The sequence below is a fragment of the Mirounga angustirostris genome, unplaced genomic scaffold (assembly GCF_029215605.1).
Source record: "Mirounga angustirostris isolate CCGP_5_RB_7025 unplaced genomic scaffold, mMirAng1.0.hap1 SCAF_9, whole genome shotgun sequence".
NCBI lineage: Eukaryota > Metazoa > Chordata > Mammalia > Carnivora > Phocidae > Mirounga > Mirounga angustirostris.
The window spans coordinates 128,916,869-129,061,047 of NW_026991717.1; the positions used below are offsets into that span (position 1 = coordinate 128,916,869).

General features: G+C 41.0%; 2 protein-coding genes across 14 annotated transcripts; one reads left to right on the top strand and one right to left on the bottom strand.

The window, feature by feature from the left end:
* Positions 1–53,319: 53,319 nt before the first annotated feature.
* GALC (galactosylceramidase) lies at positions 53,320–115,013 on the bottom strand. 11 transcript variants are annotated; one of them, XM_064571452.1, is made up of 19 exons: positions 114,786–115,012; positions 106,615–106,683; positions 106,320–106,383; positions 104,424–104,537; positions 102,375–102,514; positions 100,240–100,278; positions 98,280–98,462; positions 97,098–97,228; positions 85,653–85,808; positions 82,787–82,911; positions 80,737–80,864; positions 71,201–71,290; positions 70,304–70,390; positions 67,834–67,984; positions 65,674–65,854; positions 61,543–61,706; positions 60,050–60,126; positions 55,184–55,215; positions 53,320–54,353 (listed from the first exon to the last, which is right to left on the bottom strand). In XM_064571452.1, the coding sequence occupies exons 1-19, from the start codon at positions 114,978–114,980 to the stop codon at positions 54,218–54,220; spliced, it is 2,262 nt and encodes a 753-aa protein (XP_064427522.1). In that variant the 5' UTR covers positions 114,981–115,012; the 3' UTR covers positions 53,320–54,217. The 11 variants fall into 11 exon arrangements, 10 of the variants coding, with proteins under 10 accessions (XP_064427522.1, XP_064427521.1, XP_064427520.1 ...); XM_064571451.1 differs by having other exon boundaries at positions 55,184–55,366; XM_064571450.1 differs by having other exon boundaries at positions 53,320–55,366.
* A 16,038-nt stretch (positions 115,014–131,051) lies between these two features.
* On the top strand, positions 131,052–141,292 carry GPR65 (G protein-coupled receptor 65). Of its 3 annotated transcripts, XM_045901365.3 has the most exons (3): positions 131,058–131,133; positions 131,425–131,510; positions 139,159–141,292. In XM_045901365.3, the coding sequence occupies exon 3, from the start codon at positions 139,609–139,611 to the stop codon at positions 140,632–140,634; it is 1,026 nt and encodes a 341-aa protein (XP_045757321.1). In that variant the 5' UTR covers positions 131,058–131,133; positions 131,425–131,510; positions 139,159–139,608; the 3' UTR covers positions 140,635–141,292. The 3 variants fall into 3 exon arrangements, with proteins under 3 accessions (XP_045757320.1, XP_045757321.1, XP_045757322.1); XM_045901364.2 differs by lacking the exon at positions 131,425–131,510 and having other exon boundaries at positions 131,052–131,133; XM_045901366.3 differs by lacking the exons at positions 131,058–131,133; positions 131,425–131,510 and adding an exon at positions 136,699–137,441.
* Positions 141,293–144,179: the final 2,887 nt, after the last annotated feature.

The window sequence follows — 144,179 nt, forward strand, 5'->3', positions numbered from 1 at the left end:
TGTTTAAACTGCCTGTTTTCACCTTGCTAACTCGCAGACCAGACTCCAGTGGCACCCCCTCTCGGGAGGCTTCTGCACCCGCCCTTCCTTACTTCCGGTCGGTCCCCATGGCGATCTGCCATAGCGTCCTTCCATGACTGGACTGATAGCTCTCTGAAGACATGGCCAGAGTCTTTTTCCATTTTCACTTCTGGTCACCAAGCCCAGAGGCTGGCACTTTGATGAGGCTCAAAAATGCTTGCTAAGTGAGTGAGAAAGTGAGCATGCAAATGGCTTCCTCTCAAAGCCATCCCTCCCTCCTTTCGTTCATGTTTTGGGAAGAAGAACACAGATTCAGGGAGAGAATGGCTAAGATAGATTCTTGCACTTCTACCCTTCCCGAGTTGCCAGGTAGATTTCATCTCAACATCTTTGCTATCTATTCATCCATTCAGTATATGGATGAAGTGCTTATCAGGGACAAGGCCTATCCTTGGCAATGTGGACCCCAGTTGCCTTGCCCTTTAGAAGTCTATACTTCTAAATTTGTGGCTCATAGTACTCATGCAAGTTTAAATATTAGCTCCCATTTATTTAACACCTGCTACTAACTCCTTGCAAGTCAAGCCCCCTTGGCTGCCCCTGGGACCTTGCCAGCCATCATGATTTTTGCCTCCTGGTTTCCAGTGGTTAAGCCCTGCTCCCTCACCTTTATTATGCTGGGGTTCCTTCATAAATGGAGCTTCTACATAAATTATTTCCCCCAACTCTTGTGGCATTATCATTCCCTTTTCCAGATGAGAATATGAAGGTACGTAGGCATTACAAAACTCACCACAGGGCACATGGTCAGTGGCCATCTGAGCTGGTATCAGAACCTGTGTCTTCCCAAAATACCAGAATGCCACTCCAACTCTATAGACCCTCCCTCTCTTAACCTTTGCTCTCTTAACTCTTTTTTTTATATGCATGTGTGGTTCCTTTTAAAAAAATTTTTAGAAGCTAGAATAACAATACAATAGCTCTCACAAAACACAACAGTTGGTAAAAGTCAAGCTCATAGCCTAGGTAATAACAGCTCTGTATCTTGAAGTTGGAGAAATCACTTTGAGTAAGGGACGGAGCCAGTCTCTTTATAAACTAGTTTATGAACTCAGCACTTGGAGCTACGTTGTCAGGAGGAGAGAGAAGGATTACAAATTGCTTCAGAAGGAAAGCGATCAATGCTGAGTCCCTGGGAAAGGTGTTTGATTTGTTGCATCTTGACAAAAAGAAATGTCCCATAAGGAGTTGTTCCCAGATATTGAGAGACCTTCTGTGGCAAAACCCACATAAGTAAAGAGCAGGCATAACCCCTTTAAGTAAGCTGCTGACACACAAATATGTCAGAGGACAATGTGGCATTTTATCACCTCCCGGGGCGACCACAGCCCTGCCAGCTTATGAACACATTTCACTCTGCTGCTTTATATTAATTAAAGGAGCAAGTGATGTGACCTACCTGTTCACTAAAACAAGACTCCAACTGAACGGCATGTTCAGCCACATGCATAAACAAGGCCCTGCCCACAAATCCTATTGTGTTCGGCTTCTCCCAGAAGCAGATGCTAAAATGAGATTAGATGTGCAAGATATTTATTGGGGAAAGGGCCAGTGAGGGAAAACGGAGAGGGAGCAAGTAGAACTGGAAAAGCCATCAGACCACAGTGCAGGTCTGACCTGTCTGAAAGAGACAGGGAAGAAGGTAGTGTGAGTGAGCTGTCCTCATCTGTCATGCGGTCTGACCAAAGTTCCAACAGGCTGTCCGGGAATCCTGAAGCCATGGTTGCCCATCAGAGGAGTCTTACATCTTGCAAAAATGGGACTGCATCCGTGTGGGCGCTGTGCTTAGCCGTTGGCTGGAACGGCCCAGGGAAAGCCTATGGACATGACCACTGAGGGAGCCCATGGAGCCTGCGGGCCACTGTGAGCCAGACTTTATCCAGGATATTATTCAGTACCTGCCCCCTTAGGCCTTCACTGTAACAGAGGGTCACGATGATGCTTTTGGTCTCTCAGTAGCAGTGTCGACTCAGACCCTGTATCTAAATGTCTTCAAAATATCCCCTTTCCCCAGTGTACAGTCTGTTCTCAGTGAAGAAAGCTCTTTTCACAGGAAATACTGAAGAGCCTCAGGCTGAATGTCAGTCAGTTACTGGGGAAAAAAAAAAAAGACTCTGTCTCTCATTTTCTTTTTATAAGGCCACCAATCCTTTCTGATTAGGATTCCACCCTTTTCCTCATTTAACTATGATTACCTCCTAAGAGCCCTGTCTTCAAATACAGTCACATTGGGCTTCAACAGATGAGTTTAGAGGGAACACAATGGCAGTCCACCTTGTGCCAGGGACTATCTGTGCCCCACGACCCAGTCAGAAGGAGATCCTCTTTGCTACCAGGTCGTAAGTGAGCCAGTCCCAGAACCCCATCTTACTACCTGCTTCCTGGAACATCTCTGACATCACCTGCATTGATTTGGGTTTTCCAACAAGTGGATGCCAAGGCAGGATTAGATATGCAAGAGATTTAGTGTAGGAAATTCCTGTGAGGAAAACGAGGTGGCCCGGAGGAGGTGGGGAAAGCCATCAGACCGTAGTGTGGGTCTGGGCCCTGTGAGGGAGAGAGGGAAGAAGGGAGTTTCAAATGAAAATCTCAGAATGCAATGCAGTTCTAGAAAGTTTCCACCAGGCTGAAGGGGGGTCCTCAAATGATGAGCCAAAATAGCTTTATGCGGAGCAGTCATTGGCTGGAGTAGCCCGTGGAAAACAAAGCTTTGTATGAGGCCGGGGAAGGAGTCAGAGCTAAAGCCATCAGTCAGTGACCTTCTCTGCAGCAGGGACTCTGAGTAGAATATGGGCATGGTCACTGAACCTATCTACTCCAGAGATTTATTAGAAAACATACAAAGTATTCAGGGTCGACCAGGAAGCCAGGAGACAATCAGAGCTGAAAACCAAGCAAAAATGTATTTGCCATTGTTAGAGGAACGCTGAAAATATCTATCCCCTCGTGGCAGACAGAATTCTATGACCCCCGTGGTCCTTGTCCTATGGATATGGTGAGATCCTTCCTGTGACTCTGTGACATTAAATGGCAAAAAGAATTCTTGCAGATGTAATTAAGATTACCAACCAGTTGCCTTTGGTTAATCAAAAAGTTGATTATCTGAGCAGGCCTAACCTAAGCATTAACTGGTGGGCCAGAGAGTTTTCTCCAGCTGGTAGCAGAGGGAGTCATTCACAGAGTGAAGGGGATTCAACTGGAGGTGTCTCGCTGCCAGCTGAGATGAGGTGGGAGGGTATGTGAGAAGGTGCCCAACAAGGAACGATAAGTGGCCCTCATGACAGAACAACCCCACGGACAGCCAGGTAAAGGGCTTCACTGTATCTTGACAAAAAGAAATGTCCCATAAGGAGTTGTTCCCTGTCTCTTCGGTGCTGCATCTCAAGGAACAGAATTCTACCAGTGACCTCAATGTGCTTGGAGGCCTATTCTTCCTCAGAGCCTCAGATGAGATTGCAGCCACCTGAGACACCTTGAGAATGGGACCCCAAGCTGAGAACCAATGGGGCAAGCTGGGCTCCTGACCTAAGAAACTATGGGATAATAAATGGTTATTGCTTTAAGACACTATGCATTTGGTGAATTGTTACATAGTGAAAGAAAATGAATATGCCCCTCCCCAAAACATACAAATTAATTATGTATGTATGATGGATGGATGGATGGATGGATGGATGGATGGATGGATGGTGCGATGGTTGGTTGGTTGGATGTATAGATAGATATTACTCATCACATGCTCCCAAAAGCTTGTGTGCATTAAACAAGTTGCTTAAGTTCTCCCATAACCCAGTTTCTTTATGTGCAAAAAGTAAGGATGAACAAAAACAAAAGGTGGTTCATCTTGCTAACTAATCTCTATGCTCCTTTCTGACTCTATTACTAAAATTCTACTGTTATAATAACTTGCATAACTTGGCAGATCTCATTTTATTATTTTATTATTTACTAATCTCTCTTTACTAATGTTTCTTCATAACAATCTTAATAAAAAAGGCTAGCCTTTCTTAAGCCTTTACTTTGTAGCAAGTGGATGTCATTTCATTTACTGCTCACCAAAATCCTATAAAGTAGAAATCCTATGATGTAGAATGAAGAAATCATCTTACAGATTTGTTTGTTAACAGTATTTACTGAGCATCTACTAGATGTTGAACACCAATCTAGGCCCTCAGGATACAGGGGCAAATAAAGTTTTAAAAAAAATCTTGCTGCATTCATAAAGCCTCTTCTAGGAGGGAGCTAGACCATAAATGAGTAAGCAAGTAAATGTATACGAAAGTTTTAGATTTGATAAATGCTATGAGGGAAATAAAGCAAGGTAACAGGATAGGGGGGTGACTGAGGTAGAAGGCAGACACTTCAGGCTAAGGTCTGATTAATGAAAGGAGGTCCCATAACCCAAAGTCCTGAAGGAAGAGCAGAAGATGCCACAAGGGCAAAGCACAGAGGCCTGAAGTAGGAAAGAGCTTGGCATAGTCACAAAAATAAAGACCAATATAGAAACTGAGAGTCAAAGGAGCTGAGTTAAGGGGCCAGCTAGAAACTTATAGGAGTGAGATTTGAGGTCTAGCTTCTGAGGTCTGGGATATTATTCACAATGCTTTCCAGCAGGTATTGGCAAACTGCAGCCCAGGACAGAGACAGTAAGGTCCACAAAGCCTAAGATACTAACTCCCTGGCCCTTTACAAAAATGTTTGCAGAGCCTTTCTCTATGGCCTGTTATTGTGTGCATGCGCCACTTAATTGAACAGGAAAGTGCCACAGAGAAGCACTATGGCTGCCACCATAAAGCCTGAGAAAGGAGACCCAGGAACCATGCTTTCCCACTGAGAGAGCTTCCTGGAAGGCAAGAGTAGCTGAAAACCTGTGAACAGTGGTCACATGCTCTTTCTTTTATTGTTAGGGTTATTTATGCTACTTCACTTGTTATTACCATGTCTCCAGCCCTCAAGAGGAGGTTAGAAGGGAGGGAAGGAGGAGCAGAGAGCTACCCAGGAAAACACACAGGACAACAGACATGGTCACCCTTCAGCAATGGGGGCTGTCGAGGCAAACTACTTACAAGCTTGAGGAAGAGAGTTAGGAAACACAGCATTTTAAATGGATTCCTTAGAGACCCCCTGAGAGATGATATACAAGAGAGGCCTTGAAGGGGTCACACAGGCATAAGGAACCCGGCCTCATTACTCACTTGCACAGCTATTCTAAAAACCCTCAGCTCCAGTGTCCTCAGTTGCAAACCCCACCAGGAGAGGGACACCTGCGATTCCTTCTCACACCACCCTCTAGCTCAGCAGCACGGCAGAGACCCACGTGGCTATCCTGCTCACTAGTTCTACCTGCTCACCTAGTAAACCCAGCCCCTTACCTAGGATCTGCTCGTTGGTAGGCACTCAATAAATATTAGCTGAATTAATAAATGAACGCTGTGACAATTAAATTGGATGTGTGAAAGTCGATGTAAATTTAGATGTATGTGAAAGCCCCTAGCCCCGGACCCAGTGCATTCAAAAGGCTCAAAACATGTTAGTTTCGTTTTGCCTTTCTCTTTCATCTAGGAAAGCCAGATCAAATTGCCCCCCTCCTTGCTAGCTGTTGCAATTTCACAAGCTTGTCATGCTAACCACCAAAATGCCACCTGCTGAAGTTTCATAAACCCCAAGGAAAAGAACAGAGTCAAAAGCAGTTTCCTTGATAAATTACCCTGGCTGTTCCTTTCGCAAGCTGTTTGCACATGACATAATCATGCATAGGAACAGACTTGAATTCTCTGCTACCATTCTCAGATACAATGACTTATTTTCTAGAGAAAATTGAAGGAGGGAAATGTGTCTTCCTTTTTTGCAATTCCTCCTGGAAAACAGACATTCTCCTTTTTGGTTGTTGTTTCATATTTTTAATGAAAAGATCTTGAACACAATGACCATAAATCTGTAACTCACATGGTCTAGTCTGAGCAGTGGGGCTGAAAGAATGAGTGTAGCCCCTGAAAGAAATTCCAGAGTCACTCCCATTCTTTATGGTAATTCTCAGGACTTGTAGGTCATGACAAACTTCCTTGAAATCCCCTCTTTCCTTTCCCCTCCGCTTCTTTCTCCAATTATAGCTGCTCCCACACCTGCACAGGGGAGACTGGGGTTACCTGGGCTTTCCTTGTTTTAAAGACCACAAGGAGGTCGAAATAATTAGTGGCCTGTCTTCCCACTGACCAACTGTTAGATTTGGGCAAAGCTAAGTAACTTCCCCAAGCCTCAGATGCCTCATCTGCAAAATGGGCATGGCCATGCCTATCTCATGAACCGTTGTAATGAATGGTTGAATTAATGAGATATGTATGTAACGCACATGTTACCTTGCACTCGCTAACTAGGGGCTTATGTCTTTGCAAATTATATTAATGGTGTAATTAGAAGCAGTCTCCTGTCATCTAATAACAAGCGATCATCGATTGAGAGCTTAGTATGTTCTAAGCACTGTTCGAAGTGTTTTCCCCATGTTTTCAGGTTATCCTTGAAAATGTTATGAGAGAATAAGTTTTCCTTTTTTTTTTTTTGTAAGATTTCAATTATTTATTTGTCAGAGAGAGCGCACGCACATACAAGCAGGGGGAGCGGCAGGCAGAAGGAGAAGCAGGCTCCCCCACCCACCTCGAGCAGGGAGCCCGATGCGGAACTCAGTCCCAGGACTCCAGGATCACGACCCAGGCCAAAGGCAGTCGCCCAACCTACTGAGCCACCCAGGCATCCCAAGAAGAAGTTTTCTAATCTCCACTTTACCCATGAGGAAACTTGCCCAACTTTACTCCACAGGTGTGTGCATAGTTGGGATTGTGAACCCAGCTGTCTGGTTCTAGAACTGGGACACTTGACACTAGCCTGGACTGCTCCCCTTTGAAATACCACTGTGGTTTTATAGTCCTGAGAAATGAGCAGAGATGCTACCAACCAACGGGGAAAGAATGTTCTAACAATAATAACAGATTCTCTCTTTAAATTTTTACAGTTTTTTGCTCTGATTTCCAGGGAGGTTAACTCTTCTCCTTGGATAATGTAGCCACCGTTCCATGAATTTTCAATAAATATTTATTTTACATAAACAGAAAAAAGAATACAAATCTTTTTATATATTATAACATAACACAACTATGTAAAATCCAAACACTAAGAAAAGGCCTAGAAAAAAAAAGAAAATACCCCAAAATATTGGTAATAATCATCTTTTAAAAGTGATTCCTGCCCTACTTTCTATCTTTCCGTATTTGCCAAATTGTCTATACTTTCTGATGCATCACCTTTATGAAGGAAAAAATACCATTTCATGAAATGAACATTACACATTCCATCAGTTGATTGCACAGAAACCAGCATTCCTCTAATTATCTGAACTATCCATTGGAGGCAAATTGTGCTTGTATAAATACTCCAAAGTCCCCTTAAACACGCAAAAAATTAACATCTTCTATTTAAATTCAACAGCCTCTACTCTTCCACTTCCCACATGTGCTAGTTTAAGCCTGACATTTAGAAACTGCCTAAAACCATTTCTGTGAGTGGAAACCTGCCACAAAATAAAAGTTTATTTTCTCTCTGGTTTTGTGCCATTGGATGGCTTTGCCCTCTCTCATTCAGGTGTTCTCCAAAATTCTTGCATATGTTTACTAACCATGACTATTGTGCTGAATACTATACAAGCATCAAACAGAAAATAGAGACAAATAAACTTCATTAAATGTCATTATTCATCGCACTAAAATGGGCCAAGCATGGTGCTAGGTACTTTCTCAGACAGTTAGTATTCTGAGAAGCCTCTTGTATTAGTCATGGTTCTCCAGAGAACAAACAAGATCTATATCTAAATCTATAGACATATGTATATGGGGGGGGGGGTTGAAATCTATGTTAAAGAATTAGCCCATATAATTGTGGAGGTGCATGTCTGAAATCTACAGGGTAGACCAGCAAGCTAGAAACCCAGGGAAGAGTTGCAGCTCAGTTCAAAAGCCAATTGCTGGCAGAATTCTTTCTTATTCAGGGGAGATCTGAGATCTCCTAAGGTCTGCAACTGATTGGTCAAGACCCACTACGTCATGAAGGATAATCTGCGTTACTCAAAGTTTACCAGTTTAAATGTTAATCTCATCCAAAAAATACCTTCATAAAAGCATCTAGAATAATGTTTGACCAGCTATCTAGGCACCATGGCCCAGCCAAGTTGACTCATAAAATCAACCATCATGAACCTGTGATACCAACCAAGATTAAGAAACGAGCTTCAAAGCATCTACAACTTTCCTTACTAAACACTATATAGTTGGCATTTGTTAATATTTTCAAAACCCCTGTGTAATCTGTTTTTATGTCTAGGAATAAAAATTCTTGAATATAATTTAAATATATGAAAAGAAAGCTGTCAACACTGAAATACAGAAGAATCTCATTAATTAGATTGACTCTGTCCAAGAAAAAGTCATGAATTACTGGATATTCAAAGAAGTGCAAGCGTATTAAGTACAACTATATATTTTAGCCAAAAATGGTATCACTATAGAGACACCTAGGTGGCTCAGTGGGTTAAGCGTCTGCCTTTGGCCCAAGTCATCATCTCAGGTCCGGGGATCAAGGCCCGCATCAAGCTCCCTGCTCAGCGGGGAGTCTGCTTCTCCCTCTTCCTCTGCTCCTCCCCCTGCTTGTGCTCTCTCTCTCTCTCTCTCAAATAAATAAATAAAATCTTTTAAAAAAATGAGATCACTACAAATTAGCAAGTCAATTTCCTTCTGGATTTGTTTTAATAATCAGATTTAAATGATGAGTAAACAGCACATCAATATTTGATATGGAAATAGGTGTCAAATGGACTTTCAAAATTGTGTTCTCAGGGGAGGTCAAGCACCTGCCATGTAGCCTGGTTTTCAATATTGATGAATATAACCTTTCAAACATATGTCTGACTTGGAAAACACCCTACATCGGTGAGGCCCAAATTATTAAAATTCTTCTATGTCTAACAATTTCACCGGGCATCTGGACTTTCTATTTAAGACACAAAACTTTCCATTAGTGCAATGCCAGAGAAAAAGCCAGAAAATGTCCCTTGTCTTCCACAGTGAGGGATGCCCCTTTTAGTGTGGTCAACAGAATTCTTGAGGGGAGGAATATTTCAGAAGGACATATAAGCAAATGTCTGGCGCAGGAATAAACACTTGCTGGGTAAGAGACCGAGTCCTCTTCAAGGAGGCCACACTGAGGCACAATGTGTAGGTTGATTCAAGTGCAGAACTGCTTCATGAGAGACAAAAAAGAGACAAAACAAATGAGGCAGTTTACCACAGGGGAAGGGAAGGGTGATTCTAACAATAAAACTAGATTGATGGAGTCTCCTTTCAAAAGTTTTCTCTCCAAAATTCCAAAGTTCTCCTAGAAACATGACTTTGTCCATATGTAGTTTCAGGTCCCCCCCCCCTTTTTATTATCAGAATGACAGTCAAAAAAAAAAAAAATTATTTGAAATCTTTTAGTGCGTTTTACACGCAGGACATGCCCAGCCTTAACTTCTCGGCAACACCATGCTTAATGCTTTTCCTGGATAACCAATCATCGTTCTGTTCAAGACTCTGTTTTTTTAAAAAGGTTCAAATAGGTAACATATAACAGAATTACTACAGTTGGCGACACTCTTCTCAATTTCAGTTTATCCCATTCTTCATCCTTTTTGCCTTCAACTGCACTGATTGATGATTGACCTTGCATCTTCTCCATAACATGTTGGCAAGGAGACTGGGATTCCATTTCCTACTTTAAAAAAACCTGCTGGGCAAGCAGGGGGTGTGGATTGAAGCCCTCTGCAAAGATTCTGCATCTGGACGGACCTCAGAACGGAACAGCTTTAAATATATTGCCCAGATGTTTATTTTTGTTCAGAAAGCCCCCCAAAATTCAGGAGCAGGCATTTTCTGGGCATTTCCCTGAGGTGATGGGCCCAAAATGGAGCAGGGGAGTTGGGGTAGGCAGGAAAACCTGGGTTCAAACTCTTGCTTTGGCACTGAGCAGGTTAGGTTACGTAGTCTCATCACTAGTCAAGGCTTTGCAGGCCTTGCTAGAGACCACGTAAGCGTGAATGGCTGAACGTGGTGCCAGTCACATGGTAGGTACATCAGAAATGTTGGCTTCTCAATATCAGAAAAGGAAAAATTGGGGCAGTAGAATTCAGGTAGTTTGAGAGAATGGCTGCAGGAAGAGACAGCAAAAAGAAAATAAATAATTTATTTCTCATATCGATGCACCTTTTTTATAAGAAGTTTGTCACATTCGTTTCCAGTTTCAATAAAGAGGAGAACGACAGATATCCAAACTGGCTGCCTCTGAGTTCTGCTCAGTCCTTGTAGGCCATGCTGCCTCAGAAAGGCCGGGCCCCTCAGGGTCTTTCTGCACAAGTTGCAGAGACAAAGATGCACGTGTCCTTCTAGGTTGGGGCCAGAGGGGTCTTAGAAAGCCCTGCTGATACGGGCTGCTGACGCCAATGATCTTCCTACTTTTCTTCCATGGTGCCCACCTCCCTGCTCACCTTCCTTCACCCACCAGGCAGTTGCTAAAAATCCTGGCAGCTTGTTTCCATGCGACATTAAAAGGTTTCTACTAAAAGGGACAGGAACATCAAAGACACCCAAACTTGGGCCTTTACTGATTGTGGGGACATGATTGCCCACCTCCTTTTGATTTCAGAGCTAAAAGAATCATCTGGCTAAGCAAACCCCCAAGAGAGAAGTGCCTTGCACACTTCGATGCTGGGCCGTTGACCATGTAGGGGTGGATGCTGAAATCTGTCTGATGTATTTATGGCCCATACTCTGTGTGATACCTTCAAAGAATGTGATGACCAAATGCCACAAAGCTTCCTCAGAAATGCACTGTGGGTCCAATAAATACATACATAATTTGACATTTCTTTGACATTTATTGACTTCTCAGAGGCTCATGGTATATGGAAGACAGACCACTTGAATGTTAACCAGTATCCTACGGACATGGTTTGAGTTACTGTTTAAAACACTTTTATCGAGGCACTCCCTCTCCGATACAAGTGACATAAAAGAAATGGGGCTTGAAGAACTGCAAACGTGGATATTGGCAGCTGCTTGATGGTCGATGGAGACAGACACCCACCTCTTCCCCGAGAAGTGGAGAACAGTGCTGCAGAACGTGTGCCCTCCCCCAGGAGTCTGACCTCCCGTCTGGTAAGACAGACGCCATTACTCTAAAGGTTTAATGGCATCCAGTTCATTTGGGGTAAACTTCACAAACTGCATTAGCCAGTACATAAAGGCTCTCTTTGATATAGGTGACTATTGTGCTATGAATGACTAACATCACTTTGGGGCTCAGAATCAAGTCGAGGGTTCCCATTGGAACCACCTGCACCAAGAGTGAACATAAAAATCCCAAGGAGATGCACCAGGCGGAGGCACTGACATGCTCCCTTCTGACATCTTGCACCAATATGCTATGACCCATCGAGGAAGCCGTATCTCATCTTCAAATGGCTGAGCTTTCTACTGCAGCTCTTAAAAAAATCCTATTTGTAATTGTAACCAGATTGTCCCCCCCAACACACCATAGAATTTGGTAATAAAGGTAATGTTCTTCTATAAAACAACGGTTTCATGAAATGATCAGAGCCTGGCCCAGTGTCCTAAACACTTACTACCCCCTTCAGGTTGGGATTAGATAAAAGTGCCATGGGGACATGACTGATGTAATGTTTCAAAAATCATAAATGCAGGGGGAGGGATTTTAAAGCTGGATAATAGAGAGAATGGAATAATGCAATAAAAGCTGGCTCAAATGCTGAGTCTGTGATACTTGATTTATTGTTTTAATATAATGCCATAGAGCCATGCTTGAATATACAGCAGTATTTTATTTACCTGATAGTCGTGATCCTAACAGTGGGTGTTCAACAAGTTGGAGTTGGTGACACACACAGATGAGGCTGGTTTGGGGACACTCCCCGAGAAAGGTAACAGAACAGCAAGGACAGGTTGACAGGCTGTTTCAGGGGTACCTGAGAGCCCTGCTGAAAAACAATTCCTCACCTCTCCCGCATGGCTCTGCAGTTTTAAAAACTGCCACCAGCCCTGCAAAGCTCAGCAAACTGGGCACAAGATGAAGACCTTGGTGAAGATCACAGCCCACAGGACTGGCCCTGAACTGTCAGGTTCTGAAGCTGGCAGTGAGAAGCACGGGAAGAGGGTCGTGGGGAGGTGGGAAGAAAGCAGCACCCCCATGTTCCTCGTCTCCCTGAAGACCCAGCTCTGCCCTCTTCGAATGTGCCAGAGAAAATACCATGAGCCGTGGGGCCAAAGTCCTGCTTTATTCGGGGGGCTTTTCAAGGCCTCAACCGAGAGATGGAAAATTCAGCTTGATGTATTGGGCAACATCCTTCTTTCTTTAAAAAAAAAAAAATCAAACCCCACCACCTGCAGGCTATTTCCAACAGTTCATTGTCGGACTGCCCATGGCAGGGCCCTTTACTGCTCTCCAAGCAGCATGGCACAGTGGCTAAGAGAAGCGCTGGGTTCAAACCCTGTTTGTCTCCCGACTAGTTTTGTGGCCTCGTGCTGACCAGTGGAAACTCTCCAAGCCTTAACTTCTTTACCTTTTCAATGGGGATAAAAAGATTACCACCTCAGAGAAGGTTCAGTAAAATATCATCTATAACCAGTAATGATGGAAAGAGAGTGGTTCAGAGGTTAGAATCAAAACTCAACACTTCCCTTTATGATGTCTTCAGTCGGGGACGTTGTTTCTCTGCACTTGGTGGAAGACTGTCTGAAGTTCGGCCCACAACACATGCACCTGAGATCATAAAATGTCCTCAAATCACGGTTCAAATATGGTCTCATTTCAGAAATTGGAAGGTCCAGTTCTAGACAATAATCACATTTGACTTGTCTTCGAAACTTCTGCTCTCCCTAAGCCAGTGTCCTCCACAGGAAGAACTCAGCCCCTCCACATTGTTCTCTTGAGCAGTCTCCTTTTAAATGATCTTAGACCCAACATTACAAATGACCTAGACCCTGACCAGTCTGCACCTCTGGCCCACCCATTCATATACCTTTGACCTATTTCCCTACTTCCTTCTCCCTCATCTCTCCTCTCCTCCATCCTGCCCACTCTCTCATATCAGACCCAGACTCAACGTGCCCCCCAAATTCCAACCAGACAACCCCCTCTCCGAATAGCCTCACTGAAAGCCCTCATGGGGGGAGGGTGGGGGAGGGAGGGATCTGGCACCAGCTTCCTTCAAAGAAATCCTCCTCCTGGGGGTGCCTGGGTGGCTCAGTCAGTTAAGCAACCAACTCCTGATTTCGGCTCAGGTCAGGGTCCTGGGATCAAGCCCTGTGTCGGGCTCCGCTCTCAGCAGGGAGTCGGCTGGAGGATTCTCTCTCCCTCTCTCTCCACCCCTCCCACCACTCTCGCTCTCAAACAAATAAATAAATAATTCTTAAATTAAAAAAAAAAAAGGAAAGAAATCCTCCTCACAAGCCCACTCTCCCTACCCTTTTATGCCCTACAGGGGGATTTTTCACACCATCTAATGCCTGCACCCTTGAACGTCTGCATGCGGTCTGGCATCTCACCTTGGAATTGCTTATCTACATTGTGCTGGTGCTTCTGTTGACGTTTCCAGCTCCCCTCCTATCACACGCGTGCAGAGCAGTCAGCACGTGCCTGGCATACAGTAAGCACTTAATAAATGTGTCTATCCAAAGTAATAATGTGAGTCATAAACAACGGCACTTAGCATAAACCCCCCTCCCCGCATTCACCCGCCAGGCCCTGCCCATCGCCCCAGACATCACCTCCAACCCTGTGCTTCTCCATGCATTTCCTCCAGCCACCCTGGATATCTGCTCTTTCCTGTCTCAGGGCCTTTGCCCTCCTGCTGCCATGGCCTGAATTCTCCTGTCAGATCTCTGCCCTCAGATCCCAGCCAAAGAAGCCCACCTGACCACCTGGAGTAGGTTTCTCCATCCCACCCCAGTCCCAGGCACAAATGAGCCCCTTCCTAGGAAACCCTTTCTTCAAGGCAATTTCCACAATCTGAATCCATCTTCTTAACTTTTCCATGCACTAATATTATGGACTGAATGTTAGTGTGGTCCTAAAATGTGTAAAGCCCTAACCCCCAGTGGGATGGTATTTAGAGGTGAGACCTTCGGGAGGGAATCAGGTTTAGATGAGGTCATGAGGGTGGGGCCTTATGACGGGATCACTGCCCTTATCAGAAGAGGAAGAGAGACCAGAGTCCTCGCTCTCCACATGTGAGGACACAGTGAGATGATTATCTGCAGGCCAGGAGGAAGGCTCTCACCAGGAACCAGCCACGCTCGCCCCCTGCTCTCAGACCTCCAGCCTCCAGACTATGGGAAATAAATGTCGGTTGGTTAAGCCACCTCTTACGGTGTTTCGTTACAGCGGCCCAAGCTAAGACAGTTTATTATTCTTCTCTCCCTCAGACAATGAGTGACTCCCTTATGATTTCCATCTAAAGAAAAACATCTCCCTCTTCCCAAATGCATGACATTCTCACAAGACTACTACCTGTGGTAAGGGGACAATAATAACTATCAACAGGTATAAAGGATTTACATGGGAGGCAAAAGGTCTTACGGATATTAGTGCACTTAACAAACGCTATAAGGTAGGTACTTATTATGCTCATTTTCTACTGAGGAAAGGAAGGCACAGAAAAGTTCAATAACCACTGTCAGGGTTACACAGCTAATAAGGGGTGGGGTCAGAATTTGAACACGGACTGTCTGGCTCAGAACCTGGATTGTCACCCATCATGCGGTCTGCCATCTTGGTCTTCCATCACCTCTGTGCGCGGAGTGGAGGCCTGCCAAAGCGGAGATGGGCACCCTCTCCCCTCCCCGCTCTACCCACTCTCTGTCTTTCCAAATCCTCAGCACGCCTACAGATTTAAGACTGAATTTTTACACTAATGCAGAGTAGTCATAAATTTATAGATTTAAGACTCTAAGTTTTTACCATTCAAATTCTTTTTAGCTTAATCATCATTTTATGACGTTTCTCTGAAATCTTTCTATCAATATCTGCTTGGCACTAGCTTAACTGCTAGATGACGAAACATGTTAACTGCTTACGTATGGTGTCACCCACATGTCTGTTGCTCACCCATGGGATGGGGTGACTTCGAGATCAAGTCAGTGGGAACTTCTCTCACTCTCTCTGTCTCTGTGTTTTTGTTTTGGTTTGGTTTGGTTTGGTTTGTTTCTGAGACGAAGCAGAGCAGAACTACACGAGCAGGCTCCAAAACATTTTTTTTCTGGGATCGATGAAAACAGTAATAGTGACTATTTGGTGAGGACTTCTTGCAGAGAGGCAGCGGAATCTAGTGGTTTGAAGTGTGGGCTCTGTAGCCACACATGCTCTGAACACTCACTTGAGATTCTGAGCAAGTTACATCTCTTGGTGCCTCAGTTCCCTAATCTGAAAAATGAGAATATATTTATCATAGAATATTCTATTAAATGAGTTAATATATATAAAAGTGTTTAGAACAGTGCTGATATAAAAATGCCACATAAATATCAGTTTGGGGCAAGCAAGTGCAAAAAAGGGATGTGCAGGAAGAGGGGGGATCCCAAAAACAAAGTAGGAAAGGAGCCCAACCAGCCGGCAGATTAGTACAAATTCAATGAAACATAACCCCAAGACAATGTATTTACAGATAAAAGGTTTGCTGGGGTGAGATGAAACATTATAGCACAGGGCAGAGAGGAAAAGAGAAATGCTTTCATTTTAGCCTGGCACAGTCTTCCCCATTGTCTCCCATTTACAATCACAGATTCTAAGTCCCCACACATCCCTCCTAAAGAAGCTTCCAGCCAGCACAAGAATCACCCTCTGCCATGTCCCCCAAGGTATCCACATCCTAATCCTCAGAACCTATGAGCATTACTTCAAATGGCTAAAAGGACTTTGCAGGGGTGAATAAGTTAAGGATTTTGAGAAGGGGAGATTATCTTAGTTTATGCATAAATAATGAATAAATCCATCACAGGAAAAAATATTAATAATAGTTACCAGTGTTTGAAAACATAATACCGTTGTCTTAGTCCATTTGGGCAGCTATAACAAAATACCACAGACGGGGTCACTTAAAAATAAAAATAAAAAAAGCTTTATTTCTCATAGATCTGGAGGTATGAAGATCAAGGTGGCAGCCTGCTGCTGAGGCCCCCTTTCAGGTTCATAGCTGGCTCCTCACTGTGTCCCCACAGGATGGAAGGGGACAACATTCTCTCTGGAGCCTCATTTAGAAGGCACTAATCCCATTCATAAGGGCTCCCTCCTCACGATTTAAGCACCTCCCAAAAGCCTCACTGACTAACAACCATCACCTTTGGGGATAAGGATTTCAACATATGGATTTTGAGGAGACACATTCAGACCATAGCAATCATTAAGCTTTTCTCTGTATATTTTCATTATATTTAACCCTTACCATAATTCCCTTTCTACAGGTGAGCAAACAAGTTTAAAGTGGTTAAGTCATTTGTCCAAAGTCATAAAGCTAATGAAGTAGCCAAATGGGAGTTCAAACCCAGTTCGAGTCCCTAAATAATTACACTGAATTGAACAAATAAAAAAATATATAAAATTTATATAAAAATGTATATATATATAATTTATATAAAATTTAAGTTTTCTCTCACTTTCTTATACTTATGAGGTCTACTATCACTTATCTCTCGGCATGTGCTAGCAGAGGTCCACACAAAAGAACTAGAAAAAAATAATAATATTAACAGCAAAACTCAGAATCATCAATGCCTAAGATCAGTTCACCGCTTTAAAAACACTAGGTACTTGGACTTGTAATGTTACTTTGTTTAATAGAAGGTACCATTTAGTTATACTCAGTGTTTCTAAGCATTGTAAACTGGAAACAAATACAGAGCGCCCTCTAAGACCTGCCATTTGTCTATAAGTGCCTACTATTGTCAGGTGCCAGGCCATGACAAGCATTTAATGCTCATGACTACACTAGGATGCCAGTGATTTCTTATTCTTCCCATTTTACACATGGGGAAACTGAGGCAGGGGACGTTAAGTAACTGGCCTGAAGTCATCCATGTTATGAGCAGCAGAGCCACAGTTGAAACCAACAGCCATCTGATTCCAAATTCTGTAACCCCTCTGAGAGGGAAGAAAACTAGCAAACTCTATCCACTTGCCCCACCCCCCCACACACAAAAGATGTCATCTAGAAGGACATTCCCACCCTCAGTTCCTTAGAGGGACTGGCAGGTAGCAGATCAACTAGCTCTGAGGAGAGACGAGGAGAAGTAGCCAGAGGAGGCAAGACAGAACAGCTTAGTCTGTTGTCTTATGGGGTTCCACAAAGAACACAGTGACTTCTAGGTATGAGGCACCCTAAGCTAGCACATTATTCATTTTGTTGAGCCCAAGTCTGTTTGCCTGTGACCTCAACCCCCTTCCCTGGATCTTACCTCTGCAGTCACAGGCAACAAACCTACATCCTCTCCCACCAATGGACCTGATGTGCTTCCCTAAGATTTTTTTTCTGAGCTAACCATACTCCTCTTCCTCAGATGCCCTTGACAAAATTATAGAAGGTTGATAGTAGAAGGTTTCTGCATCAGAATCTGTCATTATCAGAGGTGACTCCCTACCTGGCTGTTTCCTAGACTTTAGTCATGTCAACTCATATCATCTCAGCAAGATGGATGCTGCAGGATGTGGAGGGAGAGGCCAGTCAGAGATTTTGTGTTTGTTTTGTTTTCCTTTAGTTACTATTCAAAAGAGTATGATATAATATTCAGTTCTTCCAGTTGCTGCTTCCAGCTCCTGGCCAAGGGAGTAGTGAGTTGAATGAAGGGCAACCGCCCCCCCCCCCAGGGGAGCTGGCACTGCTTATCTGCACACAGGGGGTGACCCATAGCATGGTCTGTACCTGACAGCCTACCCCATGGGCATGACCAGGAAACTGCCACACTGGAGTCGGGGAGGGTCCCTTGTATTTCCTCTCCTAGGCAGGAACGTTCCTATCTCCTCTAAAGCATTAAGGAGTGGTCCCTCTCCATCTCCAGAGACATGAGCAAGCATAATTTCTGGGCAAGGAGCTTCTTGTCACAACGCCATAATATCCCCTGGGAAAGGGTCCTGAGCACATGCAAAATGCCCACACTCAGTTAAGCCAATTTATTCTCACATAAAAAGGGAAAAGTTATCCCTTTCAGGGTCAGCTTCAGTGGGGTCTTTGGGTTCCTGAAAAGAATTTGACCCGTGATCTCCTATAGCAGTTTCCATTTGTAACTTTTTGGTTCTCCTCTAGATAATTCCATTTAAGATGGCCTCATTCACACAGTGGTAAAATAGACGTATTGCAGAAAATAAATGGCTTATGACATATTCTTCTCTAAGAAAGATGGCAAGGCATTAAGACCTTGCCACAAATGCCAACCAAAATACCCTAAAAGGTACCGTGCTAAAAGAAAAGAACATAAACTTGATCTGGATTTCATTTAAACATATATTGACGCAGGATGAAGGATGCCATGTTGTAAGCCAGATGCAAGGCTCCTGACAAGGAATCTCTGACTTTATGCCAGTATGCTTTGGGTTCCAGGGTCCCCATGGACTTTGGTTCTGCTGCCATTTCTGACCAGGATGGGACAAGTAGAATCAGGAATCCAGGGTTCAAGGCCTGCCTCCGTTTACTTTCCATCTGGGATTTGGCACCCACCCCTGACCCTTCTGAGCTTTGATCACTTCATCTGTGGAAACATTATCTCTTCTCACACTAAGACTTACCCCCTGGGGTTATTGTGAGAAATAATGACAGAATCACTCCATTGCACAAGTTTAACTGGTGGGACACAATCCAGGAACAGCTCCAGGTCTCTCCCTCACTGGCTTTTCTGGTTCATTCCATGGGACTGGCTTTTTCTGGCCCCTGTATCAGATTTAGGGGAAGTGTCAGGATCCCTCAGACACTTTAAAGTACTGTTGGCCCTTTAACAATGCAGGGGTTAGGGGCACTGACCCCCACCCAGTCAAAAAACCACATATAACTTTTGACCCCCCAAAACGTAACTACTAATAACCTACCGTCCGCTGGAAGCCTTACTGATAACATAAACACTCAATTAACAGATATTTTGTAGGTTATATATATTCCATATCCTGTATTTTTACAATAAAGTAAGCTAAAGAAAAGAAAATGTGATTAAGAAAATCATAAGGAAAATACACTTCCTATACTGTAAAAAATCGCTGTGTAAGTGGACTCACTCAGTTCAAACCCGTGTTGTTGAAGGGTCAACTGTAATCAAAGCAGTCTTGGTTGGGTAATTCATATCTTTGGGTCCCAAGGAATAAATAAAACTTTCCACTTTTATGTTCTCACTCACAACCTCTCTGTGTTCATGGCTGGCTGAGCCGGCTGGCTGCCTGCCTGGGAAAAGATAATGTTTGACTTCTCCTTCCTCACCTTGCTCATTCATGCCTTCTCCTCAAACGTGCTAATCATGGTTTCTGACCCTTTCTGGATCAGAATGTAAGGGAAGGAGAGAAGAAAAGGTGTCTCATCTTAGGATGACCTAGCTTGAGGCCCTCAGCTTCTCTCCAGGGGCTCTTTCCTGAGTCTCACCCCATAGGTGAGCATTTCTTTCCTGTAGCTCTATTGACTTGGGCAAATGTCTCCCTTCCAGCAACACTTGGAGATTCAGACCTCTGCTTCCTCTGGGGTAGTGGAGGGGAATGGACCTCACCCCTGCTGGCAGCCATCTTGGTCAGGATCTGAGGCGGCCCCACTGCTCACAGGCACAGCCCCCATCTGCTCCACAAGACACACTTCCTTTGCCTAGAGAAATGCAGGGAGTGCAACTGGCCCCAGGGCAGCTCAATTGCTCCTTCACTCCTTTCTGTCAGCAACCAGCCAGTCAGTCTCTCACGCTCTGAGTTCTAGAGATGAGTCATGCGCTAGTCCATCATGTCCACCAAACTGCCAGAGACACATATTACATTCTCTGGGTGAATTCCTTGCAGCCCCTCTCTCTGGACCTGAGAAGAATCACCCCACCCTTCTCCCTATGGAAGCAACTCACCCCACCAACGACTCTATGCACAATCCCCCTTCTCATGTCCCCACCCATACATCCATCTTTCCAGCTTCTTCCAAGCTGGTGGTCGGGAGCGAGTCAGAACCCATGTCTTGCTCACCTCCATTTGTAAGTCTTGCTTATGGTTTTGCATCTGACTTTGGACTGTAGCCTTAATTAACTTGAATGCGCAACTGCAATTGGAACTGGTAGAGCTTGGTGTTAATATCTTATTGCAGTGAGAGTTACAATGGCGGCCAATGCTGATCATCACTGAAATGCACTGAGCACTGTACCAAGCGCTTTATGGGTATTCTCTTGACTCTTCACTGTCCCCTAAGAGGGAACTTTGATATTTGTTCCACCAGACAGATCATGAAAGCTGAGGTCCAGAGAGGGTCTGTGACTTGGCCAGGATCACAGTTTGTAAGGGGTGATGGTGAGAATGAAAAGCGGGTCAGTCTGATTCTGAGGCCAGGGCTCCTCCAACCTCTGTTCTCACACTGGAATGCTGGTGGAGCCATCAAATCAGTCATTTATTTGATGGTCTATGAGAAAGCTTTTTGTAAAACCATAAAGTATTCCTCAATTATTTATATTGTTATTGTAGTTATAAAAAAACAATAATTTTTATTATTCCATTCTATCAGTATGGCTTTAGGCTGCTTATATAAGATACATTAAACACTCCAGAATGATTTAAATGGGGGCTGGGGACTGGGAGGTGATAGAGTAAGTGTTACGGTGGCCATTAAAATGTCTTAGACACTAAGGTGCCTAAAAATGGAATATTTAACTGTATTAAGATCACCAAATTAAATTGGCTGTCTTCCAAGCATGATCTGTAGCAATTGCCACTTGACTGAACCAACAGAATGAAATGTGGGCAACACAAACGAGGTTCAAGCCCCCCTCTGGACAGCACACATAGCTTTATTGATTACTCAGAACCCAGAACACTTATGCTTTGCTTTGCATTCACACAAACATCAGAAATATTTGCACAAGTTTCCCTAACCCCTCAGGAGGATTTAAAAAGATAGCTTTCCATTAAAACATGACATGCATAGCGTGTCTGCAGCCAACAGGTCATGAGTTGCCGCCGTGTGGGGGGCACTGGCCTGAGCTCTTCATGAGAATGACTTCTTCAACCTTCTCAACAACATATGTAAAACCATGAGGATTCCTGAGTTACAGAGGGAGCTTAGGATAAGCACTGTGGGAGGTGGAATAATTCCTTGAGAATGATTCTTGCCCTGAGAAGAGGATACTAGATTATCCAGGTGGTAATCACAAGGCTCCTTATAATCACAATGGGATCACAAGGATCCTTGAAAGATGGAAGAGAGAGGTAGAAGGTAAAGGTCAAATTCAAAGAGAGATTTGAAGATAGCACATTCTTGTCTTCAAAGGTGCAAGAAGGGGTCCTGAGCTAAGGAATACAGCAGCTCCTAGAGGCTGAAAAAGGCAGAAAACAGATTTTCCCCTGGAACGTCCACTAGGCACACAGGCCTCCTGACACCTCGATTTTAGCTCAGGACACCACTCATTTGGATGTCGGATCTCTAGAACTCAGAGATAGTAAATATGTATTGTTCTAAGCCATTAAATGTAATTTGTCACAGCCACAATAGAACACTAATACAGGGGCGCCTGGGTGGCTCAGTCGTTAAGCGTCTGCCTTCAGCTCAGGTCATGATCCCAGGGTCCTGGGATCGAGCCCCGCATCAGTCTCCCTGCTCGGCAAGAGGCCTGCTTCTCCCTCTCCCATTCCCCCTGTTGGTGTTTCCTCTCTCGCCGTGTCTCTCCCTGTCAAATAAATAAATAAAATCTTAAAAAAAAAAAAAAAAAAAGAACACTAATACAGTCACCTGCATTAATCAACCATGGAGGCTGGATTTGGACTCTGGTGTGCCTGACTCCAAATTCCATCCCTGGGCTTTCTCACTGTTACTGGTTAAAATGTGTCCCCACCACCACCCTCAGAAAAAAAAAATAATAATAATAATAAGTCCTAATCCCCAGTATCTGTAAATGTGATCTGAATTGGAAATAAGGTCTTTACCGATGATCAATTTAAGATGAGATCATTGGGGTGGGCCCTCATCCGGTATGACTGGGGTCCTTAGAAAGGGTGAAACTTGGACACAGATATGCACAGAGAGAGAAGACGGTGACGTGAAGACACGGGAAGAAGATGGTCACCTACAAGCCAAGGAATGTCTGAGGCTTCCAGAAGCTGGGGGAGACACCTGGAACATCCTCACGCCTTGAGAGGGAGCACGGCCCTGCCAAAACCTTGATTTTGAAACCCTTGGCCTCCAGAACTGTGGGACAATAAAAGTGGATTGCTCTAAGCCACCTAATCTCTGGTACTTTGTTCTGGAAGCCCTAGGAAATTAGTGCACCCACGATGCAAAGCAGCCTCATTGCACTTGAGTCTGGTCTTCCACACGTTCACCACATCTAACGCTAGGGAGCCTATGGGTAATAAATGGAAAACAATGCCACCTGACGCTGGCATGAGTTTTTATTTTATAGAACAGTTTGCCCCAGTATGAACTTAACTGGAACACACCACGATCATGTAAGTGTGGCCAGGATTTATCCGGGGGGGCTCTATGGGAGCAGAAAGTACCCAGTGCTTTCAGACATTGGCCTTCAGCAGTCTGTGTCCAAATCCTGCCCCTGTCGCAGACTCGGGAAATTTCCAACCATTGATGTGCCTCCACTTTCTTATCTGTGTATTAGAATAATAATCGTTCCTGGCTCATAAGGTTCTCGCGAGAGTTAAGTAACACACGTGATGTTCTTTGCCCACCCCATAATAAGCCCCCCAAAATCCCCACCTCACAGACAGGAAAACCGAAGCTCAGAGAATTTAAGTGATTTACTCAAGGACATATGGCTTCTAAGTCACAAAACCAGGGTGAAAATCTAAGTCTCCTAAACACTAGGGCAGAACTATTTGCACTTTAATATGCTGCCTTTTATTTTTCGTTTTCATTATTCTTTGGGTTTAAATCAATCTGAACCTTTTTGTCCTTTAAGCAATTCTAATTTTAATTCTGCTTTCCATGCCCACCCCAGTCAATAAAGATTATAGTTTCCACAAACCACTAATTACTAATTCTTCTTGTCCAAATTCTTTTATGAGACCCTTTATCCCTAGGAGTAAGTCACCTTATTGCCCAATAGCAAAGCTGTTTTCTCAAGATAATGCTTTCAGTAGATAAAACACCAAAGACATAAAAAGGTGGAAGTCACAGCAGCCCCCACCACCCGCCACCAAGGCACTCGACCCCCCTAAACCCACCATGTTCTCTTCCTGGGTCTGCTTTGCTGAGTGAGGTGGCCCCTGATTATTTACGAGTTCTTTCGGTGTCTGTAAATAAACTCAGTGTCCCACAGATTCAAAAACTGCTTTGGGACCTCCCTTCCACCTTATTATGTTTTCTGCATTTATCCAACCATTTCAGAAACTGGTTCTCCTTAAAATTATGGGATGCAGAATGAAAAACCCATCAGGATTTAATGACCATATTTCAGCATCTTACCGCTTAAAGGAACTTGGCTTTTTCAGCGCTTTGCAATCCCACAAACTGGAAGCAGATCAAAAAGGTAGAGTGAGAGTTTGATTTTTTTTTTTTTAACTGTCACAAATCATCCATCAAAGTGAAACTATTGATAGGGAGCAGGGAGAAGAGATGAAGAGTCATGAGTGAGGAGTATTGGACAATATTAAAAAAGACAATCTCTCAGTCTGATAAAATACAATTAACTGAATTTCATCAAGCCTTCTATAAAAAATACACAAAGAATCAATATTAGGCATAAAACCCAAAAGTGGGTTGTTATCTCTAAACCAGAGAAAACATTTCATTAGGCTGAAGGATTTTATACTCCCATTGGGAAAATTGCTTTTCCCTGGTACCCCTCCTTCGCTTACTTACAGAAACCCAACTGAAAAGTCAATCATCAAAATCACTTAGCAAATGTCAAAAGGTGCTGCCACTTTCTAAATATATTTGTTCCTTTATGGGAAATGCAGGCCCTAGAAACCCTGGCATCTTGCCCCATACTGACCGACGCTTTTCCAGCGTTTTGCTATTCTGACTTTTTCACAGTTTTCTTTTTCTGTTTGTCTGCTTGTTTTTGTTATTGTTGGAAACAGAAAGCCCGTTTTATAAGGTTATGGGCAACAGTTTTTCCTTTTAACATGTCAGCGTTCTTTAATGGCCATGCACCATGAGAACTCCTGTTGCCCAGGTTATAAATGAGCGTCACTTCCAGGCCCAGCTCACTGCAAGCCTTTTCCAGGCTAATCGGACGATGTACAGTCATTTCACATCTTGTCTTAGGAAGAACCTGTTGCTTAATTTACACCCTGCCCAGTAACAAAGCTGGTTGGGTGTATGGTCCTGTGACCACAGATCAACAAGGCATGCCCTCTTCTTCCACCATTTACTAAAACACAGGTTAAGCAGATGCACAAGGAATGCGGGAGCAGAATTTGAAGATCAGGTGCATGCACATACACACACACACAATCAAAGTTGGAACTTACAAAATCATCTGAAGATCTCAAGTCATAAATTACTGAACCAGAAACAGCATGATCTAAGACTGCCATGCCTGGGTACCAAGGGCCAGGCTTCTAGTAAATAGTAGCCATAGTATATTTGTAGCCTACTGGGTACCCCCGACATGCACCTGACACGTCTTACCATTCTGCTTCTGAATTCTCTCTTCACTGGCTCGTTACGGCAGCTGGGGCAGATGGCTGCATTTTCAGGGCCTAGGGTTGTTAAACTCACATGTGGTATATCTGAACACTCTTTGTCAACCTTCGAGTGCTTTAAATAGCCTCCCACAATGGCTTGTTCTATTTGTGGACCAGTCTGTGTGTGTACTCACTTATTTAGCTAACTAAATTAACCAGACTGTCTGCATATTTCCAACCTACTTTGTCTCGGCCGTGTGGATGTGTCCTAAAGATGACAGATGGTGACAATAGGGGACAGCTGCAGCCTGGCCCTGGTCCCCAGCGAACACGGCTGCCATCGATCTCCTAATAATCCTTAAATTTGTAAAGCCACCTCTGATATTCTCAGGTCCAAACCCTTTTCCTGGTCACCCAGCTATTTCCGAAAGAACTTTCCATGCTCCACAGGATAAGGGTCTAAATCTTAAGAGGACTTGTAAAAAAAAAAAAAAGAGTTTACTTTGTACTAACGTATGTACCTTACATACGTGTCCTGGTATCTTCTACCAGCGGGTAACCTCCATGAAAATCTCGTTCTACATCGCCAACAGCTCACACATGGCCTGGCGCTCAGTAAAAACATAATGCTTTAACATATTGCATCCATGAAATATCAAAAATCAAGTTCTAGTTGATACGAAATCACGGGAGAAAAAGAAGAAACGGACTATATCATACAACTGAGTGAAAGTCATGACAGAGCTGTAATGAGCAGGATCACAGCTGTGTGGCTAATGCTATAGACTAAAGCCATTTGATAAATAAACATACACTGCCCTTTGAAGAACGTAGTTTTCGCCAAGCAAAAGTTGGGATTAGCCAAGCAAAAGTTGGGATTAGCCAAGCAAAGGTGGTGGCAGCCAAAGGACGTTCAGCCATAACATTAAACCTGCTTAAATAACACATGATATAATTAATGATAGTAAGAATTATAGTGAGAACGCCGATATACTTTGCACAATAGTAAGAATTATATATTAGATATATATACTATAATTTAGAATATTTTAACAGCCTGTTCCTGTCCATAAAACCATCTGAGTTCCAACCTCCGTGCAGTATAAATCCCTTTTTTATGCCAAAGCAGGCCAGGAGGATACTTTACCATGGCCATGCTGCCATCTAGTGGACAGACCTTAGAACGGAGGTTCTTCTGTTACCTGGAAATGTCAAGAAAGGACCCTGAGGCCCTGAGGTTCATGTCAGACATGCATTTTTCTTTAGGGCACCAATTTTTGGAATAGATTTCCCTGTGTATTTGTCTGTGTATTCTTACATTATCCCCTTCCCCTGTCTTAGTAGAAAGATATTTTCAAATGTGTCAGTCACACTCAGCGGGCCGGAACAGAACTTTTTTATCTGCTTTGGTTTACGAGTGAGAAGCTTCCCACAAGAGGAAATGTGTCCCCCTGGAAAGAAGCACCGTGAGTCTGGCAACAGCCTCCCTTTAGTTCAGCTCCATGGTGTGTCCTTGAGAAACCAGATCTCACACTAGGGACAACTTCCCTGGGTTTTTTGTTGTTGTTGTTGTTTTTTTTCTTTTCTTTTTGTTACTGTCCCCAGACATTTACAAACACTGTTGTGTGACAGACATGCTACTATTTGGAAAGGGACATTTCCCTTTAGTCCCTTCCCATGCATCACAGCACTACTGAGGTCACACCAAGGACAGAGGAAGTAGAAGGGAAAGCAGAGGTTGGGCTCCTTTCTCAGCCTCGGGGCTTGCTCGGGGCTTGAAAGAGTCATTTCAAATCCCTGAGCCTCAGTTTCTCCCCCTGGCAAAAAGAGCAGTGGCATTAGAGGATGATTAAAGTACCTCCTCCCTCAGGGCACCTGGGTGGCTCATCCTCTTAGGCGTCTGCCTTCAGCTCCTGTCGTGGTCCCAGGGGTCCTAGGATGGAGCCCCACATCAGGCTCTCTGCTCAGCCGGAAGTCTGCTTCTCCTTCTCCCTCTGCCCCTCCACCCTCCTCGTGCTCTCTCTCTCACTCTGTCTCAAATAAATAAAATCTTTAAAAAAAATAAAGTACCTCTTGTCTCAAAAGCTCTTTCAGATCTATCTCCATATGTGATTTAACCACCCTGGGAGCAGGGCCAGGACTTTGTCTGGACTGCAAACATATAAGACAATGGCAGGAATTCTCCAGATTCACCCTCCTGAGTTGCTGTCAGGCCCTCGCCGTTATCTGGAAAGTCTTAGAGAAAAGCGTTGCTTCTATCCACTCAGTGGATAGAGTTGACATGTGGGATTCACACTTGTTTCTGGGCCCTGCATTCACTAGGCACATGGATCTTCACTTTGGGTGCACATTGGAACCATCTGGGGAGCTTTAACAATACTGACGCCTGGGTTCTACGCAGATTTAATTGGCGTGAGGGGCTTCTGGGGCCACGGGATGGCCTTAAAGCTCTCCAGGTGATTGTCATTTGCAATAAAGCTTGAGAACCTCTGCTCTAGAGAAAACAAAACACAGAGTCCTTGGATATGCCCTTGCGAGACAGGGCAGGAGATCAAGGCACATGTACCCAGCCGCCCCATTCCTCGTCATCCATCACCTTAAGAACCACAGCCCTCTGGCTTCCTTTAAACCCCTCTACTCGCACTGCTGAATTCCACGCCCTGCTAGCTGGCTCCTTGATGTATACGCATGCACTGCCATAACTCTCTCTTTGCCAAAGGAGGATGAACAAAAGTTAAGGGAATATTAAATTCTCCTTGCCTAAGGCTTATTTAAGCACCATAGATGTTTTAAAGAGAAAGGGTAATTTGGAGATGATCTATTCTAATTCCTTGATTTGGCAGCCGAACACGCAGACCAGGGGAGATCATGAGCTGGACGCTGGTTATACGCCCTTGGTACAGGCCAGACTCCTCACTCCTGCTTCTACGTACACTGTATCATGAACGCTTCGCTACAGACCGATAAGGTGGTCATTTTACAATTATGTTGAGATTTCATGAGATTAAGTCACATCGGTAACTCTGGACATGGACTTGCACCTAGACCCATCCAGCTCCTATACCAGGCAAAATCCTGCTCCCAGAACTCCGGGTAGCCAGGTCGGACCCGAAGCCTCAGGGCCGTCCCTCCACCACACCTCGACTGCCCTCCATTGTCCACTTGACTGACCTGAACTCTTAACTTTATACAGCAACTCACCCGCCTGCTCTCATTAGAAATCTACGTTAGAAAAACTTTGACTTTTCTCGTCCCCAAATCCCTACAGCATCTTATTTCCCAGCCAGAATGAAATGTCATAATCTGACAACAGGGCGCACCTCGGAAATTGGGATAAATAGGGAAAATCTACACGGTGTGGTTTTTCTCTAGTGGCTTCGTACGCACAAATGTTTTGTGTGCGTGTTTGTCACGTTCTTTGAAGAAACTGTGTAAACTTTACAGTAAAGTATAAAAAAGAAAACAAGGGCCCCCCTATTTTGACCTCTGAGAAATAATTACTATTTTCACTTTGATGTTTTTATGCATTTATTTCTAGTTGTTTTTTACGAATACTTTTTTATTGTCTTTGCAAAACTAGAAACATAGTGTGTAAATTCTATTTTATATACTGCCTCCAAAAACTTAATATTACATCATGAGCAGTGTCCCCTGTCATTAAACATTTTTTTGCAAGCGTGTTTTTTTTTAAGGCTTCAGTTCCATAGTATGGGTATGCATAACTTCTTTACCATGCTTCTATCACTGGACATTTAAGTAATTTCTCATTTTTCACTATTATAAAGAACCCTGTAACAAATACCCTTACAGGGCGCCTGGGTGGCTCAGTTGGTTAAGAGACTGCCTTCGGCTCAGGTCATGATCCTGGAGTCCCGGGATCGAGTCCCGCATCAGGCTCCCTGCTCGGCAGGGAGTCTGCTTCTCCCTCTGACCCTCCTCCCTCTCGTGCTCTCTGTATCTCATTCTCTCTGTCTCAAATAAATAAATAAAATCTTTAAAAAAAAATACCCTTACACACACATATTTGTACCTAAAACTATATTTTAAACATATATAAGCATACATAACATTTATAAATACATAAAATGCACCATATGTTGTTTTACACATTACCTATTATATGTAAAATAGCATTTATAATAAATATTTATATACGTATTTGCCAATGTAATAGGTGAAAAAAAAGGCTGTCTTTTTATTTGCTCAAGCTATCCATTTTCATAATATCTCGTATGAGCTACAACAATGCAAGTCCCACATGGGCATCATCAGCATAACTGACTCGGCCGGCTCAGAGGGGTTCCTTACCACAAACCGCCACGAAGTCCAGGGTCCAGAGCCTCCCAAGGTAGAACTGTTTTGCATGCACACACGCAGGGTTGCTATGTTCTCAGGGGCGCCACACTCGAGGGATACAATCAGCCCCCGCTGAGCCCCTGGTAGCCATTTTCTCTCCGTTTGCTTTGCAGTGCCCCAGTTTACCCAGCAGGAAAGGCAAGATTTTGGTTTTAACTGTAGGGCAGAACTGGCCCTTCACTGGTCTAAGGCTGTTAACATGACTCCCAGAGGGACACCCCCTAGGGTTCTGCTACTCTTAGCTCAGGGAAGTCCTGCTGAGCGGGGCATGCCAATGAGGTTCCAGCTGTTGACTTGGGCGACTTACACCCCCTCCCTAGGCCTCAGTTTCCCCATCTGTTTAACTGGGATATTAAGTGACTTTATAGGGTCCATAGTACTTTATAAGATTAAATGAGCTCACAGAAAGTAGCAGAAGCAAAGCACAATTCTGGTAGCAATTGCAATGTGTGTATGGTGGGGAGGGAGGTGTTCCCTCCACCCCCAAGCAATTCCCAGACGCCAGACGGGTGTCCTACAAATCAATTCTGACACTAGCTACCTGGAGATGACATCAGATCCCACAGGTTAAGGGCTAGTCCCACAAGACTGTTCTCCACTTCAGATGCCAATTGTAAGGTGGTCACCTGTACTGACCACCTGGCAGTAGATCAGCAAACCCACGACCCCTTCCTTGGGTTCCATTAACTTGCTAGAGCAGCTCACAGAACTCAGGAAACCAGTTCACTCACGAGATTATCCATTTATTGCAAAAGGTGTTACGGGATGTGAATCAGCAGCCAGATGTAAAGATGCATAGGGCACGGCGTGAAAGGACTCAGAGCTTCCATGCTCTCTCGGGGCACATCCTCCCCCTATTTCCATGTGTCCGCCAACCCAGAAGCTCTCCCAACCCTGTCCTTTTGGGATCTACGGAGGCTTTATTACATAGGCACGATTGATTAGATCGTTGGCCATTGGCAATCTATTCAACCTCCAGCCCCTCTCCTGTTCCTGGAGGCAGGGGTTGTGGGACTGAAAGTTCCAATCTTTGGTTCTTCTGGTAACCAGCCCCCTTCCTTAGGTGACCCAGGGGCTTTCCAAAAGTCACCATACAGACTGAGTAAGCCTGGCCTGCAGCCAGCTGGGCAGTGTTTTCTCCTGGGGACCCCGCCCACTTCACCCCCACTGCTGCTGGTTCTCCAGAAGCATGAGCACCAATCATCGGTCCCCACGCACCTCAGCTGTGAAGCCCCTCCCCAAACAAAAGGACTCACCTCCTCCAAGTCTCCACATCTAGAATCCTTGGGCTCCTTTTACAAAAGATACTTATCTATCAAAGTGACTAAAAAAGGGGACTGTGAAATTGGGGCCCACAAACTCAATTGAATGCTATCTGGCTACCAAAAATTACAATTATAGAGAACATACAAAAAATAGATACAGTACCTTTCATGAAAATGCAGACTGTGGAACAGGGCTATGAACACGGATTATAATAATGTCAAAATGTGCCTATACACGGGAAAAGGGACCCAAAAATAGGAAAAGCAATGTTTTGTTAGGATATGAGGACAATGAGTAAATTATTTTATTTTTTAAATTTCCATTGTTATTATGTATTCTTTTCCATTGTTATAGTGTGTTCTGACAACAATAAAATTGAGTCTCACAGGCAGGAAGCACAAAATTTATTTAAAATCTCTATCTTATGTGGTATATAAATACAATGGAATATTACGCAGCCATCAAAAGGAATGAGATCTTGCCATTTGCAACGACATGGATGGAACTGGAGGGTATTATGTTGAGTGAAATAAGTCAAAAAGAGAAAGACATGTATCATATGATCTCACTGATATGAGGAATTCTTAATCGCAGGAAACAAACTGAGGGTTGCTGGAGTGGGGGGTGGGGTGGGAGGGATGGGGTGACTGGGTGATAGACACTGGGGAGGGTATGTGCTCTGGTAAGCGCTGTGAATTGTGCAAGACTGTTGAATCTCAGATCTGTACCTCTGAAACAAATAATGCAATATATGTTAAGAAAAAAAAAAAGAAGAAGAAGAAGAAGGTAGCGGGAGGGGAAGAATGAAGCGGGGGAAATCAGAGGGGTAGACGAACCATGAGAGACGATGGACTCTGAAAAACAAACAGGGTTCTAGAGGGGAGGGGGGTGGGAGGATGGGTTGGCCTGGTGGTGGGTATTGAGGAGGGCACATTCTGCATGGAGCACTGGGTGTTATGCACAAACAATGAATCATGGAACACTTCATCTAAAACTAATGATGTAATGTATGGGGATTAACATAAGAATAAAAAAAAAATTTTTTTTTAAATCTCTATCTTAAATGGTTAAAATAAATAGAACTTTGGATGCTAAAAATAATAGCATTGAGTTAAATACTACAAGCTTCTAATAAAAATAGCGATCATTTATGGAGTGCTAAGTATATGCACTCTTGAGCTAAGTTCTTTTATGTGCTATCTCATTTAACCCAAATAACAATACTCAGAGGATTAATTAACCTAGTCTGTTTAAACCTAAGGAACCTGGAGCCCAGAGAAGGGAAGTGGTTGTCCAGGGACAGAGAACTAACAAGAGACAGGGGTGAGGAAGGTCTATTTGACCTCCAACCCTGTGGAAGGATTTTCACTTACGTTGCGTGATTCGTTCCTGACAGAGCCAATATTGTAAGAGGTCTTAGTAACATCAAGTTTGGTAAAGTCTTCTGTCTCGTGTAGCAGGCCAAGCATGCCCAAATACTTCATTTGGGTAATTTATATTAGTGGAAAATGCTAAAAAGCAGATTACACTTTTCACTTTGCCTATCTCTGAAACGCACTTAATAGGTAAACTGTAATACTTATTAAAATGGACTTTTACTGAATCCTAAACAGCTGTGACAGCCTCGCGGTGAATTTAAAATTTGCACTTTTTTTTTTCCACTCTGAAAATACAATTTCTATGATTCCTCACTAATACATTTCTTATCTGATGAGTGTCTGATGACTCAAACACAGTAGCTGACACATAGTAATGATGCCGTCCACTATGGAGGACCAGGGAAGGGCTTAGTGCCGACCCACGCCAAAGACAGTACTCTGTGATATTACAGATCAATTCACGTCTGCAAAGCCGTTTAAGGCTTCAGGAAAACGCTTGGCCATTCATAAACTTGCATGAAAATATCATTCGTCTTATGTGGCCAGTGTCCTAGAAATTCTATGCAAACCAAGAAGCCTTCACTGAATTATTCCTTTAAGGCCCTGAATAAAAATCCTATTGGAAAGGCCCTCTATCCCAAGCCACTGCAAGAAATTATACCCTCACCCTTGGCGATGTTGTCTGCTAAAATGCAACAGAAGTACCTTTGATAAAGGATATAGAAAGCTATCAATAGACTGTCACCAGCTAGACCTCAGGAACTGACTTTTACTGCCCACCTGCTTGTAACCCACTGATCTTTGTCCCACATTTTTCCTTAAGCTCGTCTTTTCTGATTATCTCTTAACTCAGGCAAAAGACCCATGGGGCATAGCATCCCATGCTGGAAACCCAAAATACCTTTCAAGCACCTTTACCCTGATAAAGAGCTCCAGCTAGCCCAGACCACCCAGCCCAGTCTGAACTTAACCCCCAACTCACACCTGCGCAGGTGGACCATAGATTGACCCACAGAGTGACGAACAGTGACCTTTACCTCATTATGATACCAAAATCTCTGCCCAAACAGGAACACAAGCCTCATTTACATAACATACAATGTATGTATAGGCATGTTTCCTTAAGGCACATGCGTGTCCTTATGCCTGCTTCTACGCACGATGACAAGGTTTCCCTATCTAAATATTCATCCTAATCCTGAACAAAAGGAACTCGCTCACAGAAGTTATTCCCCATAATCTCTTTTTTTGCTGCAAATAAAGTTTCTTTTGTGGGACAACTCACCTGGTGTGGTTTCTACCTGTGACTCACCAAGGAGCAAACTCACATTGATTCTGTTGCAGGATGACAAGTAGAGGGAAGAATAAAGTAGAGGCACAATCCAGATTTTTTGCTCTGTTGAGCGTAGAGAGCAGTGATGGTGAGAATTTAAATCTATTAGCCTTGGGCTTTGCTCTTTTAGCAAGAGTTCATCGAGCCTCCAGAACACATCCAGGGCATACCACCTGCATCACCGCACCCCCTATCATCTAGACTAGGGTGGCCCTGCTCCCATTTAATTTCAGTCATCCAAATGTTTCCTGGCTATTCATGCCTTTCTACCGCCTCTGACCTAGGGTCCTGCTTCTGCTAAATTCGCTAATATCTGGATTATCTCCTCATCCAACCCTGTTCTGCATGGCAGCAACCATCCCTAGAGCCTCAGGTCCTTCCACCTGCACAAATGTCTCTGTCTCTGTCTCTCTGTCTCACATAGGCACACACAAGCTTACATACATACTACACACACACGCACGCACGCACGCACAAGCACACCACTTAGGAAAGACATGCACTTGCGTGCACCACACACTTGACTAAGGATTTCAGCAAACTGGGACGTCCGCATTGCTAAAATGCAGCCCCTTCAAGGTGAGCGTTCATCATCTATGTGCAGAAAATTCCTAGAGCTCCTTACTAACAGGGGCACTGGGATGATTAATCTTGTCTGTCCACGTAATTGGGCCAGGAGATGTTCGGATTTCTAGTTACACATTACTCTTGGCTGTGTCTGGGTGGATGGGGGGCGGGGGGGTTGAATCAGTGTGGACTGAGTACAGAGATTGGCCTCCCCATTGGGAGGGCCTCACTACAACAAAGAGTGGAAGAAGGTTGAATAATTCAGCTTGACTGTTTGGGCTGAGACATTGGTCTTCCCCTGCATTTGGTGCTCCTAGTTTTTAACTCTCAGACTTGGAATCTATGCCATCAACTCTCTGGCTCTCAGGCCTTTGAACTATATCAATATCTGCTTTCCTGGGTCTCCAGCCTGCAGACAGCACATCACCACACCATGGGGCTGCTCAGCCTCCATAATTGCAGGAGTCAGTTCCTTATAATATATCTCTTCACAGATTAGGTAGGTGGGTAGGTAAGTCAGTAGACAGACAGATAGACAGACAGATATACGCATACACATACATTTATGTATATGTCCATATGCTCTTGGTTCTGCATCTCTGGAGAACCCTGACTGATAAAACAGAGGTACTGACATTCCACAGACCTCTTGTCCCCTCTCCCACTACTTCCTCTCTTGTCCTTCTCCCCACGTCTCAATATCATGTGCAAAGCACTTTCAAAATTCCTTTGGTTGTCTCGACTCCTCAAAGCCCTCAGGGCTCCCCTTCCATCCCCAAATGACTTGTCAAGATCCTTTCCTAAAATAACTCCCTTCCTGGGAGTATTTCTGGTAGCGGATGTTAAAATAATGCATTCTTCTACCATCTACATATGTACTTCTATCTCCTCTGCCTGCTTTTTTTTTTTATGACTTGCTACCTGGTAGCCAGGACAATACACAAAAGTTGTTTTGGATTTGATAAAGCCTGGTAACAAAAAGAAGCATTAAATAATTTAAAAATACCCCATTGCTATGGATGTCCCGCCAGTCGAAAGGACTTTCTTGGCCACAGGGCGGAACTGTGTATTTCTTGGCTTGGGATCCAAACCATGCAGAGGCCCCATCGGTTCCGTGGCTCTCAGCTCTATTCAGGGACAGCTGGTCATCCATCAACCACAAGAGTTGAAGCCTAGAAGACAGATGTTCAATAATCCAACAAGATGGTTGGGGGAGGTGCCAAGTGCATGATTCTGTGTCAAAACAGAGGCTTGCCCAAGACTCTGCTTAGCGGGGACTAAAGAAAGCCATGCCAAGCAGGAGGGATTTCAAGATAATTCAGTAGGAGTGGGCATGGAAGGGACTTTGTTGCTTTCAAACCTCCGACCGTCATGCCAAACACCCAAATTGAACAGAGTAAGAAAAAAATAGAACAAAGGCATGAGCAGATGCGAGCCCAGAGTGCCGGGTGTCATCTTTGCTGTGACAAAAAAAGGAGAGAAGAAGGAGGGGACCAATTTCCTGGATCCGTGACCTTACACGTGGGGCCAGTTCTAGGTCAAAGACAAGACAATGTGGCACAAAAGCCTGCCCCCTCTGTTCCCACTGGTTCTGCACTGGGCTTTCCTCCTCAGGCCCCCAGGACATTCTCTCACCTCTCTGCCCATCCTCTTTCTCCCCTGTATTTGCCCTGAAACCCACACCCTGGCCCACGCATGAAAGACCATTCCTGGGGCTTTTGCCTTCATGGGAAAAGCAGAACGCTGCCCACACCCCTTCTGGGCAGCTGCGTTTTCACCCAGTTGAGAGGATAACGCTCCCTTGGCACAGAGGCTCCATCCTGCCCTGGGGCACGAGGACAGGGGGCGGGGGCCCGTTATGATGTGCCTGTATTTTGGGTCAAAATTTATTTTCCTCTTCATTCCAGAAATCATTCTCTGCCTCTGCTGGCTTCTTTTTTCAGGTCAAAGAGAGCAGCTTAGCCGAGGATTATGGGCAATTTGGGAGGTGCAATTTGCCCGCCAAGTCGCCAAGTCACTAAGAAAATACAACTCTTCTGACAATAAGGGACCAGGAAAGAGCGATGGCCTGGGAGTTCTCCCCCAGCAGCAGGGATCCACCGAGGGAGAAGCAAGGCACGGTAGGGAAGAGCTCTCCTGCTGAGCCCCAGCATCTAATCAAGGGCAGCTCTCAGCCCACACCCCTGTCGCCCCACCAGTAGCATCTGGCTGGCCCATCACACTCTCCGCCTGAGCCCGCTCTCCCTGCCTCTCTCCAGCCATGCTGCCCACTCCCGCTGTCTCCCAGGCTGCTCTCTCCTCTCCCTGCCCTCCAAGCACCACAACATGCTAGGCTCAATCCGTGGACCTGTCTTCTACATCAATTCTCATTCCCTCACTGATCCTGCAAGGACCACCCACATGCTGGTGACTCTCAAACTTGTAACCCCATTTCCCTCCCCTCATCTCAGACGTGTATATCCAACCGCCCACCCAACAAGTTCACTTGGGTGTCAGACAGGTACCTCAAATATAACATGTCCCAAACAGGAGTCTCCATCTTCTACCCTAAACTTGTCCCTCCTTCTCTCTTATTCAGCTTAGTCGATAGAAAGGCCATTCTTCCAACTACTCAGACTCAAGTCTTAGCCTTGCCCCTTGACCTTCTTTCCTCTCAGACCTTCTAGGCTGGTCTGATGGTAGTGGGCTATCAGAACTTATTAACATTAGTGTCTCTCAGACCTTCTAAATCTATCTAGAATGCAACTACCTCTGACCCCCTCATCACTCCCGTCCCGGTACCAACTGCCATCCCTTTGCATCTGGACCATTGCAGTAACCTCCCAGCCAGTCCCCACGTGTCTCTCCTTTCTGCAAGGTGCTCTACAGGAGCTGGGAGTCAGATCAGACCATTTCTCTGCTCAAATCTTCCAAGGAGTTCCAATCTCACTCAACATAAATTCCTACATGATCTGTTCCCTGCTGTTCACCAAATGTCTTTTTATTTGTAGCACTTAGTCATACCTGCCATAGTAGATATCTATTTTATTGCTTAGAAAAGGAGTCAGCAAACGACAGCACCCAGACCAGCCACCTGTTTCGTAAAGAAAGTTCTATCGGAGAGATCCAGGTCTATTCACTTATTATCTTGTCTACACCTGTTTTGGTGCTAACATGGCTCAAAAAGCCCTAAAATATTTACTATCTGACCAGAAAAAATATGCCGATCCACGGAAGCAGGGACTTTGTAAATGTTCAATCAATACTTGTTAGATAAATCATAAACAAACAGAAGTGCAAAGTAGTGCTGGGGGTTCCCACAAAGGGTCAGAATGTGACCTCCAAATGAGTGTCGTCCTGCAAAAAAACGATAATTGTAATAATAAGGTAATGGGGGTAGACCTCACAGAAAACAGATCCAAAATTTTTGGATGCTGCAAAAGGTTTCTGCCTCCTAAGAGAGGAGTCTTGAATTTACTTTCAAGAAAGACTGTGTTTTGGTTTAGAAAAGTATGGGTTAGCGGGTTCTCCCCTGTTGCCCCTGAGAAAGTCCCGCGTACAGTGTGGTGAAGTAAACGATGTTCAAGGCCACTGCCCTTAATCATGCAAACAGGGTGTGTCTTTCAGCAGAGATATTAGATGAGGGGAAGGCAAACAACCATAGGGTTCCTTTTTCCCTTCGATGCCAAGGAAGCTTGTCCTGGACCCTGAGGAAGGGAGAGGCCTGGGGCCTTCCCAGTGCAGCCCGAGGAGCAGCCCCTGCTGCGTGGATGCTGGCCCGGAGGCAGGCAGGGAGGGCTCCCTGAGGGGAGCCATCTGAGGACAGGCCTGGGCCAGGCAGTGTTCCTGCCGACATCGGCGGTGGTTTTAAGTTATTCTCTGCGGTTGCTGGGTCTCTCGTGCACTCCTGGGAATCAGAGGAAGAGCTTGGCCCAGGCAAACATGGAACAGCAACAGGGAGAGGGCAGTGCATGCTCCCCTGAAGCCAGAATGGGGGTGCTAGAGAGGGACACCAACCCGGGGAGCCGTGCCCGCTGGGGCGAGTCACCAGGAGCTGCGGCAGGAGAATGAGCACATCCCGGGGGAGAATGCTGGGGCCAGCTGTCCTGAGCACCGGTGACAGACAGTCCCTCAGACAACTCCCAGAATTCCCCTGGGGCGGGGGCTCCCACGGTCAAGACAGCGCAGAACATGACAATGTGGATACTTCAAAAGGAACCGTGATCTCATGTTGGATCACAGCCTCGGAAGACCAGGACATTTGGCTTACAATAAAATCAGCAATTTAAAGAACATTATTTTAATGACCACCAATGAATGTTCATGTACTCATTCATTTAGTAGATATTGACTGAGTGCCTGCCGTGTGCCCATCATTGGGCTGGTAATGGAGACAGAATGCTGAGCAGAATTTTGCATTCTCAAAATCCCGGGAACTAGTGGAAGAGGCAGACAACAAACAGAAATTAAACAAACATTTATGCACTTGTTATCAATCCTACAAAGGAGGGAAATAGAGAGAGAGAGAGGAAGAGGGAAAGAAAGGAGGGAGGGAGGAAGGAAGAATGGGTCTTCCAACCTCCCATACTCCTAAATTCATCCAGTCCGTTATGATTTTCTGGTCTAAGAGACATGCCTCATTCACAGCTGGCTGCCTGGGTAACTCGATCTTACAATCCTAACAATATCCTTCCTTTGGTCAGGAAATGGGCCCCACTCGTTGCAAGCCCTCAGGCCTGTTCCACATAACCTCTGTGCCACGAACCTCCAGCATGGAGACCGCTGTCTCTTCACAACCTCGTGCACCAGACCAGGTGACTTCTTGGTGACTTTCTAAAAATGGGAAGGTGACCCAGCCCCCTGGCAGCCTCATGGGAGTACAGGAAACACCGGTTGTTTACAAGCATACCCTAAGAAGCCCAGTGATTCACTGGCGGTCTCACTCATTCACTGGTGATATAAACACGGAATATACTCCTTTTGGCCAGTATGCCCTGCCCCAGGGATCTGCTCTGCAGCCTCCTCCTGCTGGAGAGAAGAGGATTTGAGTAATAGCTCAGCCCAGTTCCCTCCCTTTTTGATCACTTGCAATTATTAGAACAACATAATTCCAGTTCTTGAAGACATGCTCTCCATTTTGACTCTTCAAACCCCGACCTGCGGCCTGCAGCCGACACAGCCTCCCTTAGCCTCTGGTTTGGCCTCCTTCTGCTGTGCGGTCAGGGCAGGAAGACCACGAGGAGGCCAGGTCCCCACTGGCCGCCACCTGTGACCAAGTGTCAGCTCCTTTCTCTTGGTAGCCTCTGCTCTTCCGTGTAACCTTGCTGGGCATCAGTCCCCTTCATGGCATAAGGCTTCAGAATGGGCTCTGAGGAGCGCATTCATGGAGTCTCGTGAGGGAGAGCGGTCCTCAGGGTCCCTTCCCATGGGAAGTCCTGCTGGGTGTATCCTGTACCCACCTCCCTCAGCAGCCCCAGAGGAGACCGCACAGGCCCCTCTCCCAGGAGGCAGCTCTTTTTTTTTTTTTTTAAGATTTTTATTTATTTGAGAGAGAGAGAGAGAGTATGAGATGGGGGAGGGTCAGAGGGAGAAGCAGACTCTCCGCCGAGCAGGGAGCCCAATATGGGACTCAATCCCAGGATTCCAGGATCATGACCTGAGCCGAAGGCAATCGCTTAACCAACTGAGCCACCCAGGTGCCCCAGGAGGCAGCTCTTTTGCAGGGAGACCCATAAGGCAGCCAGCCAGCCCTCCTGGGGCATGCTCTAGAACCACGGGATGCGTGTCTGTCCTTCGCATACCCACAGGGGACGTGCAGGTGGCTTCACTGGGCTACATCTGAGCCTTGTCTTCTCCCTCTGGGCCCTGTCTCCACACGCCAACAGCCCTAGAGCTTGGGCAGAGCAGACACAGTGACTGTCAGCTCCCACACTAGAGGCAAGAGGGATGGTTCAGGACTCTCCATGGCTCTGAGAGTCTCCCATCCCTTATGTTGAAAAGGAGAGGAAACAGTCTCTCTTCACATGCGCACACGCGCACACACACCCACACCCCCCAAGAGGCTTCCTCTATCCCGGGCCCCAGCCCTCCTCCAGCAGGATGGGGCCAGTTCTCTGGCTAGTGTCTCTCAGGAAGCCCAGCAGAGATGGTCTCAAGGGGCTGTCAGTCTAACGGAGGAGACAGATCTGAAAGCAAATCCTCTCCCCGTGGGGCAAGGAGCGGCGGCAGATGCAGGCAAATCCCCCAGAGAACCGGGAAACTTTCTCAAAGGTGTAACATCTGTCCTGAGTTTTGAAGCAAAGCTACATCAAAAGGAACATGTTAGGGGCGATGAGAAGAAACGACAGGAGCTTTTCAAACAAGACAGTAAAGAGATGAGTGGTTGCTTTATCATCACACCCCTAGAACCGACGAGTTTCTGAAATACCCTACCAGGGACAATAAATACCACTTCCCAGAGCAGTCCAGGACAGTGACCTCTATCTACTCGACGAGCTTTGAAGTGGGACAAGAATTAGACTTTCGGGGAGTTAATTCTGACCTAGAATTAGAACCAATTTGTGGAAGGTCAAAAAAGGCAGGCTTGGGGCTCAAAACAACTCATTTCTCGTGATTATAACTCTCCTACAATACAGACATCTCTCTAGACACGTAGGGACACCTGCCAGCAGAGGGGCCAGGCTGATGCTAAACCATCATGGGTCAGAGGTGCTGCAAAGCACCTTCCCAATAACTCAAAGATTGGCCAATTCTACCTTAAGGAGAGTACCATTCATTCAGATGCCTCATTTCCAACATGTTTATTAAACAATAATCTCCAGAGTCCACAGGTCATCAGAACAGGCAAAATCTGCCAAAGAGGACTGCTAGTGAGAAGAGCTCACATGCCAGATCATTCGCCAGTTGTCTGAGCCTATGTCAAAGGACGGGAATTCTTGCTTTGGGCCTTTGGTGATGGAGGAAAGAAGGTTGCTGTCAAAAATATAAAAATTATAAGCTTCTTATGTTTATGCCCCGAATGATAAAGAAAGGTGCTTTCTTCCCTCCAAAGTGCTATTTCAACTTCCCATTGTGGTTGTCATGGTGATGTGAGCTGGTGCCAGACTCCTGCGAGGAGACCCCAGCTCCCTCCAAGCATGGCTGACACTCCCTGCTTCTCTTTGGGGACATTGGCACTCTGTCTGCCAGGAGTGGGCTGTGTCTTATTTTAGGCAAAATAATAAAAGGAGGGAATTTAAACCCTGGCCCTCTGGGTTTTTTAAATAACTTTTTGAAAACTGCTATGTTGTGCATTATAAACACGAATACATATACACATAAATAAGACTGTGCACATAAAGTAAAATCACTGAAATCTCATTCAAAGAGGACTTCTGTTAATATCTTGAACACACTGGAAAATTCTGTGGTTGTTTCTATCCTTTATGTGTATGTGCTCACACGTAGGCTGATTTTTATATAAAATAGATCATAATGTACTTGATCTTTCCAAACCTTAATTTATCACTTAAAATGTCATGCCATGGTCTTTGATCTTGAGCAACAAACACAACATCGAATATTCACTGAGAGCTAAAAAGGAGGCATCGTATTAACTCATTTAATTCTCATAAAACCCCAGCCACAAAGGTTATTATGTGTTATGCCTGCTTGGCTGTTATTAGCTCTTTCACAAATGGCAAACTGACTACGCTCCAAGATCACACAGCTAGTTAATGCTAAGTGTCAGGGTTCGGACCCATGCACTCTAGCTTCAAAGCTCATGGACTTATTTAGCACATAATACTGTCCCTGAGCAAGGCCCTTCTTTCTCAAAGGAGGTACGGTATTTCATGGTGCAAATGTACCATCATTTATGTCCTTAGTCCCTGTCTGATGGGCATTTAGATTGTTTGCAATATTTTGCAATTAGGAGCCATACCTTGATAGCAATACTCTGATGCTTGGATACGCCTCTTGCTAACTTCATGAGATCATCTCCTTCCTTGGCTGATATTTCTTTTTTTTTTTTTTTTAAGATTTTATTTATTTATCTCTCTAGAGAGCACAAGCAGGGGGAGCGACAGGCAGAGGGAGAAGGAGAAGCAGGCTCCCCGCTGAGCAGGCACTCCATCCCAGGACGCTGAGATCGGGACCTGAGCCAAAGGCAGACGCTTAACCTACTGAGCCACCCAAGCACCCCTTGGCTGATACTTCTTGAAGTAAGATTGCTAAGTCGGGGGGCTGACTCTGCCCTTTATAAAGGTTGTCTGACTTTCTAGTGGCATGAGGGCGCCTCTTCCCACATCAAGAAAATAAAAACGATCTTTTCTTTCACTCAGTACAATTATTACTTACTATTTATAATTTGTATGTGGGGGGGCACAAGAAATAAGACAATGGCCATAATCAAATAGTCCCACTGATTTTTAAATGCTTTCCACAGACACTTGAATGTGGACTTTATTCCATGCCAAGGGGTGGTAAACTTTTTCTGGAAAGGAACAGACAGCAAACATTTTGGGATCTCTTGGCCTTAGGGTCTCTGTGGCAACTGGTCAGCTCTGCCACTGAACCATGAAAGCAACTGTAGATAAGATGTAAGTGGACAGGCATGGCTGTATTTGGCCTGCTAGCCTTAGTTTGCCAGCTTCCTGTTCCACGTCCTCCCTTCATCTGTTCCCGGGCCATTATCATGCTCATTGTCTTAGTACAACTGTAACTCCTTTCTCACTATACTTCTTCACAGATTGGCTTTTTTCTTGCTATCCTTGAGTACCTATTCCCCCAAAGGAACTTTAGAATTGTTTTCTCGAGTTAAGAAAAGCGCACTGGAATTATAATTGGAGTATAGCTTCATTTGCTAATAAACGTAAAGGGAATGCCATCTTTATAAAATTATCTTCCAATCTCCGTGTAGGCAAGTCTCCTGTTACCAGAAACTTCCTTCTTGGAAGGGCACAGATTTGAATCTCAGCTCTGTCACTTCCAGGCAGGGTGACTTTGGGCAAGTGACTTCTCTGTACTTCTATTTTCTCATCAGAAAAATGGGAAGAATAGTATCTTCCCTGCAGGGTTTTGGGAGGATGAGATGACTTGCCTGGAACATAGTAAACGCTGTTCACTTGGTGCTCTAAACTTCCTGTTATATCTGTTAAATCAGAGTGGTTGTTGCTGTGGGCGTCCCATGCATTGCTAACTTTAGAAACTGGTTCTGAACATATTTTACCACTAAGCATAATGAAAGTAACTCATGGAAATTTCCCTAATATGATCTACTACCATTTTACTGTTTTGTGTATCCGGAACATTATGAACTTACATCAAATGCTCTTGCCACTTATACTGAAATCAACATTCTTTTCCCTTCCTTTACCCATCGAAAGAGAGAGTTACATTAGCAGATTTCCACTACTGATCCATCTTTGATTTGTTAAAATGAACCTCACTTGGCTATAGTCCTATCTTTTTCTGCCTTGCTGGATTCTATGTGCTTAAACTTTAGTTGGAATTTTCTTATCAATGTTCTTCAGGAAGATTAGATTCTTAGCTGTTTTTAAGTACCATCCTGACCCATTACTTTATACCAATGTTGTGCTTGCTTCCTGAAGGTAATTCAGAAGCTTTACTTCTTTTTTCTCTGCTCTAGAACACTTTAAACAAGCCTAAGAACCATCAGATCCTCAATAATTTAAAATTATCAATGGGAAACTGTTTGCACCTAATGTTTCATGGCAAATGGCTCAATTTCCATCATGATAATTGGTCATTCTCTTGTTTTCAGTTCCTCTTGAGTCCATTTTATGAAAGTCTTCCTTAGAAAAGCATTCATTGGGTCTAATTTTTCCATTTGTTAGGAAATAACCTACACTCAGATTTACTGGTTACAGAAAAACTATAAAACTCTTCTAGTTCACACTTGTTTGGTTTTTTATTTTTTCCTCCCTGAGGTTCATTCATTAATTTCTAATTAAAAAGAAAAACAGTCCCTTGTTACATACACCTCACTCCAGGCTTTTTGTAGAAGGCATCCTCCCCTGCCTTCCCCCTACCCCAGTCAAACTCACTCTTCAACAGTCTTGGAAATGCCATCCAATATAATCAGCAGCCCTCATGCTAAATGAGTCAGAACACAGGAAGGGGGAAAGGGCAAAGAAGAAGAATGGTTGCCAGGGCAGGAGCCTTGGGAGGCCACAAGAATGACTCAGCCCCAAACACACCTTCAGAATCACCTGCACACTTCTAAAATAAGGACCAGTGTTGGACCCCTCCTCCAAACCAATTAAATCCGATCCTTTGGGGTAGAACCTGGGCATTGGTAGCTTCGGCCTCTTCAGATGATTCCACCGTGCACCCATGGATGAGAACAACTAGGCTCCAGAAATATGGAGGAAGAGAAAAACAAAACCTTTGAAGGCGTGCAGCCATGTGGCCTCTAACCCACATCGACCACTGGAAGACTTGACCCCTAGACCAATTCAGTGCCACGGGTCTGTTGAGGGATTCTGTTCCAAACACAACGGCTTAAGTCTCTCCAGATGGGTCTGAGAAACAGGATCATGTATTCACCACCTAACACAGGTTTCTGGCATTAGAAATGCCTCAAGCCAAACAAAAAGGAAAAACAATAAACCTCATACACGGAAATACAAAAATTCTCTCCCAATGAGGTGGAGAAGCAGTGCCTGAGACATAGATACCTCAGAGAGACGGTTCCTGTAGCTCATGGCTCTCCTCCCGCATAAATATCCCATTTCCTTTGAAAAAGAGCATCATGGAAATGAATCCTGGGAGTTAGATCTCAGTGCCTCTCATCTGTGTTCTAGATGTGATTACACCATAGGATGGCATTTTCAAATGGAATGTATGGCTCAGAAGAAAGTCTCTTGACATCTCCAACAAGATAGGGTAGAAGCTTACTGAATAACTACTCTCCACTCCACCTCACCACATCCCCAGAAATATGAGCAATTATCTTTGGCCGTTCCATAGGTCAGCCTTTTCCTGTCTTATTCTTTCACTTTTTATAAGGTTAAAATAATGTATCTTTAGTGCTGGATAACATGTCAGCTACACAGGATTTTAAAATTCCCCACATTTAGTCTAACAGTTTTATACATCTCTGTGATAATCAGTGGCAACCCCAAAATCTCCAGCTTCCCTAGTAATTCAGGATGGAGTCACACGGACCAGTGTGGGCCCTGACACTTACTGTGTTTGTATCCTTGGGCACATTTTCAAAAATTTTAGTTTCAAGTATTGCCTACCTCATGGGATTGTGACGAATGCAATGAGATACCCGGAGCAAAGCGCTTAATGCAGTGTCTGCCACCTCGTAAACACGACCTCCACCCACACAGCCGCTGTTGATTTGTGTTATATTCTGCACTACGCGAGGCACCGCGACCACAGTGGTGCATGAAACCAAACCTGATCCCTGCTTCCATGGAGCTCACAAACTAACTCTCAATAGATGCCAGCTGTTATTATTTCAAGATGCTGAGAATGGGAATGATCCTTGCACTGCTAAAAAATAAATAGTGTGAGTGGTACAGCACACGTCTGCAGCCTTTTACCCAGGCTTGCGATTCCCAAATGGCAGGTATTTGTAGTTGGGTTCCATGGAAAGAAACAGTGCAGCACCGAAGGGCCGGACAACTTTCTGACTTCGATTAAACTTGCAATGACAGGGATCAGGGGCGCGTGCGTAGACACGGCCTGAGATGGCCCACTGCCTGATCCAGGAAGCCTTCCCAGGACACCGTGGCTTCACGCAGGTCAAACTCACCTCGCTGGGTTCTACTGTTTTCCTCTGCAAAACGACGAAGCTGTGGCAGGTGATGTCTCGGGCCCCTGCCAGTGCTAAGATTTTCCAGTAAGAATGAGTGTGGGGGGGGACAGGGGTCTCCCCTAAAATGATGATTCTGTCCACTGGCTTTAAGATAATAGTACTGAGAATGATAGGCAAAATGTTCTTCCACAGATTGAACTTTTATTTTTTTTTTTAAGATTTTATTTATTTATTTGAGACAGAGAGAATGAGAGAGACAGAGAGCACATGAGAGGGGGGAGGGTCAGAGAGAGAAGCAGGCTCCCTGCCGAGCAGGGAGCCCGATGCGGGACTCGATCCCGGGACTCCAGGATCATGACCTGAGCCGAAGGCAGTCGCTTAACCAACTGAGCCACCCAGGCGCCCCAGATTGAGCTTTTAAAGATTTTATTTTTAATTTTTTAAGAGAGGGAGAGAGAGAGAGAGAGAATCCTAAGCAGACTCCCCGCTGAGTGCGAAGCCCAAAGCAGGGCTCGATCTCAAAACCCTGAGATCATGACCTGAGCAGAAAACAAGAGTCTGGAGCTTAACTGACTGAGCCACCCAGGAGCCCCTAGATTGAGCTTTTAAATAACATTAATAAAAATAGAGACCTGTGCCCTGACATTCACGTTTCCTTTTATTCTTAGTAACTGAACCCCAATTTCATTTGAGGTCTCAAGGTGCCCAATGAAAAGACCTGCTTCTTAGCCTCTCTTGTGACTCCAGGTAGAATTTTACTGAATTCTGGTCAATGGCATGTAAATTAGTCTTTCCAGCACATCTTCTGAAAAGGGAAGGGTCGGTTGCTTTTTTCCTCTCCTGAACAGCAATAAGCAAAAGGAATATGTGGGAGTAAAATGCTACTGAAACATGCAAAAGATAAATTTTCAAAAGTCAATTTTTTAACAAACTTTTTACTTAAATATCACCGTCACCCTGCAAGCATGCCATATGCATTCTTTTTAGAGAATTAAGTTAATGGCTCTTACATCCTTTACACCTGCCAGAGCGAAAAATGTCATCACAATTAGACTAATGGTAAGCTTTCAATTCAACATTCATTCACAAAGGTTTGTGATTATTGAAGGTTTCTCATGTTCTCCTCGATCCCCCTATGAAAAACAGACCCAAATCCTCACGTTCCAAGTGACATTTTTATTAGAAAATGTAATGCTGTACCCCAAATAGAAAATTTTATCTACTTTCATTTAAGAATTCCAAGATGCACTTCAAGGATAAGACCATCTGTATTAGGGCTCTTCAGAGATGTAGAACCAGTAGGATATATGCATATAGAAATATTTATTTTAGGGGATTGGCTCACACCATAATAGAGGCTTGACAAGTCCAAAATCTGCCAAGTAGGCTGGCAGGATAGAGACCCAGGAAAGCGTTGCAGTTTGAGTCCAAAGGCAGTCTGCTAGCAGAATTCCCTCTTCTTCCAGGGAGGTCAGTCTTTTTTTTTAAATTGAGGCCTTCAACTGACTGGCTGTGGTCCACCCACATTATGGAGGGTAATCCTCTTTACTCAGTTTACAGACTTAAATGTTAATCTCATCCACAAAAATACCTTCACAGAAACATCTAGAATAATGTTTGACCAGATATCTGAGTACATGGCCCATCCGAGTTGACACATAAAATTGATTTTCATAGCGTCTTGGGTAGTTTTATTTGCAAAAATAATAACAGTATATACAAATCCGTCACAGTGGGTGTGTGGAAAGAGAGGTCTGGAGGCTCTGTGACCCAGACAGACAGGAGGAGTCTATATCTGAGCAATTGACCTTCAACTCACCTAGTCCTGCACTGAATCCTCAAATTGTTCTGAAACTGTTATCAGTTACACCTAGGTAGTAGCTACGCGCACAACCAGCAGAGCAATTGGGAAGAGGCAGGTGGGTAGAAACATCCTGAATCCTCCCATTTGCAAACAACCTGACCAATTCCCATCCCCATCAGAAGCAGCTGAGGAATCTTGTGAACCTTCAGGGCCAGAAATTATACAACCCCGCCTGGCAGGATGCCCCTGTGTGTCCCACGCTGAGCCACCCATACACGGTTAAGATTTAGTGCCATTTGCCTACATTAAGGAACTTGTATCCTCTGCCTGTGCCTAGTGGGGTCTTCCAGTTGAGCGGCTGACAGCCTGTCTGTTATCAAACAGAGCAGTAAATCCACCGTAGCGACATCACAGCTCCCAAAGTCCATGCTGATTCCCAAAGCACATGGTACCACCTCGCACATAAAATCTTTAATGCGGGCTTAAAAACACTTGCCACATTGTGTTAAATACATACCACACAATTCAAAAACATTAATCAGTGCAATCTGTTAAACAGATACAGAGAGTAATAAACTGCCTTTTCAGTATAATCTCCAAATCGCTTACTTCTATAACGTTTTCCACCCCCAGGAATGTGCAAACTATAAATATCTTGTTGGAACAAAATCATTTCAAATTTCTTGTCCAACAATCCCTCAGAGTGTTTGCATTTTTTCCTAGTTCAGTAACAATTATCAGTTCTCTGGAGCATCCATTTCTATTTTATTGGTGAAGGAAGGGGCAGTGGAGAAAAGAAGGCGGTGGAGAAGGAGAGGGGGGAGGACGGAAGAAAGACAGGGAAAAGAATGAGGGAGAAGAGAAGAAGAACACATTTTAGAACTGTTTCAAATCAGCGATGGGCTTGAATTAAGCAAAAAAGGCTATTTTTAGAATAATATGATCAACTTCTAATACTTATGACAAACAAAGAAAAGCAAGCTTTCTTTCAAGTGAAAGTAAAATATTAACAAGACAAGAGAAAATCAAGTGTTAGGAAGAATCTACCCATGAGCAAAAACCAGAACACTGTGGTTTCTAAATCATGCCTCTTGATTACCTCTTGTTTGGACACCGTGATAGCTTAAGAATATTATGAATAGTTTTGCAAGAGTGATAAAGACAATCCTTTTTATGCAGATCACATACCTTTAAGAATGGAATCTGCAATATGGCTTATCCGTATTACTTTAAAATGAAGTAAAAGACCATTTGCACAATGATTTCAGTTGATGAAGTCATTTTGCCAGAATGAAAATATACAGGGCATTGTATGATCATCTTCGAGTCTGGGAAACAATGAGCAGCAAACATTAGTGATTTAGGGGGGGAAAAAAAGTTACCTCTTCGGGTAAGCCAGATTTGAATGAAATGAAGAAATGCAGCTTTACGAGTTACAGAATGAGAGAGTAAGGGCTGGAAGGTGTCTTAGTGACCAGCCTAGGATCTTTGCTTTACACACCGCAGCTTCCATCTAGAAGGCTTAAATGATTTAGCCCAAGTTAAATCAGTAGCAGAGCTGGCATTGAACTCAAACCTTAGGACTCAAATCCCATACTCTCACCATGGTGCTCCCCACACTTTGAGGTATGTGCTGTCCTCTGAATGTTTGTGTCCAAATTCTAGGTTGAAATCCTAATGCTTGTTGTGATGGAATGGGGATGTATGTGGGGCCTTTGGAGGTGCTTCGGTTATGAGGGTAGAGCCCACACGACTAGGATGAGTGCTCTTGGAGGATTCAGAGAGCACCCCAGCCCCTGCCACTGTGTGAGGACATAGTGAGAACTTTCTGGTGTTGATAAGCTATGCAGTCTGTGGTATTTTGTTACAACAGCCTGAAAGGACTAAGTGTGTGAAGTCAGTCTGGCAGTTTACAAAGCGCTTTCATCTAGAGGCTCTGCTGGATCTGCTTCAATAAATACAATTCATGGTTACCTGTCACCACATATAAATCCAGTGTTTCAAATCAACCTGATCAGAAGTCAGGTTCTTGCCGAGCCCCGAAACAGGGAATGTAGAAACATGAGATACATTCTTCATACCCCAAGATCTACAAGCTACTTGAGAAGAGCAAGATTCCACGTGAAACAGCATCAAAGTCATAATGGGATAGTGATCAAAGTATTCGTGTTAAAGGATTTTGGAAAAGGTCCATGAAGACTAAATATTAAATTGAATGGGTTGAGAGCTCCATCTCCAGCCATGAGAGAATAACAACTGGAACTGGATCAGCCCTTCCTCTCTAAGAAACTGTTCCAGGGAGTTAGACAATAGGCAGCCCAGGGCTGTGAGCCTTGCAAGAAGGGAAACAAAAGAGGTGAACCCCGTGACCCCCAATTTCTATCTGGAGGCATCTACTAGATTCCAGTACACAGGGGTAAATATGGAACGTGGGCTTGTGGAGCTGTGAAGATAAAATCCAAATCTGAGGAGGCTGAGACACACAATGCAGAGCACCAGAGAGAAGGAAGCTCTGCAGAAAAAGAGGTCCAGACATAGGCAGAGGGTTCCCTTGGTGTATTCATAGAGCAAAACTCTGTGAGCTAGACAAAGGATACATAAGGAAAGAACAGCTACCGGGGTCCCATTAGCTGTACAACTATCAGGATTCTCACAGAGCTGGGGGATGGTCAAGGTTGGAACAACTGTAGTGGAGAGTGTTCATTCCACCCCAAGAGAATTCTCTGCCTTGGGAATAGGGCCATACTACACCTGGAGGAGTGCCCTAGCACCCTAGTGCCCTAGCAAAGCTCTAAAGTATTTTTATTTATTTATTTTTGTGAGAGAGAGAGAAAGAACAAGCTGGGGGGGGGGGGCGGGGAGGAGGAGCAGAGGAAGAAGCAGACTCCCCAGTGAGCAGGGAGCCCGATGCGGCACTCGATCCCAGAACCCTGGGATCATGACCTGAGCTGAAGCCAGGCGCCCAACCGACTGAGCCACCCAGACGGCCCCTAGCAAAGCTCTAAAAGCCTCAGAAGAGTCCAGCTGTCAAAGCTGAAGGAGAAAGAGAAAACGCACAATTGTATCTGGAGACTTCAATGCTCCTCTCTCAGTAATTGACAGAACAAGTAGACAGAAAATCAGTAAACACATAGAATTCTTAAACAATACAATCAGCCAACATGACTTAATATTTGTAAAACATTACAGCCAATCACTGCAGAATGTGTACTCTTTTGAAGGGTACATTGACTAAGATAAATTGGGTCATAAAACAAGCCTAGATACATTTAAAATAATTGAAACCCAACAGAGCATATCCTTTGATCACAACAGAATTAAGTATCAATAATAACAACAAAATAAAATCTGGAAAATCCTCAAGTATTTGGAAATGGAACACTTCTAATTAGCATAAATGTCAAAAAATAAAAATAAAAAGGATATTAGGAAACATTTTCAACTGAATAAAAAAGAGACATCATGACATATCAAAATATGAGATGTTGCTCAGTATTTTACACAAAACTTTATAGTGTTGTATGTCTATATTTTTAAAAAAAAATCGCAACCCAAACATCTAAGCTTACATCTTAAGAAGCTAGAAAATGAGCAAATGAAACCCAAAGTAAATAGATGTACAAGCAGCAGTGAAACAAAAAACAAAGAAATAGGAAAAAAATATTTTAGAAACCAAAAGCTGGTTCTTTGAAAGATAAAATTGACAAAACTCTTACTAATAAAGATGAAAAGAGAGAAAGCACAAATTGTCCATATTAGAAACATAGACAATAAAATAAGGAAATATTACAAACAAGTTTATGCCAATAAATTAGGCAATTTATGTGAAATGGACAAATTCCTTGAAAGACACAAATGGCCCAAACTAACACAAGAAATGTAGAGATTGGACACTACATCAAAAACTAATGATGTAATGTATGGTGATTAACGTAACATAATAAAATAAAATTTAAAAAAAAAAAGAAATGTAGAAATTGGAACCGCGCTGCTTCTGTTACGGTTTTCCAGCCCCAATCCCTGTTTTGACCTGCTCTGTGATACTGTGATAACTTCTCTTTTGCCAGGTAGCATAGAGGTACTGAAGGGCCCTTGCAGCAGAGAGGAACTTGCCATCCTTGTCCCAGGGTGCTCTTCCTCCTTGCTCCAGTGGTGTGTGGCCACTAGAAGCATTTGGTACAGTCAGTGATGCACCCGTCCCAGGAAGGCTGGGACAAGCAGTGGTATTTACAGGTCAACAGAAGAAAGGCAACTATATTTCAATGTATGTGCAACAAATAATTGAAAATTTAAAAAAATATCATTTACAACAGCATTAAAAAACCATAAAATAGTTAATGATAAATTTAAAATACATGCAAAACCTGGTCTCTACAGAAAACTACAGAAATGGCTAAAAGTATGGAAAGCCTAAAAATGTGGAGGTGGAGCATGTCATGGATTGAAGGGTCGATACAAGTAAGAAAACCCTCCTCTCCAAATTGAACTGTAATTTTAATGTAATCCCAAATAAAAATTCTAGAAGCTCTTTGCAGAAATATATAAGGTGAGTCTAAAATTTATACGGAAACTTTATGTTTACCTATATTAGCCAAAACAATTTTGAAGAACAAGTTGAGAGGATTTAAACTGAGTTGAACATTGACTATAAAGCTACAGAAATAAAGACAGTGTGGTATTTGCCTAAGGATAGACATTAAGTCAATAGAATAGAATACAGTGTTTACTTCTGGATGTACACATAGATAGTCTAATTGATTTTTGACAAAGGATGGTGTTTTCAACAAGTGATACTCAAAAAAACCCTGAATATCCATATAGGAAAAAAAATGAACCTCAAACCTCACCTCTCAGCATATACAAAAAGAATGCAAAATGGTTCACAGACCTGAAATAAAAGCTAAAATATAACACTTCTAGAAGAAAACAATAAGATCCTTGTGAATTTGGGATAGACAAAGATTTCTTAGGACACCAAAAAAAAAAAAAAAAAAAAAAAACTTACTTTTTTATAAAAGGAAAAAAATATAAAATGTGCTCCCAAATTAAAATTTTGTATTCTTGTAGACTTGGAGAAAACTATTTATAAAACATCTATCTGATTTAAAAAATTTCATCCGGGGGCGCCCAGGTGGCTCAGTCGGTTAAGCCTCCGACTCTTGGTATCGGCTCAGGTCATGATTTCAGGGTCATGACATCGAGCCCCGCATCGGACTCCATACTCAGCACAGAGTATGCTTAGGATTCTTTACCTCTTCTTCTCCCCTCCCCCTTACTCATGTGTTCTCTTTCAAATTAATAAACAAAATCTCTTTAAAAAATGAATCTGAAATATATAAAAAAGCTCTTACAACTCAATAATAAGACAGAAAAGCCAATTTTTTAAATGAGCAAAAGATCTGAATAGACATTTCACAAAATATATGAGTAATGACTGAGCCCATGAAAAGATGCTCAACATCTCATGTGCCTACTACACATCCACACACCTAAAATTGGAAAGAATAACAATATGAAGCATTGAAAAGAATGTGGAGCAACTGGAACTCTCAACACTTCTGATCGGAGTGTAAAATCATACAATCATTTTGGATAACAGTTTGGCAGTTTCTTATAAAGTTATACACTTATACATACACTTCCCAAAAGAGCCAACAGTTTCACTCTTTGGTATTAAATGAAAACAGGGACACCTGGGTGATGCAGTTGGTTAAGTGTCCGACTCTTGATTTCAGCTCAGGTCATGACATTGGGCTCCTGAGATCGAGCCCTGAGTCAGGCTCCAGACTCAGCAGGGAGTCTGCTTGAGATTCTCTTTCACTCTCCCTCTGCTCCTTCCCCTGCTCTCTCTAAAATAAATAAATCTTTAAAAAAAAGAAATGATAACATATGTCCACACAAAGACTTGTACACAAATGTCCATAACAGATTTATTTGGAATTCCAAAAAGTGAGGGAAGAGAATGACAAATTGTGGTTTAATCATACAATGGAATATTCTTTGAAATAAGGAGCAAACCATTGATACACATAGCAACATAGACAAATCTCAAAAGCATTATGCTGAATGAAAGAAACCATTCACAGAAGAGTACATAGTGTATGACGCCACTTCTATAATGTTTTGGAACAATGAAAACTTATCAGTAGCAACAGAAATCTGAGATGGGGGCAGGTGAGAAGACATTATTGCTCAGGTGCAACACGAGAACTTTCTGGGGTAATGGAAATGTTCATAGCTTGGTTGGGGTGTTGGTTTTGTGCGTGTATCCATTTATCAAGACTCATTTAACTGTATACTTAAAATGGGAACATTTTATTGTATGTAAATTATACCACAATAAAGCTAACTTAAAAAATCTGTAGAGACCTGAAGTGGAAATCACTTAGACTTGGTTTTAATTAAAAAATTTTCTCTATAATCTGATATATTATAATATCGAGCTTGTTGTCTTTAATAGACATACAAAACTTCATTCAGTTTAGCCTATGTTAAACCATTACAAATACCAAAATTCTAATATTAGTCCAGTGAAGTTTTGAACTTTCATTTTAGAGAATTCCAGAATTTACGTTATCGACATGAACAATGGAGTTGTTTCTAGGAGGTCTACTAATGCTTAGATGTAAATTATACTGCATGAGAAATATGCTCCCACACTCAAATATAAACACATTGTACTTTCATGAAATAAATGCATCTAACCACACTGAATATTAAAGGATGATCCAATTCTATGAGCTAGCAGAAGCTTGGCGTGCCCCTTCTTCCCCACACAAAGGTAGGAGAATGCATTAGCTGTGTCAGTCCATGGCCAGCAGCACAGAAGAAGGCCGCGAGAGGCACCACGACACGAGACACAAGAAAACTGCTCCAGCTTCATCTGTAGACCCACGGAAAGCACTGGCTATGTGGGATTTTCTTCCTCCTTCCAGCCACCTGGGGAAATGTTCACAGAGAGTCTTAAGGGTTACAAGACTAAAGGCTGGATTTAAAAGAATTAATAACTGCAGATAACCCAATTAATCTGCTCATATCGATTACTGCAGGACTAGCTTTAGAGGTAGTTTATTAGTGAGGCATTTTTGCAATCACGACACATCCACTCATCATATCTATAATTCAAAAGCATCATCGTAAAAAGGAAAAGAAAAAATACTCTTTAGAGTGTTAAGACTAATGTGTTGAAGTGGTTTTCAAAAAGCAGCACTTCCAGTGTTCTTCAGCTCCCTACGGTGTGGTGTGACCTCCGGACAAGGCCATCCACTCACTCAGACACACAGTCGGTCTGTGATGATCGGGTTACTGCCGTCCACACGATCCCTTGCGCGTGCGATGGAGAAAGCCAGCTCAGCATCAGTGCCAAGCCTTCGAGGTGTGAACCACCCAAACCACGCCTCACAAGAGGACCGCTGCACAGCTTGAATTTTAGGGGACATATCAGGTCATGTTCAAGATTCATCGGTTTCCCTGGGCACTAGTTCTAAAAATATCTTCCAGAAGATCAAGCAAACATGTATTTCTCTCCCCATTTACTCTTCACTATTGTTGGCCTCCAAGAGGCTCATATATTGATCCATCAAAAGAACTGGCTCTCAACCAAAACCAGAAAGAAAGAAAACCCAGAGAGTGGTTCTATGGTGCTCCGTGAATATTAGCTTGTGGCTTCCACATGAAAGTTGTCAAACTGTGCAAATTCAAAGGAGTGCGTTCCAATGGCAGCCCAGCCATTCTTCGGGAAACTCACAGGGATGTTCGTCCAGACATACCTGCCGTTCAGCATGCCAGAGGAGAACCGGCCCTGGAGGAAAGACAAACGCACCCCTTGAAGACGTATAAAAGTGATTCTCTGAGGTCCATTTCTTAATATGTACGGCCAATCTAGTCAGTGGAGCAAACATCCTTCTCACTTCAGACCATGGCAAAACACAATTCCACAGTCTGAGCAAAAGCTGGAAACACAGGAAAAATTCTCTTAGAGGAAATTCTTATCTACATATGTAAAAAGTTTTCAAGGCACAAGGAAGACCTCAGGATTTCCTTGTACCCCACCGAGATGCTGTAAAACCAACAGAAATGTAAAACTTTCCATAGCATCATAAAGTTTTAGACAAAAGCCCACTAAAATAAACATTTGTAATTTACAAGTACTTGCATGCACACACGTTGTCTAACAGCCACCAGCTCTTTGGATGTGGCTCCTGGAGCCAGAGCATCCATTTATTGAAGTCCTTTTTGTCCCCATGTACAGAATATCACTTCAAAGTCACACGAAGAGCCCACCCTTAGGTTAGAAAAATAGTAACCATCAGTTAAACTGATGATTGGGGTGGGGGGAGATCAGGGGGTAAGAAGGGAAAATATCTATAGAAATGACTTATTGGTCACTGACAGAGAAAGATAAACATAACTTCCTCAGACAGCTGCCATTCCTGCAGAGCCAAGTGCCTGGCATACAGCAGATAATAAACACTAGCTCTTATTATCATTATTCTAGCACGTGTATGAGCATATATTCACAGCATATCAATTGCAGCTAAACATTTACAAGTAGCTAATTTCAAAGGGTAAAGAGCTAAAGATCCAAAGCACTAGGCTAAGGACCAAAATAAAATCTGTTTTTAAGTCACAGAATTACAATGCAATGGGCCTTAATTTCATTCTTTCATCTTATGGAGGGAGATACGGAGATGTGAGACTAAAAGTCAAAATCATAGATTCACCAGCAGAGCTAGAACCTGAATCTTAGTTCTCCAACTCCACGTTCAGGGAACTCACATTCCCACTGCCATATACATGCGCAGCTCTCTGCAGCCCTCAAAGGGGCCAATAGGGACTATTAACACTGAGCCAATACAAGGTCACACAGCCTAGCTGCACTTCATCCCCTCCCCACGGCCGCCTGCTGGGGGCGCCCTCCAGGCTGCTCCTCACACCAGGCCAGTCACTAGCAGCGTCCTCTGCCCAGTGCTCCTCCCACCAGGCACATCTCAGCTCAAAGAGCACCAACTTCAAGAGCCCTTCCCCTGGTCTCTCCACCTAGAGAATCCAGACAGGGGAGCTACTTTGTCTCATTGTCCCATTTTTTTCTTCACAATTTGATTGACTGATTTGTTTTTTTACTGTCTTAGAACAGGAGGCAGCCATCTATGGCCCACAGGCCAGCCACCTATTTTTACAAATAAAATGTTATTGGAATCACAGCCACACACATTCATTTATCTACTGTCTGTAGTTGCTTTCTCACGACACAAGCAGAGTTGAGCAAAGTTGCACAGACCAGATGGCTCACAAAGCCTAAAATAAAGACTTTGCCAACCTGTGTCCTAGAAGAATACAGGCTCTAGAAGAGCAGGAACCTTGTGTGTCTTGTTCACTGCTGCATCCCTAGCACCTAGTAAAGTATACATACAAGGTGCTTAATAGACATGTATTAAATGAAAGAATAAAAACATTAACCCTAAAACAACCTTACAGAAGTTATCCCCCTTTTACAGATAAGGAAACAGAAGCTCAAAGAGGTGACTAACTTGCAGGAAGTTAGCAGGTGTCAGCAAGGAAGTATGCACACAGGTCTGCCTGGTTCAAACATCCCTACTGCTGGGGCATCTGGGTGGCTCAGTCGTTAGGCGTCTGCCTTCGGCTCAGGTCGTGATCCCGGGGTCCTGGGATCCAGCCCCGCATCAGGCTCCGTGCTTGGCGGGAAGCCTGCTTCTCCCTCTCCCACTCCCCCTGCTTGTGTTCCCTCTCCCGCTGTGTCTCTGTCAAATAAATAAATAAAACCTTAAAAAAAAAAAATCCCTACTGCTAACAACACTCACTTCATTCCCTAAGGGAAGAGGGGCAGAAAGGAAGATGGGGGCTGTTTTATACAAGGTAGTCAGGAAAGAACCTGAAGGAAGTAAGGGAGTAAACTATGTAATCAAAGATTTTGGATAATAAAAGACAAAGCAATATAAAGAACAAAGTTCAGAAATAACCTATGCACATGTGATGATTTGTTACATCAAAAAGGTGGCCGTTAAATCATAGGCAAAAGGACAGTCTATGTAATAAATGATGATGGCTATCCATTTATTTAAAAAAAAAATTATACTGGGCTCTTCCCCCTTATGATTCACAAGTAAATTCCAGATATATTAAAGATTTCAACATGGGGGCACCCGGGTGGCTCAGTCGATTAGGCGTCTGACTCTTATTTCAGCTTAGGTCACGATTTCAGCTGGGATCTAGCCCCATGTGGGGGCTCCGTGCTCAGTGGGGAGTCTGCTTGGGATTCTCTCTCTTCCTCTGCCTCTGCCCCTCCCCCCCGAAATAAATAAAATCTTTTAAAAAAAAAAAAGACTTCAGGGGCGCTTGGGTGGCTCAGTCGATTAAGCATCTGCCTTCAGCTCAGGTCATGATCCCAGGGTCCTGGGATCGAGCCCCACATTGGGCTCCCTGCTCAGCAGAGAGCCTGCTTCTCCCTCTCCCTCTGCCTGCCGCTCTGCCTACTTGTGCTCTCTCTCGATCTCTCTGTCAAATAAATAAATAAAATCTTTTAAAAAAATAAAAATAAAAAGACTTTAACATAAAAAAATCCTAAACTTGGTTTAGTTTAGAGAACAAAAAATGTTCCTCACCTTGAGAAAGGTGAAGTTCTTCTTAAATAAAACACAAAAACAATAAAAAAAAAAAAAGTGAAATATTTGACAGAACCAAAATTTAAAACTTCTATTCATGAAACATACCATAAGCAAAATTAAAATACACATGACAGGACAGAAGAAAATATCTGTGACATACGTAACAGACAACGGGTCACTACTCAGAATATATAATAAATTCATATGAATCCATCAGAAAAAGAAAACAGTAAGAAATGAGGAAAGAATATGAATGGGTAACTTCAGAGAAGAGAGAAAAATACAAATAACCAATAAACATAAGGGGTGCAAGCTCCCTCATTATCAAGGAAATATAAATCATATCAATTAGTTTGAAAAACAATCCTTAAAAATAGGTAGTATCGGGGCGCCTGGGTGGCTCAGTTGGTTAAAGCGACTGCCTTCGGCTCAGGTCATGATCCTGGAGTCCCGGGATCGAGTCCCATATCGGGCTCCCTGCTTGGCGGGGAGCCTGCTTCTCCCTCTGACCCTCCCCCCTCTCATGCTCTCTCTCGCTCTCATTCTGTCTCAAATAAATAAATAAAATCTTTAAAAAAAAAAAAATAGGTAGTATCAAGGGGAGGCTGGGTGGCTCAGTCGTTAAGTGTCTGACTTGGGCTCAGGTCATGATCCCAGGGTCCTGGGATCGAGCCCCGCATCAGGCTCCCTGCTCGGCAAGGAAGCCTGCTTCTCCCTCTCCCACTCCCCCTGCTTGTGTTCCCTCTCTCGCTTTGTCTCTCTCTGTCAAATAAATAAATAAAATCTTTTTTTAAAAAATAGGTAGTATCAAATATTATTATAACTGCTATAAAATGGATACAGCTTGGCTAGCAATAGGGCAGGATCTGTCAAAATTCAAAATGCAATTCCATTTCTAATTATCTGCCTAATCAAATACCAGCACATGTGCGCCCCAAGAGGCACGTAAAAGACCCTCCCCTCCACCTGCAAGTAAAGCCAGCCCAGACCACCTCTGTTTGCCATGAAAGGGAAGAACTGGGCACAAAGCTGGGCCCATCGAGTGTGGCCGAGTTAAATACACAACGCCACACCCAAACCAGATGCTCAGAACATATTGTTACTGCCTGAAAAACGTGTATTGTCATTTTGGGTGGTTGGGTAAGAGATGAGAACAATTTGAAAAAGTTACCTGATTTCCATGTTTAACTGCTATTCTAACCTACACCAACTTTTTTTTTTTTTTTTTTAAGATTTTATTTACTTATTTGACAGAGAGAGAGACACAGCGAGAGAGGGAACACAAGCAGGGGGAGTGGGAGAGGGAGAAGCAGGCTTCCCGCCGAGCAGGGAGCCCGATGCGGGGCTCGATCCCAGGACCTGGAATCATGACCTGAGCCGAAGGCAGATGCTTAACGACTGAGCCACCCAGGTGCCCCCTAACCTACACCAACTTACAGAAGAACCATATTGCCAGACAGCAGCAGTGCATTACACAGAAGTTTCTACACAGTATCCCTTGGATGCATGTCCATCAATAACTCATGATCGCCCAGGGATTTTGACAAATATTTTTAGATGCCATGATCCTACAATTAATCTGGTATCTTCTTTGACAAAAGTATTCACGGAAACCAACTTCTAAAAAATTGTACTTATCGCCAACAGTTACTCTCAGCCACCAGAAATAAATTTATAGGCTCCAATTTATAATCTTGGTTCAGCCAACTTGGAAAAAAATAATTCAATTATTGGCTATCTACCAATTACCCCTGAGTTTAAAAAACAGAACCAAAATTTTAAAAAACTGCGGAGTGATAAAGTCAATAGCTGGTGGTTCTCATGCGGGTTTACCCTGACACACAGTATCACCCTGGGGTCTGCTGGTTTGCTGATATCCTGGCAGATTCTCTGCCTGTTTCCATTACTATATTCATCACACTTTTCCCCTCTCATCTGATAACAGAAAATGCCAGAAAGGCATAAGAAAAGAATATTTTACCTCCAGGCATTCCGATCAGCAATACTTACCTTAATAATTAATGTGAGTGTATACCAAGTTTTTGCTGTAACGTCAACATGTCCTAAAGCATATATGATCCATCCAGCTGCAACACAAAAAGATTATCCTAACATGATATATTTTTAAAATTGAAATTACAGAATTACATAGCTCAGTTGGGGTTCTCAGGCAGCATTTGTATGTAGTAAAGTAAGCCTTAATAAAGATCTGCATTTCCAGATCTACCACTGATTTAAAACAAAACATCCTTCATTCAGGCATGCATTCCACAAGCATGTATTGGGATTCTACTCTGAGTCATATATCATATGTGAGCTCACAGGAGAACCAGTGACATGAACTTACAAACCAACCACAGTATAATGTGTTAACTTCTACAGTTCAGGCGTAGATTTACGCTCGATCGGATTGGATATAAAGAATAAGGAGTAGTGGTCAAAGGTCACTATAAGATTTCTAGCTGGCGTAACTGGTTACATGGGAATAGCATGAACTGAGAATTAGAGAGAGAAAACAGTGAGTTAATTTGGGGATAGATTATATTTGAATGCCTGAAAGAAACCAGAATAAGATGTTGAGTGGGCAGTTTAAAACACAAGAACAGTGGGGACTAAAGACCTGGATGTAAATTGCTGGTTCCAGTTCTGCTACTAACTCATTTTGAGACTTTGGGCAAATCAATTAACCTCTCAATTAACCTCTCCTTTGGGAAAATCAATTGGACTGGGCAATTACTGAGGAACATTCTAGATGGGTCATGCTATGATTTTGCAATCTTACTCTAGTGTCCTTATAACCCACTCTTTATTACTTGTGGAGCCCTTTCCACCTTAGGAAGAGGCAAAGAGTAGCAAACTATAGGAGAGAAGATTTTTTACAAATGCAGGGGGAAGCCAAGAGACGAGGAATCAAGAAGACGCAGCCCCAATACGGTCTGTTTCAACAGAGCGGGGTGTACTAACACCAAAGTGAATTGGACAGAATTCTACACGGACACATTCTAAGCACCTATCCTGGATAAAACGCTATTCTACATAAGACAAGGGCTGTTTAAGATGAATGGAAAAAAGTCAAGCTGCTTTCAAGTTATTAACTAAGTTGGGAAACAGGATTTCTCCATTTAAAGCAGACCCATCCTTCTCCTTGTATTTCCATAAGCACACTAGCACACTCTTGCAGTCTTGCTTTTTATTAATGGGGTTTCCTGGCCATTCTGTCCCTATACATCCACCTCACCCCAATCTATGCAAATCCTACCCTGACAGCCTAGCTCGGCTCTACCTGAAAAAACTCTGCACCATTTCCTTTAACCAGCTGCCTCTCTAATTAACTCTCCAATTTTGAATCATTTACATGTGTTGCATGTGCTTACATGTGTTGCATCTCTTCGCAGTTAGACGTACAAGCCCCTTGAGGTAAAGCTCTCTCATTACACAGTAAGTGACAAGCTCACCGTGGCATATTTCATAGCGAGTCATGTGCTACAGAAGAAGTCACTTACCTAGATCACCCGTAACTCTGTAGGTTCCATTTGCAAAAATCCAGAAGAAAACTCCTCTGGCGCCTCTAATCAAGATACCACCTTTGTTTACTCTTCCGGCAATGAACACGCCTCCCTTCTCAGGAGTCTCTATGTAAACATCACACGTTACAGTCAGATTGGACCTGCAGAATGAAACTGTTCGTTAGCGCTCTTAATTGTACTGCTCCAGATGCCGCACAAACGTGTCCCTTCACAGCCACACGCTTCCAGACTTCTAACTGAGGTGAGTATGTGATTTGCTAAGTCTGTGCTTATAGCAGGGATGGGCTTCGAGAATCTTCAGTGATGAAAAAAAAATATCTTCATTGATGACAGTTTTAAGTTTTATGTGGCTGAAGTTAAGTCATTTCATTGCCTCTTTTAATGTTACTGGAAAATAATATTTATTGTTTTTAAGTCTCAACACATTTCTTGTCTCTCTACAATAAAACAACTTCTCATCCTAAGAATATAATGTTAAAAGAAGGCTTTTTTTTTTTTCCCTAGGAATACATAAAAGATCCATTCAATTCAGAACAAAGAAAGTTTATTAAATTTCCATCAGCTAAGAGAAGCAGTGTAGGCAAAGCTAGGGGCCCCTAGGAGAACATAAGCTACTTTGGGGCTAATTTTTATCTTTAACCCTACCAAGACTTAAAAACTCCAGAAGAAAGATCTCAAATTATTTCTCTGCAAACACAGAGATAACTCTATATTGACTCTACAGCAGGTTTTCAAATTTGAACAGCACTGACATCACCTGGAGGGCTTATTAAATTCAGTCTGTTCGCCCCACCCCACAGTGTCTGATTCAGTAGGTTTGGGATGGGGCTCTTGAATCTGCCTGTCTAACAAATTCCCGGGTGATGCTGGTGCCCCTGGTCCAGGAATCCTACTCTGAGAGCCATTTTCCCCTACGGAGCATCTCTGTCCATACAGGGACAGTAAAACCCTGCCTGCCATTACTGATTGACAGGGGTACATCAAAGGAGGGGGAAAATTCAGCCAACCAGAAACTACTAGAGCTTTAATAGTGAGCTCTGCTCCAGGCTTCTCTTATAAATGCTACTAGATGCCTTCTGCAATGATACAACCATCCCCAAACCTACATGATCTCTGAAAATAATATACCTCCTACTCAAACTCTAACTGCAAACAGGAAAGAAAGCCTGCACAAAGCCAAGTAATAAAGCGAGCAATTTACCTAAAATATAACTAAGAATGTCAAGAAATATATTTTGGAAATGGGGGGAAAAGAGACCTAGAATGATGTGGCTTTTATATTTCTCAGTTTCTTATCAGTGAATTTTGCACAATAAGATTTTACTTTGTAAAGAAAAATATAAAAAAAAGAAGTAGCTACAACAGACGTGCAACAATCCGGAAAATCCACAGTGAATCATCTAATCAAAGCTGGGCTACTTTACAGGAAAATCAGATGCAAAGTTAACTAAAGCCCAATCTGTCTTGTACCTCCTCCCAAGTAGAGGGAGCTTTTCTCTCTGTAGACTGTCCCCAGCAGGAAACCATGAGGGATCAACATTGCTCCATACATCCCCTCCCTCTGTTCTGGTTCATCGGAAGTGTAAGAACTGTCAGCACCAGAAACTTACTCTATTTAGAGTCAGAGTGGGAGAAGATCTAACCTCCTTTTTTTACATCCCTTTCCAGAATAAATATTCCCACATCAGAACTTGCAGACGATTTCGAAGACAATGAATGAAACAGAATAAAAGTGTGGTCTCGTCTTCCAGAGTCATAATCTCTTGGTAGTGCTGAGGACACAAAAACTGGCCAGTACATTAAGTAAATTTAACCAAAAGGATGCAGAGTTTGGATGTGTGCAGTGAAAGGTAATTCTGTGATTTTGTGATTGTCCTCAGGTCCCAACCAAAGCTTACTAACAAGATGGAAGTCTTGAGTACCTTTGGGAAAGTCTACCCTCTATAGTCCAATTACTGTGCTGGTACTTAACTAAATCTAAGGATGATCGAGGAAGTCCCCCTGCAAACACATCCTAAGAACTGATGACAGTATGTGCACACTGAGAGCCGACTTTAAAATAGCGCTACAGGTAAACCACCCTCATCCTCCCTCTCCTCCTCTTAGGAATGAGACAATGATTAAACTGTGAGGTGGTAGTCCCAAGGGTATGGGCTAAGCTAAGCACCAGACAGTCCTGGCCTCTCGCCCCAGTTCTAGAACTTACAAGTATGGGATCTTGGGTAAATCTTACCCTCAAGCCTTGGTTTCCCAATCCATAAGGTGGGGAGGATGATAACTCTGCCATCGGTAGTTATGGGAGGCTCATACCCGTAGGTAGTATGATCGAGTTTTCACTCCCTCCTTTCCCTACAGTAAGGGGGGATTGCAGCCAGAAAACAGAAATGAGCATGGCACATGTGGGGATCTCTGAACAGATCCCCAAATATTGGGAAATAGAACGTAATAAATAGGAAGAGCCCAAATGTGAAAGGGTCTTGGAAGTCAGGCATAGACGTGTAGATCTGACTGGGTTGCTGGAGACAGTCACTGCATATTCCCGAGCAGGCGGTTGCACAATGAAAGCAGGGCTAAGAAAGATGAAAATAGTCCCTTCTTGAAGGGTATCGCTGCTCTTTCCTCATTCTTTCTCATTCAAACCATGTCACTCTTTCCCTCTTTCCCCGCTTCCCCCTCCCACTCCCTTACCCACTGCAGCAGTAAAGATGATCATTACTACTTAAATAATGCAAAATCTTCAAAGTTATAAAGTTGTTTGGTTACTCTTTGAATAGTGCTCTATCCCCTCTCTACTACAATTAAAGAGTCTCTTGATTTTTCTAGAGTCCCAGCCAGAAATAAGAGTTTGTCAGGGAAAGCCACTCTTCTGTAGTATTCACAAGCAAGGAGGATAACAGTTGTTGCAGAAACTTAAAGGTTTTCTATGGTGGCTGGCTTCCAAACTGGTAACCAAAATAATGGGGCCCATCCCTTAGACCAGTAAACCCAGCCACCTGTCTCATAATAAGACCATAGGTAGCAAATGAAAAACCACACATCCCACTGGCACGATCAGAAAATCCAAGGTAAAGTGTCTACTACAGAGATGTGGGATAAATGGCATTTTTGCTGTATAAAAAGACAAGCCAGCAAAGTTATCCTAAATTAGGCAAGCATTCTTCATTGTACCCATAAATCTCCATGGTACTGTACAGGTTCCGGAAACCGGGTAACTGAAAATGTCTCAAGACTTACAGCAGAGCTTAGAACTAGAATTTGGGATTTCTAATAGGGAGAAAGGCAATAGAGAAGGGATAAAGACTTTGTGCAGCATTCCACAGATAAATAAGTCAAGACTCTTTTCAGATTTACCTTCCCTGCCCGGTCCAATTTCCAAGTAATAGATACGGCTGCCTGGTGACTTCGCGTTAACAGTTACTACCACTAAACCTGGAATGCTTGACTTCTGTGTTACAGAATTATACTAGTTAAGAGAAAAAATAAAAAAGAAACACCTGAAACAGGTATAATAAGTCAGTACATGAGAATCCCACAACTGACTTAATAGGGAAGGTGAAGTTTTGGTTTGTCATTATGTTTTAAGTGTAGAATAAATACGCATTGTCTCTTGAACAAATGCCTGAAGAAAAGAGCTGAATTCACTCACCAAGTAAAAGCTGATTTGCTTTTCACTATTGCCATCTACCGTCACCCGGCAAATAGATTTTCTACGAAGGCTGAAACGGTGTAAGTCTAGAATGGATCCAGCAGGTGGCAACACCAGATCAATAAATCAACTCTCCAGCAACACCAAAAACAACACAGAAATCACAAAGCCTGTTTATAAATAAGTATTAAATTATAACTGGATCCAAAAGTCCTCAATTTCTATATTAAAAGCAATCTGTTCCTGTAGCAATCACTATTAAACTGGGCAAATCTGAGGGAAGGACACTGAGGCAGCATAACCACGTGCTGGCTTGTGGCCATGACATTCAACAATTACCACACACCCATTTAGTTCTTGTACAAGGAAGACCATTGAAAAGTCTTCACTTCAGAATGTACCTGACAATATTACAAGGTTATTTCAGCTAGATCTACATTAAGGACACCAATTTTATATACCATTTGTAATCTCCTATAATACTGATGGTGTTGTATGCATCAGCAGCCCAAGTAATGGGCCGCTGATTGAGAACTTGGCGTAGCGTGAAGCGATGCTCTCCAGGGTCTTCAATGTTCGTAAAGTATTCAAAGACGCCAGTCTGATCAGCAAAATTCGGAGCTTCACTAAAAAATGGGTAATCTGTTCAGAACACAATTAAATTCTCTGGTTAGTATAAAATCCTCCTCTCTGATATTTTATGGCATATATTGAAACACTTTTGAAAAGTCCTAAATAAGTAAATGATACTTATAACAAGCAGAAGTTTAGGAGTTAGGTTAATAAAGAGATTGATTTTTGTATCATCATTATTACTCAATACCAACATGATCAGTTTGATAGACAGACTTTACATATTTAATCCTTGCAACTGCATAAGAGGAAAGATCATGAGTTTTAGAGAAAGGCAGACCCAAGGTTTAAATTCTAGTTCAGTCTGTCCTCCTGGCCAAGTTGTTTAACTACCCTGTGTCTCAAGTACCCTCCTTTCTAACTGGGCATGAGGACAAGAGAATTAAATAAAAGAACGCATGTAAAGTGTGTACATAAACCAGCACCTAGCCAGGGCTCAATAAGAGATAGTTTTGTTATTTCTAGTATCTGCCAAAAAAGGTTCTACATCCCTGGTCACAGTCATCAGCTGACAGAAGATTAGAAAAGCCTCACTATAACAACTATAGAATTTACAAATTACAAATTTTCTTCTATTTCTAAAATGAAGCAAAAGCAGTTGGGCCTAAGCTATCTATCAATCTTTTCTTTTAGTTTTATTAAATTAAATCAGTCTTAGAATGACAAAGGCTATAGAAGAGCAATTTTAGTCATAATCTTACACCTAATTTCACACTTCATGCTCTTCTAAGTGTTTTCATGTTCATCATTTGAGAAATTAAGAACCACGTAAAGGAGTGCTACGGCCTGACTTAGAGTTTTTAGTTTATTTTGTAGTCAATGAAGCATTATACTTTAGATTTGAAGGTTTAGAATTGCCTTTCAGTTTTCAGGTCATAGAATAAGTAATTCTGGTATTGGGGGAACTTCCCCCTTGTTAACTAGGCCATATCCCACACAGACTCCTTTACTGAAGACAAGAGGAATTACCTTGGCCAACACCGAAGTGAGCAACAGATTGCAAAGACATTCCTGGTGGCATAATTCATGGATTCATCTAAAAGGCCACTTTAGAGAATCGCAAGAAAACAAAGCACAGAGCCCCGAGGGTCCCTGTTGTCCGTGTTATGCAAATAACCGAGAGGACTCCAGTACACAGTCCAAAGGGCCTTATACTGCAATTAACCAAGATATCCCTTCTGGGGAAAGGGAGCGGAGACCCTGCAACTGTGAGGGTGACTGGGAGGGGGTAGCAGGAGTCTCCAACCAGCCATGCTGGAAAGAGCAGCCCTGCAGACAGGAGGTTCAAGAGTGCTCTCAATGGCAGTCCCCCTCCCTGCTTCTCTCCTACAGCTGCGGATTTGAGGAGCAAAGAAGAGGGCCATCTGACCCTGTCTGTGAGATCCAGAAGCTGTAAGTCTCCTGGTCAACAAGTTCTGGCACGTACTGAGTGATCTGGGGTTATACCCACAAGGACGGTGCGTCCCAACTTTTCAAGCAGTTTTCCTACATTACCTAAAATCAAAAGCTTTTCTGCAGCTTTAGGACAGATCTTCCTGGAAAACCAGGAGAGTGCAAGTATAAAATGCCCGGGTAGATAATGAGGTGAAGCACCCAAGGGGAGCATAACTGCCCTGAGCACGCAGTCCACTAGCCCTGCAGAAAGTGAAGGACCTTGACCTCCACACTCATGGAGGAAACCAGGAATGGCTTTCGTGAATGTGGGTAACAGGGCAGTGGCAGGGTCACAAACCTTAAGCTTCACCAAAACCAATAGCTTTCATTCTGACAATGACTTCTATGTTTTTTCTGGCGCTGAAAAATACAGGGCTCTCAAGCTGAGAGTCTCCTTGAGGAAATACCAAAATGAGGTCTCAGTTACCATTTGGACGTTCAGAGCTACACTTTACAGGTGTTCCATCACACACCCGTCTGACAGGTAGAAATCTACCCACTACTGCTGGAAATGGAAACCACACTAAGTTTTAGTAAAAACAAACAAAACTTACCAAAATCAAAATCATCTTTATAAATTCGTGGGAAGGGCTGGGACTTTGGAGGCAGCGGGTAGCTGCCCTTGCCCCCGGTTGTGAGAGTGGTGAGCGTGAAGAGCTCGTCCTCCTGCAGCTCCAGGGTGAAGGTGCCACTGCTGTCGAGAAGCTGGAAAACGAAAATGCGGAGGTCAAAGCCAGGTGCTTTGGCTCATGTCATCTGGGCAAAATCAACTTCTTGAAAAATCAACTTAAAGAAAAGCCAGACTCACTTCTGCTAAAACTTCATAACCACTCATGAAGGCCACACCCAAAATCAAGGCCTTGGGGGTCTTTTTCCTTATTTAGAAGACTTTATAAAATTATACTTTGTAGATAGGATTTTAAAAGAATTTCCCTCTGTGGAGGGAAGGAGGACTAGAGGACACCAAAATTTCTATTTGTCTATTCTTTGCCATTACACTGTAAGCTCCTCAGAGCCTCTTTATATTCAATACACATAAATAAGAGATCTGCTTATTTACTTTTTAGGACTTTACTAAGGGAGAAAAATCCATAAAATCTCACTGATGACTCAGCTGTTAATCACAGAAAACCTTTTACTATTAAGAAAAAAAAAGGTCCGGGCGCCTGGGTGGCTCAGTTGGTTAAGCGACTGCCTTCGGCTCAGGTCATGATCCTGGAGTCCCGGGATCGAGTCCCGCATCGGGCTCCCTGCTCAGCAGGGAGTCTGCTTCTCCCTCTGACCCTCCTCCCTCTCATGCTCTCTGTCTCTCATTCTCTCTCTCGCAAATAAATAAAATCTTAAAAAAAAAAAAAAAGAAAAGAAAAAAAAGGTCCTACTTCTGACATGTTCAATATATATTTCAATTAGCAGATTAGGTTTATGTCACATTTATGCTTTTGGCAGCTTCATCTTTTTAAGCCACTTCGCCACAAAATGAGGGGAAAAAATACATACCTCCTAGGGCTGTTGCAAGGATTAAACAACATACTGTGTATAAAGTGCTTTGCTCAGTGCATGACCTTCTCTATAGAAACACTCCCTATATCACAGCTGTTCTATGCTACATGTAGACCTCTGAAGACACTAGAATCCTCTGCATAATTAATGTAGGCATTAGATGTATGCCCATTTTAGGAAATTTGAGCAGTTTTTTTTCTACTTTGAATTCAAGGGGCTTATACCGTATCTTTGCTTTAATAATAAATTATTGGTCAGATCTATGAAATACGTAGCACCATATTCTGGCTCAGGTAATACCCCAAATGATATATTCCTTATGGGGAAAATTGATTTTAATGTGCTATTTCTAGCAATTTGTTGTGCAAAAAGCAGACTGCTCTTTTTTTAGAATTTAATACAGAAATGGTGTTCAATCACTGATAGCAACTAGTTGATTCACAGAACATTAATAATTTCCAGGAAAAGTAGATTTGTGTCAATTAGGTGAAGTAATGTGTTCACTTGGACCAATTCACATTCTTTGAAACGTTTCCTGAGGAACTACCATGTGCTAAGCGTGATAGCAGGGACCTGAGGTAAAAAGCTAAAGAAGGCAGGGCCCCAATCCTCAAGGTGCCCAGTGTAGTGGGGAAAATGCTTAACTAGGTAAGCACCTATTCCTAGGTGGCTATGAGCTAGGACTGGTGGGGAAAGCTTCACAGGAAGCAGCACCTGAGCTGAGTCTTGAAGAACAACAAAGAGATGAAGAGAAGGCATTCTAGGAGAAGGAAGAAGCAAGTGCAAAGTCACAGAGATGAGTAAAGTGACATGCCATGCTCTGAAAAAGACAAGAAGTTTGGTCTGTGAGGACAGGCCACATTAGTAGAAGAACATGCATCGAGAAATGAAAGCAGTCTTTTACCTCATGAGGTGGTAACGAGGATCGCGTGCTATGCTAAGGGATGTGAATTCACAGGAAAAATCACTGGGGGACTTTGAGCAATGGATTGACAAAACTCAGATCTGCATTTTAGACACATCATTCTAGTAGCAGTGTAATGGGTGGCCAGACAGAGTCACATTAGAGGCTGGAAAAACAGGAAGTAGTTTCCAAAATCCAGGAGAGAGATAATAAGGAACTGAAATAAGCAGTAGCAGTGGGAATGGAGAATAAGGAATGTGTAAGAGAAACACGTCGGTGATAGAATGCTCTGGACTTGACCAATGGGGGTATACAAAGAGAGGGTGGGCGGGAAAGACAGTCTCAGATGAAACTCAATTTTCTGACTTGGGCAGCCAAGGGCAAGGGCAAGCCAACAAACTAAATGCTAAGAGCAAACACACCTATAAACACACACACTTCTATTATGCCTTGAGGAGGATTTCTATTTTAAAAAAACAACAGCTGGGGACAACTTTAGCTCTATTATACTTCAGTCATAAAATCAATTATAAAATTAAAAACTATTAATTCATTAATCAAATGTCTGTCTCTTTTACTATCTGCAATGCTCAAAATATAGGAATTTATTTTAAAACTACCCATAGAGAATCCAGTTGTTTAAAAAGAAATCTCGTAGATGGTTTTCCAAGCTTCGTATACCACACCTGTAGCTCTGGTATTTCACTCTGAGGAGAAAACACACAAAAAAAGTCATAGTTGAGTGGTTCATCATATCCTCTGAGGATTTCCAAAATTAGTACCAGCAAGAATGAACCATTGATAATGTGCAGTCTATTCCTAGTTGCCAAAAGACCCACCTCAAATCTTAAATAGTGACATTCTGAAAGTAGGAAGATATTGTTCAAGCAAATATTTTATTTCCTATAAATGCCACAGACTTTTGGCAAATGTTTAAAAAGATTGATTTTAGTGCCTTTGCTTCAAAAATACTCACTACTGTACCTGTGTAAAACACATTTTAGGAATTTTCTAGTATGAAAAAACAATTTTTATGCAATTAGTAGTCAGAAAAGGCACTGTAGTCAGAAATTAGTAGTAGAAATTGGTAGTCAGAAAAGGCACTGTATTTTCTGTGTTCAAAACTAACAATAGGTAGAAACAGCAAGAATCTGGTGTCTTTTTATGTTGTTGGTTTTTCTGTACAGAGTACTGAAAAGATAAATTCTTGAAAGTTCCCTAGACTACATATCTGATGCTTCTTCTACCAACAAGAACACCTTTGTTACAAACTGACTTTTGTTAAGTGTTCTTCAAAGCCCAGGAGAGTTTTAGCCACACAGTTTTGCCTCCTAGTGGCTTCTGTACTGTTTGACTAAGACCAGTCAGCATTTAGAAGACACCAGTGCCTATATCCCTTTATATGCAAATACTTTATAGCTCCTAATAGAAGACTTCACTTATAAACTGCTAGTCTGTGACAAAATACATAACTTCTCAAATGAAAACCAAAATAAAAGTCCCACATATTTACTTACAAAAGAACCTTTAAGAACAAAGGTAGCAAACTGATGTGACACATTGAAGTAAGGCAGAAACGGCCGTATACACTTAGAATGTTTATGGCTCTAGGAGAAAAAAAAATCATGTAAGTTATCCAAATGATATACAAGCCACCTTAGGAAAAGAAAATTAAACATTTAATGCCCCAAGATTAACAGAAATGGCACATATTAGGTGACAAATAAGAGTTTATTTCAAATTTTTAAAGACTTTTTTCCTAATATAACCTGCATTGAAAGTCTACTGTGGTTGCCTAGTCAAAGTAAAGTTCAATGGCATTTTGACTGAATTAAACTGAATTCATGACTAACCTACAGAGTCATCTGGTGGCACACAGATTAATTTTTATATTATAATTCTTTTCCAAGTAAAACACATCAAATAAAATGCAAATGCTTGTATGTTTTCACTGAAAAGGCATCTCATCTAAATATAACCTTCATATCAACTAGTCAGTAAGTACATATAACAAATAGTTCTCACATTGACAACATCATTTTTTACTAAATAGTCACTACTATTGACTGGGATCAAAAGAATTATGAGACATAATCCCTACTTCAGGGGATACAATGATCCCAGAGCACTTAAGTGAAAGGTTCTGGGCCAGGCTTCGTGGACACTAAAAAAATTACAATTGTAGTTAGGGATTCCAATACTTCATCCTCAGTAAATGATGTACAACTAGACAGAAAATCAACAAGGACAGAGGCGATTTGCACTATGCCACCACATAGCTTGCCTGGATTGACATCTATAGATCACCTCACCCAGCAACAGCAGATGCACATTCTTTTCAAGTGCACAAGCAACATTCACCAAGGAACACTATATTCTTAGCCATAAAAGAACTTTCAATACATTCAAAAAGATTCAAATCACACAATGTATGTCCTCTGACCACAAGATAATTAAATCAGAGATAAATAATAGAAAAACCTCTAGAAAAATTCCAAAATATTTAGAAACTAAATAACAAGTTTCTAAATAATCCATGGCTCAAAGAAAAAATAGAAATAAAAAGGGAAATGAGAAAGAATTTTGAGCTGTATCAAAATAAAAATACAATGTACGATTTGTGGGATGCCACGAAAGCAGTATTTAGGAGCAAATTTATAGCACTGAACACCGATTAGAGAAGAAGGATGTGAGACTTCAGCTTCCACCTGGAGAGAGTAAGACAAGAAGAGCAAATTTAAAACCAAAGTAAGCAGAATGAAAACAATAAAGATCAAAGAAGAAATCAATTAAACAAAACTCAGAAAAATGAGAGAATAATCAAGAAACCACAAGCTGATTCTTTGAGAAGATCAATAACATTGATAAACTTCTAGCTAGACTAATCAGGAAATCAGGCTAGAAGAAAGAAAATACAACTTGCCACTGTCAACAGTAAGAAAGGTGACATCAGTACAAATTACAGAGATATTAGTGGAATAATAGGGAATAACACCAATAACTTTATGTCCAGAAATGGAACAACTTGAATGAAACAGAAAAAATTCTTGAAAGACACAAAAACCAGGGGCACCTGGGTGGCTCAATCAGTTATGCATCTGATTCTTGATTTCAGCTCAGGTCATGATCTCAGGGTTGTGAGACTGAGCCCCATATCAGGCTCCACACTGGGTATGGCACCTACTTGGGATTCTCCCTCTCCCTCTGTCCCATTCCCGTCGACCCCACTCTAAAAAAAAAAAAAAAAGACACAAAAACCCAAAGTTCACTGAAGAAGATATGGATAACCCAAATAGGCCCGATGGCTGTACTGGGAAATTCAGGTCGACCTTGAAGCTTTGCTCAAACATAAAGTAAAGCTACTACCAGGTTGTGCCCTGCCTACTTGAGCACTGACACGGAGCCCATGCACACACAGCCCATCGGCCAAGGCCAGGAGACTTGCCAGTTCCAAACATAAGGAAACCTCTGTACAGTCATGAGCTGACCACTAAGGTAACTAAGCAGAGGCTTCAGTGGCTACATATAATAAAGCTGACAAAGTACAGAATTTGCTCAAGAAAGTCACTAAGCAAATAAATAGCAACAACAATAAAGGGTAACAACCACAAATGCTAGATGGGAGAAATCTGACCTCCAGAGCTGCCACAATACATTATGTAATATGTCTAGTTTTCAACAAATAATTATGAGATTTGCAAAACAAAACAAACAACAACAACAAAACAGGAGAGTGGCCCATACACAGGAATAAAAGCAGTCAACAGAAACCACGTCTGACAAAGCTCAGGCATTACTGGCCACATATTAGACTTACTAGACAAAAGACATTAAATCGGGTATTTAAATATGTTCAAAGGAAACCACATCTAAAAAAACTAAAGCAGAGTTGTACTTCCAGAATGACGATGTGAGGAGCTCCATGAAGCTGTGCCCCTCAAAACTGGTGAAAAATATTTTTTAAAAATGGAAATGACCTAGGGTGCCTTGGTGGCTCAGTCAGTTAGGCAACCAACTCTTGGTTTTGGTTCAGGTCATGATCTCAGCGTCCTGAGATCAAGTCCCCACACTGGGCTCCATGCTCGACGCAGAGTTTGCCTGAGATTCTTTCTCTATCCCTATCCCTATCCCTCTGTTCCTCCCCCAACATCCTCTCTCTCTGTCTCAAATAAATAATCTTTTAAAAAAATGGCAATGATCCTAAGGCCATGCAACAAATAAACATTTATTCAAGAAAATGTACAAAAACTCAGTAAAAAGAGCAAGAGCCTGTGGCATTTACACCACGATCTATCCATCCCCTGTCTCTCTTAGCCAAACAGAAGAAACTGCATGCCAAGTAGGTGCAGCCAAAAACACAGGGCTCCCTCCTCCCAACTCGCAGCTGAAGGCTACAGTAGTTTACTGGGAGAAGCAGGATTTCAGCATTTCTCACCACCCACCCCCTCAGATATTTGAGTCCAAGGCTAATTAGCAGCAAGGGAGCTGAGGGCTCCCTTGCTCTGCCCAGCTCCCATTCATGGGTTCACCTTGGAATACTGAGAATACTGGAGTCCCCAACCTCCACCCATCACCCTGTGTTCCTAAATCAGAGGTGTTACTAAGAGAGAAACAAGGGACCTTCAGTAAGATTAAAAGTTGATTCATCATCAGAAACAACAAAAATTAACACATTCAAAATGCTCAAAAAAAAAAAACAAAAAAAACCCACTGTCAATCAAGAATCCTATATCCAGCAAAATTATCTTTCACAAAATGAAGGCAAAATACATTTCCACATAAACAAAAACTGAAAGAATGTGTTGATACCAGACACAACTTTCATAAAATATTAAAATAAGAATTTCAAGCTAAAAGTAAAGGATCACACCCCATAATTCAAATCCACAAACAAAAAGTATAGGCAAAGATAATTATGTAATTATAAAAGACAGTAAAAATGCCTATTTCTTCTTTCTTCCCATAAACTGATTTTTAAAAGCAACTGCATAAAATACTATGTATATAGTCATACTGTTGGGCTTACAAAATATAGAAATGTGCTGTAACTGCCAACAATAGCACAAAGTAGCCAGGTGAGGAAAAAACTATTAGAATAAGGAAATACCACCAGACAATAACTCAAATCCACAGGAATAAATAAAAACAATCAAAAATGGTAAGATTAACATAAATATTATAAATATATAATTTCTCTCCTTTATTCTCTCAAATTTTTTAAAAGACTTGAAATTATATATTAAGCTGTAATTAAAACAGGTCTCATTAGGCTTACAGTAGATAGAGGTTTGATAAATATAATAACAACAAAAAGGAGGAAAGAGAATAGAGCTATATAGGAAAAATGTTTCTTTTTTTTTTTTTAAGATTTTATTTATTTGACAGACAGCACAAGCAGGGGAAGTGGCAGGCAAAGGGAGAGGAGGATGGGGTAACTGCGTGATGGGCATCTAGGAGGGCACTTGATGTAATGAGCACTGGGTGTTATATGCAACAGATGAATCACTAAATTCCACTCCTGAAGCGAATAATACACTATATATTAACTAAATTGAATTTAAATAAAAAATTTAAAGAAAGAAATACCTCAAAAAATAACCTTCTTCTACCTACAATCTTTAAAGAGCAAACTAAATTCAAAGTTAACAGAAAGGAATAAAGATTAGAGTGGAAATTACTGAAATAAAGAAGAAAACAGAGAAAAATCAACAAAAGTTGTTTATTTGAAAAGATGACCAAAATTGACAAACCTTTAGGTTTTCTAACCAAGAAAAAAAGGAAAGACAAATTACTAAAATCAGGAATGAAAGAGGAACATTTCTACCAACCTTACAGAAGTTAAAAGGCAATATGTAAGGGAATACTATCACAAACACATGCAAACAAATTAGGTAACATAGGTAAAAGAGACAAATTCTCTGAAAAACACAAACTACCAAAGCTGACTCAAAAAGTAACATAAAACCTGAATAGACCTATAAGAAGAGATTGAGTCCATAAACCAAAACTTTCTTGCAGGAAAACTGCAAAATCAGATAGCTTCACTGATGAATTCTACCACACATAATAAAGAATTAATACCAATCCTTCACAACTTATCTTAAACAACATAAGAGGAAGGAACATTTCCCTACTCAGTTTATGAGTTTATTTATTTTATTTATTTATTTATTTATTGAGTGAAGTAAGAGAAATCAGAGAAAGACAATTATCATATGATTTCACTCATATGTGGAATATAAGTAATAATGCAGAGGACAATAGGGGAAGGGAGGGAAAACTGAATGGGCAGAAATCAGAGAGGGAGACAAACCATGAGAGACTCTTGACTCTGGGAAACAAACTGAGGGTTGCAAAAAGGAAGGTGGGTGGGGGGATGGGGTAACTGGTAACTGGTGATGGGCACGTGATGTGATGAGCACTGGGTGTTATATGCAACTAATGAATCATTGAACATTATATCAAAACTAATGATGTACTATATGTTGGCTAATTGAATTTAAATAAAATAAAATATAAAAAAAACAAAGATATTACAAGAAAACTACATACCAGTATTTCTTATGAATTTGGACACAAAAATCCTCAACAAAATACTAGCAAATCAAATCCAGCAACAAACAGGAAGATTATACATGATGATGAAGTGGAATTTATCCCAGAAATGCAAAGCTAGTTTAGCAGACAAAATTCCATCAATGTAATACACCATATCAATAAAATAAAAAACAAAAACCACATGATCACCTCAATAGATCCAGAAAGGATTTGATAAAATCCAATACCCTTTCATAATAAAAGCACTCCACAAACTAGGAATAGAAGGGAAGTTCTTTAACCTTATAAAAAATATTTACCAAAAAACCACAGCTAACATTACACTTAAGACTGGAAGTGTTTCCCCTAAGATCAGGTACAGGATAAGAATGTACATTCTCACCATTTCTATTCAATATTACTAAAGGACAATTAAGGGAAAAAATGAAAGATATCTACATTGAAAAGAAAGAAGCAAACTATCTCTATTTGCAGATGACATAATCTTGTCATATCTTGTAGATAGAAAATCCTCTAAGAAGCAATTAAAAAACTATTAGAACTAAGAAAGAAGTACAGAAAGCTTGTGGGATACAAGATCAATATGTAAAAATCAATTGTATTTCTATACACTAGCAATGAAAAATCTAAAAATGATATTAAGAACACAATTCACTTACAGTTACACCAAAATAATACTCAGAAATAATAACTGTAACAAAAAGAAGTGCATGACTTATACCCTGCAAACTATATAAACACCTTTAAAAGAAGTAAAAATGTAAATATATGAAAAGGTATCCATGTTCACGCACTGGAAAATTTGATATTGTTATAATGGCAATACTACCCAAATGATCTACAGATTAAATGTAATCTCTGTCAAAATCCAAACTGGCCTCATTGCAGAAATTGACAAACTGATCCTAAAATTTCTATGGAAATGCAAGGGACCCCTAATAGCCACACAGTGTTGAAAACTAACAAAGTTGGAGGACTCATGCTTCCTAACTTCGAAACATATTATAGAGCTATAGTAATTAAGACAGCATAATGCTCCCATAAGGAGAGATCTATAGGTCAATGCAACAGAACTGAGAGTCCAAAAAAACCCCTCACATTTATTGCCAATTGATTTTCAACAAGGGAGCCAAGACAATTCAATAAGGAATGAACAGTCAACAAATGGTGCAGAAACAATTAAATGATATCCACCTGTAAATGATGAAGTTGGATACATATCTAACCCTCTATTAAAAAAATAAAATGGATCAAAGGCCCAATGGATCATGACCTTGGATTAAGCATAATTTCTTAAATATGACACAAAAACACACAGAAAAATATATATATTCGACTTCATCAAAATTTAAAACTTTTGTACCTGAAAGGGCATCATTAAAAAGGGAAAAACAACTAATATAATGTTGTATGTCAACTATACTGTAATTTTTTTAAGTTAAGTTTAAATTTTAAAAAAGGAAGTGGAGGGGCGCCAGGGTGGCTCAGTCGTTAAAGTGTCTGCCTTCAGCTCAGGTCATGATCCCAGGGTCCTGGGATCGAGCCCCGCATCGGGCTCCCTGCTCAGAGGGAAGCCTGCTTCTCCCTCTCCCACTCCCCCCGCTTGTGTTCCCTCTCTCGCTGTGTCTCTCTCTGTCAAAAAAATAAATAAAAGTCTTTAAAAAAATAATAAAAATAAAAAAGGAAGTGGAAAACAACCCACAGAATGGGAGAAAATGTCTACAAGTCCTATATCTGATAAGGAACTTTTATCTAGAATATGTGAAGAACTCTTATATTTCAATAATAAAAAGACAAACATCTCAATTTAAAAATGGGCAAAGGGTCTATAGGGTCATTTCTCCAAAGAAGAAATCCAGATGGCCAATATACACATGAAGGATGCCCAACACCCTCAGTCACTAGGAATATACAAATCAAAACTGAAATAAGATCCCACTTCACACCTCCAAAATGGCTATAACAAAGGCACAGGCAATAACAATTGTTGGTCAGGAGGATGTAAAATTATTTCTACTTGCTGATCATTTACAAAGAAAATCCAATGGAATCCCCAAAAAAAGCTACTGGAACTATAAGTGAGTTTAGTGATGTTACAGAAAACAAGATCTTCATACAAAAATCTACTGTATTACTATGTACTAGGTACTACTTGAATTAAAAATTTAAAAACTAATATTTATAATAAAATTGAAAATGTGAAATACTTAGCCAAAATTTGGTAAAAGATATGAAATACCTGTACACTGAAAACTATAAAATACTATTCAGAGAAATTAAAACCTAAATAAACTTGAGGATATGTCTTGTTAAAGGGCTGGAAGACTTGATGTTGTTCAAATATTAATTCTCCTTAAATTGATCTATAGATGCAAGGCAATCCCAATCAAAATCTGAGCAGGCTTTTCTCTTTTTTGGGGGGTGAAACTGACAAGCTGAGTCTAAAATTTACATGGAACTACAAGTGACCTAGAAGAGCCAAAACAACTTTGAAAAAGAACAAACTTGAAGGGCTAACACTACCTATTTCTAGGAATTGTTTTATAAACATATGCACACAGTAATCATAGTATTGGTGTAAAGATACATAAATAGGTCAAAGAAACAGAATAGAGTCCAGAAATAATCCTACATATACATGGATAACTGATTTTCTACAAAAGTGCAAAGGCAATGCAATGGGAAAAATAGACTTTCCAGCAAATGGTGGTAGAACAGATGGATACCCACAGGCAAAAACTTCTTAGATACCATAGCAAGAGCATGTTCCGTGAAAGTACAAATGAATAAACTGGACTTCATAAAAATTAAAAACTCCTGTTCCTCCAAAGACACTGTTAACAAAATGAAAAGCTACAGACTGGGAAATTATCTTTACAAAGCACATATCTGTATAGGACTTGGACCCAGAATATGTAATATGTAAAGAACTCTCAAAATCCAACAATAAGAAAAAGCCAACAAAAAATAGGCAAAAGACTTAACACACACTTCACCAAAGAAGATACATGAAGCCCAAGCACATGAAAAGTTCAACATCATCAGTCATTAGGGAAATGCAAACTAAAACCAAAATAAAGTACTATATCATACATACTAAGAGCTAAAATTTTTTATAACTGATCACAGCAAGTGTTCATAATGATAAAGAAAAACTGGAACTCCAATTATGCTGCTGATGGAAATTTAAAACAGCACAACCACTTTGGAGAATAGTTTGGCAGCTTCCTAAAAAGCTAAACAGAAGCATATCATATTACCCAGCCATTCCATTTCTATGTATTTACCAAAGAGAAAAGAAATATATACCCATATAAAATCTGTGCACAAATGTTCATAGCTTTACATGTAACAGCCAGAAAGTAGAAACAAGCCAAACATCCATCAACAAGTGCATAGATAAACAAACTATGGTATGTCCTCACAATGGAATACAACTTAGCAGTAGGTATATCACAACATGGATGAATCTCAGAATAATTACCCTGAGTGAAAGCAGCAAGACAAAAAACAGTACATACTGTTATGATTCCATACTGATTCCATGGATACAAAACTCTAGAAAATGCAAACTAATCTATAGTGACAAAAAATAATGATCAGGGAACTCACAGGATATGAGGAGGAGTAGGACAGAGGGAATATTTAACAAGGGACATGAGTGTTCTTTTGGGGGCCCATAGATACATTCACTATCTTGATTGTGACAATGGTTTATTGAGGATTTACCTATTAAAAGTTGTAAAATTGTGCACTTTAAGTATGTGTTTGAAGGGGATCAGAATATGCCACCAAAAAATAGGCTACTTTGGTATAAAGATTATTTAAAGTTGAAGGTATTTGAGATTCAAAAGATGCCAGGAAAAAGTCTTCTCTGAGTTTCCCTTAGCTTACTCAGAGCAGCAAGTTCTGGAAAATAAGACTGCCACAAATGGATCTACTCTTTAGAATGGATTTACTCCCAGAACGGAAAAATGGGAATAAAACCTACCCCAAATCCCTTCTACAGAGGACTGTAAATTACAGCCCTGAAGGAGAGGGAAAGACCACTCTCCAGGATAGACACACAGTGTCACAATCATTCCTGTTTGTTCTCCTGAAAACCCATTTATCTTCCCAAAAAGTCATTTATTTTCCATTAAGTGCCCTTCTCCCCTTTCTCCATCACTTACTACTCTAGGTATATAAACCCAAATTATAACCACCCCTCAGAGTTACTCATCACTGGGCATCTCCCACGTGTATGCATGTTGCTTACACAAATAAACTTTTCTTTTCTCCTGTGAATCTGGGATTTTTTGTCAGTTTAATTTGTGGGGCCTCAGTTTCTGAACCTAATAGGAAGAAGTTTCTTCCTCCCCTACATGTTATTTATGTCAATTATACTTTGGTAAAGCTGGGGTTTTTTAAAAAAGGAAGTGTTTAGTTGTGTTTTCTACTGTTTTTCCAATACTAAGAGAATGAGTTAATTCCATAAAAAACAACAAAGAATTACCATAGTTTCAACGATGATGGTGAGGTTACCTAGGCCATCAGTCAGAGCCACGTAGCTTCCTCCTTTCTCTAAGTGACCAACTGTCTTCAGGTAATACCAACCTGGTTGAGTAAACTGCGTGGTATGAGCTATAGAAAAGCAGAGAAAGATCCAATAAAATAGTGATGGAAGGGTTTCTTTAAAAAGTTAAAAAATAAAGCTGTCTACTGGCTTGAGTCTGATCGAACCTAACAAGCTGTTTTCTATTTTAGACGCAAATACTTGCCAACCTCATGTTTCAACTTTTGAATAATTAGTTCAGTTAAATGGTACAATTGTAGTAAGAATAACTATAGTTAGAATTATTGTTAAAAATAAATGAACCACACTATTAATTCAAGAGTATAAAGGGTTTTTTTTCCCAAGGTAAGATAAAGTTATCTCTTCTGAACCTTTGCTCCTCTCTATTTAACCCATCCTAATATAACTGCAAAAAATAAGAATAAAAAATAGTTAATATTGCATATCAAAAATTAAGTTTTATGGTTTCGAACAAGTTTTATTTGCAGAATATATGTTTATTGGGTACCTCCAAAGCTGGCCCTGAAAATGTACTGAGCAATATTCCATGTCCCATCCTACCCCCAAAACATAGCAACAATATTAGAAGAGTAGTTGACCTAGATAATGCGGGACCAATGATTAAAACATTTAAGTGGTTAACCCACGAGGACATACAAATATATTTTTGAAAGTACAATTTAGAGTTTAGAATAATGTCATAATTTCATGACTAACATCATGACTACAAATCTCTCTGAGGAAAACACATCAAATAAAAAATAAAATCCCCAAAATAAAGGTTTAAAATTAAAACTTCACTATGTTCATATTCAGAATTTTCCTAGGAAAGCATCCTGCCTTTGAAGAAATGGATTTTTTTAAAAGACTGTAATTATGATGTTAAAACAAAACGATCATAAATGTTTAATTTTTTACCAAAAATTATAGAAAGAACTTGAATATTATTTGACAATAGGATTTTTATTCTGTTTAAATTATATTTATTTTTAGTATGGTTACATTATTCATGAAAAAGTGGTACAGTGTCATCCACTGTCCGCATGATCTCAATGTCCCTTGTGACTAAAAACTGATAGTGTAACAAAAATTTTGTTCCTACAGCCCTCTCGATTGTCTTTAAACTATTTTGAAACTCTGTAAATTATAGGTAACTGATGGATGTGTAAATTATCTCCTATCTGGTAAGGACTTAGTTGATTTCCTCTCTTCCATGCTATGGGAAACCCAAAATGTCTCCATTTGCAATTTATCTCAAATTCTTTTATTCTAAATAAATGTATACTGTTTTGACTTTTCCTTTGAATTGATTCATCTGCCTAGTTCCCACTTATCACGAGTAGTATAAAATCTTTAACATATGTTCATTTTTATGTGCGTGACAGTCATGATTTTCCATTTTTCTTAAAATTATCTGTAACAATACTCAACAGTATAAAGCCACAATATCTCACATAGCTTTTACATTTACTTATTCATTTAATAATTCATTTGATTTTGTTAGCACTCTATTCTCATCAACATAACTATACTAGTATAAAACAATAAAACATCTCCAAGACTAGTTTTAAGACTTTAGATGCTCTTGAATTGTAATAATCTTTACAAATACATCATTTTATTAGCAATTATCATAATTTATAATTATACATTTATCAACTATTTCATGTATTTGTTTCCATCACCAGATGATAATCCTTTTCCCTCCTCTCTCCTCCCTTTCCTTTTCTTTTCTAAGAGCCTGGTCTTAGGATAACCAAGAATGGAATACAAAAAGTAGTCTAGTAATCCAAAAGGCTCTTATACAACAGTATGGCAAATCCTGCTTACAACAGAGACACAAACTTAGAACTTACACACGACACGCACATACATGCGCGTGCACGCGCACACATACACACACACACACAAATTTGTGTAATCCCTTCTGTTTTCTGCTTTTTCTCCTAGAGAGAAATCTGAGGCATGAGAGATGGAATGTGAACCATACCTGATACCCAGATAGGAGACTCTACTACATAGTGCCCACTCCATGGCTCCTGAGCAGTCATCAATCCACATCGTCCATAAGGCAACTGTTCATAGTAACTAGCCACCAAATTCCAAGCAATTGTGCTAAAAGGTTGGTTTGATAAAAGAGAAATGCCAAAACAGCTGTGATCAAAATGTAAATGCCTAGAAGACTGTAGTAAAAAAAACTTTATTAGAATTTATATAAATATATGTGAAGGACCAAAAAATGACCACCCAAAACAAGAAAATATAAGTCACCTAAGTTCATTCACATTTGAAAACTCCAGCGCTGGATCCATCTAGTTATTTTTGATGGTGAATTGCATAATTAAAAAACACAAATGTATATGGGGTATATAATTTTTGCTGAACGGTGGTAGAGCCAGAAGAAGAATCATGCCCTACCAGTACCAGACATGTCACAGATATGAGACAAATACAAATAAAGGCTTTATCCATACCTGCTTTCCCTTTGACAGTTGGCCTTCTTAACGTCCCAGTTTCATGACATAATTTTATGAACTTGACTCTGAGCTGCGGCAAAGTTTTACAACTGAGAACTCTTTAAGAGTCAGACTGCCTGGGTTCAAATCATGATTCCACCACTTACCCTCTCTGGACCTCAGTTTCCTCATCTGTAAAACGAGGATAATAACTGTACCTAGCTCACGTGATTGCTGTACCAATGCCTGTAAAGTCTAGAACAAGGTTTGGGGTCTAAAACTGCGATGATTCTGTCTCATCTGCAAGTACTAGTGGGTCAGCTTGCTGGTCTGCATTTTGGCCCATTCTTTCAGAATTCTACAGCTGGTACTGCACCCTGAAATAGTGACTCTGTGGTTTTCAGGAAAATCCAAGGGGAAAAGGGAAGCTCTGGCCCCGGTACTGCTGGGTTTCTCACAGCTCAAAAAAAATAACAGGGATGCCTAGATGGCTCAGTCGGTTAAGCATCTGCCTTCGGCTCAGGTCATGCTCCCAGGGTCCTGGGATCGGGTCCTGCATTGGGCTCCTTGTTCAGCAGGGAGCCTGCTTCTCCCTCTGCCTGACGCTCCCTCTGCCTGACGCTCCCTCTGCTTGTGCTCTCTCTCTCTCTCTCTGACAAATAAATAAAATCTTAAAAAAATAAATAAAAATGTTAAAAACAAAACAAAACAACAACAAAAAAATAACAACAATAAAAAACCCAGAGCTTACCCACAGAATTTCATTTTTTCTTACCAAGTCCTCACTCATCATAAAATGACTTTCTTAGGAAATCAAAGCCTTCTAATTCTGTCAACACAAAGTAGAAATAATAGGTCCAACTTTCAAAAATCCTTACTACCAGTGAAAACTTTAAGAGTTCCCATGATTTTACCCCTGAATTACAAGATGCACAGTATCTTCTCTGGCTAGTGATTGATGTACAAACCAAAAACTACCCGACGAGCATTTTGTGATATACACAAAAGTCTTTAAAATCTATATACCTCTGCCTGCTTCTCCCTCACCCACTCCCCCTGCTGGTGTTCCCTCTCTGTCTCTCTCTGTCAGATAAATAAATAAAATCTTTTTTAAAAAATTTATATACCTCTGACCCAGATATTTATTCCCCTTCTAAGAATATACCCTAAGGAAATAATTATAGATGTGTACAAAGATATCTGCATACAACTGATCACTTCAATGTGTACAAAGCTGTTAACTTAAAATAGAAACAACTTCCATTTCTGGAAGAGAAGAACATTCAATGAGGTCTATTTTCTACATCAATGCTTCCCAAACTTGTGGGGCATCAGAGTCAACTGGGGTACTGATGACACCGACAGAGTCTCCAAAGTCTTCTGGAGAGATTATGATTCAGCAGATCTAGGAATCAATATAACAACTGTCTCGGGTGCTTCTTGAGACAAGGCAAGTTTGGGAAACCATGTTCTACGTAACAGAATATGCATAAGCATTAAAAATTATGAAATAGAAGCATGCTTAAATATGGAAAGAAGTTCATAATGCCTTGTTGAGTGAAAAGCACCTTCTTTACTAAACATTATATAGTATGATCTTATCTCTACATTAAAATTTTATACATATAAACATAAATGGGAGGACATACACCAACATATTTAAGGATGGTTACCTCTAGATGGCAAAAATATGGGTGATCTTGTATCCTTCTTTGTACTGATATGCAGTTACTAAATTCTCTGTCATGAGCATGCATTACTCTTAACACCAAATTAAGTTCCTAGAACCAAACTCTCCATGATAAGCATCTTTTCTTTTAAAAAGAAAAGAAAAAGAGCAAAAGCTATAAAAAGAATATATCAGCTCACATTAACATCACAAAAATAAGTATTGGCTTACTTTTGTTCTATTTATTATTGTTTTAGAAAGCAAATTTGAATCTAATTACAGTTAAAGCTTCTCAGAGCATTTAAGAAATGCTTCCCTGAGAAATAAAAAGAGTTGTGTTCTGGGGCACCTGAGTAGCTCATGTAGGAGAATATCCTTTGTTTTGGTAACACATGCTAAAATATTTAGGGGTGAAGTATTACGACATCTATAATTTATAACTGTTCATTAAAAGGTATACATAACTTATCAAAAATCACAGAACTGCATAAATTTTACTATAAATAAATTATATCTCAATAAGCCTGACTTTATTCAATATAGATGATATTCAAATATAAAAAAATAGATAAGCTTAGGTGTAGATGTAGGTACAGATGAAGCTAATAAGGCAAAATGTTTACAGTCATCGAATCTAGACTGAGAGAATATGGAAGCCAGTTGTACTTTTTTCTTATTGTGTTTCTGAAATTTTTCAAAATAAAAACCTTTAAAGGTTTTCAATAACTTACGCAGTCATGTAGCCATTGATATAATTCTGATTCAATATGCGGCCCAAGCAGCCTGCACCCACATCACTATTTACAGTGCTAAAATCTTCAGAAGACCAAAGCTTCTTCTTAGTCAGCTTCGCATCCTTTACTATGTGGGTCCCAGGATAATGAGCTCTAGAAAAGAAAGGGTGGAAATGGGAAAAGGCAGAACACGCCACTTATTTCTATTTGTTGAGTGAATAAAAACATGTCTTCACCAGTGTTTTCTATTTTAAAACAATGGGCAGCTTGTGGGTAGATGTCACACCAACTAGAAGCTTTTGCTTCCCATTCTTGTGTCTAAGGATGCCCATAAAATGTGATAAGCCTATACCCACACACAGAATAGGAAGGAAGATCACCAGTGGATGGGAGATTTGTTTCTAGAAACCATAAAATGGATGGAAGCACGTTGACAGAGATAGCAGAGGAGGCCACAGCCTGGAACACTCCAGGAGATGAATGAGATGGAGAGAGTATTCAGACTTCGCAGAGGAAGTTGAGAGCTCAGAACAGAAGAAAGGAGTATGAAGGAAGCCAAAAATAAGACTAATGAGTCTATTATATACCTACCCCTAAGTAGAGAGAGAGAAAGACAGCTGGGTATTTATTCCCAGGCAAAAACAAAAAGTCAACAACAAAAACCCAGAGAGTTACTTCTTGAATAAAAAGAAGAAACTTCCTTGGGTAAACTACAAATTATCATCCCAAAGCAGTGGTGGTCCTTAACCCTGGTGCTTCTGCCTGGTGGAGAAGGCGGGGCCAAGCAGGACTTGCTACTGTCCTCCTACAATGCACTGGGCAGGTCCTCACCACAAAGAATTAGCCAGTGAAAATATCAAAAGTACAGAGGTTGAGAGCCCCTCCCTTATTCCATTATTTAAGAAAAGCCAGTCAAAGTATAAATGTGTATTTATTATTCTGAGTAAAATATCGCCTTAATGATGATTTTGGAAGTTACTGATCACTGAATAAAAACAATTAAGAAATTTCAAATGTGAAATAGAAAATAGATGGACAGTTAACACAAGAACAAGAGAGCACGTTAGCTAAGTAACTTTAGGGACATGAGTGTCTACTTTCTAGGACAACAATTATTTACAGAAAATTTAATAAAAATACGAGCAGAATAATGGGGACTGGATTATATCATAATTCTAACCTTTCCAGTTTGGTGTCGCAGTATTCATTATGTTAAAAAAATGAAGACCTGTCTTGGTTTGTAGTTATTTAATTCCATTTAGGTCATGAACCTTTCAAGAAAAAGTCCTATTTGGGAATTCATTCTACCTCATGAAGATGAATTAGGGCACAGCATCAGTTTGGCATTTCAGGATTTCATAAGGAAGAAAAGAACATGAAACACATAATAGAGGACATAAAAAGAAGTATTTGAGAAAAATCAGGTACCAGCAAGATGTTGCAGCATCACTGAACTCTGCTAAAAACAGGCATCTGATTCAGTAGTGTAAACATACATTATACTTACAGAGACCTCAAGAGCAAGCTAGCACCTAACAGGGTTAAGAAATTATTATTCTGGCACTACAATGCCAACACATGAAGTCTGTTACTAATCTTTGTAACAATTTTAACAAATTTTTACATTTTAGTTTCATAAGAATGAATCTAAAATATCCCAGAACTAAAATATCCCAAAACTTCATTCTATGATCATGATATACAGTCACATACTAATATTAAGACTCAACCCAGGGCACCTGGGTGGCTCAGTTGGTTGAGCGACTGCCTTCGGCTCAGGTCATGATCCCGGAGTCCCGGGATCGAGTCCCGCGTCGGGCTCCCTGCTCAGCAGGGAGTCTGCTTCTCCCTCTGACCCTCCTCCCTCTCATGCTCTCTGTCTCTCATTCTCTCTCTTGCAAATAAATAAAATCTTAAAAAGAAAAAAAAAAAAATTTAATTAAAAAAAAAAAAAGACTCAACCCATTGTTACTCAGCCAAATGTATACTTGGTGTATCTCTGGTCAAAATATACTTGTAGACTGGGGCGCCTGGGTGGCTCAGTCGTTAAGTGTCTGCCTTCAGCTCAGGTCATGATCCCAGGGTCCTGGGATCGAGCCCTGCATCGGGCTCCCTGCTCCGCGGGAAGCCTGCTTCTCCCTCTCCCACTCCCCCTGCTTGTGTTCTCTCTCTCGCTGTGTCTCTCTCTGTCAAATAAATAAAATCTTTAAAAAAAAAAAAAATATATATATATATATATATATATACTTGTAGAAAAAGTAAAAGCCTGGGGGCACCTGAGTGGCACAGTCAGTTAAGCATCAACTCTTGGTTTCAGCTCAGGTTGTGATCTTGATCTCAGGGTCGTGGGATCGAGCCCCACAAGGGGCTCTGCACTCAGCTCGGAGTCGGCTGGAGACTCTCTCTCCCTCTCCCTCTGCCCTGCCCCGCCGTGCTCTCTCTCTAAAACAAATAAATAAATCATAAAAAAAAAAAAAAAAAGTAAAAGCCTGGGAAGTAATATGCTATTGTGTTACTAATATCTCCAGATGTTAGGATTCTGAGTAAGTTCTAAGTCTATCTTCACAAGGTTTCTACGTTTTCCAAATTTTCTATAGTCATAAATTATTTTTATAATCTGAAAAAGTATCTCTTTTAAAGTTACAGATAACTAAGAGATCCAAACACAATACTGTTGACAGTTTAAACCAACAGAAATAATGAGGTGAGCAATATGTGTATAATTTTAAATTTTGTAGTAGCTGCATTTAAATAAAGCAAAAGGGAAATTTTCCTGATATACTTTGCTTAACCCAGTGTATCCAAAATATTATCATTCAACATGTAGTTAACGTAAAAAATTAATAACATTTTACATTTTTTAAATATCAAACCTTTAAAATCCAGTGTCTACTTTACACTTAAAACACACCTAAATTCAGACTAGTCACATTTCAAGTGTCCCCTAGCTAACTGTGGCTAGCAGCAACCATATTGGACAATACGGGTTTAAACTCTTCACAATTTCAGAAATAGGCAGCCAACAATCCTATCTGGAATGGTAGAGCCTCACTATGAGATAAGCTGCTTGACGAGAATCCACACTGATTAAGGCAGGAACACTCAGCGGGAGGGAGAGACAACATTCAGGCAGTAGGGAGAATGGGGCCCAGAAGGAGCAGACCCCAGAACGCACTATGACTGCAAAACAAGAGTTTCCACAGTGCAGGCCAAGTACAACATGAAGGGGGCAGGGAGATCTATGCTTCCCATGGAGGGGGCAGCCAGAGAAATGAAGAACTCCTGAACAAAATCTCAATATACCACAATAACCTGAATTTGGAAACCATCCAAATGACCATTAACAAAGAACAGATGGATAAATTGTGATTTATTCCTACAACTGAATGCAAAACAGGAATTAAAATGAACCATGTCTATACCTGGCAATATGAGTTAACCTCAAAAATACAATGTTGACCAAATTAATAGATACTCTAAGATGTCATTTATTTTTTTTTTTTTTAAGATTTTATTTATTTATTTGAGAGAGGGAGAGTGAGCAAGAGAGAGCACAAGCCAGGGGGAGAGGCAGAGGGAGAAAGAGAATCAGACTCCCCGCTAAGCAGGGAGCCTGAGGCAGGGCTCCATCCCAGGACCCTGCGATCATGACCTGAGTCGAAGGCAGATGCTCAACTGACTGAGACACCCAGGTGCCCCTCTAAGATGCCATTTAAATAAAGTTTTTTTTATTTAAAATCAATTAGCCAACATATAGTACATCACTAGTTTCAGATGTAGAGTTCAGTAGTTCATCAGTTGCATATAACACCCAATGCTCATCACATCACATGCCCTCTAAATAAAGTTTTCAAACAGGTAAAATTAGTCTATGATGTTAGGGCTAACATTAGTAGTTGCCTTTGGCACCAGAGGAGGGGCAAATGATTGGAAAGATTTCCAAGGGAATAGCTGCTCAGATACTGATAATTTTCTATTTCTTAACCTGGGTGGTGGTGATGCAGGTATGTTCACTTTGTGACAATTCATTATGCCATATTCTTATGATTTACATACCTTTATGTATGCATGCTGGTATGTGTATGTATGTATGCTATACTTTGTTAAAAAAGTTTTAAGGAGATGAGATTATTAGACAACAGAGGTATAGGAAACTAAAATGAGAGAATTATAGAATTATTATAAAAAATACATTTTAGAAATGAAGACAGGAAAAAGAAACACAAGATAGAATAGACATTGTGGAAAACACAATAAGGAAAATAGAGGCTAGCAAGGATAAAAGTATAGAGAATCAAACAGAAATAATAGCAATGGTTTGAGAGAAATAGAGAACAAAGGCAATATGCAAACAAGATCCAAAATGCATAACTGGGTCTTCTAGAAAGAAAACCAAAGTAATGGAGCAGGATAATTACTTAAATTAAAATTTAAGTAAATCTTATTGAAATAAGAAAACACTTAAATACAGATACTGAAAAGGCATATAATATACACCTGGAAATGTTAAATCGTATAGAACTACTAGACTTTAAAGTTAAAGAAAAATATTCTTTGGATATACAGAAATTGTGCCAAGTCATTTATAAGGAAGAAAAAAATAAGTCTAACCCAGGCTAATACACTCGAGAATGGCAGAACCACAAGACCGAAGAGCACCTCATAGAACACAGTTGCTCGATCCTCTTGTATACTGTTTTGTACTTTTACTCAAGAAATAAGCATCTATCTTGCTTTAATCACATTCTGCTTTGGTCTATGAAAGCAATTTAAAACAATTTAAATGATATCCTAACACGTGGAAGCTAGAGATGGAGATGTCTGACATAGCTCAGTGATCCAAGAAGCCAGGTTATAGTTTCAATTATCTCACCATGGAAACAGAACTAATTCCTTATACTGGAATATAAGATAAGCATACCTACAAAAGGATATTTGCTATTCTTGCAGACGGTTTCATTGACTAATATGAGGCTTTTTTTTTATTATTTCCATTCTGCAAAAATAAGGAATTCCAGGAGCAAAATAAAATGTTTACACAAAAAATAGGAAATACTGTTTAGAGGCCTCAGACTACAAAGAACGTAGTGGCTTAAAGAAAAAGAGTTTATGGGGTGCCTGGGTGGCTCAGTCGTTAAGTGTCTGCCTTCAGCTCAGGTCATGATCCCAGGGTCCTGGGATCAAGCCCCGCATCGGGCTCCCTGCTTGGCGGGAAGCCTGCTTCTCCCTCTCCCTCTGCCCCTGCTCATGTTCCCTCTCTTGCTGTCTCTCTCTGTGTCAAATAAATTAAAAAAAAAAAAGAGTTTATGTTTCTTCCATTTAATCATCCTAAGTTGAGAGTCAAGGTTGGTGGAAGCAGAGCTTGTATCTTCTCCTTGGTCAAATGGTTGCTTCAGACTCCAGCAAGTAGGAAGGAAAAGGGGTAGAAGAGAATGTACCCAATATCCTAGAGTATAAACCCTCAGGTGTTACTTATCGATTGTGCTCTCATTTCATCACCAGAAACTTAATCATATTGTCATATCTTTTTTTTTTTAAGATTTTATTTATTTGACAGAGACAGAGAGAGCACAAGCAGGGGGAAGTGGCAGGCAGAGAGAAAGGGAGACTTCCCGCTGAGCAGGGAGCCCGATGTGGGACCGATCCCAGGACCCTGGGACCATGACCTGAGCCGAAGGCAGATGCTTAACCGACTGAGCCACCCAGGTGCCCCATATTGTCATATCTTAACTGCAAAGAATGCTGATAGTCTTGCCTTGGGCCCAGGAAGAATAGGATAGGTTTTGGTAGATCACCAGCAGCTTCTTCTGCATTAGGGTAAGTGAGAGGCCCAAGAGAGGGGGGAAACAACAAAAAAAAAAAAAAAAGAAAGAAAGAAAAGAAGTCTAGCATCAGAATTCTCAATTGCAACATTTTATGTAAGTAACCAATGGAGTAAATTTTATGACATTCAAGGATTAAGAAAGTGTGAGTCAAGGAGTTTATACCTAGCCAAACTGTCCTTCATATATAAAGGCCACAGAAAAAGAGTTAATAAACATGTAAGAGATCAAGAAATATTGTTTCCATTAGCACTTCCTGAAAAATATGACAAATACTAAGCTTTTGACACCCAAGAATCTAAGGAAGAAACTTCAGCAAAAGACTTGAAGGTGAACATTGCATATGCTTAATGGTAGGACTAGACTAAAAGAAAGAGTAATTTAGTACATAAATGTTACATGTTCTTTTTTTCTTTTAAGATTTTATTTATTTGAGAGAGAGAGAGAATGCACAAGCCAGGGGAGAGACAGAGAAGCAGACTCCCCGCTGAGCAGGGAGCCCAATGCGGGACTCGATCCCAAGACCAGAGCCGAAGGCAGATGCTTAACCAACTGAGCCACCCAGGTGCCCAAACGTTACATGTTCTGATAATGTATAACTAATATAGCAGACGCAAAATAGGAGGAGGAGGAAAGAAAATGAAATGTAAACAAAGTTTGCCAACTGTCTGGGAGTTAAAGGTTACAGCTTGCAACTGACAAATCAAGACAGTAGAAGCTTAAGCTCATGTAAGAGTACAAAGATTAAGAAATTTCGGTAATTTAAATTCCATTGTAGGAGCGAGAAGGAGAGAAAGAGGGAGTAATGAAATAAGTTTTGCACTGCTTATAGTAAACCAATAGAAAAGGAACTAAGAGTATTAGTATAAACATTTTCTCAACTTCAACACTATTGACATTTTGGCCAGATAATTCTTTGCTGTGGGGAAGTTATCCTGTGCTTGGAAGGATATTTAGAAACATCTCTGGCCTCCACTCATCATGCCAGTACCAATCGCAAATATTTCCAGGCATTACCAAATGTTCCCTGGGAGGCACATTATCCCCAGCTGAGAACCACTGGTATAAAGGTATCAGTATAAATGCAATCAATAGAACCAAAAATCAAACCTTGCTAAATAACAAAAAAGATACCTCCTTCAAAAAGAGCAAAGAAAAATCACATAGCAAGATTTTGTATTGGTATATACATAGTGTATATAATTAAATAACAAGACAATATAGAATAGAGTATATCATTATATCATTAAGTATATATGGTTTCAATTATATCATTAAGTATAAATGAGTTTAAACCAAGCATTAAAATATGAAGATTTTTAGAGCAGCTAAAAAAGCAGTATCTAAATCTATGCTTTATGCAAGCAACACACACAAAACAAAATGACCTCAGGAGGTAAAGAATGAAAGTATGGGCAAAGATAGTTCAGGCAATTATAAATGAAAAGAAAGCAGAGATCTCCTTCTTAGTCACAGGCAAAGCAAAATTCATACCAAGAAGCACAAAGAGGCAACGAATGACATTTTCCTTCTTTTTTTTCGCGGATTTTTGTCATCTCTACACCCAACGTGGGGCTCAAACTCATGACCCCAAGATCAAGAGTCACATGTTCTTCCTCCTGAGCCAGCCAGGCACCCCAAAGAATGACATTTTCTAATGTCAACAGTTACAAAGATAAGAAGATAAGACATTAATACCTGCGACATAACACAGAGCAACATACGAAAGCATAAACTGCATGAAACTGAAACCCACTAGTGAGAGGAAACTAGCACTCTGGGTAACCCTAGATAGTTCAAGTGAACAAAGTAATTAGGATACAGAACACCTGAACGATGCAATCACTAAGGTAGATAATACACACTCAACCCTTATATCCTGATAGAAAAATACATCCTAATATAATAAGACAAAAAGAAACTCCTGGTAAAGTTTTTGAAAAAAAATTTTTAAATACATTCGACATTAAATGACCACAGTGCGATGAAATGAGAAAATAAAAGAGCTAAAGCAGTGCTCAAAGGAGTATTTGCAGCATTAGATGCCCACATGAATAAAGATACAATGAATCCAGGGCGCCCGGGTGGCTCAGTCGTTAAGCGTCTGCCTTCGGCTCAGGTCATGGTCCCAGGGTCCTGGGATCGAGCCCCGCATCGGGCTCCCTGCTTGGCAGGAAGCCTGCTTCTCCCTCTCCCACTCCCCCTGCTTGTGTTCCCTCTCTCGCTGTGTCTCTCTCTGTCAAATAAATAAATAAAATCTTAAAAAAAAAAAAGATACAATGAATTAATATCCAACTTCTTCATGAAGACACAGCAAAACCCATACCTTCATTTAAATATTTTTTCCTGGCCAAATATATTCAAAATCAATACAACTTTGTTTTCCCCCAAGACTTGAGCTATTTATGAAAGTTTTAACAATAAAGGCAAAAAATTATATTCTAATTTCAATGTATGAAGTATTTAAATACATCTTACTTTTCTTGCCAAAAATAAATAAATAAATAAATAAATAGAAGCCTAAATCTAACCTAATCATGTCTCTGTCAATTTCCAACAAGAAACAGGACAGATGGGCAGGTTAAACCAAACTGCAAGGATGAAACTATAAAATCCTAGACTGTGAGACACTTTACAGGACAAACAATCCAGTGTCTTTGACAAATGAAAGGGAATAAAAAGATGGGGCAGCGGGGCACCTGGGTGCCTCAGTTGGTTAAGCGTCTACCTTCAGCTCAGGTCATGATCCCAGGGCCCTGGGATTGAGCCCCACATTGGGCTCCCTGTGCTTCTCCCTCTCCCTCTGCCTGCCACTCCCCCTGCTCGTACTCTCTCAATCTATCGAATAAATAAATAAAATCTTAAAAAAAAAAAAAAAAGATGGGGCAGGAATCAGAAGAGACTTAAATATCAATCACAATGTATGAATTTCAACTGGATCCAGATTCAATTAAAACTATAAAATAACAATAACAAATATTTGATAATATTTACATTTTTAGATGTAGTAATGGTATTGTTTACAATAAAAAGAATTCTTTTTTTTTAAAGATTTTATTTATTTATTTGAGAAAGAGAGAATGAGAGACAGCACAAGAGGGAAGAGGGTCAGAGGGAGAAGCAGACCCCCCACTGAGCAGGGAGCCTGATATGGGACTCGATCCCAGGACTCCAGGATCACGACCCGAGCTGAAGGCAGTTGCTTAACCAGCTGAGCCACCCAAGTGCCCCAAGAAAAAGAATTCTTATCTTTAAAGATGCATGGTAAAATTTTTATGGAAGAAATAACGTCATGTATGGAATCTGCCTCAGAATAATGTGGAAGGAGGAAGAGAAACTATCAGCAGAAAGAGCTAGGGGTCCCTGGAAAAAGAAAGAAAAGACAAGCTTTCCTGACATGAGAAAAGTCATCTTGGGCCCCCAGCCATCTTACCATCTCTGCCTGACTGGCACTACTTGCCCAAAGCACATTTCTTGCAGAACTTCCTGAGATATGTTGAAATTGCAGAACAGTAGATCCCAGTAGATAACAATTTTAAGGGAACCAAAAAATGTAAGCACAAACAGCCACTGTCAAGCCAGGAGATAACCTAATCATTATCAGGGACAACAAATCAGTGGTAAATCTTCCAGTGCTGGTTCAAAAATAAAGACTGACCTGACGCACATTCTTGAGCTATCTTTGCAGGATCTGAACCGTTTTGAGCACTCAGATACCAGGAACTGATGATGCTGACCCTCATGACTTAGACTCTGTCACTTTAAGATGATTTCTGCCCCGGGGCACCTGGGTGGCTCAGTCGTTAAGCATCTGCCTTCAGCTCAGGTCATGATCCCGGGGTCCTAGGATCGATCCCCACATCAGGCTCCCTGCTAAGCAGGGAGCCTGCTTCTCCCTCTCCCACTCCCCCTGCTTGTGTTCCCTCTCTCGCTGTCTCTCTCTCTGTCAAATAAATAAATAAAATTAAAAAAAAAAAAAAAAGATGATTTCTGCCCCTGTTCCACGCTGAATGCCCCACTGCGCAAGCCCCTTCGCCTAAAATTTCCCCAGTTCATTGTTCGAGGAGACCCTGCTTTGGGAAACATTCCCGTTGTTCTCCTTTGCTTATTGCAAGTAAAACCCTTCCTTTTCTTATTCTTTGGCTTCGTTGTGTCTTTTGGCTCCACATGCACCAAGAGGCGAACCCAGTTTCAGGTAACAGAATGGACAAGTATGTGGATAGAGAACTGGCCATGGGGTCATAGTTATCAAGGCTGAGTGACAGGAACATGGATAGTCATGATATTATTCTGCCTACTTCGTGTATATTCAAGATGCTTCATTTAAAAGAAAAAGGCACATGTAGATCAAGTAGTCTTCACACTGAATAAAGAACACATTCCACATATATGTGTATTCTATTTTTCAAATGTTTGTATATGTTATCACAATAGACAAACTTCAAATTCACTTTAAAAAATACTGCTAGGTGAGGGGTAGAAGAAGGGGGAATTGGGGGAAGGTGGTCAAAAGGCACAAAATTTCAGTTATAAGATAAATAAGTACTAGGGATGTAATGTACACCACAATGACTATAATTAACACTGTGTGTTAGTAAAGTTGTTAAGTAAGTAGATCCTAAGAGCTCTCATCATAAGGAGAAACTATTTTTCCTTCTGACTGTATCTATAGGAGATGGTGGATGTTAACTAATCATGGTAATTATCTCACATATATGTAAATCAAATCATCATGCCATATACCTTAAACTTATACTGAGATGGATATCAGTTATTTCTCAATAAAACTGGAAAAAATTTAAAAAGAAAAAAAAAATTACTGGAACTCAAGAAGGCCAAGGCCCAGAGGACTGACTGGCAGAGTTGGACTAAAGAGCAGGGTCAAAGCCAGCCTGCTAAGGAAACATGACAAGAGCCATGGTCAGTAATCAGCCGTGCTATTTACATAAGCGTTCATTCATGGAAGAACTCCCAACCACAGGAAGTCTGCCTCTTGTAATTTCTAAAATTTAAATACTACTCTGTCCCTTAATTGAAACAAAGCCATGTGTCATTACTCCAAACATTAACACAGTTTTTGAAAAGTACCAATATATTTCATTGTCATAGAAAGACCCAAAGTTCAGCTGAACCTTGAACAATGTGCCAACCCCCCCAACCATGTGCATCTGAAAATCCAAATATAAGCTTGGACTCCCCAAAAACTTAACTACTAATAGCCTGTTGACCAGAAGACCAATAACATAAACAGTAGATTAACACATATTTTGTATGTTCTATGTATTATATACTGTATTCTTATAATAAAGGAAGCTAAAGAAAAGAAAATGTTATTAAGAAAATCACAAGGAAGAGAAAATACATTTAAAGTATCATAAAAATTCCACACATGAGTGGACTGGCTCAGTTCATACCTGTGCTATTCAAGGGTCACCTGCACATACATTTCAAAGAGAAAGGAATGAAACATCAGTTACATGTGCTTCAGTTAAGTAAATACAAGAAAGCTCCCTCTGAAAATGTAATCAAGTCGGAAGGAAAAGCAAAAACAAAGGTACAATCAAGTTTCAAAAGCTAGCAATCAGAAACTGTTAAGCTTTCAAAGCAAAACTTTCCTTACCCTATAACATCAATCACCTCCAAGAGCTCAGAGTCGAGCAACATAGAAGCAGAAATGGGCTCCCAGAGATTGTCACTCGCTATGATTTTCACTCGATCGAGACCCTGATAGTTCAGCATTCTTCTTAACACCTTTTGGAGAGATAAACAGAATGCAGGAAAGTTTACAAATAAGTTTTCAGCTGTTGAATTACAACCACAATAGCTGAAGTATCTTTCAAAATCAGCATCCTGGAAAATAGTATTAATATTATTTCTCAATAGAAATGTGCCTCCTATGGAAAACATAAAGCATTATCATTGAGATAACCTACTTCATGGGAATGTAAAAAGAAAAAAAAAACCAAGAGGTAAAAATGCTTTAGAGGGATTCTCCTTCTGACCTTAATGGAATCAACAACAGACTCCCAATAGTAAAAAAAAAATTAAATAAACCACCACCATAGCTGCAGATCATTAGTTTAAAAGAAAAAGGAAACCAGAGTCTAATGTTTCCAATGCTTCCTTCAAATGAAATGAGCACAACTAGAGAGGCACATGAATAATCACAAGGAAAAACATAAGCTGTGAAACGTCAAATCTGGGTGGATAAAAATGTTCCCCACCTTCATTATTGGGACCCTGTCATGAAGCCGCCCCCAACTGCAGGGTCACACAGAACACATGCACGAACCTGGCTTCCACTCTAGGCTCTTGCTGCGCTCATCAGCCCTGTGCTCACAGAAGCCACAACTTTCCACAAACAACCCTGTGCTTCCATCTTATACTAGTTCCACTGCTCCACCTCCCACAGCCCCACAACGCCCCCTCCACCACGTTCTCACCACTTCACTGATAATGCCTGCAGCCTGGACATGACCCTGACTTACACGGACCTGGCTGCAAGCCACCCCATCAAACCCCACAGCTACAGATTAAAGTATATGTTGTATATGCCGGTCCCCTAGCGATCACAGAGGCCTACGCAAGGCTCAGAGTCCCCACTTGTCTACTCTGTCTTTCACCCTTGTTCTTCCCCCAAATCCCTTTACTCTCAATCATCATTTCTTGGCCGTGTCCTGCCCCTGCCCTAGCAACCAGGGGAGTTCCTATCCACCCCACCTTGAAGATTCCAACCACACGTCACCTTCTCTAATAGCATTCCCTAATCCACCCAGGCCGAAGTGTCATGTCCACTCTATACCTTCTGACAACCCTGCATGGGCATTATTCTGTTAGAGAAATTATGACTGATATTTTCATTGTCCATCCGGGACTCTGTAGCTCTCAAATGTGAACTCCTTTTGGGCAGCAACGGTATTTTGTGTCCTTGTCTTCTAAGCATGCATGGAATGCCTGACACCCCCCGGTGTTGAGTCAATGCTTGCTGATGGGATAAATGAATAAATAAATGAAAGAAATTTAGTGGGTATTACCTGTTTAAAAACATAAGACACTTAAAGAAATTTTTTTAAAAACCGAAACACAAAATCTAACATAAAACTATGTTTTTTGGAGGAAACACAAGACAAATAGAACTGGAAAGTAAACCATAGACTTCCTCCACCTGAAAAGTTAATCTGCCATGAGTTTCCCAGTGACAGAGGAGTTGTTATTCTCAGTTTTTCCTTTCCTGAAAAACAGCAATAATAGTAATTACCTAATAAGGGAGTAAGTAAGAATGAAATGGAGATAAGTAACTAGGAAAAGCAACCCCAAAAAACACACTTGGCAAATGTTAGTTGCTACCATTTGCTAATGCTAAGCGAAATAAGTCAATCAGAGAAAGACATGTATCATATGATCTCACTGATATGAGGAATTCTTAATCTCAGGAAACAAACTGAGGGTTGCTGGAGTGGGGGGTGGGGTGGGAGGGATGGGGTGGCTGGGTGATAGACACTGGGGAGGGTATGTGAATCGTGTAAGACTGTTGAATCACAGTGTACCTCTGAAACAAATAATACATTATATGTTAAAAAAAGAAGAAGAAGATAGTAGGAAGGGAAAAATGAAGGGGGGGAAATTGGAGGGGGAGACGAACCATGAGAGACTATGGACTCTGAGAAACAAACTGAGGGTTCTAGAGGGGAGGGGGGTGGGGGGATGGGTTAGACTGGTGATGGGTATTAAAGAGGGCACGTTCTGCATGGAGCACTGGGTGTTACACGCAAACAATGAATCAGGGAACACTACATCAAAAACTAATGATGTAATATTGTATGGTGATTAACATAACATAATAAAATTAAATTTAAAAAAAAAAAGGAACATATAGAACATTCCAATGTAATAGGCGTTCCAAAGAAAATAACAGTGAGACTATATATGAGAAATTTTGATTTAAGATGTGGAACTGTATAAAATTTCTGGCCAGAAGAGACTCCATTTCCAAGCTCCATTTTCCTTTCCAACAGATGAACTCTTGACCTGGGCCAGAAGTGGCAAGAGTCTTACAGGCAATTGTTCATAACATTCCAACAGAACAACTGGCATTCAGACCATATGAGGATAGTAAAGGTAATTAATACATTCCAGGGACAATTTTGTTTGTGATAGCACCAATAAAATAATCAATGAGAGAGTTATCAGAAATGGCTCAACTAATTTGGTCAGCCCCAAATTAGCAGTGTTTTCTTTTCTCTTCTTTATCTACTTCATGGAATTACCTCTTCCTTCTTTGCCATAAAAACTCCTTGCCCTCCCCACCAGAGCAGGATACTTTTTTGGTTACTCCAGAATCTGTGCTCCCTGAGTTGCAATTATGACACCCCAAATAAAGATCTTTGTTCTTTTTTAGGTTTGCCTCCTTTTCTCATCTGACAATGAAAAAAAACAAAAAAAAGCTACATTTCTTTAAGTCCTAAAAGCCTAACATGATGCAGTTGTTTTTATAATGATTACCATAATTCCACAAATAATGAATTTCAAAATAGGAAAATTCGACACAAGTCTTCAGACAAAGGAAATTTGTGGTTCACAAGGAATTACCTATGCTTTAATCAGGAATTTAAATATGATTAAGCTTTTGCTTGAATTTTATGTCACAACTAGCAAACAAATATCTGTACTGTAAAAAACAGTGTTCTACTAATTTCCATGGAACCATAAGGGAATCATTTACTAATAACTTTAAGATAAAAAGATTTTCAAGTCATACAGACCTTGATATAATTGATGTCAAATGACCTCTCATTCCAAATCTGCAAAACAGAAAGTCAAACAGTCTGAATTGAAAGTTAAAGGTCAGAATGTAGACATTCCCATTAAGATTCCACTGTTCTCGTCATCTTTCATATCATCTAAAAAGCAATGTTTCTTACTTTATGAAATGTCCTGTTCTTGAATTTAGAGTTATTTAGAAGACAACATAACTTTTTAAAATTAAAATATTATCTTTTAAAGCCTTGAATATTTGGCAGGTATTTTTAGTCACTTATTCCAGTGATTTCTTTTTTTTTTTTTAATTTTATTTTTATTTATTTTAGAGAAAGAGAGGGCAAGCAGAGGAAGAGGGGGAGGGGGAGGGAGAGAATATCAAGCAGACTCCCCACTGAGCATGGAGCCTGATATGGGACTCAATCCCAGGACCCTGAGATCACGACGTGAGCTGAAATCAAGAGTCAGACACTTAACTGACTGAGCCACCCAGGCACCCCATTCCACGGATTTCTAAAACTGGAATATCCATTCAATCATTCAACAAACATTGACAATGTAATGTGTGCCAGAACTCTATTAGGCACTGGAGACCTAGCAGACATGGGGAGTGTTGTAATAATTCTTACAAGATCTTACCAGCACACCTAAAGCCAAGTATTAATAAGTACACTGTAGAAGTAATTTTTTTTAGCCCACATGATGTGCCACATTACAAAGGCAAATTCTTAATGAGGATAGATAAGAGGAAGATGCACAGCTCTCATTGGTTTAGAATCAGGGGGGATGAGGTTTTAGAATTGAAAGAGAATTTCCATGACATTTATTTTGCAGCTGAGAAAACTGTTAATAACTGAGATGGCCTAGAGTCTAGGCACTATAATTCATTTTACTCTTGTGATACAGGAAAGTACTTCTCATCAAAGAAGCTCCTCACCACAGCCTGTGAGTTTAAAAGAGATGCGAATTACCCGTTCTTTACCAGAAACATTTTCTAAGTGTGACTTCACCATAATAAAATGCTATTTAGATCCAAACCTACATTTAGTTTCACTACAGGTTAAAAATACCCTGACATTTGAAAGTTCTCAAATACAAACTAATTTTCAATTATAATTTGGAGAAAGATAACAAAAAACAAGTATATTCTTGCTTCTGGCTCCCTACAGCCCTTGGCCCATCCTCATGTCCTCTCTCCTCCTGTGATATTACAGTTTATCTGTCCCAGTTTCTATCTCTCTCACTAACCTCCTTAAGGGCTTATTCATCTTGGTATCCCTAGAACATAACAGTCACAGTGCCAGCAACATAGTAGGAGCTCAATACTTGCTTGCCAATTGCATGAATGCTTTTAAAATCAGTTTTGACAGATGGCATATTAATAAGCAAACATGTACAGAGACCACCATGTATATGTGTGAGGCTCTGTGAGGTACGATGCCTTAGGCCTGCCAACAGACCAACTGGAAAGACATTATTTTTACATTTTTTCAGTCATTAAAAGGTGTTAAATAACAGTTTAAGATAAGGGTAGGCAGATTTTAGCCAGCCTGCCAAATCCAGCCCACCCACCATTTGTATTTTTTATAACCTGAGAGCTAGAAATGGTTTTTACAGTTTTAAACGGTTACATTTTAAATGGCTATATAATTACCTACATTATATCCTTAATACTGCCTTTTGACCCTCAAAACCTAAAATATTTACTCTCTGACACACTAAGAAAAAGTTTGCCAACCCATGGTTTAGGACAATAGAAGATTCATAGAGCAAAATGAGATTAATCATTAAACTGTCTGGTAAATATAGTATTCTTGCATGACTAGAGAAACTAGGGAAAGCTTTTAAGAAGGAGAATGTGAGCTGGGTGATACCAAAATCAAAATTAAAAAAAAAAAGAAAAAAAAAGGTCGTTCAGAGAAGGTATTATACACTTAGTTTTCAAAAGGGGTTAAAATTTGGATGGGCAAAGAGGAGGAATAAAAGGTCACGTGTAGTTAATTTGTTATCAGATGCCAATAGAACAAATCAGTCTCATGACACAAAATGGTTAGTCAACAAAATGCCACAGAATCAAATTACTTTAAGAAATTACAAATAAATGTCCAAAAGTTAATCAAGTTTTAAATATATTACTAACCCCAATATAATCAATATCCAAATCATGATAATGCTTGGCGCCCACAATCCAGGTCATGACATAATAGGCAGTCAGCTGAAGATTGACATAAGGCCAGTTGAAACCTTTTCCCAGCCATCCAGGGAACGACCACGGCAAGCCTGCAGAAAGGAAAAGGTAAAGGTGGAGTGGGTATACCCATGCTGGCACTGTTAGAAACAAGGCAAAAGAAACCAAGAAGAACACAGGCTAAGCAAAAAGCCAATACAGATCTTCCCAAAGATTATATACTGTGCACAATTTCTCAAAATCCCTTGCAGTTTATGAACTCAGCAACTACTTACTGATCCCTAGAATCAGCTTCCATAATTCCAAATGCTCTTTCAAGAAAAAGAAATAAAAACACTCTTTCAAAGATCCTAACCAACAGAAAGAAATGTAACATACAATTTAATTTAACGTGCCCACCACCTGCTATAGGGATATTTAATACTCACTTTCTTTCCTCTGAAGTCAAATCAAAGAATTCTGAAAGGCTTATGCCTAATCATTCCTACAGGTTAAGTATAATACAAATTCCTCATTCACTAGTACAACTTCTTAAAACTTAAGGTTCCTTAAAATACTAATTAGTCAGATAATCAAATTCAGCAAAACTAGTTTGTCATCATATCAGTATAAATGCCAATGACTCAAGAGGAAAATATTTCTTTGTGGTATGATTTAGATCAAATAACCCACATCCTGCCAGCACCTTAATTACTGTTTTCAAGTAAGAAAATGAGAATAGTAGAGAAGCACTAATTACAATTCTAAATCCTAATTCTGTTATTAATATATCAAAATAAGCTCAACAGTTAAGTTCCTCAACTGTTAATATATATCACCAATCTAGTTCACCACTGAAAAAAATCAAAATGAACAAAAGAACAAAATGTTTATTTTTCTAAGCTCAGGAGGAATGCCTCATTGTGTATCCCATAAGAAATGTGACATTAAAATACTGGAACATTTTAGAACAATGAAATGCCAAATACATTCTAAAGGCCCAGCATGTGTAAGTCTTTGTTAGAACATGGTTCAGCGTGCCAGATTTTCTACATTTAAATGAGAACTGACCATGAAAGCAGCCCAATGGGTGAGTATGCGCTGAAGTCAATGATGCTTTTTTTTTTTTACTGCTCCAAACATTTCTGGAATCTCTTGCAAAAGACCATTTTGAAAGAACACGCTAACTCCTCATTTTTTTAATTTAGAAAAACTTACGCTTGTCCTTTAATTTGATTGTTGACAATGATTTTTAAAATAACCTGAAATCAAGCCTATAAAATGGATCTCACTGGTCTCACACAGACTGGATGTGGAAGCCTGTTTCAAAATATCAAATTCATCTCAAATGATGACTGCCATCACTGGGTATGTTTGCAATATCTTACAGGTCTCTGCATCGCTATATGAGAACTGTAAAATGAACACAGTAGTCCTATTTGAGAAATCCAATGATCCTGCTACTAGAACGTAAGCTCCACAGGGGTGGGAAGCGGGGGCTGGATTGCTCGGTATCTCCAATGCCTAGAACAGTGACCACCACGTTGCTGAGGTTCAAAACAAACTTTTATGTGTACCTCTTTTAGAAATGGCGTCTACTACTGCATGTAATGCATAATTTTACAAATAGTTGGTATATACTACTGCACCTAATATATAATTTTCTAGAGAGTATTGCCCTTTTACAAATTTTGGTAAGAAATTTTGTTGAAGATAAGAGTTTAGCAATCACAAAAACAACCAGAATGGAATTAGGTTCTATACCTGATTTTACCATTTACTAATTACCTGGCCTTAAGTCAGTGGCATAACCTAAGTCTCTACTGCTTCTGTAAAATGGGAAGAGTAATGCCTCACTCCAGAAGTATTACATATAAAGAGCAGAAATAATATCTAAGGGCAAAGAAAGAATCAAGCCTGGCACATGCTTTGCTGCTAGTAGGATAATAGTGACTCCACATACAGAATTCAGAATTTGAAAGTTAAACAGACTGCAAAAGCATGGCAAACTTCACTTCTTACCCATGAGTATAATATTAGGGTTCCGCTTCTTAGCTTCCTTCATTAACCACCACTCATATCCTCGGAAATAATTCTCATCTAACGCATAGTGCATGTGGGAGGGCTCGGTACCATCTGCATGGGAGAGAGCAAAAGAGAAAGGAAAGCACTTCATGGTGTTTAATGGTGTTTCATAGGGCCACTCTCCCCTATACATACACACATTTCAGAGGAGACATTTTCTGGTTCCAATCCTGATGTGGGACAAATAAGAATGATCTTATAAAACTTGAGGATGGAAGATCAAAGTGTATTATTTCAGGTTTTTTCATTACTCTAAGTATCATAAAGGTCTTGAAAAACAAAACCACATCTTTCTATTATAAGCAGCGTTGAGAGAAGTGTTATCAATTCACGTAATTGAAAAGTCCTAGGACTACATTCTCCCAGGCTTTGGTCTGGTCTTTCTGGGGTTTTCAAATCCCCACATTCAACACATGAGTTCAGATCACCTCAACTTCTGGCTTCTCAATCCTAGATGTGAATCTCCGGGCTCCTAAGCCCCATTCTCATACCCCAGGCCTTGAGCCTATAACATGCCCTGTTACACCAAGACAACAGTGCTTTGAGAGAAAAAAGGAAAGAGTATACATCATCTGCATACCGCTCTATAAGAAAATTCTATCCTAACCTCCATGGTGTGACAAGGTAGGTAGCTGATATCAGTCCTCATATGTTACCACATTTCACAAACATCTGCCCATGTTAAGAAGGGCCTCACAAGGAGAGGGGTCTTGCCCTTTTCTTCTTAAACATCAGATTCACAAGAACTACCCACTCCCGTATCTCTACCTCTAATTTCACTTCAGCAAATGTAGATGGCCAACCATTACCAATCCTGCATAAGAGGAGTGGACAATAAAATACATGTCCTATTATGGTAGCTTGGAGGAAGTCTGTGTTACAGAGGTTTCTTTTGTTTTTGATTTTCATTCTTTTTTCTTTCAATATTAATTAAACACTAATATGACCACACAGACATATCTTTTTTTTTTTTTTTTAAAGATTTTATTTATTTATTTGAGAGAGAGAGAATGAGAGACAGAGAGCATGAGAGGGAGGAGGGTCAGAGGGAGAAGCAGACTCCCCGCCGAGCAGGGAGCCCGATGCGGGACTCGATCCTGGGACTCCAGGATCATGACCTGAGCCGAAGGCAGTCGCTTAACCAACTGAGCCACCCAGGCGCCCCAGACATATCTCTTTAACAAAAATTACTCCCAAGTCACCAACAGGAACACGCGTATACAGACAATACTATAAAGTTCACTATGATGGAATCTGGCCTGTTGGTAATAAGCTGCATTATCACTGAAAGAATTTCCTTCTTCCTGTACATTAACTGACTACATGGACTACACAAAGCCAATCAAAAGGGTGATAATGAAGATTGAAAATTTAATGGTTAAAAATAATTTTGTTTTTAAAAGAGAAAAAAGCTGTACCTCTAAAATATTGATGACTTATATGTTTGCCACATGATTTTATTTACAGCTATTAACATTATAACATTTTACATGTTTTCCACATTAAGAGTTTTATTTTTTGAACTCCTCAATAAAAATTTCAAACTGTCTCTATCCTCCCAGTGAATATAGTTTTTTTAAAAACTGTGGGTTTGTTTACTACTGATTAATCCAACTATATAAGCAACCTAAAGTCCAAATGCTATTTTTATGAGAAAAAATGAGTATTTTGATATATTTTTAATAGAATAAAAAAGGAACAATAAGAAATAATCTATAAGCAATAATCAACATCAAAAATGTTCGTATCATTTATATTCTGATTTACAGCCCCTAAGTTTAAGTATAGACTAAAACGTTGAAGGAAATCAATCCCATTTCCCAAATCTCCTACCTGTTGTCTGCCCATCACCACCTATTTCGACTTTTAGAATATGCAAAGAGGCACCGAAGTTTGGCTGGGGAAGGAAGTAGGAGTATTAACACCGTGATTCACTGCATGAAGGGCAAAGCACATTAAGACAATTACAGATGAGAAAACCAATTTCAAATAAATAGCAACTTATTCCAAAAGCAATTTGCCATTCTTTTTTAAAGCTAAAATTGTGAAGGCGATCAATTCTACCGCTAAAATTCACCATAGCTTCAAAAATACCACAGATGCCATTAAGTAATTATTTTCTCATTACCTTAAAGAGATAATCCAATATTTGAGAACGATAGGGCTCTGGATAATTTACTAGAAGTCGGGAGGTTGCCTAAAAAAAAAAAGTTCAAAAGTATGAATAAATCAAATCCAATCACGAACATGTTTTCATAGTGCTGATGCACGCCACCCGGCAGGCCCATGTGGAAAAGTCATTTCCCAGGTTATTTGTTTACCTGCCTATATTTTAGCCATCTTTGGGCAAATAGGGCTGTTGTTTATCCAATAGCTAAAACTCAAGTTTTAAGCCACAGCAGTTTTCTCTTCCACTGAGATGAGGGTTGGCTGGGAGGTAAGCTAACAAAGTCTATTGATGAACACCATGATTACAGACTTGTCTTGGGGACCTTAACTCAGAAAGTAGTTATTAGAAGAAATGAAACTTATGTTCTCTATCTTAAGACCATTTGTCAACTACAACATTGGGGGGCCAGGATGGAAAGGATAATATCAGGTAATTTTCTCCTTCAACATCTTGCAAGAAATTATTACAAGCAGCAATGCTGAAAGGAATCACTACTCCCCCCCTTCTTTACTAGAGATTTATAAGTGCTGTTACTATTAGGAATGACCATACAATGATCCCCAGGCCAAACTGTACTAAGGAAACCTCACACAAGACTGGCATCAGAATGCATGGAAAGAGAGAGGTGGAGGGTGCAGAGACCAACACTTGATCACAACTAACCCATGGCCGATGACTGCTTCAACAAAGAAATCACAAAACCAACGGTGGACCAATAATGTATCTTCTGGGGAGCAATATACACAAGGGGAATAAAAGAAATAGGTTTTAACATGAAACAGTGGCATGCCCCTAGGCTTGGAAGCCAGACAGGCCTTAGGTTCAAAAAACTGACACCAAGGGCAAGATACTTGACTTTTATGGGGCTCAGTGTTCCGTTTCATACTCTCATTTATGCTTCCACTGACGTTCTAGTGGCACCCTTATATCTATCTCCCTCACACCCACAATCTTCCCAGCCCCTGCCACTGAGACACAGACCCACGGAGCTACCCTCTCATCCCTTCAAGTTCAACACATCACCAATCAAACGTGGCACTTTTTCCTAAGTCTGTTCTTTCTCCTTTACTTATCTTAGTAAAGGACAACATCTGCCTAAACCATAAATTTAGGGTTACCCCTTCACCAATTCCCATCCATCTTTAGTCACCAAGACCTCCTTAGTATCTCTCAAATCCATCCCCTCACTTCAACCCTACCTCCTTCATCCAGGCCCCCCTCAATCGTTAGAATAGCCTAAATGGTCTCAGGGCCTCCCGTCTGCCTCCCTATATTCTATTCTCCACACTACTTGCCACATTAATCTTCCCAAAACACAACCACGAAAGTACTCTGTTTAAACCTGCCAAGACCTCCCCTCTGCCAAGAGCTTTCAGGATAAAGTTCAAATTGCTCAGTTTTATACCCAAATCTCTTTAACTATTTGGATCCTAACTCTGACACTTTACCCAGTACCACTCTCGCGCCTTCTATCTTGATATATCTAACTACTTTTTCTCTTTCTTCTGTCTGGAATGCATTCCACACCCTCATTTGGCCAACTTCAATGCATCCTCTTCAGGGAAGAACCTCTTCCTCTCCGCCCACTGGTTTGATGTAGGTAGTAGTAGTTTGATGTAGTCCTGTGGACTCCTCTGGCTTCAGGTCTACATCTCTACTGTAACTCTTCTAACCCTGCACCCTCCTCATTGCCATACTTCTCTGACTCACCTCTGAGTTCCTTGAGGACAGGGACTATGTCTTACTCAAGTTCATGTCCCCATTTATTCTCTTATTTAGTAAACATTTAATATCTTTTATGGTATTGTTTGTTCCACCGGCAAAGGCAACATAATACAGGACGCTTTGAGTCAGAAGGAGCCTACATCCCGATTGCAACATTTACAAGCTATGTGACCAAGGACAATCTGCTGTAAAGCAGGCCATCTTACTCCTTAGAACTCCTTCAGCTGTTCTAAGGCTGAAATAAGATGTATGTAAAGGACATAGTGCAGGAGCTGGCACACAGTAAGCTCTCAATAAATGACAGGCATTATACAAATTGTTTTTAAAAACACAGTCACTGTTTTCAAAGAGCTTACAGACTGGCGGAGGCTCAAATATTAAAGTAGGCACTCCTTAAGTGAATGAACCCTGCATATACACAATAACCCATCCTTGATCAAAGGGGAACAATTCTTCTGACCCTGAATTATGTCATTAGAACAGTGCGTTTGGCTGTTTGCGGGTTATTTTGCGTCTATGCAATCCTATCCTTAACACAGAAAGTGCCAACTTTAAGCAAACACACCACATCACCATGCTATTGCAAGCCTATGTCATTCTCAGTACAAAAGCATTAGTCAATGGCAATAGTTCAGAGTAGTATAGCCAAATGTTGAAATGCACCATCAAGGAATAACAAATTGCAGTCACATTCCCTGGAAAAGGCCTGGGGCTGTTTCCAACCAGCCCAGGAAGAAGCCTTAGCACAAGAGGAGACACACAGTAAGTTACCAATAAATGGCAGATATTTTATACCCAAATACATTTTTCATGCAACTTCCTCCTTCCTAATCAATGAAACAGGATGATATTAACCAAAATAATCATGTGCCAGATGCCACCCTGAGCACTTTACATCTATCCTCATGATGCTCCCACCAGGTTTCAAGGTCTCCCCAGAAAGGAAACTGAGACACTGGGAGGTTAAGTAACCTGTCCGTGGCTGGACAGTGAATGACAGGGCCCAGAATGGACCCCTGACAATCTGCTCTTAAACGCACATTCTTAACTACTGCCCCATACTGCCTTCCCTATCAGACTGGAAGACCAAGTGAGAACTGCTATAAACTGTGCCACGTACCAGGGACTCCACATAGAAATCTAAAGTGATGGGCAAAGGTAGTGTTGCAACCATTTTCCTTCGATTAATATTAAGCTTCTAAGATGAGACACGCACTATACACAGGGACACTATCATATAGATAAGAGTATCCTACTCTGAGTATTGCAATATTCTCATTTTAATACTCTTAAACTGAGTTAATAAATATAAATAACGAAGACTTCCATTTTTCAGTAAGTTCAAATACTGGATTTAATGCCACAAGTAAAGATACTAGGACAGATGGGTCCTCATTTCATGAAATACTGGCTATTGTAGGTTTAAACCACAAAAATGAAAAGAAGAATGACTGTAGTAAAAAACACACACATTGACCCATTAGTCCAGGTGACTCTGAAATATGCTCCAGCACCTATGAGGAAGGTTGCAACATCAGAAAATAAAAACACAAAAATCAAGAAGAATAAGTTGGGTTAAGGAAAAGGTTTGTCTGTCCCACTCCAACACCCCCCTACCCCCCACCCCACACACACACACACAAAGTTGGAGAGATCAGCTAAAGACCAGGTCATCCATTCTAGTGTAAGCCACAATGATTGGGTTTTTTCTTTTTGTAATGCAAATGTCTGACTTAAGCTTTGATTGCCAAGGCATCCACTCTTCAACAACAATTATGTTTTATGGTATGTGTACTTAAAACGTTACCCAAATCTTTTTGGTAACTTGAAACCTTAGAGTTTTGCCAAGTTCAATGATGGAAATTCATTAAATATATAGATCATTGCTAAACATTAAATATTGAAACATTACTGAACCACAGGTTTATCTACTTTTGGTTTCCTGTAACAGAGAAGCTAGATGTCTGGATCTGTTGGTAAACATGTCCTGTGCTATACTGAAAAACTTACTATGCACGTATTGCATGGAGCACTAGGTGTTATACACAAACAATTAATCATGGAACACTACATCAAAAGCTAATGATGTAATTATGGTGATTAACATCACATAATAAAAATTAATTAATGAATTTAAAGAGGCATATGCCTCTAGAAATTATGAAATGTATTCATAAATTTGTCAATATACAGAATGCTAGTAAAGAGCTCACAACTGCTTACTCACTAGTTTTCACTAGAAATTAAGCTTTCTAAGAGTTAAGAATTCTAACAATATATGTAATTAAAAGTACAAGAAATAAGAGAAACAACTTAGGCAAGGGAAATAGGATATAGTTTAGCTATGGTATAAGGTATGGATATGCATTTTGTTAAGGCAAATGAAAGTAATTTTGTCCTAAAGTAGACAAACTAAATGGATATAGAAAGTAGGAGAAAGAAAGAAAAAAAGAGAGGGAGAATTTTATCTTGTGTAGACAAGCTGGCTAAAAATGAAGTAATTTATTGTATTTTTTAAATAAATAGTGTACTTCTGAAAACTAAAGCTTAATTTTATTTTATCTGCTAAAAGGATAGTTTTCTTGGATTACTGGTCTGTTCTTGATAAGACTGTGCAAGGTTTTTATTTACCTTTTAAGTAATCTGCCTAGGAAATAAAGATTCTGTATTTTACCAAAATAATTTCCAGTATCTCAAGTTGTCTTTTATCATGTCTTTGATTACTTAAGAAAACAAGTCCTCTCTATTTAAAGAGCTAAAGTTCTTTTTTTTTTTTTAATAAACTATGTAGCTTTCTGTATTTGCCTATGAAGTCTTTAGCTATAATTTTGGTGAAAGTTTTTTAAATGGATAACTAGTATTTCAGAGCAATCTATGATCCAGTGTAATCAAGGGTTTCAAAATCTTTTGATATTTCTGACAAATTTCCCAGAATCAAATTCTAAATGAAGCCTTTTTCTTTTTTTTTAAAGATTTTATTTATTTATTTGACACAGAGAGAGAGCACAGGTAGGCAGAACAGCAGGCAGAGGGAGAGGGAGAAGCAGACTCCTCGCTGAGCAAGGAGCCCAATGTGGGGGCTCGATCCCAGGACCCTGGGATCATGACCTGAGCCCAAGGCAGACACTTAACGACTGAGCCACCCAGGCGCCCCTAAATGAAGCCTTTTTAAACCTTGAACTAACTTTGGGATTTTCCATGGGGTCCCTGGAACATCTCAAATGATTTGTTCCTTCTCCTTATTAAAAGAGATGTTAAACTAATTAGGCTTATTTGATATGTTAAACTACATGGAAAGCATTATCAAATAAGTAATGAGAAACCCTCTTTAGATTAAATTTGTATGGATATGTGTGACTGATATAAATGTTCCAGAAATCATATGAAATTCCTAGACATCTGCTATGTCCTGATATGATGCTGTCACTTATAATTCTAGTTATTATCGTAGAATGTTATAGGTCACAGAAATAACCAAAGTTCCTTGCCAACTGCATTGTAATGAACTCCCATAGGTATTTAACGTGGCTATTTTTAAGCCTTTAAGTGTTCCCAGCAGCCTTACCAGGTGAATAATGGAGACCACTTATTGTGAGGCCCAAAAATATCAGGATATTTGGGGGACCTTGAGAAGAGAGGCATTCACTCAAATCTACAGGTATTATAGGTGAAGTATGAAGGCAAGTCCTTGGCTTGACTGCCCAGCCCTGAGAGACTTTTAGAGTCCAATCTGAGATTCCTTATGAAAAAAAATCCAGCAAAGCACACTTAGAAAAGCCTGGGTGGCTCATTCGTTAAGCGTCTACCTTCAGCTCAGGTCATGATCCAGGGTCCTGTGATGGAGCCCCGCATCGGGTTCCCTGCTCCGCAGGAAGCCTGCTTCTCCCTCTCCCACTCCCTCTGCTTGTGTTCCCTCTCTCACTATTTCTCTCTCTGTCAAATAAATAAATAAAATCTTTAAAAAAAAAAAAAAAAAAGAAAGAAAGAAAAGCCTATTTGATCAGACCTACTTCACGAGATGGCCAAAGATGTTTAATTATTTCACAATATTACCCAAATCTTTGAACACATTCCTGAGTCCTAGGATCACTGACCTGGTTTCATGTCCCTTTAAGCTTGGGACAATGGCTACGGACTAGATTGCAGACTACTGTCTGTATAATTATTATAGAAGTGCTATATAGTCCTACTTAGATGTGTACTTTCTGGGTTACAACATGCCCTATCCCTGACTTTTAACCTATCAGGTATCCAGGGTCACCACTGACTAATGCCTCTGCATCAAGGTGGACTGTAGTATAAACCCTGACAGTTTTTTTTCTTTTTTGTAATGCAAGTGCCTGAGGGTATCCTCTTCAAAGAGGCATCCACTTCAAAGATGGCTGTTTCAAAGAATCACACTGCCGATCTAGATAAAGTGCCAGGCTCCCCCAGCTGGGACCCCAGCCTTCTTTGTTTTAAAGACCTTGGTTGATTTCAGTAACTGACCACAGAGGCTGCTTGATTTTTCTCTTCCTGCACTTTAAACTCCCCCTCTTAAGTTTCGAATTCACCAATGAGTGAGCCCGCAATAAAAGCAGGGCAGAACACTCAAGTTCCAGTGCTCTCTCTCTCTCTCTCTTCCCCTCTCCTCCCCCCGGCCCCCCACAACCTTACTGTGTGGTCCCAAGTGTGCCATGTGCTTGCCAGGATCTGTGAATAATAAACCTTTTTTTTTTAAGTTTCTTGATCGTTATTGCTGAGAACATCTTACAATCATAATAAGAACCATAAGGGCCAGTCCAGCCACAACACCAGCTATCAGTAGGCTGAGATCAGCACAAAACATCCATTCAGCAAGCAAGCAGTGGAGCTAGTTCTGAAATGCATCTGAATATACAAGCTCCATCTGACTCAACCCAACAAACAACCCATTTAAGAGTTAGGCCTTAACATCAAATAAAATTAACTCTAGTTGATTTGGGGTAAAATGGAAGGGAATAACACAAAGACAGGAAAAAGGTTACGGAGGGCATGTGATAGAAGCAAGTAAATTTTGTTAGAGCCAAAAAGAATCATGCTACTAAACCAAGCTCCCAGGCCTAGAGGCCACATGACAGCATGACCAGGAAATTCAGACAATTACCAGCTGTGCCCATACAATTTTACACAAAGCTGGAATGGCCCTCCTGTCTCCCTTCACGTAAATCTTAAGGAATGTCCAGGAAAATGAACTCATTCATCCCAACTGTCACAGCCAAGAGAGGACTAAGGCATGCCAGTTAAATGCAGTTAGTATTCTGGATGGGATCCTGGAACAGAAAATAGGCATTAGGTAACTACTAAGGAAATATGAAGTACAGATTTTCATAAGTTATCAATACTGATCGTGACAAATGTACCATACCAATGCAGGATGCTGATAACAGAAAAATGGGTGCAGGGTGTATGAGAGCTCTGTATTCTCTTGGAAACTCTTCTGTATATCTAAAACTATTCTAAAATTAAGTTTACTTAAAAGAAAAAGGTCTCTCACTACTCAGTATGAGAATCAATTGGTGTACTTGGTAAAATGCAGATTCTCAGGCCCCAATCCAGAACTACAGTCAGAATGGGCAGTGCATTTAAACAAGCATACCAGGTGATTCTTACACACCCTAAAGGTGGCGAACCACCTTGGATGTTGATCCGATGTTTCCCCCTCCCTGTACACAAAAAGAGCCACCAAAGAGTCACAGAGGCACTGACCTTTCCGGTGGGCAACTCACCCCACCTTGGGCCTTGATGACTCCCAAGAAACACAGCCCCCCAACAGTAAACAACCTAGACTACCAGTTAATACTAGCATAGCCTGCCATTAAAAACAAACAACAACTAAAAAAAAAACAAAAACAGACCCAGCCTGACCTCTTACCTTCCTACGGAGGCCTTGAGGCACCTGTCGCGCCTCCAAACAAAACGTATTGCGCGCTGGCCCCTCTGAAGTTAGCCAATCGCACCCTACACTGTGGTCCAGGGCTTCCGACTCCCCGACCCTCAGTGGGGCAGCCCCTTGGGAGGAGAGATGCTCCCCGGCTCCCTGACCATTTCTGGAACGACCCTCAGGAATGCCCTCCCTGCGGCAAAGCGAGCCCAGGCTCCGTCGCCCGGGATGAGAGTACGAGCCCCAGCCTTGTCACTATCTACACCTGTCACGTATTCGGTGGACCTCCGCATCCTCCTCTTTTAAAACTAATGGCCTCTGTATGTTCATCTAAACGAGCAAGAGCCGCTTCCAACCCTGTAGGAGCACAGACCCCCCCGCCCAGAAGCGCCCGCCGCGAGCGGAGTCGGGACCGGCGGGGGTCGACACGCGGGGCTGCGTCGCGGGGGCTTGTGGGGCGCCCCCCTGGCCACGCCCGCGCATCCTACCGCCTGCTGCTCACCCCGCCGCCGCTGACCGCGCCGATGCCATCGAACTCCCGGCCCAGCCCGTCGGAGTCGTCCAGCACGTACGCGCCGCCGGGCACCAGCAGCGCGCACAGCAGTAGGGGCACCGCGGTGCGGCCCGCCGAACCTGCGGCGGCCGTCATGGCTTTCACTCGGCGTTGCCGGGAAGCCTGGAGTAGGCGCTCGGCCATTGTGTGGGTCACATGATTCCCGCGCCCAGGGAGGCGGGTCCGGCCGCCGCCATGATGGGGAAGGGCAGAAGGCCGCTGACGCCGGAGCCGCCATCTTGAGTGAGGGCCACAGGTCGCCTACGCAGCCGCAGTAGTGTTGTGGAGTAGCCGAGCGAGCCTTTTCTGGTTGTGACCTTGTTGGGGTGGGGCCTTCAAGTGTACTCAGTTCCCTGCTTCTCTTCCGGCCTCATCCGCTGCAGCACGTTAACGCAGGGGATGTCCAAGGCCGCCTAGGGAACTCACCGTCTGAGAGCGCATCTACCACGTGCGGTCTGTGGCAAAGCAAGAAAAAATACCCAGCTCGCAGCCCCTAACTAGGTCCCAGTTCAGGCGTGGCCCTGGTTGAGTCACTTAGTTTTCTGAGCCTGAGTTTCCTTTTGTGTACGATGAAACAAGAGCAGCCACAGAGTTACTAATAAAGTCTGATAGTAGTCTGTTGTCTCTGGAAAATGGCTCTACTTTTAGAAATCTGAATCCAGCACTCAAATTCAAGGGCAGAGGCCAAGTCTTTATCCTCTTTGTACTTCCTAAATGCAGTGTCCAAACCACAGTAGGTACTCATTATGTATTAGTTGAATTGAACTTAAAAAAAGAAAAAAATCACTGTGGAAATGGTGCCTCAAATTACTGGGGTAAGTATGGAACTTTTAAAACATACGGAGGCATCTGGATAAGTATGTGGGGAACATGTGATTAAATGGAATACAGGCTAATAGGCCCTCAGTAAATATGAGCTGAATGCATTACACACTTGGCAAACGTTAGCTGTCAAGGTAACCACTGGTATATGGTCAAGGTAAGCACTCTAGGTATTTAGCTTTCAGCTTCATCAATTACCCTACGTTGCCGGTTGACGTGGTTCCAGGCAGATAACCCTAAATTGGTAGGGAAGTTGTGTCATGGGATTTTGCCACGTTCAGCGTCAATCTGAGATTTCTGATTTTCTTGGTATCAGAGAAAATTGAAGAGACTGTGTAGCTGCCGAGAAAGCATTTCTGATCCCATAATCTCCCTTTGTAGACCCATGGAATTGGTTTTCAGTGTCTTCACAAGCCCTGGAGACCCCAAAATGTCAAAGAGAAGACCCAAAGGCTATAGGACACACAAGTCTTTATCTTCAGGGCCCTATTTGGAGTCAGATTGTTTTGCCCCATAACTACAAACCTAGACTTAAGTTTCAGGATCACAATTATACTAGGAAGAAAAGTATCTGTGCAGTCCCAAAAACGAAGTTGTCAGGCCCTTCTACTATCCCTTCGTTCTTAATGAACAATAGCTATGCTTGCTTTTTCTCCTCTTAAATTACTGTAGATCTATTTTGGTTTACCAAGAACAGTCCCAGCTTATGTCTATTGTTCTAGTATAATTATTAATAGTGCCCCTTTCACCCTCAAAAGTGTTCTGGCTTGGATGATAAGTTATATCCCTACAAATGGGCCACTTTTTCTTCCATTTCTTCTTTTTCCAGTACAGCACATGTCTGAACTCTACCTTCTTTACCACCACCATTCTATGATACAAGTCAGGAACTATGCAGGTTCCATAGATTTACCTTCCCAGAACTCACTCTGATCTATCCATTCTAATACAATATTTTAAGCTAGAATTTGAGTGCCAGTGGATGCAAGCCATAGATGATAAATCAAAGGAATGCTAAGCTCCCTACCAATTCTGAGATTTTGTGTCTGTGGTATATAACATAGGTGTAATAATGCAACTAGAAGGGAAATACCAGGGTGAAAATAGAAGAAAATACCATACACAAATTAATTGAGACGTTGAAACCAGTGCCCAGCATACATCATCCTGTAACACACCATTACACCAGTATTTGAAAGGCACACCACAAATATTTGTATACTTTGTGATCTCTGTAGAAGAGGAAACACAGAGTATTTAACAGAAAAAGTGTTCTCATCCCTAGAACATATCACTAGTTCTTATTAGTTCACATACCAAAGTAATTCCTTACACAGAAAATATCTCGTTTCAAATTTCTAATCTCTGTTCAGTAAACCATTAGAAAAGAAGTTTCTAATAAAAAGGCAATTAAATATAAGGAGGAAGAGAGATCCATGGATGGCTGGACAGAGGAGTCAGATTTGCTCAAGAGGTGAGATAAATCAAAATAGCAGTTACCAGACAAGTAATCATGTGTTCCGCTTCCCTTGCTCCTGTGGTTTGGGGCATGAGCTAAACAAGAAAATGAGTGCCTCTCAGTTCTCAAATTTCAGATGAGTTTTGAAAGTAAAGACTGTCTTTGTCTTAAAGGAACAGTGTTTTGGAGTAACAACTGCACTTCAGCCACCACAAATTTCTCATTTTTCCAAAGTGAAAAGTGTGATTAAAATCAGATGGTCTCTTGAGAAAGATGAGAGATCTTGCCTTTTAATGAAAAGTTACTAATAAAGTCTGATAGTAGTCTGTTGTCTCTGGAAAATGGCTCTACTTTTAGAAATCTGAATCCAGCACTCAAATTCAAGGGCAGAGGCCAAGTCTTTATCCTCTTTGTACTTTCTAAATGCAGTGTCCAAACCACAGTAGGTACTCAATATGTATTAGTTGAATTGAACTTAAAAAAAAAAAAAATCACTGTGAAAATGGTGCCTCAAATTACTGGGGTAAGTACGGAACTTTTAAAACATATGGAGACATCTGGATAAGTATTTGGAAAAAGATCAAATTTTAGATCTATGCTTCACACCACACATAAACTGCAAATGGATAGAGCTCTAAATGTAAAATATGAAACCTTACATTTTCTAATACAAAACATGGGTAAATTCCTGTATAACTTGGGGGTCTAAATATGATTTAATATCTCAATGCAAAAAAAATAAGTTTAATTTTAAAAAATCACTGAATATGGGACAGTCAGTTAAGCATCTGCCTCTGGCTCAGGTCATGATCTCAGGGTCCTAGGATCAGGTCATGGTCTCAGGGTCCTAGGATCTATGGAGCCCCAGTGGGGTCAGGCTCCCTGCTCAGTGGGAAGTCTGCTTCTCCCTCTCCCTCTGCCCACCCCCTCCAGCTTGTGCGCTCAAGTGCACACTCTCTCTCTGTCAAATAAATAAAACCTTTAAATTTTTTTTTAAATAATAACAAATCACTGAATATAAGGGGATAAGGAAAAAGGATTATTTATAAAAGAATGTAGTAACATTTCTTAAAGTAGAATCTCCTGGGGCATAAAAGAATATAAAATATATTCTCTTCATGAACTATCCTGTAATATCTGCTGTTAATCTGATTTTTTTTTTTTTTACTTTGACGTACATGGCTTGATTGCAATTGTTAATAATGTCATTCTGTTCAGTGACTTCTAAAATATGTGTAGGAATTCTGTTAATTCGGGACTTTATATAAAGACAATAACAGTAGTTCAGAGGACAGAACCCACGTAATGGAATAAATTATATATTGCTTACTAAACATTTTCTTAAGTAGAACTCAGATAAAAACTGCTATAGCTGAGAACAATGTGGTACGGTAGTTAGAATCAGCCCTGAAGTCCCAGCCTACTTTACCACTCTCCACGAAACTAAGACAATTCTGGGGGGGGAGACTGTTCCTGTCTTCATACTAATCTGAAATTGTTTTCCGTTTTTGTTATCTACAGTCATTCAAACCCATGCCCCGTGTGGCTGATTCCCCAGGGCGAGTCTTCGTAGAAGGCGGATTCCACACTCCTTCAGGAGTAAAGGAGGCAGATCATCCCTCTTCCTGCCCCCAGCAGTGAGGGTTCTGGCAGCGACCAGCCTCCCTCAGCCAGTTCCTTGAACCTGCGACTTTGATCGTGTAAGGGTAACTAGATGTATGGACAGCCAAGAAAGCACCCTGGAGCCATGTCAGAGTCCAGAGGAGGAGCAGGTACAGAGGCTCCATCAGAGGAGTCCCGAGCGCCTGGAACAGCAGGGTCAGAAGTGCCATCCTAACCTATGGCTCAGGCAGGGTGACCTGGACTGTCTTTCTGGTCCTCTGGCTCTGGCCCATTTCACAAGCCTGGTTCCACAGCTTCAGCAGCAATTCTGCGCCCTGTCCTGATTTCTAAGTCATTCGTTTGCTGCCCAAGTCAGCCACAGGTGGCGCTGTTGCCCTCAGCAAAGAACCATGACCAGTATACGAGGTGGCGATCCTGAGTGAAGGCAATCATCCAAAAGAATTCTCAGCCTGTGTCTGCATTCCCCACCGCCCCCCTGCAGCCCCACCCCTACCCGCCCCCCCCCCCCCCGCCCCCGGCCTTAAAACACTGTCTTTGCCGGGGCGCCTGGGTGGCTCAGTTGGTTGGGCGGCTGCCTTCGGCTCAGGTCATGATCCTGGAGTCCAGGGATCGAGTCCGGCGTTGGGCTCCCTGCTTGGCGGGGAGTCTGCTTCTCCCTCTCCCACTCCCCCCTCTCATGCTCTCTCTATCTCATTGTCTCTCTCAGATGAATAAATAAAATCTTAAAAAAAAAAAAAAAACACTGTCTTTGCCACCTCTCGTCCTTCCCTTGGTCATTGTGACTGTGTGGATTTGCTCAAATAAGAGAGCTCCAGGAAGTTTTGCTCTCCTCCTATGTTTCACCCTTGATATGTCTGTTCTTCTTTGGATTGTCAATACCTTTTCCTTCACTGCTGTCAGGGGAAGAATTTTAGAATCCACCTAATCCCAAATCCTAAGCATGAAGAAAATGACAGTGCAAGAGGTTTCCACCACTCAAAAGATTTTTTTAAACATCTAGTGCAACGCTGTCCAACAAATATAAGGCAAAGCACATGTGTAATTTGAAATTTTCTAGTACACATTTTTTTAAAAAGCAGATGAAATCAATTTTAATGGTATGTTTTATTTATTCCCAAATACCATGTATGACCAAATATGTAATCAATATAAAATATATTAATAAAATATTTTGTGTTCTTTTTTCATACTAAGTCTTCAAAAACCTAGAGTGTATTTTGCATGTACAGCACATCTCAGTTTGTATTAGCTACACTTCAAGTGCACAATGGCCACATGTGGTCAGCAGCTCCTGTATTGGACAGACCAGATCTAGTGGATGCTGGGTCCTGGGCTAGGCACACTCAGTAAATGTCTACCTCTGTGGCTAACGATGAGGCTGAAGAATATCCACTCTGCTAGAGCCACCATAACAAAATACAACAAAACAGTGGTTTAAACAACAGAAATTTACTTTCTCACAGTTCTCAAGTTCAAGGTCAAGGTGACAGGAGATTTGGTTTCTTCTCAGGCTTCTCTCCTTGGGTTGCAGGTGGCTACATCTCTCTGTATCCTCACATGATCTTTCCTCTGTGCTTGCAAGTCAATGGTGTCTCTTTATGGGCCCAAATCTCTTCTTATAAGGATACCAGTCAGATTGGACGAGGGCCCATGCTAACACTTTCATTGTAACTTAATCACCTCTTTAAAGGCCCTGTCTGCAAATACAGTCACATTCTGAGGCACTGGGTGTTGGGGCTTCAATACATAAATTTGAGGGGGACACAATTCAGCCCATACTGTCTCTAACCGTGGGTAAGTATCACCCCATTGCTCAACAATAACACACTATCGAGTATATGGTTGATCTCTGATCAATAAACTTACAACCAAAGTCATTAGGAGAATTTAGAATTTTCTTCATAAAACATAAATGTATACTTTGGTGTCCAAGGGAAAACTGTATGTTTTGAGAATTCACAACTGTGCACACAAAAGTCACATTAAGACTGGAAGGAGGAAATAATAGTTCCCCATTTCTTCTTATAGACTGTGTTAAAGATGGTCACTTGCTCTTCCCAGGACACACCTGACAGGTGCTCTTTTGTATGATTTACCTCATGCTGTTGTGGTTTGGAAATATCCTTTCTTCCATATCTAAATGTCTAAAGTCTCGTTTTTAAAGATACATCTGAATGCTACCTCTTTATGTTTCCCTTGATTTATCTGTTTAAAGCAAACGTCCCTGCCTCTAATCTCTCATGCATCTTCTTTATAAGACTCTAAGGTTGGACAAAGGTTAAGCCCTATGTGTGATTCATTATAATTTCTTTTACAGCAACACAGTGTTACGCTATAGCACAGACTGTGTTTGTTCATAATAGACACCTAATAAGTGTTGATAAATATTTGTGGAAAGATTTGCTGAAAGAATACTTAATCTGAAGGTTCAAAATAGTACCTCTTTAACCCGCTGCCAAAACTGCATCCTGGGGGATTCAGCCCATGTGATTAAGATGCTGTTAAAATGCATTAGCCACAGAATCTTTCAAGTGATCACATTTGGATAGCAGGAGGAAGGAATAAAACAAGCAGGTCCAGGGCATCTGAGAGAGTCAGGGAAGGAGTAGAAAACAGAATAGAACTGAGAGGCTTAACCAGTTTTATCATTGTACTCAGAATGGACCCTGGTCAGAACAAAGACCCTATGAAAAAATGAACGGTTGGAAATGACTCTAGTCCAATCCTACTACTATGTTGGCCTTGGCCTGGGCTTCTGTCTCTGTTTTCTATTTGTAATTCTGGGGGCCAGGATTAGAGTTTAGCCCAACCTCAGGGCATTCACCTGGGCCTGACATGTTCCCTACTTATTGTCTACTCCCCAGGAACCAGGCCAGATCCTTCTTTCTCTGCCTGCCACCTTGAGTCCTGCTCTCAATGGTTTGAATGCCTGGGACCCACAAATGTCCACCCCATCTCTATCCCATTTAATGTGGTTGTAGTACTGTGATATAGTAAGAAATATATATTTGGCCCCCAGTTTTGGCACAGAGTTCCAAATAAAACCCTCATCATTTTGTGAGTGATCGAGGTGATAGAAGCATCTTTGCTTATAATATTTGGCCTTAGTCCCTGGTTCCTGATAGAGCTTAAAGGACCCTTGGAATCTGCAGAATGATGAGTATCCCTTTTTATCTTAATGAAATGACTGGTGGCTTACGGCCCCCAGGAAGATTCAGGATAAGGGGTGATCACTAGAAAGACCAAGGCATGCCTAAAGGATTAGAACTTTTAGTCCAACTTCCTGACCTCCTGGAAGGGGAGAGGGGATGGAGATTGAATTAATCACCAATTGGCCAATGATTTATTTAATCATTATACCTATGTAATGAAATCTCCATAAAAAAAAAAAAAAGTAAACTGTGGGGTTTGGAGAACTTCTGGGTTAGTAAATACAACCACATACTGGGAAAGTGGAGTGCCCAATTCCACAGGACAAAAGCTCCTGAGCTCAGGACACTTCTAGACTTCCCCTAGGTACCTTTTCATCTGGCCATTTATCTGTACCCATTGAAAATATCCTTACATAATCTTTTATATAAATATTCCTCATAAGAAACTGATAAATGTGAGTAAAATGCTTTCCTGAGTTTGGGGAGCCATTCCAGGCAATTATCCAATCTGAGGAAGGGGTTGTAGGAACCCCCATTTATTGCTTGTTGGTCAGAAGTAGCGGAGGCCCAGGACTTTTGACTGGCACCTGAAGTGGGGGTGGTCTTGTGGAACAGAGCCCTTAACTTGTGGGATCTAATTCTAGCTCCAGGAAATTAGCAACAAAATCGAATTATATTGTAGGACATGTAACCAGTGTCTGGAGTGTTGGACAATTGTTTGTTGGTATAAGGGGAAATCATACATATTTGGTATCAAAAGTGTTCAGTGTGGGTAGAAACAGACCATAGTAGCAGCCAGTCCTCCCATGCACCAGCCTGCAGCAAACATAAGCCCATCGTTTGTACTCATGCCTGTTTGCATGAACTACCTGCTGCATTCGTACTGTCTTCCTGCTCTCTGATCTTGCTCCCTAGATTTTAGATCCCTCGCTCCCCATTTTGCTTATGTGATTTTGACACCAACAGTTTTGGATAATGGAAGCCCCATAGAAGCCTCCAATGCTGTTTGGGTTCCCACTACCCCTTACTGCCCCACTCCCCAACATCAGGAAAGGAGAATTTGGACAACAACATGCTTTCCCGCTCCCATCTCAGACTTTATTGCCTAATACTATGGACTGAATTGTTGCCCCCAAAATTCATATGTTGAAGCCCTAGCCCCCTGTGGTGACTGTAGTTAGAGATAGCGCCTACCAGGAGGTAATTAAGGTTAAATGTGATCATAAGAGGAGAGCCCTGATACAGTAAGATTAGTGTCCTAATAAGAAGAGACATCCGAGTGCTCACGCTAGTGCACTTGCATGCACACAAGCCCTCTCTCTCTCCCCCCCTCCACCCTTCTATTCCCCACCCCACCTGGTAAAGATAGAGCAAGAAGGCAGCTGTCTACAAGACAGAAAAAGAGCCCCTACCAGAAACTGAATAGCAGACACCCTGCTCTTGGACTCCCAGCCTCCTGAGCTATGAGAAAATCAGTTTAAGCCTCCTAGTATATGGTATTTTGTCACGGCAGCCTGAGCTGACTAAAACACCTACCATCTACAATTCTTGCATGCCCAACCATGGAATTGAAATTTCTTTTTTTAACATACGATTTTTTTTTAATCATCAATAAGTAACCATGATTATTAGAAACTTCTGTTTCAAATGACTTAAAACATGTCATAAACCCAGAGAGTTAACAGAGTATTTAGGTTGTAAAAAGAGAAAATTTCCTGAATATTGACACTCGCCTGAATTAATCCTGATTTCATAATTTCCTCCTACATTGGACTACGGGCAGCCATTCTCCATGTCACAACATTCAGATGGACTCAACAATATCTATACTGAATTAGTTACCTGTTGCTGTGTAACAGATTATCTGAATATCAGTAGCCTAAAACAACAAATATTTAGTGTCTCTCAGTTTCTGTGAGTCAGGAATTCAGGAGCACCTTAGTTGGCTGGTTCTAGCTCAGGATTTGTCATGGGGCCACAGTAATTATGTTAGAAGGAACAGTAATCATCTGAAGGCTTGACGATCCACTTCCAAGATGGCGCACTCAGAGACTCACCATGTGGACCTTTCCTCATGGCACAGCAGCTGGCTTCCCTCAGACCAAAGAGAGAGAGTGAGGAGGAAGTCACAGGATCTTTCTGACCTAGTCTCCAAAACAGCACACCATCACTTCTGCTTTATTCTGTTCACTAGGAGTGAGTTGCCAAGTCTAGCCCACACTCAAGGGGTGGGAAATAAGGCTTTACCTCTTCAAAGGAAGAGTGTCAAAGAATGTGTGAACGTATTTTAAAATCGCTACACATACTCATGACACATTTCAGCGAACCACTCATAAAACACAGTATTAAATTTTGCAGTAACTAATATTTGGTGAATTAATTTAAAGAAGTGAGTATTATAAAACACCATAAGTAATTAGCTCAATTACTGCACATTTGCAAAGATATTTTAGCATCCTCTAAAAAAGTACCAGGGAGAATAAAGACTAGCATTATTTTCTATAAAATTGCAGATATTTCTTTTTTTAAAAGATTTATTTTTTTATTTATTTTAGAGCAAGCATGGGGGTGAGGAGGGGCAGAAGGAGAGAGAATCTTAAGCAGACACCGTGCTGAGCATGGAGCTCCATGCAGGGCTTGACCTCACAACCCTGAGATTACGACCTTAGCCAAAACCAAGAGTCAGACGCTTAATCCACGGCACCAACAAGATGCCCTTAAAATTGCAGGTATTTCTATCATTCTTGGATTTTCACTATAATCTCTGCTCTGCCCATTCTATGGATTTTTTTTTATTAGCCACAGCTGTGGGTAACAGAACCTGTCTTCACCTGTCCTGATACCACAGAGCCCACACCAGTCAAGCTGGCTCTACACCCTCTCTCCTGTCTGTTTCTAGCCCCTCTGCCCCTGCTGACCCAATTTTTGACCAATCATCTGTACTTCTCTGCCCTATCCTTTGTATTGAACCTCCTTAGATATCATAATATATTTGCCTTGGTTAAACCTGGATTCATGAAATACTTCTTGGATCTTAAATCTTAAACTGTTAGCTGGCTATCCTTACCATAAGCAGACTCAACAGAACAGATACTTCCACATGGATGACAAGGATGTCCACTTATTATCCTGACTTTAAAAGTTGTTAATCAGCAGTCTGTACATCAGAGGAAACAATTTGGAGTTAATATCTTTCTTAACATTCGTGGACATAATAAAGGCCATTAAAAGTTATTTACGTAATTTACAGACATCAAGAAATACATATGAGATCTTCTAAAAAGGTATCTAGCATATTAAAACCTCTAGTCTAGTTTGATAACATATCTCCCTTTTAACTACTACTATACTTAAGGTGATCTGACTTGACGTTGAAGTCAAAAGCATTTACAAAAGCATTTACAAGAAATGACAGGCTGTTATTAGCTCAAGTTTTTGAAAAATGCTGGAGCCAAATAAACTAATGATAAAATGGTGCAAAATGGAATTGAACCACTGATGAAGGGACAGTGGGAAAAGCAACCAAAGGCAAGAATTCAAAAAGAGGGTGTTTCCTCACTCCTCTCTTTTCAGGGGTTCTGTTCTCCCCCTCACCATCTCTTACCCAGGCACCCATCCCGGACACCAGTTGTTCTCAAACTTGGGAGCATCAAAACTACTCAGAGGGCTTGTTAGAACACACACATCGCTGGACCCCCACCTGAGCTTCTGACACCCTACGCCTGGGGAGGGATGGGTAACTAGTTCTCAAACATGACATGAGTCACATGACATCGATGCTGCTAATTCAAGACCCAAACCTGGAGAATCATGGATGTAAATGATTCCAATCTCAGGCCAGAACCACAGATGCAAGAAGTAAAACATTCTTTATCTTTCTGTAACCCAGCTAAAATGGTGTTTGAATCTCTCATTGCCAAGGTGGTGGAAACTTAATCGCAGTTCATTTGGGGTCCAACCTCACCTTCCTCTGGGTTCCGCCTGCATTAGCCTGCTAGGGCTGCCACAACAAAGTACCCCAGACTGGTGGCTTAAACAACAGAAATTAATTTTCTCACAGTTCTGGAGGCTATGTAGTCTAAGATCAAAGTGTTGACAGGTTGAGCTTCTTCAGAGGCTTCTCTCTGTGGGTCACAGGTGGCCAGCTTCTCTTCACGTGGTCTTTCCTGGGTGCCCATGCACCCCTGGTGTCTCTATGTGTCCAAATCTCCTCTTCTGATAAGGACACCAGTCGTATTGGATTAGGGCACTTCATTTTAACCTAATCGCCTCTTTAAAGGCCCCATCTCGGGGCACCTGAGTGGCTCAGTCATTAGACATCTGCCTTTGACTCAGGTCATGATCCCAGGGTCCCGGGATCGAGCCCCTTATCGGGCTCCCTGCTCAGTGGGAGGCCTGCTTCTTCCTCTCCCGCTCCCCCTGCTTGTGTTCCCTCTCTCACGGTCTCTCTCTCTGTCAAATAAATAAATAGAATATTTTAAAAATAAATAAATAAATAAAGGCCCCATCTCCAAATACAGTCCAATTCTGAGGTACTGGGGGTTACGACTTCAGCCTATGAGTTTTGGCAGAGGGGTGGAGGGACATAATTCAGCCCACAATGCCAGCTAAGATCCAAGGAGTTTTCAAAGATACAAATGTGGTGATCCGAAGGGGCACCTGCACCCCAATGTTTATAGCAGCAATGTCCACAATAGCCAAACTGTGGAAAGAGCCCAGACGTCTATCGACACATGAATGGATAAAGAAGATGTGGTTTATATATACAATGAAATATCACTCAGGCCTCAGAAAGGATGAATACTTACCATTTACAATGACATGGATGAAACTGGAGGGTATTATGCTGAGCGAAACAAGTCAATCGAGAAAGATAATTATCATATGGTTTCACTCATATGTGGACTATAAGAAGCAGTGCAGAGGATCATAGGGTAACAGGGAAAACTGAATGGGAAGTCATCAGAGAGGGAGACAAACCATGAGAGACTCTTAACCATAGGAAACAAACTGAGGGTTGCTGGAGGGGAGGTGGCTGGGTGGATGGTGCAACTGGGTGATGGGCATTAAGGAGGACACGTGATGTGATGAGCACCGGGTGTTATATCCAACTGATGAACTGTTGAACTTTACATCTGAAACTAATGATGGACTATATATTGGCTAATTGAATTTAAATTTAAAAAAAAAGAAAAGAAAAATAAATAAAAGAAAATGAAAATAGCCAGGTACCTGGCTCTCTCAGTTGGAAGAGCATGTGATTCTTCATCTCAGGGTTGTGAATTCAAGACCCATGTTGGGTGTAGAGATTACTAAAAAATAAGATAAACTTGAAAAAAAATAAAATGTAAATTCATAACCTAGGGGCAAGAGGTAAAAATATTTAAAAATAAATAAATAAATAAAATGGGGAGGAAAAAAAAAAGATCCAGGGAGCTTTCATGTTGTCAATGCTAGAGGATTGTAGCTCAACCCTTGGATCTCAAGGTGACCTTCTCTCAATGCTGGCCTCTCCTGAGATGCCCTTGTTCCCATCTGGTCTTCAGTAGTTAGCACCTACAGGACTCACCCAACTTGTTCCTCATCGATGGCTACAAGGCAGCTCGTGTGACACGCTGGGCCATTGGCAGCACCGTGACATGGGCTGAGGCCTTCCATCACTTCTGTGTGCCCTCTGTGGCCTTCCAGAAATGATTCTACTCCCCCTGTGCTAGGGGCACGGGACATCTTGCTGAGGCTGTCTCTGGTCTCTCCCACACACACCCTTGAGTCTTACCGCCTAGACTTCACCCTGGACCTGAGCCACAGGTCCACCCTCCTCCCCAGATCAGACACCTCATCTGGAGTAACTGCCTCCCACCTCACCGCAGGGCTTGCTGGGCAGGGGGGTGCAAGCAGTCAGGATGCCAAGTCCCTATCTCAGATGCTACATCTGAGCTCTCGTAACTTCCTCTCCCGCAAACCTGAGTCCCACCCCCACCAGGCAGGAAAACCCTTTTTCTGCTCTTGGGGGAGGGAAGCTTTGCTTTGTCTCTACAGGTACTCTCCCTAGCATACACTGTGCTTCAGTAATTTCCACTCTCCTACGCCACAGAAATTTTTTGAATCTCAAACCGTAGGATTGCCTTCTCCATCCCATCTACCCCGTCCACTTTTCCGCCAGAGGGGTGCAAGACATGCAAAATAGCTACTTGCATTGGGTGGGGATGGGAAAGGGAAATAGGTCAGTGTTTCAGAACATCCCCTGCCATGTCTGCTGGCTGCTTTGGCTCGTGAAATTGCACCGAACAGGCCCCGTGGCCTCGCAGAGAATAATTCATCGGCAGATTAGGCTCTTGCACTGCCTGCCTCATGGAGAAGTTGGAACCAGGCAGAACCACATTCTCTTCCCCTTTCCTCCATGGGTGGACCAAGTGCCCTGCCACTGGCTTCTGCTGGCCTCAGAAGAGCAAACAGCCAGCACGTTAGCAGCTCCAGCCCCTTCAGGCAGTCTTCTGAATAACTGCTAAGTGGCTCTCACCGTGGAGCTGTTAAAAATGTCACAGAATTGTGCAAGACTGTTGAATCTCAGATCTGTACCTCTGAAACAAATAATGCAATATATGTTAAGAAAAAAAAAAAAGAAGAAGAAGAAGGTAGCGGGAGGGGAAGAATGAAGCGGGGGAGATCAGAGGGGTAGACGAACCATGAGAGATGATGGACTCTGAAAAACAAACTGAGGGTTCTAGAGGGGAGGGGGGTGGGAGGATGGGTTAGCCTGGTGGTGGGTATTGAGGAGGGCACATTCTGCATGGAGCACTGGGTGTTATGCACAAACAATGAATCATGGAACACTTCATCTAAAACTAATGATGTAATGTATGGGGATTAACATAAGAATAAAAAAAAAATTAAAAAAAAAAAATGTCACAGAGACTCAATGCCCTGAAATTTCCAACTGTTTGGTAGGTAGTCCTGTGGTTGAAAATACAGTATTGCCATATGTTCTGGACTACATGAGAAGCAAACTTACCGGAGCACCTGGGTGGCTCAGTCGGTTAGGCGTCTGCCTTAGGCTTAGGTCATGATCTCGTGGTCCTGGGATCTCAGGCGGTCCCTGCTCAGCGGAGATCTGCTTCTCCCTCTCCCTCTGCCCCTCCCCCCACACACTCGTTCTCTCTTTCTCAAATAAATAAATAAAATCTTTTTAAAAAAATTTACTATCAGTTGTTAAATGTCTTATTGTGTAGAACTGGCCAAGTTTTAGTATAAAAGTGACTGCACAGGTTTTCTCCTATTTAATTAGAAGTGAAAGTTTGATTGTGTTTCTTATGTCTTGTAACTATAACCTTTTTTTTGTCCTGAAGAGCAAAATACACAAATATTTTGATGTGGGTATGAATATACCTTTCCCCTAAAAGCAGAAATCTAGTCTATTTAGGCAAAATAAGAGATTGTGAGAGTCATGAAATAGCAATGCCCAGAATCCACAGATAAGTGGATGTATAAAACCAAGGAAAAATGAGAATTTTAGATTAGAGTCACAAGGAAAATGAAATCATTACTTTCAGTTTTGTAAAGTCTGAAGGGCTTTATTATTAATTTTCCACATTATACTTAAATTTTTCATTATTTCTTTAAAAATATGAAGTATTCTAAATTTTTAAGTTACTGTATGCTAAATTACTTTGCAAACTCTCATGTACTTTATAAATGTGAGTTCTTACTTTTGTTATTCTCCTTGAGAAACCCACAATAGAAGTAGAGAAAATCTGTTACATTCCTGTTATGTCCTGAATAACTCCAAGATTAAAAGTCTTGGTTCTATCACAAGACCATCTTTTGTGCTTCTGTGTGGAAATTAAAAACAAAAACAAGAAACCATACCAGCAACATCCTCTGATGTCCTTTCACAAAAACAGACTCAGATTGTCCTGATTACTGTTTTTAAATTTAAGCCAAATTTAACCACCCCACATTAATTCTGTCCTTATAATGTTTCCCCTTCCTTTGTAATAAAAGTTTACGAGGGCCAGGTTCAAATGTGACGTCTCTGACATTTTTATATCTCAAAAGTTCTGGGAGTTAATTTCACCTCATATTAAACCATTTGTAGATTTGGCAGCAACTGTCAGCATGTTAAAGTACTAAATGAGTTTTCATTAAAACAATTCTGTCTTTCTCAAATAAATTTTCAATTTCAAAGAATTGATTTGCCTGAGCCAGTTAGGTCATCTGGTTGTAGCATGGTTTTTAGCAATCTCTGCTCTCTATTCTGAGAGGGTAATGAAAGGAGAAAATGATCTACAAAGAAATACTATGTAGCTAGTCCTGTTGGTCCGGAGAGAGAGAGAAAAAGAAAAGAAAGAAAGAAAGAAAGAAAGAAAGAAAGAAAGAAAGAAAGAAAGAAAGAAAGAAAGAAAGAAAGAAAGAAAGAAAGAAAGAAAGAAAGAAAGAAAGAAAGAAAGAAAGAAAGAAAGAAAGAAAGAAAAGAAAAGAAAGAAAGAAAAAGAAAGGAGAGAGGAAGGAAGGAAGAAAGGAAGGCAGGCAGGCAGGCAAGCAGGCAGGCTTCACAAAGTTGCCGCCATTAAGCAAGGAAACATGCTCATTTTACACCAAACATCCATTCTTCCCCAGCTGCTTTTCTCCCAGGAAGCTCATCTGGCTGAATCCATGTAGACCATCCGCTCCCACGTCATACATCCAGTGATTCATCCTTTCTTTTTTCTCCTTTCTTTCTTTTTTTGGACGTCTCTTTGAGTACTTACCCGTTTTCGCCCTTGTATTATGGTTGTGACTGAACAGGTCTTTCTCTCAGCGGGTGATGAGGTCCTTGTGCACCGTAGCCAGATCCGGCATCACTCCCTGAACAATGCCCTAAGAGTATAATAGATGTATGTATAGACAGAATAAATGAATGAGTGAGCGAGTGATTACATGAAATTCTAGTACATATTCTATTAAATAAACATATAATACCAGTATACATTGTGATTAAGATGCAAAGAGGAAAGTGAATCCTAAAAATTATACTACAGTAATGAATAAACAAAAACGTCTTTTAAAATATTTAGGAGACTTCTTTTGTTCAAATTTGGATAACGTAAATCCTCATTAAGAGGTTGCTTCCTCATTGTTTTGTGTTGAAATATGAGTGCAATTTCCTGTCCCCTCACTAGGGTTGGTTTCTCATCTCGGTGCAAGCAGATTTATCCAGCTCCTCGGCGGACAAGATTGTCACCGAGATCTTGAAGAAACATGGGTAAGTGTATGATTAAACATGGGTAAGTGTATGATTAAACAATAAAATAAGATTTTTATGTAGATGACATACTTTGGCATGATTGTCAGTAATGTTCACAACCTTTTATCGAGTTTAGGCTATATGAATGCAATGAAGCAGAACTTTATAAGAGAGAGAGAAATGAGATTGACACAGGGTTTCCTCTTCTCTGAGCAGTGGTAAAAGGATGTCAAAAATGATATTTAGAAAGAGTTAGGTAAAACTACCAATATGCAAAAGAGGAATATTTATGCTCCATTCCCTTTTTAGGAAACCTCATATTGGCAAACTGAATTAAGTGTTTGTGAAGAAATCTACCAGCTCCCAGCTGTAGAGTCATCCTGTGCCATTTCCTGGTTGGTACGATGGTCTCGTGATACTTTTTATGTCATCAGAAATAATGTGAAATTTGGAAATAGGATATCCAGTATTAATAAGTATTAAGTCATAATTCTTACTTAACAAGTGGCTATCAGTATCTGGCACATAGTAGTCTTAATAAGCAGCTATTAAACCGATCAATGAAGGGAAGGAAGTGTTTCCTATATCCTGTAGGAAAACATTGTCATCAATGATTTGTACTATTTGAGGACCTGGTTAATAATAGATATATATTTTTTTAAAGATTTTATTTATTTATTTGCGAGAGAGAATGAGAGACAGAGAGCACGAGAGGGAGGAGGGTCAGAGGGAGAAGCAGACGCCCCGCTGAGCAGGGAGCCCGATGCGGGATTCGATCCCAGGACTCCAGGATCATGACCTGAGCCGAAGGCAGTCGCTTAACCAACTGAGCCACCCAGGCGCCCAATAATAGATATATTTTAATACACTGGGGATTATCTTCTTTTGGCATTTGGTAAAAATTCAAGTCAAAATTAGAAACTTATCCAAATTTCTCAACACTGGTTCTAAAAACAATTTTGTCAAAATTTTATTAAAGTAGTAAAAATGATATCTGAAAAGAGGTATGAATAATAAGAACTATGTATTCCATTAAAATCTCAGAAGCAAAAAAAATCTCAGATTCACACAAATTAATTCGACAGCTGTTATCTGCCGAGCTTGGTATCATATGTGAAATGTTGCTGTACAAATTACACTCTGAGTGCCCCTGGCGTCCCCGCTATGTTCTGGGTAGATGGCCGAAGATGATCTCCTCTCAGGACATGTAGGGAATAGCACAAGGACACCTGCAGACTAGCAGTGTGTCATTAAAACAGTACCATCGTCCAATACATAGTGAAGGCCTCCCATGTGCCATGAACGTTATGTGTGTTCTCACTTTATTGTCACGATAACTCTCTAAAGTGGGTGTTAATTTTACCTGTGAAGACTGAAACTTAGAGAAGAAGCACCATGTCACAAATCCCCCAAGGGTTGTGAGAGCCTTTCAAAAAGTCTCCAGAGCCACACGCATAACGACAACCTCATTACCACTGCTTCTGTTATCCAAGAGAGGACACTCTGTATCTGCTTCATCAAACTATTTGATCTTGTGATGGTTATAGTCAAGGTTGGAAATGTTTTTACAGAGAAAGAAATTCATTCCAACTTTATAAATCCTCCTAAATTTATGTTTCCCTTTTATCCATCTTTTTTTCTTCCTTAAAAGAAAAGATGCATACTTATTAAGATGAATAGAGGAGGAAGGGGCACCCACTGCCAGCCCCTCCCCACCCCTGCCCTGACCTCTCAGTCCTGGTCCCAAGGAAGGATATTTTCATGGTTGAGGTGTTCTTCCCAGACATGTGAGCCTAGTGATAGGTGGGACCCTGTGCAGCCATCGGAGAGGGTTCCATCCTCCGTAGCTTATTCAACTCTTTGTGCATCTCAGACTTTTTTCTAGTGTCATTTTCTGTCTTCACTTGTATCCTTTAGAAGTCCTTTTAATGAGGATTTTGGGGTCAATTTTCTCAGTGGTAGTTTATCTTAAACTGTCCTTAATTTTGCTTTGGTTTTGACATTTAGTTCTGTTGGGTATGTAATTATAGGATGACATAAGTTTTCATGGCCATTTGGAAATATCAACCCACTGTCTCCTGGTCTCTGTTATTACTTCTGTGAAGTCCTTTGTCACTCTACAGTTCATTCTTTATAGGTACTCTATTTTTTCTCTCTGGCCCTTTTTTTTTTCTTAGTCTTGGTTCAGCAGATTCATTGCAGTGTGTCTAAGGAATGTAGATTTCCATCTTTGTTTTTAATCCTATTTGGGATTTGCTGGGTTTCATAAATCTGAGGATTCCATGTCCTTCATCAGTCCTGGACAGCTGTCAGTCATTATCTTTGCAAACATTCCCTATTTTCTCTCTTCTGTCCCTTATGGAACTCTAATTAAACATATGTGGACCTTTTCACTTTATCCTCCATGGCTCTTTGGTTTTTTTCCCGTCTCTTTAACACTCTGATAATTTCATATGATTTCCTTAGATCTATCTTGCAGTATGTTAGTTTTCTCTTCAACTAACGCTCATCAGCGAGTTAGTCCCTGTGTTGATTTTTTAAATTTAAATTATTACATTTTTTTTATTTCTGGAAAGTTTATTTCAATCTTATTAAAAATATGCCAATTCATCTTTGTTCCTTACATCTTGTTCCTTACTCATGAGTTTAAATTCCTTCCTTTATTTCTTATTTTTAAAAAAGATTTTATGTATTTATTTGAGGAAGAGAGAGAGTATGAGAGGGGTGGGGAGGATCAGAGGCAGAGGGAGAAGCAGACTCCCAGCTGAGCAGGGCTCGATCCCAGGACCCTGGGATGATGACCTGAGCCCAAGGCAGATGCTTGATCAACTGAGCCACCCAGGCGCCCCTCCTTTATTTCTTATTAAACATACTTGTTTTGTGTTGTATATCTATTAATTTTATTCTAAAGCTCTTGTGGATCTGCTACTCATCTTCCTCATTTTTTGATGAATCTTATAGTGGTTAATGTGTGTGTGTGTGTGTGTGTTTTAATGAACTCATATTTGTTAGAACTCTGTGAGGATTCTTTTTTTATTTAATATTTTCTATTGAAATATAGTTGACACACAATGTTACATTAGTTTCAGGTGGACAACATAGTGATTCGATAACTCTATACCTTATTCTATGCTCACCGCAAGTGTAGCTACCCTCTGTCACCACCACACAAGGCTCTTACAGTAACTCTAACTCTATTCCCTATGCTGTACCTTTTATCCCTGTGACTTATTCATTCCTTAACTGGAAGCCTGTATCTCCCACTCCTCTTCACCCAGCTTTCTCACCCTCGTGCCCCCTCCCTTCTGGCAACCATCCATTCCTTCTGAGAGAATTCTTTGAAGCCTAGGTTGAGAGAACTTTCCTCAAGGGATGATTTGTATTTACTTCTTCCAGGTGCCTAGGATGTTTGTTTTTTCATATGGCAAACTTTCATTTTTGGCCAATTCATTTTCATATTGTTTACATTATTTATTGTTTGCTTTGGTTTCTATGAATTTCTTTTTATATGTGAGAAAAGAAATAAAATCTTATCAGTTCTTAAGAAGGTCTATATGCTCCATCTGCAGGTAATTTAGATGATGGTTGGCTGTCAAGATTCTTTATAGCTCATCCCACAGAGCCTTTGATTCTACTTTCTAACTTTTTAATTGCAATATAACATAATGCAGAAAAATGCACATATCCTAAGTATACAGCTTGATGAATGTCTACAAACTGAACACGTTCATGGAATGAACACTCAGAGCAAAACCAGAATATGACAAATTCTCAGAAGTCCCCCTCATGCCCTTTTCCAGTCATTACCCGGCCCCTCCCCCAAAGTAACCACTACCTGACTTCTTTTTTTTCTGATATTTAAATGTTTAATATGATACTTTATAACCAAATTAAACAAGGTTTGTCCACCTAATAGGCAGCAAGCCAATTAAAACTGTCACTGAGTTTTGCAGTGAAGAAAGGTAGGCTATTTATTAGTGTGACACCACCCAGAAGAATGGGGAGCTAATAGTCTAGAGTCCTGAGCTCCCCAATGGCTGGCAAGTGAGGGCTCGAAGGGCAAAATTTGGGGCAAGGGTCTTTGAGGAAGTGGGTATCATTGAGTGGAAGCCCATGAGATCATGCTAGCAGGGGTCTCCTGAGAAGGTGGCCACCGTTTTTTTTGTTTTGTTTTTAAGATTTTATTTATTTATTTGAGAGAGAGAGAGTAAGCGGTGGGCAGGGGGAGAGGGAGAGAGAGAGAAGCAGACTCCCTGCTGAGCAAGGAGCCTGACATGGGGCTCAATTCCAGAACCCTGAGATCATGACCTGAGCTAAAGGCAGATGCTTAAACCACTGAGCCACCCAGGTGTCCCAAAGGCGGACACTACTGAGTGGAGGCCCATGAGGTCATGTTAACAGGTGCTCTGATCCTGCTTCATCCAGCCCCGTGAAGGTCTTTTCCATCTCAGGAGACTTAGATTCTGAAAAATATCTTTATCCCTTCTGTTAGAGATTTCATTTGGTACATTTAGTAATTATATATTTAAGGTAGTGCTGATTAACTACTTGTAAGCTAACGGGGTCGCATTCCTACAGGCTCCCTGGCGGGCCCAGCCATACCTGCGGGTGGTATAACCTCTAGGGTTCATTCTTTTTCTTTAAGATTTTATTTATTTATTTGAGAGAGAGAGTGAGGAGAGAGAGAAAGAGAGAGAGAGCACAAGCGGGGGAGGTGTAGAGGGAAAGGGAGAAGCAAACTCCCCACTGAGCAGGGAACCTGATGCAGAGCTCCATCCCAGGACCCTGAGCCACCCAGGCTCCCCTCTAGGTAGGGTTTGTTCTTGCATCTGGACTGACAAGATAGATGCGGGCATCAACAACACATGATTTTTGCAACATTGCAGACATATCATGCTACATATAGATCAATCTCACAATCGGTTTTATCTACATTTTCTTCCTTACCACATTATGAGTGGTGAAAGATAATTAATTTCAACCTTGAAATAGTTCACAGAGGATTCCTGAACTCAACAATAGACTCTTCGAAGCTCAGCCTCATGAATCTTAAGAACTGGGAAATTGTTTTGAGTATGGTAGCAGGATATATGCTCCTTTTAGCCATCTATTTCTCAAATCAAGTGCAGGAAAAATTAGAGCCTAAGTTAATCCGATACATTCTTCATTACAGAAAAGAAATCTATGGGCACATAACAGCACATTGTTACTAAGTGCGAAGACATGATATGAGATGATGATTTTTACAAGTTTATTTGAAGCCTGTGTAGTCTAACAGACAATATGAAAGTGATGTTTTCTAGAAAACATGTGGTCACTTTCGATCCAATTTACCGAAGTGATTATTCACAAATTATTTTCTTTAATTAGATCTGTTATTATGGCTAGAAGACTTGTACTAATCTATCGGTGCCACTATTTCAGTAGAAAATAGAAAATAATTCTCTTCTTTCTCAACAAAGCTGGTCTGCATTGCTGCAAAAATACCTCAGCTTTCTTTTTTTTTTTTTTTAAAGATTTTATTTATTTATTCATGAGAGACAGAGAGAGAGAGAGGCAGAGGGAGAAGCAGGCTCCCAAGGAGCAGGGAGCCCGATGCGGGACTCAATCCCAGGACCCTGGGATCATGACCTGAGCCGGAAGGCAGACACTTAACCATCTGAGCCACCCAGGCGCCCAATACCTCAGCTTTCTAAGGCATTTTTATGCAAAAAGCAGAAAGCAAAATGGTTAAGAGTCAAGAGGCTTTACTTAACATTCCAACCTAGGATTGTGGCCAAGTTCTACCAATGATTAAATAGGTATTTCCGGGCTAATGGCTTAATATGTGGCTCAATTCTTTATTTGTAATATAAGGTTATAATAAATAGCACAGAATTGTAGTAACACATAAATTATAAAAAACATGCATGCCATTTTAAATGGTGCCTAGCACATAGAAAGCCTTTAATAAATGGACCACTGCTCTGATTTCTAACAGTGTAGATTAACTTTACCTACTTTTTAATCAGATAGTATATATTCTTTTGTGCCAGTCTTTTTCTATCACTCTGCATTATGTTTCTGAGCTTCAACTGTGCTATTGTATGCCGCAATAATTTGTGCATTTTCATGGATGTATAGATTTCAATTGTGTTAATATTTACTTATCTATTTATTTATCTATTTACTTCCCTATTCTACTACAAGTGCTCATTCCACTTGGGGGATAGTACAAATAACGCTACTATGAATATCCTAATTCTAACCCATGTCTTTCGTAGCACTTGTACGTACTTCTGTTGACCATATACCTAGAAATGGAATTGCTGAACCACAGGGTATACGTAAGTGTCAAAACAATTTTCCAACCAACAGTATATAAAAGTCCCAGGCGCTCTACATCCTCACCACAACTTGGTAATTTCTGTCTTTTTCATTTTATTTATTCGGGTGGGTGTGTAGTTGTATCTCGTTGTGGTTTTAGTTTGCATTCCCTTGATGACTGATGAAGTTGAGCACATAGATTCAGCACGAGTTCATGGCTGGTGTGCAGATCGCAGGACTAAACTAAGAGTGTAGACTCAGGCCCCATTCCCAAGTGAGGTCCAGCCAGAGGCCATGAATACTCAGGGATTTTTCATCATGACTCCTCACGGAAACTTGCCAACTTTCCCTGCTGTCTGTAAGGAGCTGTCCAGTTTGTTGTTTCTTAGGTTCATTTTTCTAGTTCACCTTTTGTGTGAGAGCAGAGGCTCCAGGATCCCCACACGTGTGGGATAGAGAGAACCACTTCCTGCGTGTGTCTGAACTCCGTCTCCAGCTTCTCTGCATTAGAGGCTCTAGTTACTTCTTCCAATCCACATATGCCTCCAGACGTCCAGAGTTTTTTGCTCACCTACCTTCCTGATCTCAGCTCCCACTTCCTTTTTTCCATCAGTTTTTTTTTTTTTTTTTCCTCTCTGGAAGTTTCACCTATTGATTTAAAAGGTTGTTTTTTCACATTTTGTTCATATTTCTAGGTGTGGTAAAACAAGAAGACTTGGAGAATTTTAGTTCTCCACTTTGTTTTAAGAGTGACATATAAATAGATACTCTGAATATGGTTTTTTCTTCTAGCAGAACCCTTGTGGACTTGTGGTGGGAAGGCCTTGGTGGTGCTCAGGGCTCACTCATACTTGGAAATGGGTGGTTTGGGTGTCATCAAGCACACAACAAGTTCTCTGCATAGTTACTCTACAGAGGGTCCTGTGAAGCTCCCCATCACATAAATCATCCAAAGCACTAATAGGCCTCACTAGCAAAGGAATAGAGACAGAAGTATTTCTCTACTCTACTATGAAGAGAAGGATGGGGTCTCTGCTCCTATGTGAATCTATAACATCAGACCTTTAAAAAACTAAGCTAATAAACAATCAGGTACAAAGGTAGACACTGATAATGACAAGATCTTGCCCAGAATTAAGAATATTCTGCCCTCTCTTTCACAAAAGTGCAGGAAAGATAAAGTACCCATGAAGGAAGCAAAAGGAAAACAAAAGAGGTAGTGTTGTCTAATTATTTATGAAGTTTTAGCAAGCTGCTATATTCTAAAATATTTCACTTCATTAAATTTCTTGTGACAATATTTTCTCGGCTAATAAGCGGATAGTGAAAGTGCCTCATACCTAGATTGCATACGAAATTAAACATTTGAAATCATGTAACTATACAGTTTATCATACAACTCAAAAGCATTTACTGATTACAAACAAATCATTACACTTGCCATTTTTATTAGCTCCGAAAATAACGTTGTAACTTTAGTTTTGTGATCATGTCCGGTGAGAAATAGAATTCCCTCTAATCTTTCACCTTGTGGGTAATTCTTATTTGAAATAGACTAAAATTTCTCAGCTTGATTTCATTCACTGAAGTCAATTAAATAATTTCCCTTTTTAAACACCTTTGTTATAATTTAATACATTTTTGATATCTTCAAGAAATGAAGGAAAAGAAGATTATTTCAAAAGCATGATGCATCTGCTAAACATCTAAACTATTCTAGTTCATCTTTCATTACAGAAACAAAGGCATGGTAAAAAGAGATGTTAATCTCTGTGAAAACAAAGCCTTCTATGTTCATGTGTGCACCAATCTCCTGAGTTTTGTGAAGAAAAACAAAATGGGGACAACACTCTGTGGATGCTGAGGGATGACCCGGTTGGTCCCTGAGGGTTCTTCATCAGCATTCTGTGATAATAAGAACGTGGACTTCTGCTCATTAAAATCCACTGGCCATTGTGACTAACTGTCAGGAGGCTGGATTCTGACTTCCAACCATTGATATCTTTGTGAAAATTGGTCTACATCCACCCTTTAAAAGCACCAATGAATGCATCAAAGCTTTTGAAAGCGAAGAAAAGTGGACACATTTTAATAAAAAAGATGTTAAAAACAAACTGGAAGGAGACAAAACTGACCTTGCTATTTACCTCCTAAGAACAAATGTAGTTCCCACCTTCATACGAGAAAATGAACAGCACGTGTATTGAAGAACAGCACGACCTGGATCACTATTTATTTCCGATTGTTTACATCTTTGTGGTCATAGTCAGTGTCCCAGCCAACATCGGATCTCTATGTGTGTCTTTTCTGCAAGCAAAGAAGGAGAATGAGCTAGGAATTTACCTCTTCAGTTTATCACTCTCAGATCTGCTCTACACATTAACTCTCCCTCTATGGATTGATTACACTTGGAATAATGACAACTGGACCTTCTCTCCTGCCTTGTGCAAGGGGAGCGCATTCTTCATGTACATGAACTTTTACAGCAGCACGGCCTTCCTCACCTGCATCGCCGTCGATCGGTACTTAGCTGTGGTCCACCCTTTGAGGTTTTCTTTTTTAAGGACAAGAAGATTTGCCTTCATGGTCAGCCTATCCATCTGGGTATTGGAAACCATGTTCAATGGTATTATTCTGTGGGAAGATGAAACAACTATAGAATATTGTGATGCCAAGAAGTCTAATTTTACCTTATGCTATGACAAGTACCCCCTGGAGAAGTGGCAAATCCGTTTCAACTTCTTTAGGACATGTACAGGTTATGCAATACCGTTGGTCATTATCATGATTTCCAACCAGAAGGTCTACCAAGCCGTGCAGCATAATCAAGCCACGGAAAACAGTGAAAAGAAGAGAATCATAAAACTCCTTGTTAGCATCACATTGACTTTTGTCTTGTGCTTTACTCCCTTTCATGTGTTGCTGCTGATTCGCAGCATCTTAGAGCATGATGGGAACTTCAGTGAACTTATTTTTAAAGACCACAAGTCTGGGAAGCAGATTTATAAAATGTATAGAATCACGGTTGCATTAACAAGTTTAAATTGTGTTGCAGATCCAATTCTGTACTGTTTTGTCACTGAAACAGGAAGATCTGATATGTGGAATATATTAAAATTCTGTACTGGGAAGCTTAATAACTCAAAAGGGCAAAGAAAAAACATACTTTCAGTGTCTACCAGAGACACTGTGGAATTAGAAATCCTGGAATAGAAGCAAAGAATTTTTTTAAGGTACACAGTATCATATCATCAAGATTACATTTAGAAGAGGAAATCAAGCATGGGAGGGGATGAAGTGTTCCAATTGAATATTTTAATCCTCTTCAATGAAAATCTTTTAGAAGTGTATTGTATGGTTCCCTGACTTTTATTAAATTGAATATTAAACAAAATTTGATATTATCCTAATGACTCTAGATCATTATTATCGATGGCAATTGGTTTGTTTTGTTTTGTTTTGTTTTGTTTTTTTATCCATGCTATAACCTTTTAGAGGTTAGTAGATGTATGGAACTCTGTGTCCTTGATTCAGTGAGCTTCGTGTCTGGTTTTCATGATTTTTGTCACTCTTTCATGGATTTCAGACCACCAACTATCACTTTTCTAAACTGTATGTATCTGTCTCCAACAACCCTAACTACTACATACTGCTTCTAATCTTCTCATTAGGTAACAAATATTTATTGAGCCCCCCCTATGTACTAGGCTTTGTGTTAAGTACTGGGGTTACAAAAGAAATGGTCTCATGAAGTCTTATGAAGCTTACATCAGTTTGGAAACCTGGTAAGACCTTTTATAAAGAAAAAGTAAATAGGAGTCTGAAGGCCTCTTCCGTGATATAAAGCTCTGAGCCACATGAATGCTCTTTCAGCTGCTCAGAGACCTTCTTTAGTTTCTTTAAAATCATAATTTTTTTAAAAAAAATTTATAGTTGAGCACAACATAGCCGAAATTACCAGAAGTTTAATGTTTAGACAAAAAGACATATTATAGGGCGCCTGGGTGGCTCAGTTGGTTAAGCGACTGCCTTCGGCTCAGGTCATGATCCTGGATCCTGGGATCGAGTCCCGCATCGGGCTCCCTGCTCGCCAGGGAGTCTGCTTCTCCCTCTGACCCTCCCCCCTCTCATGTGCTCTCTCTCATTCTCTCTCTCTCAAATAAATAAATAAAATCTTTAAAAAAATAAAAATAAAAAATAAAAAATAAAAGACATATTATAGACAACTTATTCCATTAAATCTTACAGTCGGGGACTTCTTTTTGGACTTAGAATATTTAGAGATTCTTGATATCATATATTCTTTCATGTTTATATTTTTTCATTGTGGAAATTACTCTCCCTAGTTTTAAGCAGGCATTCATTAAGTAAACATTTTTATGAACCAGAGTATTTTTCCAGATTTTTAAGGATTTTTTTTTTTTATCATACACTACATTCTCTCCTTCTTTCTCTTTCCTGTTTCCTATCTGTTCCTTCTACTTCCCCTCCCTGCAAAATGATCTGATAGCAAATGTCTTGGTACCATGTCATGCCCTCACATTAGAAAACAAACATCCTGGGAACAAGAAAGACTATATCTTTTCAATAATAAAAACAGTGAGTACACAAACTGACTACATTTTCTATTAAGGTTTTCTGTGATGGTTTAGGTACACAAGAGAAAACCACCTTGCTTTGAGGTCACTTGTGTATTCTCTGTTCTTTGTATTTTTCTGATCATAAAGTTTCTGGAGAATTAATAGATTCTATCTGGTTACACTGAGATACATTTACATATGCTTAAAAGCTAAAGATACACCATTAAAATGAAGAGTTTAGGCTGTTTGATTCATTATTGATAAATTATTGACAGGCTGTAAGTTGAATGCTTGTAACTAAGAGATCCAAAAACAATTTTGCCCACATCTGAAAACTCAGGTACTGATTAAATGTCTTGTCCAAGATCATACAGTTAGTTGGAAGCAGGGCCAGGATTGAACCCCCAAATCCTGACTTCCCTCCAGAGTTGCTTTTCCTCCTTTATGCTTATTTTTTTGTTTATTTGTTTTTAACATCTCTACCCTTTCTTTCTTTAGGGATGCAAAAGGTTTATATGCATGAAGAATTGTTCAGGAGAGTCATTGGACTTAGATCAGGATAAGGGGGAAAAGGAGAGTTGTTTTATTAATGAATGCCTCTGGAAATATAATAAATCATATGGATAGTAACTAAGCTCATCTGTTACAGAGAGCTGGTTAAGACTTTTCCTCAGTTGGTTATATAAAGAGATGGAGCAAATACAAATTCATGGCACCCTTAATAAGAATGTCCTACCTAATGATTAACAACAGGATCACTGATTTAGAATGTTGTAGGATAGGTTAAAAATGAACAGGTGGCCAAAACCTTCGAGCAGCCTATCCATCCTGTCTGAGCAGGGCCGGTCTCAGAGAACCCATGGTGGCAGGATGATGTCCTGATTTTAGGGCAAAGCACTCTAGATATGATCCAAAATTTTCTACAGTCCCACCATTGGAAAGTTAATCCTTCAGTTTTGAAAAGCTTCTCCAGTTCCTAATTACAGTCCTCCACTAACCTGTAAGTATGTCTGGAAGGAGAAAGACCCTATAGCTATTATCACCTGGGACTTGTTGGCCGAAGACCCAGACTGGAACACCACCGACCACCCACTGTTTGACCTTAAAGAATTTTTGTGTTCTCCCTAAGGCTCAGTTTCCATACACTGCAGGGGCAAGAGTAACACTTGCTTTTAACAAGTAGGTGTGAAAACCATTTTGTAGAAGGTGATGAGATTTCTAGATGTTCATTATTAGTTATTCTGATCTCTATCAGGATTAGTGGAAAGCTACCCAAGAGATAGAGAAGTCCCCAGGACACTGGGGTAGGAATGTGGCAACGTGAGCTGACAGGAGCTGGCCCCAGCACACCACTGCTGGGGTTACTTTTCCAGGGGGCTAAACACATCCCTTAAGGTAACTTAAGGGCCTCCGTTTTTTCTGGTTCTGGGGCACATTCTCAATAGTGCCTGTTCCGGGGAGTTCACAAGGCTGAGGAGATACACACTGTGGACCTCACCATGAATAGAGGGGTGGACACCCATTTTTAATTTGTTTAAATTTCTGACTTTTAATTTCCTTATTCAGATTTATTTATTTATTTATTTTAGAGAGAGAGGAAGGAGCATATGTGCAGGGAGTGGGGGAGGGGCAGAGAGAGAGAGAATCTCAAGCAGACTCCCCGCTGAACGGGGAGCCCGACATGGGGCTCGATCTCATGACCCTGAGATCATGACCTGAGCCAAAATTAAGATTCAGACACTAAACTGACTGCACCACCCAGTCGCACCTATTTTTTAATCTAATGAACTCAGACATCTTAGATAGGCCAGTGAGGAAACTGAGCACAGGTTTTTAAAACCTCCATTTTTCCTACCTCATCTGTTGTTTTTTTTTTTTTAAAGATTTTTATTTATTTATTTGACAGAGAGAGACACAACGAGAGAGGGAACACAAGCAGGGGGAGTGGGAGAGGGAGAAGCAGGCTCCCTGCAGAGCAGGGAGCCCGATGCGGGACTCGATCCCAGGACCCTGGGATCATGACCTGAGCTGAAGGCAGTCGCTTAACCAACTGAGCCTGCACATAAACACATAAAACACATAAAACACATAAAACACATAAAAAATAACCACCTCGTTTAGATCAAATGATACAGCCTCATCTCCGTAGGGGCAACCCGAGCAAATCAGCTTCCTCAA

What these genes read in the sequence shown, in the direction of transcription:
- GPR65 (XM_045901364.2), top strand. Translation starts at nt 139,609, where the DNA reads ATGAACAGCACGTGTATTGAAGAACAGCACGACCTGGATCACTATTTA.
- GALC (XM_064571450.1), bottom strand. Translation starts at nt 114,980, where the DNA reads ATGGCCGAGCGCCTACTCCAGGCTTCCCGGCAACGCCGAGTGAAAGCC. An exon ending in TGGATATTGATTATATTGGG is followed by an intron (nt 100,279 to 102,374) that starts GTTAGTAATATA and finishes TCTGTTTTGCAG; the next exon opens with ATTTGGAATGAGAGGTCATT. An exon ending in TTGACATCAATTATATCAAG is followed by an intron (nt 98,463 to 100,239) that starts GTCTGTATGACT and finishes TTATCCCATCAG; the next exon opens with CAAGCATTGACTCAACACCG.